At 43.6% G+C, this 144,179-nt stretch overlaps 1 protein-coding gene across 1 annotated transcript; it reads right to left on the bottom strand.

Moving 5' to 3' along the window:
• Positions 1-58,107: 58,107 nt before the first annotated feature.
• On the bottom strand, positions 58,108-141,894 carry HORMAD2 (HORMA domain containing 2). Its single transcript, XM_004615541.2, has 10 exons — positions 141,844-141,894; positions 135,203-135,344; positions 130,924-130,987; positions 129,516-129,552; positions 123,430-123,450; positions 121,340-121,366; positions 119,716-119,783; positions 118,761-118,912; positions 118,151-118,404; positions 58,108-58,215 (listed from the first exon to the last, which is right to left on the bottom strand). The coding sequence occupies exons 1-10, from the start codon at positions 141,892-141,894 to the stop codon at positions 58,108-58,110; spliced, it is 924 nt and encodes a 307-aa protein (XP_004615598.2).
• Positions 141,895-144,179: the final 2,285 nt, after the last annotated feature.

Raw genomic sequence — 144,179 nt, 5'->3', positions numbered from 1 at the left:
CTGGCCCTTCCCACTGGGAAAATGCTGTTCCCTGCAACCTCCCCTAGCTCCTTGACTGCTCCCAGTGAGCTCAGATGGCCCTTTATTTTAATTTTTTATTTTATTGTAACGACGAATCAACGTGAGATACAGTTACAGACTTACAACCTTTCATGATTGCATTTATTATCATCAAATAATGTTCGAATACCCATCCCTCCATCAGTGTCCATTCTCTGTGGCCGGAGCGATAGTACAGTGGGGTGTGTGCTTGCCTTGCACGCAGCCGACTCAGGTTCGATCCCTGGCATCCCGTATGGTCCCCTGAGCACCACCAGGAGTCATTCCTGAATGCAGAGCCAGGAGTAACCTCCAACCATCGCTGGGTGTGACCCAAAACAAGCAAAAACAAACAAACAAACAAACAAAAAAACCCAACCACTGTTCATTCTCCACCACCAATATTCCCAGTATCCCTCCCCCCACCCCGCCCCATCCTCTGTGGCAGGCATATTCCCTCTTACTCTCTCTGTCCTTTGGGGTCTATGGTTTGCAATACAGGTATCAAGCCGCCATCATGTTTGGTCCATAGTCTACTTTCAGCATGCATCTACTATCCCAAGTGATCCCTCCAACCATCATTTACTTAGTGCTCCTCTCTCCATCCCAGCGACCTTTTCCCCCAGCGCATGAGATTGGCTTCCAAGCCATGGGGCGATCCTCCTGACCCTTATTTCTATTGTCCTTAGGTGTTAGTCTTGTATTATGTTACTTTATATTCCACAGAGGAGTCAGATAGCCTTTCCTTGACGGATCCTCCCAGCGCTCACCCCCAGCTGCCTGGCAGCACTCACGCATGCCTCTGAGGTAGCCGGAGTTCTGTCTTGATTCAGTTCTCCGTGATCACCGTCTGTGCCAACCCCAAGCCCAGAGCAATCACCCGGGTTCCCTGTGGGGACCGAAAAGTGTGTTCCCGGCGAACACCGCACTTCTCTTTTCTTTGGGGATTTTGGGCCGCATCCGGGCAGTGCTCCAGGCTTACTCCTGGCTCTGAGCTCAAGGATCACTTCTGGCGGGGCTTGGGGAAGCTTATAGGGAGGGTATTGGGGATTGAACGTGGGTCACCGCGTGCAAGGCAGACTTTAACTCTGCCCCCCTAAACGCTGCAGTTTTCAAGCAGCTCCTTCCTGGGTTCACTCACAGTCCTCGGGTAGATGGGGTGTGAAGAGCGGAGCTGAGCTCTCTAGCCTGAACACCCCATAAGCGACTCTGTCTCTGAGCCTCAGTTTCTTCCTGTTTGTCTGGGGTGGGGTCCAGTCGGTGCAGTGCTCTGGGGACAGGAGTCAGACCGTCGCTCTCCTGCACGCTGAGCCTGTGCTCAGCCCGTTGAGGTCTGTCTCCAGCCCAAGCCTCAGTTTCTAAATCAGCCAGGCAGGGAAAGAATGCACAGCCAACCTCAAAGGAGGAGAAAGTTGCTTGTGCAGCGTTCCGAGGCCCGGCCTGCGACAGCGGCTGTGGGGCTGCGACCAGACCTGGGGAGTCTCTGCTTTGGCCTCCGATATCCAAACACAGCAGGGCCAGCCCGGGGGCGCGCATATCCCCAGCCTGTAACCCTTTCTGAGGGTAATGAGTTCCATAAGTTTATCTTTGCTGGGTACGGTGAATTCCTGTTTATCCAGGGACCCACAGAAATAAACAGAATACTCGGATGACTAGAATTTTCCATCTCAGCAAGTTCAAGGATAACCCAAGTCACAACTCTCTGCTGGGCCTTGCAAGACCCTGAGTTAGGGTCACCGATACCCCCCCCCCACCCCACATTGCCCTGTTCTGTTTGGTTCCATTTCACCATTTGCGTGGGTGTGGGGTGGGTGGGATTGGGGGGTCGGGCGGAGAGCAAGGTTGGAGGACTAGTTGTAAAACTACAGTTACCAGCAAGAAACGCCTCTGGGTATTCAAACTGGCCCCCGAGGACCGCTGTGACTTTGGGAGGTGACCTGGGTTCCTCTCAGGGGGAGGGGCGGGGTAACGGCGTTCTGAGAAAGCAGAATTCCAGGTTTTGTGTGGATGGGACATTGCGTGTGATTTTCCTTGAAGAAGGGGCGTCTTTTGTTAAACTAAAACAAAAGCCAAAATAAAAACACCCACGAAAATCCCAGAAACCACCGTGGTAGTTGAGATCCTCCCCGCTCTGCAAAAGCAGAAGACACGTCTGGGGCTCCTCCCTGCGGGAGCCCTGGACATGAGCCGGCTGATGGCTCTGTGGGGGCCAGACCCAGAGGCATGGCAGGCACGGCCTGAGCCCGCAGGAGCTTCCGCCATCTTCCGCCACAGTGACTGAGTCCCCCTGAATCAGAGACCTGGACTCCCAGGAACGCCCTCTGCCCTGACCATTCCCTGGTGTATCCTGAAGTGACCTCCTTCCGGCTGGAGGAGCGGGCGCAGCGCGGAGAGCAGGGCTCCGCAGAGAGTGGGCTGTGGTCACTCTCTCTATCCGGGTCATTTCCTCCTGCAGGGGCAGGTCCGGCCCACACAGCCCTTGCCATGCCGGGGGCCTTCCTGTGGAGCTGTCTGGACATGGGAGCCGGTGACGGCCCCCAGGGCTCCTGCAGGCAGCACGGCACAGACTTGGGCTGGGGGCTGGGGACGAGGCTGTCGGGAGACCAGCAGGGGCAGGTGGGTGCTTGAAATATGATGAAGCATTGTTGGGACATGAAAAGCATCAAGGCCACAAGGCAATCCCAGATGACTGGGACTCTTGTACGTCTGTCCTTGTCTAGAAGGATGGACTTTGAGGATACTTTGATTTGGTTTTGGGGGTCCACCTGATGGTGCTCGGGGGCTACTCCAAGCTCCATGTTCAGGGGTCTGTGCTAGCTCCGAGAGGTTCTAGGTAAGGTTCTAGTCCTGGACTGAGCCCAGGGCCGCCGTATGCCAAGCATGTGCTCAGTCCACTGAGATCTCTCTCTCTCTCTCTTTTTTTTTCCTTTTTGGGTCACACCCGGTGATGCACAGGGGTTACTCCTGGCTCTGCACCCAGGAATTAACTCCTACTCCTTGCGGTGCTCAGGGGACCATATGGGATGCTGGGTTCAAACTGGGTTGGCCGTGTGCAAGGCAAACACCCTAGCCGCTGTGCCATCGCTCCAGCCCCTGAGCTATCTCTTGAGCCCAAAGAATTTTAGAGGAGGGGCTGGAGCGATAGCACAGCGGGTAGGGTGTTTGCCTTGCATGCGGCTGACCTGAGTTTGATCCCTGGCACCCCATATGGTCCTCCAGGCACCGCCAGGAATAATTCCTGAGTGCAGAGCCAGGAGTAACCCCTGAGCATCGCTGGGTGTGACCCAAAAAGAAAAAAAAAAGAATTTTAGTGGATCTTTGTGTCAGGGGGTGGCAACTGGGCAAGGAGGGGGCAATAGTGCAGCCAAGCACCCTTGGCAACACCTATACTTCTTTTTTTAAACATTTTTTTTTAAAATTTGGGGCTACACCAGGCAGTGCTCAGGTGTTACTCTGGGTCTGCGTTCAGAAATTACTCTTCAGGGGGACCATATGGGGTGTCGGGGAATCAAACCCAGGTCAGTTGTGTTTGGCATGTGCAAGGCAAACGCCATGTACTGGCTTTCTGTCCCAGCCTGCAGGGACTTTTGGTGGTCACGAAGGAAAGCAAGTTGGTGTTGCCCTGAAGAGAGGCAGAGACCAGACGCTGCTGAAAACCTAAGGGGGCAGGGGAGAGCCCCCGCACGGGGCAGCTGGTGGAGGTTGAGGTTCACCTCCTTCCTTTTCTGGCCAGCTGATGAACTCAGAGGATGAATTCAGGGGATGATGTATGGTTCTGGGGATTGAACCCGAGGTCGACTGCATGCAAGGCAGGCAAGATAACTCCTATTCTGTCTCTCTGGCTCCTTACATTCCTCCTTGAACTGCTCCCAACTGCTCTGCCAGCTGATTGTCAGGGATACACTTGAATAATCCTGGTGACAGGGAGCTCACTACCCACCAGTCCCTGGGACAGGACAGTGGGTTCAAAATGTCCTTTGTTGGGCTGGAGCGATAGCACAGCAGGTAGGGCATTTGCCTTGCACATGACTGACCTGGGTTCGATTCCCAGCACCCCATATTGTCCCCCGAGCACTGCCAGGAGTAATCCTGAGTTCATGTGCAGGAGTAACCCCAGGAGCATCGCTGGGTGTGACCCAAAAGAGCAAAAAATAAAATAAAATGAAATCAAATGTCCCTTTCTGGGATGGTGGGGATATTTTTTAAAAATAATAACAATACATTAGAAATAAAATGTTCCGGTGCATGCGCTGCCCGAGCACGTCTCCTGCATCCCCCCTCTGTGGATGTCTGGTCTCGGACCGTCATGCTTGAATGCTAGGATGTGTACGGGGCTCTCTTTCCACCCTGGAGAAACCCGTGCTCTCTCTTGAGTGCATTATTCTCTTTCTCTTTCCAGTTCCTTGGAACTTTCAAATAAAGCCTGGTTTTACTTCAAAGAAAACAAACATAAAATAAACGAAAATGAAATGTTCCTTCTCATAATCAGTTGAGAACCTCTCTTAGCCCTCAAGCTTCCAGACCTTCATCTTCTTTCCAGCCCTCGGAACGATTAGAACTGATGTGATTCCTTCTCTCCCGAAAGGCCTCCAATAGTCGAGGATGTGTTTGACTCCAGGCTGAGCAGTGTCGCAGGGAGTCAGGACATGCCCCTGGAGCATGCAGGGAAGGTAGGCACTGCCTCCTGCGCCCCTGTGAGAAGCACCAAGGTCCCAAAAGCTGCTGAGAGGGGGTGGGGCCTTGCCTCACGTTCTGCACTCTCCTGACCTCAGTCGTGCCGGGCCCACGAGCCTCTGTTTTCACCTTCTGTGAGATGGGCCTACGGGCACATTCCTGGTCTTTCCTGGTGCAATGCCAGCAGGTTCAGAGGAGGTCAGAGGTGGGACGGCGCTGTGGAAAGAGGAAAGCCACACGAAAGATAATCCAAAGAACGAACATCTCTCACCTGTGACTCCCTTTCACCATCACTGACTCCCTGTGACCAGAGGCCCAGCTGCAACGAAGGCCCCATTTTAATAAGAGATTAAACTCTATTTGTTTATTTATCAATTCCCTTTCTTTCTGATGTTGCAGTATGTGTGTGTGTGTGTGTGTGTGTGTATGTGTGTGTGTGTGTGTGTGGTGGGTCACACACTTGTCATAATCACACTTGACTGTGAGGGGGCTGGGCTCTACCACAGAGCTGCATACCCAATACCCGGTGATTCCCATTTTACAGGTGAGCAAACTGAGGGGGGTTGTAGAGGCAGCCTGGGAGGCCTGGCAGGGCCCAAAGTGGAAATCAGGTTCTTGGGTTCCTGCCTGAAGTCCCTAAGTGCCGGGACCACAGTGCTGGGAGGTTGCAGGGAGGAGAAGGTGACGCCGGACACACTCGGGGTGCCACTCCTCTGCACATCCCCCTTTGCCACCGTGAAGCTGCCGGCAGTGGTCAAATTGGCCCGAACGCAACCGGTGGGCTGGCGTGTCTGGGAACCCACACTTGGGGCGCCCGTCCCTCTCGCACACCTCCCCTTCCTCACTTCCTGTTGTGGTTCGGGTTTCCTTCCTCCCTTCAAAGCTCACGGCTTCCCTCCTGCAAAAGCCACTTTCTTTTCTTTCTTGGAATCCGGAGAGACACCTGTGTTTCTGTTTCAATTTCTCTGCAGGGCCCATGTTTCCCGGGTCTGTCTGGGGGCACGTGGGGCTTGGGCAGAATGTCCTTCTGAGGGCTCTGGGGAGAGGGGCCCCGGTCTCCCTGTTTCCAGGTGCTGATCCCCGGCCCCCCTCTCTCCTGCTCCCTGCCTGCTGTCATTAGTCTGTCTCTTCATGCCAATTGGCCTTAGAGGCTTCCAGCTTCTGAGAAGAGAGGGTTTTGGGGGGGAAGGGGAGAGGTAGGGTATTTGGGTCAGCCCCTCTCATTTGGAGATGCTCAGGGGTCACTCTTAGCAGTATTAGGCAGTGCTGGGGATTGAACTGGGGTTGGCAGTGTGGAACACCTTAACCCTTATGCTCTTTCTCTGACCCCAACTTTATTGTTGGAAACTAGCAGGGCTGAGTCCTGTTTGAAAGAATTTAGGGCAGCTTGACAGATGGGAAGCTCCTTTCCATATTCCTCCACCTTAGGGGGAGCCCCTCAGAACAATCCCCGAGTGGGCCCCCTGCCCTCTCCACCTATGGTTTCTTTTTCTTTCCTGACTCTTTTTTTTTTCTTTTTGGGTCACACCCAGCGATGCACAGGGCTTACTCCTGGCTTTACACTCGGGAATTACCCCTGGTGGTGCTCAGGGGACCATATGGGATGCTGGGAATCGAACCTGCGTCGGCCGCGTGAAAGGCAAACGCCCTATCCGCTGTGCTATCACTCCAGCCCCTCCTGACTCATTTTTGAGAACTGGAGCAAAAGCACAGCGGGTAGGGCATTTGCCTGGCAGGCAGCCGACCCTGGTTTGATTCCTCCGTCCCCCTTGGAGATCCCAGCAAGCTACCGAGAGTATCCCGCCCACACAGCAGAGCCTGGCAAGCTCCCTGTGTGTGCTCCCTACTGTATGCCAAAAACAGTAACAAGTCTCACAATGGAGACTTGTGCCCACTGGTGCCCACTTGAGCAAATTGATAAACAACGGGACGACCGTGCTAGAGACAGTGCTACAGACTCATTTTTGGACTTGGTTCCCTCTTCACCTACTCCAGGAAGCCTCACGGTCACCTCTCTCTTGACCCCATCTCCCCTCAACCCAAGCCACTATTATTCTCCTTTCTTTAACTAGGAGTTCCTTATTCTGAATTTTCAGGACCTGTGGCTTCCTGTAAGAGGTGGTCTTTGGGACAAAATCTTCCGTGGAACAGTTTAAGGCTAGTCCTGTGGTCGTGGGGACTGGACTTGCCTCTCAAGGGAACAAACAGGAAGTGAACCATCCTAGGAGTAAATTCTGTTCCAATGGTCCGTTTGGATGCTGTTTGCATTTGGGTCTAGGACTGCCCAGATCTTCATTCTCCACGTCCCTGCCCACGTGGACCCATGTTTTATTTTTCTTATCTGGATGCCTAAGGGTGGAGTGGGGTGTCATGGTCCCTGTGTCCCTCTGGCTGTCTGGGCCGTCATGGTCCGCTAACAGCCTTCCAGAACACATTGTCCACTTCCACCCGCAGTGCAGGGAGGAGCTGCTTCTCCTGTTGTGGCTGTCACTTCTTGTGATCTGACTTTAGATTCGGGCCATCCTGGTGGATGCACGGGGCGGCGGGGGGTGGGGAGGGGGGCATTTCCCTCCCTCCCTACAGGAGGGGGGCGCCCCTGGGGCAGAGGCGGGTCTGGAAGCCACTTCCCTTCGTTTCTGGGCTGTCAGCCCAGCTCTTTCTCCTGTCTGAACTTCATGGCTCTGTTCAGTGCTGTAGATGACAATGAGTTGGTGGCTGAGTACTGACAGACAGCTTAGCTCGGTGGCCGGGAATGACAGGAACAGCGCTGACACGCCTCCAGCAGCCTCACGCTTTTCTGGCTGCACCAACCTGCCCAGGGAAGTGTCCAGCGGAGGGCCTGGGCTGGACTCGGGGCTGTGGGGGAGGTGCCCAGGGCCTGCAGTCCCGGAGCCCCTTGGCTCGGAGCCCTGTCCAGGCCAGCTCTCGTCTGACATGGCAGCAGCTTTCTTTCGACAGGCGTTTGGAAACTCAGCAGCAGGCGAGCTGCCTCCTGATGGTTTGAATTAGAAAGCAGCTGATGCCTTCTGGAAAACCCGGGGAAAAACATTATTGTTGGAGGCCGAGCTCCTCGTTGGCACAGCCCACTGCTCTGTCCTGGCATTCCACAGCACAAAAGCCTTCGCTGGCAAAATCCAAGGCTTCCCATCGGGGCCGCCCTGCCGCCCCTCCCGCCCTCTCCCCAGGCCTTGGCTGGGCCTGGCCCATGCAGGCTGCTGGTTGGGAGTTGGCACCGTTAGGAAGCCTCTGGCCGCCTGGGCCTGTCCAGACCGGCTGCGTGTTGGTGCTCTGAGATCTGACCCAACCTCCAGCCTGATCAGGGCCTGGTCTCTGGGGCGATGCTAGGGCCCTCTCTGCAGGCAGTGGGCAGGGCCCCTGGGGAGAGGATGGGGCCCAAAGGAAGTGGGGAACAGGCTGGCTGGACACTGAGCTCAGAAAGGAAGTCGAGGTTTCTGCTTTCTCTCTGCCAAAGAGGAAACTGAGGCACAGAGAGGTAGACCGGCTGTTTGGACTCCCGGAGTGGGAGGACTGGACCCTGACGCGTTCTGTGGCCACTTCTTGTCTTTCTTGCCCTGAGAGTGGACGTCACAGGGCTTTGCAAACCAGAAGGCTCAGTGCCCGTGTGAGGGGCTTTCAACGTCATTCTCCTCACCTCCCCATCTCTCCTCTTCTCCCTCTCCTCTCCTCTCCTTTCTTTTCCTCCTCACTCTGTGGCCGAAGTTTGTGTGTTTTTTTTTTTCTCTTTTTGGGTCGTATCCGGCGATGCACAGGGGTTACTCCTGGCTCATGCACTCAGGAATTACTCCTGGCGATGCTTTGGGGACCATATGGGATGCTGGGAATCGAATCTGGATCGGCCGTGTGCAAGGCAAATACCCTACCTGCTGTGCTACCCCTGTGGCTGTAGTTTTTTTTTTTTTGCTTTTTGGGTCACACCCAGTGATGCTCAGGGGTTACTCCTGGTTCTGCACTCAGGAATTACTCCTGGCAGTGCTTGGGGGACCATATGGGATGCCGGGGATCGAACCCGGGTCGGCCACGTGCAAGGCAAACGCCCTACCCGCTGTGCTATCGCTCCGGCCCCATGTGGCTGTAGTTTTTGATGACCACACTTGGTTGGGGTGGGCCAGAGATGGTCCCCTGGGCTGCTGGGGACCTGGCATGTGGCTTCAGGCCCACAAGACTGGTGCTGTACTGCCCGCCACGTCTCCTGCATCCCTTGAATATCACTTTTTCTGTCTTACCAGTCTTGGTGGTGCTGGGCAGATCATATGGTGTGCCAAGGATGGAGCCCAGACCATTTGCGGGTGCCTTAACCCCCGGACGGTCTTCTTGAGCCCTGTCACTTTTTATAAGGGTCTCTCCTGGTGGTGCTTGGGGGCCGGCGGTGCTGGGAGGGGTTCCCGGCGGTGTTGGGAAGGAGCTCAGGAGTTAGGCTCCCCCACCATGCGCCCCTCTGCCGCGTGTTCATATATTTCTCGCTCACGGCTGCCACACCCTCAGCCAGGCAGTGGGAAGTGGTCAGAAGCTGGAGGGGCCTCCTGCGGACTGGCCACCGAGTGTGCGGTGGCCTCTGCCTGGTCACTGACAGTTAAAGCCCCGTGACCGCACGGGGCTGTCTTATCTGCAGCCTCGAGGGCCTCAGGCCTCTATTTCCTGAAGATTGGCTGTGGCGATTGCCACGGACAGCGGCCCCCTGATAAAGCCTCATACCACGGGACCGGGCAGACCCGGTGTCCCCTGTAGCCCTTTCCTTCATGGCCCGTGTGGCCCTGGCACTTGCTGCTTCATTAGTCTGCAGAGCCTCGGACCTCACACACACAGGGCAGCAAGTGCCAGCCCCAGGCTCCGGAAGCTCTTCTCCGGCCTCACAAAGAGGCACAGCACCCCAGGGACTCAGGGCACCCAGGCCTCAGTCACTGTCCCCCCCTCCTGGCTGCTGCCCACAGGGCTCCCTCCCCGGACTCTGGGCCACCTCCACGGAGTGGCTAATGGTGTGGGCACCTCTGTTTCCTCTCTGTTGAACGAGGGCGTGTGCCTGGGGCTGCAGTGCTCGAAGGCGAGTGCGCGGGGAGCTGGTTCTGTGCTTCCCGGAGAGCTCGTGCGGCGGGGAGGGCATTTGCCTTGCATGTGGCTGACCCCAGTTTGATTCCTCACATCCCATAAGGTCCCCTGAACCCCACGCGAGTAATCCCTGAGCATGGAGTCAGGAGTAAATCCTGAAAATAACTGGTACCCTCCCAAGCCCCAAACATAAACCCCAGAAAAATCAACAAACTGACACCAAGAACATCCCCAGGTCTTGTGCCAGAGGCCAGGCGGGTGCCCGGAGACCCTTGTCTTTCTAAGCCCTACCTGTCCCGAGGGGCTGAGTCCAATCATGCCTCTCCCTGAAGCTACCCTGGACTCCCCAGGTCTCATGATCCCGGGGGCTTCCCGTTCCCAGTGCTTGGGACCAATCTCTCGGGGAAGCCAGGAAAGGCCAGGAGGACGTCTGCTCCGAGTGCCCACCCAGGGCTGGTGTAGGATTTTGTGATTTCTTCTTTTTTTTCTTTTCTTTTTTTTTTTTGCTGTTTGAATCACACCCGGCGATGCTCAGGAGTTCCTCCTGGCTCTGCACTCAGAAATCACTCCTGGCGGTGCTCAGGGAACCATATGGGATGCTGGGAATCGAACTGGGGTCGACTGCGTGCAAGGCAAATGCCTACTCCAGCCCCTGGATTTTGTCATTTCGCCCTCTCGTGCTTGTGTGTAAAAGTTGCAGGGCCTGCTGGACACAGCTGATGTTTGTCCACTCTGTAGCCTGGGCACTGGATCTCACCCCGGGTCCCTCCCCCACCCCTGCTCACTGACTGGGGAACACCAGGTCTCTGGGGAGCCCCTCACCCCCGCACCAGCCACTGCTCTGTCTGCATGGGGGACTCTGGCTCAGTGACTCTGGGTTTTGTCTGCTTTCCTTCTTCTGAGGTCTAAGCGGCTGCCAAGTGAGACTCGGGCTCCCGTGGCCTCTCTGTCACGCTCTCCCCCGGGCCCCCCAGCTACTTGGGGTCCAGTGCTGCTGCCTTGGGTCGCTGATGAGCTGCCTCCTCACCAGCCTGTGTGTTCCCGAGGAGCCATCCTGCCCCTTTCCTCCTGCCATTCCCTGGCACAGTGCCTGGCTTACGGCCGAGCAGGTGCTTGGAGAAGCCAAGTCCAGCGACCGGGAGCGAGATGATTATGGTTCTCATGATAATGACGGCGGCTACCACTTCCCACGCCCTCATCTTGAGCCTTGACCCTCGAGGCTCTTTACCTGGACCGTGTCACGTACCCAGCCTGGAGGCCAGGGTCCCGGGAGCTGCTCAGTGCATCTTAGAGAGGGATAAAGGCCACTGGGAAGGGCAGGCCTGGCCCTCAGAGTGCGTGATGGCCCCGGGGAGGCCGCTGCCCTTCAGGCCTTAGTTTTCTCTGTGAGATTGGGTCTGAGGGCTGTCTCCCGGCACCCCTTCCTTCCCTCACGCCAGTTGTATGAGGCTGTCAGGTGCACCGGGCTAAGAGCACATAGCCACACACACCCCTAAATGTAGAAAATGGAATTCTTTTTCTCTCCTTTTTTTTTTTTTTAGCGATAGCACAGTGGGTAGGGCATTTGCTTTGCATGCAGCCAACCCAGGTTGATTCCTCCGTCCCTCTCGGAGAGCCTGGCAAGCTACTGAGAGTATCCCACCCTCACGGCAAGCTACCTGTAGCGTATTCGATATGCCCAAAACAGTAACAATAGATCCCATTCCTCTGGCCCTGAAAGAGCCTCCAATCATTGGGAAAGATGAGTAAGGAGAGGCTGCTAAAATCTCAGGGCTGGGGCGAATGGAGACGTTACTGGTGGCGGCTTGAGTAAATCAATGAACAACAGGATGACAGTGATACAGTGATACACAGAGATGCTCAGGGGCTACTCCTGGGCTGTTGCTGACGTGTGTGTGTGTGGAGGGGGAGGCAGGGGGTAGTGATTCACTCCTCAGTTGGAACCATTTGTACTTGGACTGGAACCCGGCCTCCTGCACCCAGAACCTGAGCTCTGGTCCTTTGCATCATGGTCCCTGGGAACGACGACTTTGACATTCCCTTTCCCACCTGCTCTGAGGGTATCTCGCTAATCTAGGTGACCGCAGGTGCTTCGCTTCTATATGGGAGGATTCAGGTGCTGGGTTCCCCAATCCTTATGGGCCAACCAGAACCAAGCTCCCACCTGGGCCATGTCCTTGGCCTGAAAGGAGCCCCCGAGAGGCAGAGCCCCCCACCCTCCCACCTGCAACTGCTTTCATCTGTCTTCCCTCCAATGACAACATTAACCAGCTGATTTTGTTAACATTCTGCTGCCCAAGGGCCCCGTGGAGGAGAGGACTGTCCTACTTAGGCCATGTCCGAGGCCCATACTCTCTGAAGGCACCAGAGGTAGGGCTCAGAATGAATACGAGGGGGAAAAGCCAGACGCCCCTCTCAGCCCCCTGCTGCACCCCAGCTCAGCCCGCCTGTGCATGAGCCTCGGTGGCTCCAGCCTCCTGATGGGAACGTCAGGGCTGCTCCCCAGCTCGGCCGCCCCAAAGCTGGGTGACGTTGAGAAAGTTGCTTCCTGTCTGGGTCCCCCCTGTAGTCCCGAGCTCCCTCGGCGGGAGCTCCTGGTGTGGAATTTGCATGAGTGAAAGGCGACACATGAAGCATGAATGCAAGGATGATGATTGTGATTGCTGATAATGGAATGACTCAAAGGGTTTCTCCTCCCCCTGAATATCTTTGTCCTGTAATAGCTGGGACCTAGATCTTGACCACAGAGTTGGAAAGGCCTGGGAAGGGAGCCAAGGGTCGGCCGTGTGACCAGGAGGAAGTCACTCCATCTGGCCCGCTAGCTAGATGACTAAGGCCGGGAGCAAGTCTATTTCCTACTTTGCTACCTCACTGGGACTCGGGGAGGGGGGGGGATCCAGCGGAGGCAGGAACGAGGACTCTGCTCTCTGTGAAGGTTGCTTGAGCACCTACTATATTCTGAGGCTTTAGGGAGCGAGGCTGTAGGACCCTCCCAGGCCAGGAAGCCAGAGCAGAGTCTACAACAAAGCCAGAAAGTGCCCTGCCCAGGAGAGTCCTGTGTCCACACTGCAGGCCTGTCGCAGGGAGGGTTGTATCTTTCTTCCTGCCTCCTCCCGTCCCCGCCCCCATTGGATCTACATACCCCTGTAACTCTCAAAGCTTCTGAGTATTATTTATCTATGAGATGGCCTTTGAAGTGGGCCCCACATACCCCTTCCTCGTAGCATTCGGGTAAGGCTGAAATGAATCCGTGTATGTGAAAGCAGGGCACATTGCCAGGCCCAGCTAAGCTCTCTCTGGATGGTGGTCACGGTCAGTGCCTCCACCTTGGCATGACCTTAGTCCCTGACCAGGCAGCCTGTGTGTATGAATCAAATGCAGATGTGATGTGGAGCGAGACCAGCAGTACCGCTTGCCTCTGGGGCTCTTGTTCCCGTCCCTTCCTGTTCACACACATGGCCAGAGAGAAACATACAAAAGTCTGCAAGACCCCCAACTGTTAATAATGGTGGGTGGCTACATAAGACAGTCAACCAATAATCCTTTTTTTTTTAGGATTTTGGGGTCACACCCGGCCATACTCAGGGTTTACTCCTGGCTCTGAGCTCAGGGATCACTCCTGGAGCGGGGCCCTCATCTTTCTACTTTTATGTGGTGTTTGAACAATAGATTGCTTTTGATGGTCTGTGTTTCTTTTTGGTTAATGAATAAAGAAAAAAAAAAAACCCTAACATCCAATTTACCAGTTCTAACCATCTTCCAGTATCCAGTTCGGCAGTATGAAATATAAGTTCTCATTACTACGCAGCATTACCACTCTCCGTTTCTAGAAAATTCTCATTTTCCCTAACTTCCACCACTATCATGCAATGCTGGCCCGTAGGCCAGGGAGGTTTCTCAGCAGCCGAGCACCAACCCGGCATGGGTGAGGCCCTGGGTCTGATCTCTGGCATTACAAACAAGTGAAAAAATAATTAAATAAACACGCACTCTCTGTAACCAGCCCCGTCACCCCTGGCTTCTTCTCTTCTATTTCTTGTCTCTGTGACTGTCCCCTCTGAGCACTCAGGCACCTGGACTCACTGGGGACTTGTCCTTTGTGTGGGGTTCATGTCACTGAATGGTGAGTTTCAAGGTCCTTCCTATGGAGCCTGAGTTAGTATTCTTTTCTAAGATGGGAGCTGCTTCATGAGTTCATCTGATCATGTGATGATCAGATGAACTCAAGCAGATGGCATGACATGAGTTCATGTCCTATGCCTCCCGCCATTTGTCCAAAAGACATAGGGAGGCATAGGACAGCGGGTAGGCGAACTTGAACGGGTAGGGTTCAAGTGGGTTGAACACACACCTACTATGTTCAACCTGGGTTCAACCCCTGGCATCCCATATGGTCCCCGGAACACCACCAAGGAGTAGTTGTTAAGCCTAGAGCCAGGAGTAACCCCTGAGCACCACCAGGTGTGGCCCTAAAACAAAACAAAGAAACCAAAATAATAAAAAGAGAGAAGAAAGAAAGAAAAATAGGATAATCATGATTTAAAAAAAAAAACAACCCAAACTCCAAGAAGAAGGGCAGCGGGAGCCCCCGAGGTGTGGGCGGGTGGGTGAAGGCTAGGAAGGGGCCTCCCAGGACGGACTGTAGCTCTGTGAATTTTGGGGGACAGCAAGTCTGTAGGGATGAAAACACAAGGCAGGCACCCCATGACTCAACCCGGGGTCTCCTCTGTGGCCAGCCTGGGACCCCCACAGTCCCACACAGCCCTGTGGACAAGGAGGACACTCAGCCTGCTGACCCGTGGCTGTGAGTCACAGGCCCCCGCTCTCAGCCCTGGATCTTCAACCTGGGCAGAGCGGTTTGAAGTTCCTTGTCCCTCTGATACCGACCCCGCTCCCCGGCTCATCCAGTTGGCCCGGACACCAGGAGGCTCTGAACAATCCCTTCTTTCATAAGCCTCCCTGCTGACTAATGCCTCCCTCACACTGGGCCCTGCCACCCCAAAGCCAGTCCTTGCTCTAGCGCTGCCCTGCGTGGTTTGGGGGGAGCCCCGCCCCTACCCCCGATCCACTGTGATGGTGCCCTCGTGTCCTCTCCCCCATCCCGGGGCCCCACCAGCCAATCCCTCTGCACAGCCGGATCCCTTTTATCTGCTTCCCTCCCACCCACCCCCAGACTTCCCAGGCCCTCACCCCTGGTCTTGGGGTCCAGCCTGGCTCTGTTCTGCTACAAGGAAAACCTGGCCAAGGGTCTTCTCAGATACTGCAGAGCCCCGGGATTTTGCTGTCAGAGCAGCAGCGGCCACCCCCAAGCCTGGCCCTTCTCAAACCCCAAGTGATTCCTGGGGAGGTGGGGGGGAGAGGGGAGATGTTCTTTTCAGGTGCTCAGGTAGGCAGCCGTGGCCCCGAGTGGGCCTGCAGAGAAGTGTCCAGCTTCTCTCAGGCCTGTGGGCCGCTCCTCGGAGAAAGAAAGACCTGAGCTTGGGTTTCCTCTGCTCACGGGCTGGCTGCGGCCAGATGGCGAGGGAGCCTCCCCAGCCCCAATTTCCACAGCTGTCTGAGAAAAAACGCAGAAGGGGTGCGGACGAGAGCAATCACCTCTCCCTTCTCAGGGCGGTGAAGCGCCTTCCAGAGCAGCGCTTCTCAACCAGGTTCCGGCCAGGGACCCCTTCCTGCAGCACCCCCTCCCTGTTCCCAGTCCTCCCAGTTGGCCCCCTCGTAGTGTACTGTGGCCCCTTGTCTTATCCTGGGGGGTCCCTGGTTGAGAAACGCTCATCTCGAGAGACTTGACTGGTAAAGGGTGAGGGTCCCAATGAAGGGGCACAGGAATTGGGACAGGGACTTGGGAAGGATGAATTGGGGGCCCGGCCCTGTGGCATTCAGGGTGGCTCCGAGTCCCCCCAGCTGGACTCTGGCCTCCTGCTCTCGGGGTCTCTGGGAGCTGTGTGTGGTTTGGGGACGCCGCGTGGGGCCAGGCGCTGCGCCCCTGTGGGCCTTCTTGGAGCAGGTGAAGACGGCAGAAGGTCCGGAGCAGCCTTGCATCCGGCCCCAGACTGGCCGCCTTCATGTGAGGCGGGGAGGGAGGGGGACATGGCCCTCAGCAGCCTCGATGACGAATGAAGCCCAGGGCGCCAGGCAAGAATGTTGAAAGGACTCAGCGGGGTCTTGGCCAATCCGAGAGGCAGTTTGGAAAACCGGGAAAACCTCGGAGCTGGACGGAGGGACCACGGGGCGGAACTGGCCGCTGGGTGGCCGAGTGGCCGTGGCTGAGTCACAGACACTCGGGGTGACGGGGCCTTGTGGAGAAAGCGGGGAGGAGAGATGTGAGGCCTCCCCGGCCCTCTGAGCCAGTCACCTTGCAGCCCTTCGCTCTCAGATGAAAAGGGAGATGCTGAGCTGAACCAGATGTGGCGGATAAAGCCAAGATAATCAGCTGGCGGTTTTTCTCACTCGCCACCGGCCTGCGTCAGCAAGGCCTTGGGTGAATTCTGGCATTTGCTCATTTTGATAGGCAATCAGGGCGGCATTCGTGGGCCCGGCTTCCGGAAGAGGGGCTGATCCAACAGTTTTTCCCTCACCCCATCCTCCTTTCTGGATGGTGGGTGTGTGGGAGGAGGTTCTGCATCCACAGGGCTCCAGGCTGCCCCTGGCACACGGGCTCCCAAGGCTGCTGTCTTCTCGCAGAAGCCTCCCGTCACCTTCTGGAGCCCACAGGGAGTCTGAGGATGCCTCTTCCCTAAAGTGCAGTGTGTGTGTGTGCGCGCGTGTATGCGTGTGCGTGTGTGCGTGCGTGCATGTGTTTGTGTGTATGTGCATGCATGTGTTTGTGTGTATGTGTGTGCATGCGTGCGTGTGTGTGTGTGTGTGTGAGAGCGCATGCTTGTGTGTGTATGTGTGTGCGAGTGCTTGTGTGTGTGTGTTTGTGTGTGTGCACTCACATGTGAGGGCACCCCAAGGCCGGCACATGTAGGAGGGAGGGAATTCCCACTTGGCCCTGGCGTGGGAGAGAACTGTGTTCCCTGCCCCAGGGCTCGTGAGGCAGAGAGAGGTGAGAGGTGAGACCAGGCTCAGGCAAAGCGACAGGGTGAGAAGGACACAGTGGGACTCAGGGGATGGGGCAGAGACCAAAGCTGGGAAGCCGTGAGCTCTGGTGGGGGGAGGGGGAGATGGGGGCTGCAGATTGCAGCCCAGTGCAACTCTGGGGGTTGGATTTTATGCTAGGTTCCCCCACCCCAATTTTCCATCCTAGACCTCATGACTTTCCTCCATTGCCTGGATTTCATTCTGGGATCACCTACTCATGGTTGAGCATCTGAACCAGCTTTTCCATCAGTGGTGCTAAAAGTCGAGGGGACTGGAGCAAAAGTACAGCAGGGAGGGCGCTTGCCTTGCACACAGCTGACCCGGGTTCAATCCCCAGCATCCCATATGGTCCCCAGAGTACTGCCAGTAGTGATCTCTGAGTGCAAAGCCATATAGTACTCCTGAGCACTGTTGGGAATAGCATATATATAAACCATATATAACTCCTGAGCACTGTTGGGGACAGTAGCTCCCCCAAAGCAAAAATAAATAAATAAATAATAAATTTTTAAAAATAAAAATAAATAAATAAATAAGGTGGGGGTATCGAAAAACCTTTGTTTCAAAAAAATTTGTTTATAATTTTTTATTCATAGAACTTCTTTATGTACCTCTATATGTGGAGAATATTTCTTGGGTGAAAAGAGGTTCCGTGGGGCCGGAAAGACTGTACAGTGGGTAGGGTAGCACCCTTGCACGTGGCTGACTCAGTACTCCACATAGTCCCCTGAGCCCTGCCACGAGTGACCTGCTACATGATCCCAGCCCTGCCCTCAGCACTACTGGGTGTGTCACTCCCCACCCGTCCCCCCCCAACAGAAAAAAAGAGGGTAGTGAGTGATAAAAGTTAAAAAAGCCTCGGGCTTGAAGGAAAGCTTTGTGAGGTGAGGATGGTTCCCCCTAATTCACTGCTCTCTCTCAGTTCCTGGACAGAGTTCTGCCCAAAGAAGTTTCTGGAACAGTCCCTAGGGAGTTCAAGAAGGCATGTTCCAGGGCTGGAATAATAGCACAGCAGGTAGGGCGTTTGCCTTGCATGCAGCCAACCCGGGTTCGATTCCCAGCATCCCATATGGTCCCCTGAGCACCGCCAGGAGTAATTTGTGAGTTCATGAGCCAGGAATAAGCCCTGTGCATCTCCAGGTGTGACCCAAAAAGCGGAAAAAGAAAAAAGAAGGCATGTTCCAGGGCAACCCACGGGGCCCAGTTTGAGACAGCAGACGGCAAGGCTGAGACCTACTTGGACTCAAGAGAACTTGGGCGTTTTTGGCTTTGTGCTTCCTAATTGGCGGTTACTTGCCCTTTGCTGGTGCCCGGGGCACGGAGCATCCGGGCTGGAACGCGGACACGCGTGGGTGGGATGTGAAACTGTGCTGGCAGCTCCCAGAAGAGAATCGCTCTTTGTCTTCCCTGTCACATGCACCTGTCATCCCAAACCCTTGACAAACATTGTGTCATTCACCTTCTGTGAATCCCATCTGGGGGCGGGATGGGGAGGGGGCACCTCCCCACAGGAGCCCTTGGAACCCACATTCCAGACATTCCCACCTCCTGACAGCTCCTGGTACAGCCACTGTGAGCCTGGGATGTCCAGAAATTCCAGCTGACTCATCTGTGGGCGAACACGGCCAACACGGGGGTACAGCCTCTGGGGGCTGCCTCTGTCCAGATCCCAGTGTAGGGGGAAGGGGTGGCAGAGACACAAACTCAACTCAGCCCCTGTCTGCAGGAGTGGTGCTTGGGTGACATCGAGGGGCTGTCAGCGAGTGCGGACAGGCTCAGCTCGGTGCCAGGGGCCAGGTGGCCGTGAATGACAGGTGTCTGAGTTTGAGTTCTGGCTCTGCCATGAGCATCACCTGTAATGTTTTCCAGCCTCCGAGTGGGGGGGAGGGAGTGTCTTCGGTGTCCTGGCACGGTTGCTAGATGGGGGTGGCTAATGGTCCCATGGTAGGGGCCGGGGTGGGGGACAGGCAACGTGGGTAAAGTACGGAGCATTACCCTGGCACTCAGGGGTTGCTTAACCATGCACTGTGACCCGCGTTAGAATGTCATCTGTCTGCTAAGTGACGTGGGCCCCGTTGCTGGGAGGACAGGTCAGTGTGTGCCCACAGGACAAAGTGCTGCAGAACGGTCTGGGGGCCGGTGCCTGCCCTCTGCTGGGTTTCCGGGCGGAGCTGCCCTCCCTTGGCATCTGCCAGGTCACCGCCGAGTCCCTGGTGGGTGAGCAATGAGCTGTGACCAGACACAAGCACTGACCACATGGTCTACGGTCCTCGCGGCGGCGGCGGCCTCCAGCTGGCTTAGAACCAGATCCCGGCCAAATGCTTCTGCCCCTGCTCCCGCCCCCAAGTCTCGTCCGATGCCAGAGCATTTCTCAAAAGGGGAAATGCAGCCCTGCCGTCAGCACCGCCTCACCCGGCCCTGGCGTGGCCCTGCTCTCCAGCTGCCTTCCGGGATGTCTCGGAAGGGTTTTCCCCGGCTCTGTTGGTGGGGGAATGAAGTCTGGGAAGGGGGTGGCACACAGGGTGAAACGTGACCTTGGGCCTGTCACCCGCCTTCTCTGCTTTCCCTGGCTGAGGTCATCCGGGAGGCAGTTTCCGGCCCTGGGGCCCTAGGGGCTTCTGGCTTGCGCGTGGGGTGGGGGTGAAAGGGTGAACTGGGCCGATTAGCACTTGTTTTGTTTTTGATCTTTTTTTTTTTTTTCCTTTTTGCAGCGCTATCTGGGGATGGAATCCAAATCTCCTGCATGGAAGCCTGAGCCACATTGCTGATCCTGGTTGCTCTTCACGGAGAGTCCAGGGCTCTGGAGACTCCCAGCCCTGGGCTTAAGTCCCTCATTCTGGCCCTGAGTGGCCCCTGGACCCTGAGGCCAGAACAGCCCCCCCCTGCCCCCGACCCTCCTCTGAGCTGTGGTGCTGTCTGTGAAATGGGCACGTGGCTGATGCCTTCAGAGCTTAGCCTGCTGCCTGCCACTCCACTAGCAGCGTGTGTTATTTTGATCCACTCTCACCCCCGGGCCGGAAATAAGGGCTTGTTTCTTCTCACCAGAGTTGCCTGCCTGCCCGACAGTGAGAAATGGAGGCCCAGGGGCGGTTGGTGGGAAGAAAATTCCAACCGTGTTTCCATGCTTTTGCCTTCATGCCAGGTTGGTGTCAGAAGGAAGCTGTAATTTCTCAGGAAAAAAGTCCCACCGGGCCGGCCCTCCTCCTCCGGGCGGCTCCGAGTTCATGCCAAGAGATGGGCTGGCATCAAGCTCTTTTCCTCATGCCCATTAGTACAGTTCCAGAAGCTGCCCGCAGCAGCCCCGGAGCTGTGTCAGGTTCCCTGGATCACCCTTCCTGCAGCTTCTCTGTCCTGTTCCCTCCCAATTCAGCTTGCTCGATTTATTGGTCGATTGATTTATTTATGTATGTATGTATGTATGTATGTATGTATGTATGTTTTGTTTGGGGGCCACACGCAGCAATGCTCAGGGGTTACTCCTGGCTCTACACTCAGGAATTAGCCTGGGCGGCACTCAGGAGCATCCTATGGGATGCCAGGGATTAGACCGGGGTGGGTCGTGTGCTACCCGCTGTACTGTCGCTCCAGCACTGCCGCCACCACCTCAGCTTTACAGATGAAACACAAAAACAAAAAGTGAGGAAACCATTCCACCTTTGAAACCAGGCTTTTTTAAAGAAGATTCCTGGAAATGTGTTTTGTTTTGTTTTGTTTGGGGGCCACACCTGGCAGTGCGCAGGGTTTACTCCTGTGCCCAGGGATCCCTCCTGGTAGGGCTTGGAGAATCATCTGGGGTGCAGGGAACTAAACTCGGGTTGGCCGCATGCAAGGCAACCACTACCTGCTATGCTATCTCTTCAGCCCCAGAAGATCCCTGGAAATGTTTTGGCCCATCAGACCCAAAGGAAGAGCCGGGACACCCTGCTCCCCTCTAAAATGCCGCTCTTGCTAGCAACGGCTTCTACCTTCGGGACTTGCCACTTAAATTTAACGAGTCCTGTCCTGGAGGTACCAGAAGGCTCTGGGAAACGGAGTCCGAGAGTTCTGATAGCCCAGAGCGGCAAAACTGGCCAAGCGCCCTCTCTGGAAAAACCCACGAAGTACTTCACTTCTGTCATCTAGGTCTTGAACCCCACGGAGAAGGTGACATTCACTCCCTTTGCGCTGGGTGGGGTGGATGAGAAACGAAAATCTCAGAGAGGATTTGTAACTTGTACCCAAGTCACCAGTCACTAAGAGGAACATGCTGGCCCAGCTGCCAGACCCTGGCTCTGGCTGTAACGATGAACACTGGGGACAGCTTCTGTGACCTGGGTAGGCCCTGGTCTCTGGGCCTCTGGCTAGCAGCCATGCACCAATTTGGGTCCCAGGCCATGAGCCTCAAATCAAAATTTAGCGAGGAAACCTTACCTCAAGCAAAAAGTGGGGAAAGTGGAACTGCTTTCAGAGAAGTCTTTGCAAAAGAGAGACATATGCCTGAGGACCGGGGCGCGTCCCAGAGGGAGAGGGCACATGCGTGGAAGGATGTGTGTTTGTGAGGGAGGATACACATATATGTGAGGATACACATATGTGTGAGGGAGGATGTGTGGTCTGAGAAAGGGATTGTGCACACACATGTGAGAGCTGGGTGCACACACATGTGCTTGAGGATCGAGAGGGCTATTTACGTGGGGATAAAGATGTGTATGTGTGGGGATGCATGTGTGAAGAGGCACAAACAAGCAAGAAAGTGTGCGGGGGGGGGGGGGACACACTACTGATATGAGGGCGCACATGTGTGTCCCGATGTTGACGGTGGCAGGAATGTGTGTGTGAAGGAATGTGTCTGAGAATAGACATGAGGACCTGAGTCCTACACACACTTGTATGTGAGAACACACGTGTCCTGGTGTGTGAGGGACTACAGATTCACTTGTATGTGGGGGGGCTGTGAGAGGGGAAAGGTGAGTGGAGAATGGATGCAGGCTCCCGGGTGTAAGCACGTGTGAGAAGCATGAGCATTTGGAAACTGGGGCAGAGGTCAGAGCAATAGGATAGCGGGTAGGGTGCTTGCCTTGCACGTGGCCGACCTGGGTTCGATTCCCAGCAACCCGAGCCCCACCGAGTGATTTCTGAGCAGAAGCAGGAGTGAGCCCTGAGAGTGTGCGCCTTGGCCCAGCCAGACGGAGTCTTTTGTTTGCAGGGACCTCCTCGGAGTCGAGCACTAGGCGTTTCCCAGTTCTAGGAACAGATTTTTTTTTTTTTAAATAGATTTATCTTCTCACAGGATCAAAGGGCAGGATTCATACAAAAAAAGGGGGGGTGTCCTCTGCCTGGACACAGGGTCCGCTCCTCCCTGGGCACTGCTGACCTGATGGGGAAGGTTTCCCTTGGCGTGCCAACGGTGGTCCTGGCTTCCCTGGGCCCGGCCGTCCCCGAGGCCCGCGCTCCCTCTTGCTCCCGGGCTGGCCTGGCTCCCCTATCTCAGGGCAGATTAGCTTGTGGCTTTGTTTTGGCTCCCCCGGAAGGAGCCAGGAGCAGGAGTGGTCGCTGGGAGAAGAGGCCCTTCCCTCGCCCTGCGCCTGCTGGGAACGTTGGCGCTGGAGCTGCCTGCGCTGCCCTGCCTTGGCCGGGCCGAAGGGGAAGCCCCGACAGACGCGGGCTGTTGTGTCTGCTGACACTGGGGAGAGGGATTCAGTTTCCCAGCTGAGGAGGCTCCGCTGCGGGTCTGCTGTTTGTTTGTTGAGCGTCTGTTCTCTGGGTGGCTGGGTGGGGTGCGGCCCTGAGTGCTGGCCTGGGACGCTGGAAGCCTGAGCCTGAGGCTTCCACAGATAAAAGTCGGCCTCTGTGAGGGCGCCTGCTCTTCCGCCTCTGTCAGTCCTGGCGCAGCTGTTTGTGTTCCTTTTAGACCCGATTCTTTGTTTTTCTTCAGTTCACTCCATTGCGGAGCCTCCTCCCCCGCCCCACTGTTCTTCCTGGATCACTTCTCAGTGATCCCGTGCTGTGCTGTAGCAAAGCTGTGGCTCCAGGGTGACCCCGGGGTCACCTGGCCTCGTCACCTGGCCTCACCTCTCCTAGGGGGATTTCCTCTCACACCTCTGGAGCAACGTGCCCACCAGGCTACCTGGACCGGTCTGGGGCGACCTGCTGCCACCCTCCTAAGGACAAGGCCTGCGGCTCTCCTGAGCCTGTCGTTGGCTCGGCACTTGGCCCGGTGCCTGCTGGCACAGAACGGGCCCTGGGAAGGATTTGTCAGATGGGAGAAGGATGAGGTAATGAACGCTCTATGGTTGCAGGTAGACAGTCCTTGGCAGACAGCCTTAATCCAAAGATCCCTTGGGTCTTTGAGTCAAATTATACTGAGCCAAAGTTTACCTCCCTCTGAATGCTTGCCCCCCCACCCCCCACCTCGGACAGATTAGGTGTGCCATGAAAGGCCTAGAATGAAGAGAAGACAGTCATTATTCCCTCTGAGTGTGTCCCAGATCCCGATGGAGCGCAGGTTCCACGACCACTCATCATTCCAAGATTCTTCACCAGAGCTGGAGAGATAGTCCAGGGGTTAGGGCGCACGGCTTGCATGTGGCTCTTTCTGGTTTGATTTGACTTTGGGGGGTCACACCCAGCTACGCTCAGGGGTTACTCTTGGCTCTGTACTCAGGGACTACTTCTGGTGTGTTTGGGGGACCATGGGGTGCAGGAGATTAGACCCAGGTCAGCCTCATGCAAGGAAAGCGCCCTCCCCTCCTCAAGTCCCCCATTCACCGTCCCCTCTGCCCCAGGACAGCTTGAAATCTGATTCAAATTGAAGTAAAAATATAGCTGGAAACTGACCAGTGACAAGTGTACTGGGTGTTGTAGACTTGTATCTGTCTGAAAGATATGTCAGAGTGCATGTCTGTGTCTGGACAGAGGCTATTTACCATTGTAATCAATTCAGCGGAGGTCACCCTAGCTTAGGGGAGCACTAAATCACATCACTTTGTCAAGAGAGAGATCTCAGAAACACAGACGCCTCTGGGAAGAAGACAGGGGGGTTCACAGCTACACGCGTGGGCCTCCCCAGAGCACTTCCCGCCACCGGAAGCCAAACATGCCTGGTATAGATGCTGTCTCAGAGTCTCAGGAAGGAACCAAGGCTCCTGACACCTTCATTTCAAACTTTAGGTTCCTAGCACTGCAAGAATTCATGTCTAGGGTCCGGAGCGATAGTAGAGAGGGTGAAGTACTATCGCCTTGCACTAAGTACTAACTGCCTTGCACACAGCTGACCTACGTAGGTTCAATCCCCAGTATCCCATATGGTCCCCCGAGCACCGCCAGGAGTAATTCCTGAGTACAGAGGAAAGAGTAACCCTGAACATTGCTTTTGGGTGTAACCCAAAAAGAAAAAAAAATTCACGTCTATTGTTTTAAGTCACCCAACTGGGGCTCCTTTGTTTAGGTCACCCAAGGCACATGCACAGAAGATACTCCTTCCCCAAAACCCCACTTTCTTGACTTGTACACCAAATAAAAACATCGGTCTGGGGGGCTGGAGCGATAGTACAGCGGGTAGGGCGTTTGCCTTGCACCTGGCCGACCCGAGTTCAATTCCCAGTATCCCACATGGTCCCTTGAGCACCACCAGGAGTAATTCCTGAGTGCATGAGCCAGGAGTATCCCCTGTGCATTGCCAGGTGTGACCCAAAAAGAAAAAAAAATCAGCCTGGGCTGCCATGCAGTGTCGGGGTTGTGTGTTTGCACCCTTAAAAATTTAGAGAAATACAGGCCTAGACTACAGCTCAGGGCTGGATGCACCAGGCCTTAGTTGCACCCCCAGATCTATGGGCTCCCCTGAGAACTGCCAGCGTGGCTCTGGAGGCCTCCAGCGTCACTGGCCCAAGGCACACTGCACTGCTGGACTTGCTCATGCATTCAACTGTCCAGCTTGGTTGGTGGCCTATCGGCAAGTAGCTTCAGACTCACCACGAAAGGGCCCTCCCACACAGACTTTTTTTAAGGGAAAAGGAACCAGCTCACTAGCTAAAGGCTATTGGAATTCATTAAAAATATCTGGAGGGGCTGGAGTGATAGTACAGTGGGGAAGGCACTTAACCTTGCATGCTGCTGACCCAGGTTTGACCCCTGGCACTCCAGAACATTACCTGGGCACTACTTGGTGCCCAGAACACTACCAGGACTGATTTCTGAGTGCAGAGCCAGGAGTAATCCTTGAGCATCGCTCGGTGTGGCCAAAAACCGAAACCCCCTCCCCACAAAGAAAAATATTTGGGAAAGTGGGCTGCTGAAGAGAACATACAGGACAGGCGTCCACAGTCTCCTGATTACCCAGCCCACGGCCAGAGCGGCACCGAGAGCCTTAGAACACTGACAACCTCGCCTGGGATTCCGATAAAAGACAGGCACGATTTTACCCCAAACCGAAAAGACATCTGAGGGAAACAGGCGTGACTGAAAGGGAAGATTAAATTTTGCACACTTCTTTAGCTTGTACACCAAATTACGGATTCCTTGGGGTTCCAACCAAAACCCCGGAGGAGTCATTGGCTCGTCCCCCACCCGCTTCCCTTTTGTGGTGGTTGTGATTGTGGCCGCACACTCTGGGCTGCGTGTTCCCAGGAGTATCAGGCTTCGCTGTGGCGCTCACCCGGGCTCCTGCCCCTAGTCGTGAGATCTGTACGCAGAGACGCTCACTTCACTGCCGTGGGACCCAGGGTCACCTCCGGCAGTGCCACGGAGACCGTGCACCATGTAGGGGGCTGTGCTGGGGATCGAGCTCCTGGCCTTATGCCAGCAAGCGGGAGCTCTGAGCTGGCCCTGGGCCTCCTTGGTTTTTATTATTTTCGAGCCTCACAGTGCTCAGAAGTTCACCAGGTCCACACCCGGTGATTCTGGACTGGTGCTACCAGCATGAACCAAACTCAGCATGGAGTACTCTGCGTTTGCTATACCACTTGAACCAGATCCTCAGGACCCCATCATTTTAATTTAATTTAATTTCAGGCGGCACACTCAGTGATACTCAGGTATACCGCTCTCAGGAACTACTCCTGGTGGTAGTCAGGGGATCACGTGGGATTCTGAGAATGGTACCTGGGTGGGCTTGTCCCGTGCAAGGCACGACCCTACTTGCTAGACTATTGCTCTGGCCCTTCGTTTTATTTTATCATTTTGTTTTTGAACCACTGCTGGTGGTACCTAGGTGTTCTTCCTAGCTTGGTGCACAGGAGTAACTTTAAGTAGTGGCAGGGACAAGCAGGACCAGGGATCAAACCTGACCTCCCGCGTGTAGAACATGAGCTCTGGCTGTTTGAGCTACCCACCCTGGCCCTTATTATTATTGTTTCAAAATAATCAAGTCCACATTTATTTATTTTTTGTTTTTGGGTCACTCAGAGCTGTGTCCAAGGCTTATTCCTGGCTCAGGGATCACTATTGGCGGGGTTCAGGGGACTATGGGATTCGAACCTGGGGCAGCTGCATGCAAAGCAATTTTAACTTCTACAAATTTTAATTTTAACTCTTACAAATCCACATTTAATGAATTAGAGGAAAAAGGCAAAGCTAATATTGGAAAAGAGACGTGAGGTGGGATTTTAAGAGAGGGTCCTACCAAAGGTGAGTACATAGTATTACCTGAAAATATTCAAGTGTATGATACAGGTAAAACCATAAACCCACAGTTGGGGCTTCTATGTCCGCTACCATCCTTCCTCAAAAGAAGCCTAAAGGGGACTTTAAGGGGGAAAGTGGGGCCCGAGAAGACAAAATGCTGCTGTTGAGAATTTGGGGTATTTGGATGCTCACACAGATTAGGCAGCTTTGTGGACACCGCCTTTTCTCCACTGGGAGCCAGATGGTTCTCCTACGGCCCCCCTGGATATTCCTAGGAGGCTTCCTTCAGGAAAATCACTCTGTGGCGGGTCAGAGCATAAGACCAACCAATAGGCCAGAGAAAGGACAGAAGCTTGGAAGAGGGCTCTGGAGGGCAAAAGGTTGAGAAACACCAACGTGCTCGTCCAATGTACAACATGGTGTGCTGTGGTCCCTGAGGGGTCCTGGTTTATGGCCCCAGCAGCTTTCTCATTGGAAAGGCGGGCCCTGTGGCCTATTTCTGCTGTGCTATTCCTGAGGAAGCTTCCAAAGGGTGCGGCAGGAAGGGTAAGGCGCTGATACCCATCTGCCCATCACTCCTGCGTGCACCGGGACATTCTGCCACTCAAGGCAGTTCCCAGGCAGGTTTTGCAATCCCTAGAACATCGTTTTCTTAATTTAGTTGTTTGGATTTCCAAAACCAAATGAGGTCGGGGAAGCACTTTGAGTGTGCAAACTTCATGATTTTCATTGTATTAGAAGTCAGCTGAGGGCCAGAGAGATAGTACAGCAGGTAGGGCACTTACCTTGCACATGGCCGACCCAGGTTCAATCTCCAGATCCCATATGGTCCCCTGAGCACCACCATTAAAGACACCTGAGCATGGAGCCAGGAATCAGCTCTGAACACTGTTGGCTGTGGCCTCCAAACCCCAAAATCAAAGGAAGAAGACAGATGAGCATCTCTGAGGCTCTGGAACTTTCTCATAAAGATATGTGTGGCTTGCATAGGGTGGGTTGGGGAACTGGGGTACAGACTCACCAAAGAAGGGTCCAGTCAGGTGGTTCTAGTGCCACTGGTGCTGGGGTGTTTCTCCCTCATTCCATAAGAATGATCAGATTTGGGCTGGAACGATAGCACAGCGGGTAGGGCGTTTGCCTTGCACGAGGCCGACCTGGGTTCAATTCCCAGCATCCCATATGGTCCCCTGAGCATGGCCAGGGTAATTCCTGAGTGCAGAGCCAGGAGTAACCCTTGTGCATCGCCAGGTGTGACCCAAAAAGCTAAAAAAAAAAAAAATGAATGATCAGATTCCTTTCGAGTCTTTTTTTTTTATTATTATTTTTTAATTTTTTTTAGAGTCACACCGGGCGATGCTCAGGGGTTACTCCTGGCTTTGCACTCAGGAATTACTCCTGGCGGTGCTCAGGGGAGCATATGGGATGCTGGGAATTGAATCCAGGTCGGCCTCATGCAAGGCAAACGCCCTACCCGCTGTGCTGTCACTCTAGCCCCACCTTTTCAGTCTTATCCTTTCTCTAGCATGTGAAAAAAATAACTTGGGATAGCTGACTGTACGTAGGCATTTGGGAACTATCCCCCATTCCCCCCACCTCGCCCCCAGGTCCAAGGTGCTGAAATGTGGGGGGAGCGGAAGGCAGCATTAGGACCAGGGAGAGTGAAGAAGTGCTGATGCCCACATGAGGCGGGGGGCACTGTGCAAGGAGCTGGAGAGTGTGGTTGGTCTTTCGAGCCTTAGGAGACTGGTCTCGGCCAGCAGGTGGGGTGTCACACTCAGTGCACGTTATAACGACCTGCGGAGCTGTCAGAACACCTGTGCTCAGATCCCCGACAGAGCGAGTCGGGTTCACCTGGGCCTCCTCGACTCTCGCGCCTTTGGGTCCGTGGCTGAAGCTGAGGCGCGTGGGAGGGAGCTCCCACCAGGAGCGAGGCTGCTGCTGAGCAGGTGAATGCACACCTATATTCCCACGAATGTGCACACACAGCCGGCGAGATAGCCCAGAGGTCAGGGGCACCTGCTCTTCCTGCTCTGGGACATGTGTTTGAGCACTGACATTGTGTGACTCCCAGAGGACCCCTGCGTGCTGCGCTGGAACCCCCTGAGAGCTACCTTTTGTGGACCTACAGGCCTCTGAGAACTGCCAGGGTGGTCCTGGTGGTCCTTAGTACCCTAGGATCTGAGCAAATCACATCCTTGGGCCCTCGAATTGAATTGCCTAGCACAGTTGACTGATAAAGCCAAGTCGGGGCCCAGGCTCCCCAGAGCACTGCTTGAGAGGTACCCTCCTCCTCCTAACCAACAAACAGACAAACAATTCACTGTGCCGCCTCCCTCCCCCTCCATCTTTGGTCACTACAATTTTGTTTTGTTTTGGGCTCACACTGGCTATGTTCGTTCAGGGCTTCCTCCTGGCTCTGCACACAGGGATCACTCCTGGCGAGGCTCAGGGGACTTTATGAGGTGCCGAGGATCAAACCTGGGTCTGGCCCCTGCCCCCACCCCACCAATGGGCAATATTAAAAAAATTAGTTGGTATGTTTGAGAGTCACTGTGATCCTTGGGACAACTTGACAATGAAACTGTATGTAAGAGACGTGAGCAAAATCCAACCTCAGACTCCTCTCCAGGGCTATGCCCGGAGCTTGGCTTTTTCCTTTTGCTTTTTAATCTGTAATCGAATTCTTTCCAGATGCTCCAGAGGAAAAAAAAAACTGGTTCTGGAGATACAGAAGCAAACAAACCAGGGTGGGCTCATCTGTGGATCATCCTTACTACCCTCATCTGCTTTCCTCTGCCCAAAAACAATTCTCTCTGGATTCCCTTTCTTTCTCTGAGGGTCTCTTTCAGACAGTTACGTGTATGTGTGTATGTGTGTGTGTGTGTGTGTGTGTGTGTGTGTGTGTGTTGCATCACGAAAAGTCACTTATGCCTTTCAAAAAAAGTTTATCTCTCCTAAGTTGTGGAATGGGAGTTGGCAAAGCTTTTTCTGGAAGTTTCTATTCTTCTTGAGAATTGGTTCCAAGGGAGGGTTGTTTTGTTTTTATAGACACACCAGGAAGTGCTTACGGCTTCCTTCTGGTCTCACTCCTGGTGGTGCTTGGGAGAACGAGTGGGAGTTGCCTGCATGCAAGGCAGGTGGCAGGTGGCTTTCTCTGTATTATTTCTCCAGGCCCTGTGTTTCTGATTTGTTGTTGTTGTTTTTGTTTTTGGTTCACACCTGGCTGTGCCCAGGGCTTACTCCTTGCTCTGCCCTCCGGGATCACTCCTGGTGGGCTCAAGGGACTATATGGGGTTTGAAAACCCCTGGGGACTGAACCTGGGCCTGCTGCAGTGTGCAAGGCAAACACCCTGCCCACCATACTATCACTCCAGTCTCATGATTTTTTCTTATCTGTTTTTGTTTTGATTTTGTGACAGCACCTGACAAGACTCAGGGCTTACGCCTGACTCTATACTCAGGAATTATTCCTATCAGTGCTCGGGGGACCATATGTGGTGGGGACCAAACCTGCATCTCCTTCCTTAAAGGCAAACGCTCTACCTGCTGTATGTGCTCTGATCCTGATTCTGAATTTGGATTTTAGCACCTTGGTCTGATGTTCTTGGGCACCATATGACATATTTATTCAATGTCCCCGGCCTGACCCCTAAACATCAGAGGGTTTGGAGATGGGTGGTTTTGCTGCAGGCAGGAATTTAGGGGGACTTTGGTAATGTGTACTTTAAATCAGCCCAAAGGCATGAAGACTTTTAACAAGAAAGACCCACCTCAGGAGCCTGAAAAACCACTGAGATGCAGAATTCCAGGCCAGGTGCATGAGGTCTCTTGAGAGGAGAGGAGGCTGGACCCCAGGAGAGGAGGCCCCAACACTGGAACAAGGCCATGCAAAGAATATCAAAAGAAGACCATCAACTGCTCTCCCCTTGGCAACTACCCTAGCAATGGACTGGGACAAGCCACTTGGGAAAACTGTACATGAGTTAACTTTGCAGAGGGAAAGTGGCCTTGCCTGTTTGGACCGTCTGCTTGAGATGAGTGCTTTCTTACTTTAGGGCTCATTTCCTCATTCTGAGCACATCTCTATTTGTGGGGGCAGGGGTGGGTGGGATGTCAGACCAGGCAGTGTTCAGGGCTTGCTCCTGCTGTGCCGTCAAGGATCACTCCTACCCTCTGTACTATCGCTCTGCCCCCTTGAGCCCACATCTCTAGCTCTCTCCGTCCCTCCCTTTACTTCCCAAATACTTTTCACTACTTGTCTCCTGCTGAAGTTCTTTTCTATGCAGGAAGGTAACGTAACTGACCTGGAAAGCTTGGATAATATATATATATATATATATATATATATATATATATAGCTTCTGTAAATAAAAAACCTTTATTTTAAAAATTATTTTTTATTTCTTTTTCTTGGTGGGGGGAGGGTGACACTTGGCGATGCACAGGGGTTACTCCTGGCTCTGCACTCAGGAATTACTCCTGGTGGTGCTCAGGGGACCATATGGGATGCTGGGAATTGAACCCGGGTCGGCCGTGTGCAAGGCTTATGCCCTATCCACTGTGCTATTGCTCCAGCCCCTAAAATTATTTTTAATATGTATTTTACTTTACTTAAACACCCTGGTTTACAAAGTTGTTCATAATACTGCACAATTAACACAGAGTAGGAATGAGGGTAAAAGATCCAATACGATTCCAAGGTTTGAGGAGTTGGGTGACTCTAAATTTCTTCTTTTCTTTTTTATTTTATATTGAATCACCATGAGAAACAACTACAAACTTTCATGATTGTGTTTCAGTCATACAATGGTCGAGCACTCATCCCTCCAACCAGTGCACATTTTCTACCATCAATGTTCCCAGTATCCCTCCCACCACCCTCTCCCCATCCCACCCCCTGCCTCTGTGACAGGTACATTCCTTCTTACTCTCTCTCTACCTTTGGGCATTATGACTTGCAATACAGACACTAAGAGGCCATCATGTTTGGTCCTTAGCCTACTTTCTGCATGCAGCTCCCATCCCGAGCGATCCTCCCAACCATCAATGACTTAGTGGTCCCTTCTCCATCTCAACTGTCTTTTCCCCCAGCACATGAGGCTGGCTTCCATGGAGCAGAGCTTGGATAAGATTTAGGACTGATTTTTCTTTTCTGCAAAGAGCAGTTCCTTGCTCCAGCCTGGGTTTCTGGCTTCCCGAGAGACCGAGAGGTGGGGACTGTTTCCCACGGTGGGCAGAACAAGTGGACACCAGTTGTGGTTTGATGACCTCCTCGGGGGTCCTGGCAAGACCCACGGTCTGTACTGAGCAGGGGCTCGGCGCAGATCTCATCACTCCTAGATACCCAGGCACTTCTCTGTGTGGCTGAGGTGGGTAGAGAGGCAAGCAGTAGATTTCTTTCCAGAAGTTACCGCTTCTCCCCTCCCCACTTCACATAAGCCACCTGGGGACCCCTACTTTCCTGGGTCCCTTACTTTCCTATTCCACCCACCTGCAAATTTCCTTTGTGTATCTAAGATAGGAACGGGGGGTGGGTGAGATCAAAAATGGAAGAAACTGGAAAGAGAAAAGCCAACTCTTTGTAGAAGACCCACCGCTTGACCCTTCGCTCATCTCCTAGTGTCACCTCCATGGGAGAATCAGTGTGAGATGTGGGTGCCAAGAACACTCTGAGTCTTCTGAAGAAACTGGACAGCAGTGGCAGGTCCCAGCATTTAACTAGAAATGATGAGGCCGGACTCTGAAAAACCTCCCAGGAGGGAAAGAAAGGAAAAGAAAGAAAGAAGGAAGAAAGAAGGAAAGGAAGAAGGAAAGAAGGAAGGGAAGAAAGTAAAAAAGAAGAAGGAAAGAAGAACGAAAGAAAGAAAGAAAGAAAGAAAGAAAGAAAGAAAGAAAGAAGGGAAGGAAGGAAGGAAGGAAGAAAGAAAGAAAGAAAGAAAGAAAGAAAGAAAGAAAGAAAGAAAGAAAGAAAGAAAGGAAGGAAGGAAGGAAGGAAGGAAGGAAGGAGAGAAAGAAAGAAAGAAAGAAAGAAAGAAAGAAGGAAGGAGAGAAAGAAAGGAAGGAAGAAAGAAAGAAAGAAAGGAAGGAAGGAGAGAAAGAAAGAAAGGAAGGAAGAAAGAAAGGAAGGAAGGAGAGAAAGAAAGGAGAAAGGAAGAAAGAAGAAAGAGAATGCAAGAAAGAAAGAAGGAAGGAAGGAAAGAAAGAAAGAATGAAAAAGGAAAGAAGAAAGAAAGAGAGAGTAAACTTCCTGTCCTATTAAACAATGAGGCATTGAAACTCTGCCTGGAGTAAAAGTCCCCTGATGCAATGAGAGGGTGAGCAATTTCATGTCAGCCTGTTGTTATGGGATTTATACATGTCCTGGCTAGGGCTTGGGGTGAAAATTGGAGCCAAAAACAATAGCCTGAAACCCCACATGCACAAGAATCCTCATTCCAGTGGAGCTTCCTTCACAGAGAGCTCAGCAGACTTTGCACAAACAGAGTGACTTCAAAGGTAGGGTTGCATCACTGACCCCCCCTCGGCCCCCCACTTCCCTTTAGCCCAGGCCTAGCCCTTCTGCCTCTTGGTTTACTTTCTGAGGTTCTCACACACATCGCAAAGCAATTATCTGGGTGCTCAGGCCAACAGGAAAGGCACTGTAACTCAGGACTTCCTTGGTCAGGCGCTGACGAGGGCCATGGCACTGGGGACACGGGAAGCGAACCCAGCACCCCAGGGCCTCAGCCACCCCACTTCCCCCTCCCCCGCCCCCCAGGCTTCAGGATGAATTCCCCTGGGGGAGGAGGATGCTAGCGTGATGGAGGATCGGGGAATTTTCTTACATCACTTGACGTGCTTGCTTTTCCTTCCCCTGAATCCTGAGTCATGACGGAGGAGGCCCTATGGCCTTGGGTCCTGGCCTGCAACTAGAGGTTCTAGATTTGGAAATCTGACTCCATCGCCGGCTGACTCCCGGCCAGTTCATCAGAGGAAACGAGTTTGATTTTAGTTGTCCCTCTTGCCGCTGAGGTGCCTCCTTCTGAGGGGATTACGTGAGGAGAGCGACTGGTGGTGGCTTAGTAAGTTGATGCCGCGCTAGTGAACAATATTTGACATTCAGCGAGTTTACAAAAAGGGCAGTCTCTCTGTTTGTTTAAAGCAAGATTAAGTGAAAGGAAAAGTTTTTCTTTCCCATCCCAAGACAAAATGGGAAACATATGTTTTCCCTTTTGACTTGTAGTACAAGGCTCAAACAATTCTCCCCACCCCCCTCAGCTATGAGTTTTCAACGATTGTAGAACGTTTCCTCTTAGGTGGCCAAAGCCAATAGAAGCCTTGCGATTTCCAGACAGTGGAGCTAATGTTGATGGCCCAGTTGATTCCAGATAATTGTGGGAGGCCCCAGTGGTGGGTGGGGTTGGGAGTGGGGGGTGAGGGGTGGGCCGTCTACTGTAGAATAGATGGGTTGGTCACCTTTAGAATAAGGCATCCTGGCAACAGTGAGGTCTTTGCCCTGTGACTGCACTTGGCCTCAGTTTCCTCATCTGCAAAATGAAGTGGGTTGAATTGGAAAGGTCTCCATTCATTTCTCACTCTAGAAAGACTTGGCTTTTGGAATGGAAGGAAGGCATTGTTAGTTGAGGGTTCCCTTCCCAGGGATTTGGGGGCATGGAGGATACGTCAGCCAGAGAGTCTGCTCTGCCTCTGACTCACTGTGACCCTGAAAACTCACTGGTCCCCCTTTGTGAGGCTTTCTTCTTATCTTTTGCCCCTGACGTGGCAGTAGTTCAGATATGTGACAAGCCTGGGTGAGACTGGGGTGTAAGGTACTTGGAGATCTTTGTTTTAAAGAACCAGTCATCTTGAAAGATAAGTTGAGGGTTTTTTTTTAATGCTTTGTTAGTCTAAAGCTATTTTTGGGCTATTTCAAGAATAAAATAACTAAAACATAGATTCTATTCTTGTTTGTTTGTTTGTTTGTTTGTTTTTGGGTAACACCCAGAGATGCTCAGGGCTTATTCTTGGCTTGGCTCTGCTCTCAGGAATTATTCCTAGTGGGGCTTGGGTGAACCATATGTGATTCTAGAGATTGAATTCGGACTGGCCACATGCAAAGCAAGTGCTCTATCTGCTCTACTATTGCTCCAGTACCCCAAAATGAAGATTATTTATTCTTGGTTTTCCCTAAATTGCTGCTTGCTTATGGATGGAAGCACAAAATGCCTCTTATGGGCTTTAAAATCAGGATTTCTCCCCATTGTTGGCCAAAACAATGTTCTTTGTTTGTATCACCTTGCTATTCTGCTGAGAAACTTTTAAGATTCTTCTTGCCCTTCAGAAGAACTCAATCCTAAGTGACATTCAATTCCCATGGTGGCCTGGTTTCAATCTGTGTTATTCGTCACCTCTACGGAAAATGCTAGAATTTTCTAGACTCTCCACAGTGATGTAAGAATTCTCCTGGAAGTATCTTCTCCCAAATCTCTTCTTGGATGTAATTCTGATACTCAGAGCTATCCAGCATCTTTTCAATCATCCCTAGTCATTAGAAACTTCTCCCCTATATTGAATCAAAATCAGTGTCTATAAATCCCAGCTATTGGTGGGATTATTCCAGAGAGGCGTCACCTCTGTTTAGCCTCATTCCTCTTTCTCAATGTTTGAAGACAACCATCACACCGACCTCTGAGAAATCTCTTTTTCCAGACTAAACAACCATCGTCTCTTTAACCGATTTTCATTGGCTTGGTTTTTTGATTCCTAAATGTTGTCGTTGTTACCTTTTCCTGGACAATGTTTCTTTTTTTAAAAAAATGAGTAAATGCATGTTCTAAATGTGAACGACTTGGTGGAGCCAATATTTCCTTGGTAGCTGTAATAGGTTAGGCAGGAGATGCAACAACAAATCAGTGGCTTCAAAAATATAGACTGTTGGACCTGAGAGGTAGTATCGAGGGTAGCTCTCTTGCCTTGCACGCAGCCAACCCTGGCTCAATCCCCAGTACCACATATGGCCCAGAGCCCCATCAGACCTGATCCCTGAGTGCAGAGCCAGGAGTAAGCCCTGAGCACTGCTGGTGTGACTCCCCGTATCCCCTCCCCTTCAATACAGATTGTTGAGCCAGAGACAGTACAGAAGGTAAGGTGAAGCCTTTCATGTGTCCAAGCTGGCTTGATCTCCAATTCAGAGGGTCCCCTGAGTATGACCAGGAGGTCGCTCTTGAGCACTAAGCCAGAAATAGCCCCTGAGCACTGCAGGGTGTGGCCCACCACACTCTCCATAAAGAAACATTGGGGATGTTTTCTTTAAGTCTCTCAGATAACTGTCAGAAGTGAGTGATCCACGTTAAGAGTGGCCCGACTCCTTGCAGTGATTCCTGCATCCGGCCCCTTCCACCTGAGGTCTTCTCTTGCATGGGATATCACCTTCCAAGTTGAGGTGCTTCCTGGTCTGGGATGCAGTCACTAGGAAAAGAAGGGTGCTTGAGGAAGGGGTGTACCCACTTCTTTTTTATATTTTTAATTTTTAAAAAAAATTATTTTCATAAAGTTGTTCACATTGATTACATTCAGTATTTCAATACCAATCCCACCACCATTATACTTTCCCACCACCATTATTTCAAGTTTTCCCACCGTTGCTAAACCCTCCTGCCACAGGCAGATGCTAGATAATTTATTTTCTACTGCTGATTATGAAGATCATGATTATGAGTATGAAGAGAGGCGGCGGCCCCGCGCCCGGAATTCTAAAATTGTAAATGACTGGTGTTCCCACTTCTTAAGCACCCAGATCCCAACACAGACCACTTAATGAAAACACAGCTCCACTTTGTATCCATATTTCGCCCCATCTAGAATGTTCTGCTTCCTCATATTCTTTCTCTTTCACAGGGCCTCAGCTGGAAAGCGGCTTCTTAAATGAGACCGGCCCAGGTCACCCTGGGGAAAGTATACATCTCATCATTCTTTCGATGTTCATTTGTGTCCCTTCAAACCTAAGTCACAAATGTTAGTGATTTGTGGGTGTTTGATGTTTTGTTTGGCAAACTATAGCCTCCAGGCTGTGTGCAATGTCTTGTTTCCCAATGTGCTCGCTAACTAGGTCCCCTGTCTGACACAGATTGGGGGCGCAATATAAAATGGGCTTATTGAATGAAAGATTATAAAGGTACTTTGTAGGTACCTAACGCAGACTTTTCCCAAACCCATCTCACTGAGAGGTCAGATTTGAAAGGCTAAGAGCCATAGGACTTTTCATGTCCACTCTTATTGAGATTTCTCCACATGCTTCTTGAAAAGTTGGTTGGGGGGTGGGAGTTGAGCCACACCTGACTGTGCTTAGGGCTTACTCTTAGCTCTGCTCAGGGGTCATTCCAGAGGGTGTCTGGGGGACCATAGGAAGTACTGGGGACAGAACCTGGGTCAGAGGGTGGATCGCTCCTGAACACTGGCAGAGAAGCAGTCCTGGAGCACAGCGGTCTGTTCAAACCCTTCCTCCCCGCCCAAAATGAACTTCTGGGGGCAGGAAACTAGTACAGCAGGTAACGAGCTTGCCATGAGCCCCCTGGCCCAGGTTCTTTATCCACTCATCTGTTGTTGGATAATTGAGTTATTTTACATCCTGGCTATTGTCCTAAGTACAGGTATCACATATCTTTCAAATTAAAGGAGTTTTTATATCTTTTGTTTGTGGGGTAGACGTCAAGAAGTGGAATCACTGGGTCTCTATTTTTTTGCTTTTTTAAAAAATAAATCTCCATTATCATTCCAGAGCAGTCAAACCAGGCAACATATTTTCCTACCAACAGTGGATAAAAGGTCCTTTATAAAAAAATACATCCCCACCAACACTGGTTGTTTCCAGTCTTAAGAGATCTTTTATGATATACCGATGTGCTGACGTTTCCCTTCCAGTTTCACATTATCTGTAACAGAAGCATCCTATGTGCTTCCTAATGCCATTGTCAACAATCGATGAATTTTGGAAAAAGAAATGGGTGAAACAAGTGGGAGCCATGATATTGCATGTAGGGCACTTGTTCTGCATGAGCCCAACCCAGGTTCAATCTCTGGCATCCCATATGGTCCTCCAAGCATTACAAAGGGTAGTTCCTGAGTGCAGAGCCAGGAATAATCCCTGAGCATTGCTGGGAGCATTGATCCCCCCAAAAAGCCCCCTCGTCCCCCCAAAATGGGTGAAACAGAGTCCCTAGATGTGACCAGAATCTCTTTTCACTCATTTACCACCTGTTCTCTTTGGGGATGAATATTTGTTCACATAAAGCATGATGTTCCCAGGAATCTCACTGAACCTCGCTGTGCGGGATGTCCTGCTGAAGAGAGATGCAGAGTAGAACTCAGGGCTTTCCTCCTGCTCTGTTCAGTTCAGTTCTATCCTATTCTATGCACAGGACCGACAGCCTTGTGACTGGCAGTCAATCACAAGAATTTTCCTTGACCGACGACCTCTAGACAAGAAGCCTTATAAAAATTAGGAAATTGCTTGTCCTCAATGAATCCATGTTGACCCCTAATGCTCATTGTTCTTTCATTTAGATTTCTCAAGCGTTTCTGGATTCAGTCTGTCTCCTATCTGGAAGACTTGATACAGTGACCTATTTCCCGTTCCCAAATGGTCCTCCACCCTCACACCTCTGATCGCTTGCTCCTCTCTTTCTGGTAAGAAATGCTCTTCCTGCCCCAAAGAGTATCCAAACCCTGATTACTCCCTTTAAGACCTAAGTTCAAAGTCTTCTTCAGATGAAGTTGTTCCCATCATTCCAGGCCTTTCTTTGTTTTTGTTTTGGGGAGCATACCTGGCAAGTGCTCAGGGCTCACTTCTGGTTTTGTGCTCAAGGATCACTCCTAGCTGGGCTTGGGAATCAAAGGGGTGCCAGGACCTGAATCTGGGTTGGCTGCATGCAAGGCAAATGCCCTACCCACTGTACTTTTGCTACAGAACCATTCCAGGCCTTTCTATGTGAAAGGATTTATGTCAAGTCCTCTCCCTTCTCAGTACTTGTCACTGCTACCTGGAACAGACTTTCTGGGTGATATAGGCCTTGTTCTCCTGTGCCTTGAACAGAATATTTTCCTGATAAGGTGTGTAGATTAAACTGATCTCTGAAAGTCATCAGCCTACACCCAAGGCATTTCATTAAAACCCCAGCCTAGAGCCAGAGAGATAATACAGGGGTTAAGGCAATGCCTTGCATGCAGTAGACCCAGATCATTCCCCAGTACCACATATGTTCCCTTGAGCACTGCCAGGAGTGACCTCTGAGCACAGAGCCAGAAGTGGTCCCACAGCACTGCCAGGTGCGGCCTCAAAACCCCCCCAAATAAAATAAAATAAAACAAAACCCCAGCCAAAGCTGTATTGAGGGCCAGAGGATGTGGTAGTCCTCTGTGTTTGGAATTTGAAACAAATTTTATTTTGTTAAAAAGAAAGTTGATGATGTATTCTAAACTCCCAAGGAAAATGTGCAGTTAGAGTCCTTGGACTTTTTTGTTTTTTTCTTCTGTGTGTGTGTGTGTGTGTGTGTGTGTGTGTGTGTGTGTGTCACACTAAGGGGACCATTTGACATAAGTTTCTGGGAAATCAAAATGGGCAGTTACAGATGATCAAATGACATTTACAACATTCTGAGTGTTTGGGCAGCAAAGGAGGCACATCAAAACTTAAGAGTTACAAGCAAAATATTTTTGAAAGTGCTTATTCACCATTCAGAAGCACATTTTAATTGGCAAAAGCTTTCAAATAGGGCTTCTCTCTCTATCTTTGCAGGCTCAAAACTGTACTGGAAGCAGTGATTGCATTGTGTTGCCTCAGCCCGTTCTTGTCTTCCTGAGAAAGGCAAGAAGACCCAAGGTGGGAGAGTGACAGATCTTAAGAAAAAGAAAGGAAAGGAGAAGACCAGAGGACGCCAGGGGTCCGGAGCAAGAGTGCAGTGGGGAGGGCGCCAGATCCCCAACGCCCCATCGAGACATCTCTCAAGCCTACTGGAGTGAGCCCTGAGCTCAGGCCAGGAGCCCTGAGCACTGCTGGGTGTGGCCCCCCCAAACAAAACAAAATGAAAACAAAGAGGACTCTCCAGCAGATGTTTGAGCAGGCTGTCCCAAGAAAAGGGGTGCAGCTCTGCCAAATGTGTTGTGTGGGTTGTCTTTTTATGGGATGGGTGGGGGTGGGCCCAAGTCATATCCAGTGCTTTTCTCCTGGCTTTGTGCTCAGGGATCACTCCTGGCAGTGCTCAGAGGACCATATGCAGTGCTGGGGATTCAATCAGGGGCAGCCGTGTGTAAGCCAAGCTACTTAACCCCTCTACTATCTCTCCAGCCCCATTCCATGGGGTTTTTGTTCGGACCATTTTTCTTGGTGTCTAATTTGGGCTATTGCCATCATTTCCCCTCTGCCATCTTGCTCTTGCTTCCTGGGATGGAAAAGTTCTGGTGTCTGGTTGTCTCATCTCCTAAGAATGAAATAGCCAGCGGCAAGCAACACACCCTGCCCCACAGAAGCGTATTAGGATCCTGGTTTTTGGCATTTGGGGGCTTGAGATCTCAAGTTTGGTTCTGGTCAGTTTCCCTGTCTAGGTTAGCATTCCTGGGGTGCCTGGGTATGGGGGGACCCTCTATGACCTCTCTGATTGCATAAACCTCCCCCCCCCCAGCGCATGCCTGCCTAACTCCCTAGTCTAACTATGAGATTTCACTGTTTTATACATTTGGAAGATTTCACTGTTTTATACATGTTATGAAAACAGAGTCTACCTGCATTTAACTCCCCCCCCCCCCCTCAAGTTGCAGTGGTATCTGGCAGACGCTGACGCCACAGTATACTGTATTTGAGAGGAAAAAGTTAGTTCTCTTAGATCATTGAGTCCAATTCCTCCCACCTGCAATTGAAAACCTTGTGTCCTGCGGAGGAGGGGAATAGAAAGGAGCCGATTCTCCCACTCTCGGATTACTCAGGGTCCTTCCCCGGGGATTCACCAGAGGCACCCCCCCCGCCCCCCCACTCCGTCTCTCGTCAGCCTCCTGGGGCGTGTCACCACTTTCTTTGCTCCCTTTCTATCAAACTGCTGATGACTCTCACGATAAAAACATCTCATTATAAAAACCCTTTTGGTGGCTGGCGTTCTGAGCTTCAATAAATCCTGGCTTAGTATGGAAACCGCACAGGCACTGACTCTCCACATTTCCCAACGAGCTGTCTGGAATTGGCTACTTCTTTATGAGTAATTTCCCCAAGCGTGTGGAAAATTGCCCAAGAACTTCAGACCCCCAGATCAGCTTTGCCGAGCAAGGAAAGAAGTCACAATGTCAGTCTCACGAGTGAGCGCTAACCTTTCCCATGTTTATTTCTTTTTCTAGATTTCCTCATTCACTTTTCTTGCTCATTAGCGATGCATGCACTCTTTTGACGAAGGAGGCAATTTGGGTTTCCTGCTGTGACTACGACTTCCAACCTGGGACTTCTGAGATCTCTTTCTTAAAAGTTTGCTCTTAGAACGTTGCTTTTTTTTTTTTTCTAAGTTCTCCATGATAGGACACGCAATGATTTGGAGGAAGTCTTTTCCACTTCCGCCTCTCCGTGCTCAATTATCTTCAAATCATCCATCTCTATTTCTAGGAACTTGCAAGGCTACAGTTGTTCTTGTAAAAAGGTCACATTAAAGTCTCCAACCTTAATGCTTTCTCTGGCTCTCACTTCACAGGGACTCTGGGCCATTTTCACTCCTCCCAGTTTCTCTCCAGCCTGTTTTTCCTTCCCTCCTGCTCGGTCTCTCCTTGGGAGCGTGCCTCTGTGTTGAGGTTGAGGACAAGATTCAACATGGGCTTCAGGATGAGGTTGCCTCTAAGTAGGTGCTAGGCTAGGGTGTGACTAGGGGGGCTCAGAATTTTACTGCAACCTTGAAAGATGACTGTGAGAATCACTGGGGTGGGCCCTTGGGGCACTGAAGGCATACATGGGTGAACTGTACTCCCTATACCTGTCATTGCCTATTAAATTTCAAATATCTCCTGCCTCCACTAGGACCAGTGGCTATGAATAATAGGTAATTTAAAGGGGGGAAAAATGGGCCAGTAGCAAGGGGGGGCTAGGGGTGGTGGTGGGGGGCTAGGGCTGTGGGAGGGCTAGGAGTGTGGGGGTGGAGCTATACTGTGATTCTTGGTGGTGAAATATGTGCACTGGTGAAGGGATGGGTGTTCGAGCATTGTATAACTGAGACTTTAACCTGAAAACTGTAACTTTCCACATGGTGACTCAATAAAAAAATTTAAAAAAAAAAGACCAATAAAAAAATGGGCCAGTAGGTATAGAAGTTAAGGCACCTATCCTGGTTTGAATTCACATAGAATCCCTTGAGCACCACTGGGCAGTCACTCCTAACTCCAGAATAGCTCCTGAGTCCCTCTGGGTATGGCCTTAACCCTCCCCTCTGATTTTTTTTTTCTTAACTGAAAAATAAAGGGGTAAGGGGAGAATTTCAAGGCTTAAGTTAGTGTGTTCTGGTTTCAAAATACAGGTCAAGTTTGAATGAGCAATTGAGATACACCCGCTTTTCTGGTAGCACAACTCAGGTTAGGATGGTGGACCAGAAGGCTGAAAGAGCTGAATTGCACCGAGAGTACTTAATATGGAAATTTTCATGCATATGAAAATAATTCCCAGAGCTGGGCCGATGGCAAGGTTGTCCCTTGATCCTGTTACTCACTTCCTCACCTGCAAGTGGGTGAAGAGGCTGAAGGAGACAGAGGATGGAGGCGGCTCTTGTTTCTGACTCTTCACTGACTCCTACTCAGATGGGCTCTGTCTCTGCCCTTCCCTCTGGATTATTGCTTTCTATTTCTGCCCATTTCACTGGAGCTCAACATTCCATTAACAGGAGGGGTAAAAGAGAAACAGTCTTTTAAAGCCAAATGTCCTTATGCTCCCAGGAGGTTTTGCATTGAGATCAGCACATATCTGAGCTGCTGATGTGTCTGACTGTTGACAGATGGCATGTGACTTGGTCAAAAGCTCTCACCAGCCATAGCAATGTGCTCTGCTCTCTTGGCTTCTGAGACTGCTTTTTATGGTCTTGGTATATAAGGACAATTTATATAGTTTACCAAGCAAAGGGTGCTTTGAACTTATTATTGTTGAGGTGGGGGGGACTAGGGTAGGTTTGGGGCCACACTCAGTGGTGCTCAGGGGTTATTCCTGGTTCTGTGCTTAGAAGTGGCCCCTGGAAATGCTTGGGGGACCTTATGTGATGTTGGGGGTTTGAACCGGAGTCAGCTGCATACAACACAAGGGCCGTTCCCCACCTTTTTCGTCCTATCTTTTTGGCCTCTCTTATTAATATTATTACTACATGTATCAAAGAAAGAGAAAGCAGGCATGTCAGGAGATGCATGGAGGTCACTGAGCTCTGGAAAAGACTTCAGGCTTCCTGTTTGACTAACCTACATTTTTCCTTTGCACTAAGACACCCCAGCACTACCCCTTAGAAAGCTGTAAGCTGTGAAATGGTCATGATACTAAATGCATTGAAGGGAACATCTTTCTAGACTACTACACTTTTTTTTCAGGTCACTTAAAAGAAGTCATGCTGAGTCCATTTTCAGAAAGGCTCTTTGAGCTTGAGGAAATAAGACATTTACTATATTAGCTTTCCCCCCACCCCCAATTTTAAGTGCTTCCAAACTTGGCTGGGCCATTATTTACAAAACAGAAAAAAACTGTTTGAATGTTTGATCAAAGTAATATATTTCTATGAGGGAATGTCCACAAGGTACAGTTAATAACAACAACAGAGACAGAGAGAGGAGACAGAGAGGCGGGGGAGGGGATGGGTGAAGAGAGAGACAGAGGCAGAGAGAGAGAGAGACAGAGATATCCCTCCAAATTGCCAGCTTTTCCCAGCATAATAGGCCCGAGCGCTGAACTGTAAGGTCCATAAAGCCAGGTCTAGTATTGCCAGGAATGGCCCCTGAGCTTCCAAGTACTACTCTGGAGTCCTCTGCAAAAAGCTGAATGCTTTTTACACACACACACACACACACACACACACACACACACACACACACTATGCTAAAATGGGTTGGTATACTTAGATTGTCATAATTTTTTTCTTTATGCTTTACTTATTTCTCCAAGCAGCCTATCATAATCATGTATTGTACATAGGGTAGAGCTTACTACTTAAAAAAAAAAACAACCCCAAACCCAAACCCAACCACTTTGGAGTCAGACTGCCCAGTCCTACCGCTTCCCATGAATATTATAAGCAAATTTCTTAATTTCTGTTTTTATTGTGTGTGGGGGAAGAGGGCACCCTGAATGGTGCTCAGGGCTTACTCCTGGCTCTGTACTCAAGGGTCACTTCTCAGGGGACCATATAGGATGCCGGGAATTGAATGTGAGTCAGCCACGTGCAAGGCAAATGCCCTAGCCCCGGTGCTATCGCTTTGGCCTCACAAATCCTTCAGTTTCTCTAGGCCTCATTTTTCTCATCAACCTCTTCAGATTATGAGAATTAGAATTAAGATGAAGAGATTTCCTGACACGTTGTAAGTACTATCCAAGTGTTTGTTAAATGAAGGGGGATGAAAGTCCTCCCCAGCCCCTCCGCTCTTCCCTTTCTTGTGAACCTTGCTTGTGGTGCTTACTGGAGAAGGCACAGTTGGAAGGCAGTGACTTTAAATTCAGTCAAATCCTGGTCTATTTCCTCTGGAATAACCGTATTTCTCTGTCATTCGTGTTTTATGATCCAGGTTACCGAAGAGAAGATGCACACGTCCCTCTGCCTATGTTTATCTTCAATAACGTAGTTACGGCGGAGACCCAAAGGGTACAGGGACTAAGGCATTTCTCTTGCCAGTGGCTGTGGTGGCCCCAACCTTGGTTCAAATTCCTAGCACCAGAGATCTCTGAGAACCCCAAGGGTCACTCCTGAGCACAAAGTCAGGAGTAGCCCTTGAGCGCTGCCGGGTGTGGCTCTCCAAAACAAAACAAAGCAAAAACAAAACAACCAAAACAATCTAGTTAGGGTTGACACATGATGTTGGAGGAATTGTAAAGACATTAAAGTTATTTGTTAGGTCTCGACAAAGAGCAGGGGTTTCCCAAGAGTATTCTGTGACCCCCCTCATTTGGTCAAAGCTGGATTACAGCAAGCCTATTTCTCTCCTAAACCACAAATTATACTATCACAATTTGATTTGTGACGTTCATAGGCTGAAAGGATCCTTGACCTTTGGTAAATTATGCCCCCTTGCCCAGAGACTGAAGTGCCCTGGATAAACGATAAACCTGCACCCATTGATACGTGCTTTGCTTCCTCACGTAGGCCTGGGCGGAGCCAGGGAAACAAGAACCGGCTTTGTGGTACGGTCAAATAATTGTGAAATTTTTAATGACTGACTGGAGAGGATAAAGGATATAAAGACCAGGCAGAATGAGTTTAGAAGGATCTTTGCCCAACATGACGAGAGGATCCGCAGGGCCTGGAGTGATAGCTCAGTGGTAAGGGGCCTGCACGCTGCCACCCTGGGTTCAATTTCTGGCACCACATAGAACCTCTTGAGCACCACCAGCAGTGACCCCTGAGTGTAGAACCAGGAATAAACCCTAAGCACCGCCAGCTGTGAACCCGTCCCCTCAAAAAAAAAAAATAAAACATTAAAACAGAGAGTATCCACCCAAAAGCAAATACCTAAACATATATTTTGTGTTGTTTTACAGATAAAAGAACAATCTGATCTTGTTTTAAATTCTATTATAGAATAAGTGTCCATGAACTGACAAAATTAAAAAATAATAATAAGGAGGGAAAAAAACACACAAAGCAGGAGGTTGGGAAAGTTGGAGCCACCTGTCCAGAAAAAGAAGGATAAGATGGCACTGAAAATCAGATAAAATCACACTGATGCTATTTCCTTTTAGCCAAGGAAAAAATATTGTAGAAAAAGGGAACTCCAAGTCTTTTGTATACCCATCTGTCTGTACAAAGTGAATTATTCATGATTAAATGTGAATAATAAACCTATGCAAATATTTGTTGTATTCTCAATTTTGAGGAGGTTGGGGCGAGAGAACAGCAGGAAATGAAATCATTCAAAATGATTGAGTTTACTATCTTCTTTAGAAATGAGAGAAATTAAATTTAAATTGTTATTTCATTATTCCGCCCTTAAAAAAAAACTGATTTTGCTCTGTCCTTTGAAAATGGCAATATAAAAGTTTTTCTCTTAGTATCATGACCTTTAAATAATTTCCTTAAAAACTAATTGTGAAAGTTAAATTTTTTTTCCCTGACTATAGAGGGTTAAAAAGCTTACAGCAGAACTTCTATAATGGGAAACTTCAACTGACAAGTTTCCAAGTACCCCACTGCTTACTGTAAATTCTTACCTATCAACTTCAGCTAGAGTCTTTGATAAAAGGAATAATCCTGACACCTGGCAATTTTAAGCTTTTTTTTTTTTTTTGCTTTTTGGGTCACACCTGGTGATGCACAGGGGTTACTCCTGACTCTGCACTCAGGAATTACCCCTGGCAGTGCTCAGGGGACCATATGGGATGCTGGGAATCGAACCCGGGTCGGCCTCGTGCAAGGCAAACGCCCTCCCCGCTGCGCTATCACTCCAGCCCCAATTTTAAGCTATTTATCTATTGAGTTTATGGAACTGGTTAAACAGTTCCCATCCAAATGGTTAGTTTTTTTTATTTAAAAACATAAATAATTTAATTAAAGAACCATGATTTGCAAAGTCATTGATAGTTGAGTTTTAGACATATAACATTTCAACACCAAACCCACAGCCAGTGTCAATTTCTGCCATTATTATTATTATTATTTTTTGCTTTTTGGGTCATACCCGGCGATGCACAGGGGTTACTCCTGGCTCTGCACTCAGGAATTACTACTGGCAGTGCTCAGGGGACCCTATGGGATGCTGGGATTCGAACCTGGGTCAGCCCGCGTGCAAGGCAAACGCCCTACCCACTGTGCTATCACTCCAGACCCAATTTCTGCCATTATTGCTTCATCCCTCCACCCTCCTGCCAGCCACCTTGACAGTCACATTGCAAACAAATTGTTAGATTTTCGGGTGGAATTTTGATTTATTAGCCTATCCAAGAAACACTTAAAATAACAGGCAATAATAAGACAGCGAAAGATGTTTTTATCACCTTACAACCTCTATAACTTCCTAAAGTCACTTTACATAGTGGATCATCAGCCCTAATCTCTTGGTTTTGTTTGTTGGGTCTCACTGGTCTTTGCTCAGAGTTTACTCCTGGCTCTGCTGGCAGGGATCACTCCTGGCAGAGTTTGGGGGACCAACCTAGGTCTGGAATTGAACCCCGATCCACCACGTGCCAGACAAGGACCCTATCTGTTGGACCATCTTTCCAGCCCTCAATCCAAATCTTTTAAGGGAGTCTGCTGCATGTAAATCACTGATTTATACACGCAGCAGTTGTAAATGTGTTTAATTAATAAAACAAAGGCAATCCTGTCCTCAAGGGGGAGTTTATGCTAACTGAAGTCCACCTTGAAGTAATCACAGTCCTTTCAGATGAATCTGACTTGCTCACCAATATCTGGAGAACTGATGTTATTTTCCTTAGATTCTGAGGGTCAGGCTCTTTTTTAGACCACTAAAAAAGATACAGGGTTACCTGGTACAGGGCTACACTACCTTCACCTACACTGGAATCTCTCCATCCCTCTCCCTCTCATCAGGTACCAGAGCTGGGAGGGATTTCAAGACATCACTTAAAAATTTCGTGATTTTAAAAAGAGTTCACCGCCTGAGGCTTCTACTTTGGTTGTTGAAAATCCTTTGTGGGTCACCATCTTCACTTCTGCTTTTTATCAGACAGAGAAAGGAGATAACTGACTTGTCAAAAAAGAATGGGAGAGGGGCTGGAGTGATAGCACAGCGGGTAGGGCATTTGCCTTGCACGCGGCCGACCCAGGTTCAAATCCCAGCATCCCATATGGTCCCCTGAGCACTGCCAGGAGTAATTCCTGAGTGCAGAGCCAGGAGTAACCCCTGTGCATCGTTGGGTGTGACCCAAAAAGCAAAAAAAAAAAAAAGAATGGGAGAACCAAGATTAAGATCACAATCCAGATTTGACAAATGCGTAATAAATTATCACACGCTATGCTATTTATCTGATGTTGACTAATAATAACTTTCTAATTAAGAAAAGAAAACCCATAAACACATTAGGGGCTGGGAGATAATTCAGGTGGCAAAGAATACATGCCTAGCATGTACTAGACCTGCCTTTGAGCCTGGTACCACAAGACTCCATGAGCATCACCCCATGTAACCTCGGAGCCCAAGTACTGAACCATCATTCCGATGATGGCACTGGGTGGACTCCCCGTAGGAAGTGGCCCCAAGTCTCCAGCATTGCTTGGGTACCCTCTCCTCCCAGTATTTTAAAACACATTAAAGTTGTTTGGCAATATCAATAAATGAAATTTAGGTCTCTATAAGAGGTGGTAATAAAAATAAATTTGAAATGTTTGGGAACCTGTGCTCTATAGTGACTAAAACTCTGCCAGTGAGTGGAAATTGTTGTGTTTTATTTATTTTATTTATTTTGCTTTTTGGGTCACACCCGGTGATGCACAGGGGTTACTCCTGGCTCTGCACTCAGGAATCACTCCTGGCGGTGCTTGGGGACCATATGGGATGCTGGGAATCGAACCCGGGTTGGCTGCATGCAAGGCAAATGCCCTACCCACTGTGCTATCGCTCGAGCCCCCAAAATTAGTTTCATTAGTAAACATTTCTACTCTTGTTTCCTGAGGGGTTGCTTTTATGTTCAGAAACTTGCTTTGACTTTATAGAAACGTGTCTCCATTCTGATTTAGTTCAGTGGTTTCTTTCTCATGCTATTAGAGCTGGGGAGCCATTTCACGATGCTGGGAAGTTTCTGAACCTGCAGTGTAATTAATTCCTTTAATATGCTCCTCTTTAGGGAAGGCCCATTAGTAGCTATCACTGTGAATTAACATCTTAATCCAGGAGAAAAGCTCTTTGGAGGCAACAGTGAGAGAGGTAAATCTTTGTTGAGAGATGTGACCGGAGTGCTTAACCACGCTCCTTGTGGTTTCAGAATGACCTGAGGCCCAGAGATAGTTAGAGATAGCTGTTCTCAGTAATGCCCTGACCACACCAGTTCTCTAACATAAAGAAATAGCCTGAAATGTTATAATTTCTCAGAAGAAAGCAGTGTGGCTGCTGTGGACACTTGGCTCTCAGACTAACATCCATGAAGAGATAATAGTAATCATTGAAAACAGACTTGAAGGCTGCCACACAAATCTATTTTTTTGTTTTGGTTTGTTTTATTTTTGGGCCACACCCGGCGATGCTCAGGGGTTACTCCTGGCTCTGCACGCAGAAATCACTCCTGGTGATGCTCAGGGGACCATACGGGATGCCTGGGATCCAATCTGGGTCAGCTGTGTGCAAGGCAAGCACCCTTCTTGCTGTACTATTGCTCCGGCCTCACACAAATCTATTCTATACTATCTTATTTTCTCCCTTGATTTTGTTGAATACTAATTAAGTCTTTTTGTTGAGGTTTTGGCTAATTTCTCGATCATTTTAAATTTCAAGCTAAACACATTTTAATATTATTCTTATGCCAGTGGGGAGGTGTTTAGTCTTTGGAAATAGTTTGCATTGGCTTTAGGATTCTGACTCTGTGGGGGCTGGAGCGATAGTACGGCGTGTAGGGCATTTGCCTTGCACGTGTCCGACTCGGGTTCGATTCTCAGCATTCCATAGGGTCCCCTGAGGACCACCAGGAGCATTCCCTGAGTGCAAAGCCAGGAGTAACCCCTGTGCATCGCCGGGTGTGACCCAAAGAGCCAAAAAAAAAAAAAAATAGAATTCTGACTGCTATTTACTCGGGCAAGTGATGAAACATTTTTTTGTATCTTATCAACTGACTGAGATAACAATAATACTTGCTTCTCCTGGAGTGAAGATGATCACATGCAGGTACTTAATAGATGCCTGGTCCCAAGTAAGGCCCACGTCAGCACCGTGTCCGTGATACTGTCATGGCTCTGTTGAGTGGCTCTCTCACCGTGTCAGTTTGGCCAGAAACACAGAAGTGAAAAACTACGAAGTAGAGTGGACTAAGGGAAGAGAACTAATAAATAATAAATAATAAAGAGACACAAGGGAATTTCAGGGGGTGAGAGAAGTGCTCTATCTCGTATTTGCGGTAGTCACCAGTATTAAGTCACTCTGTTTCTGATTACTTAATATACCAATATGCTCACACTAATCTAGGCCCTAATCACTTCACACCTACTTTGATGACCATAAAAAGTCTTCAGTTATATCAGTGGTGTGAGCGAAGGGTACAGCCATATATCCGAAACATAGATTCCATAGAACTGAAAACATGAGATCTCAGTGGCAACCACTGAAAATTTGCAATGTGTCTGTCAAAGTGATAGGCAGGGGTGGAGCGGGGGTGGGGATGGGGAGGGAATCTGGGAACACTGATGGAGGAAGGCCGATACTGGTGACAGGATTGGTTTTGAATTACTGTATGCCTAAAATCAGTAACTTTGTAAGTCATGGCTCTTTAATGAAAAAAAAGAAGAGTTTTGTGGTTGACTCTTCTGTCTTTGGGTTCATTCTTCTCTATTCTTCCTTGTTGTGCCCGTGTTCACCTTTTCTTCTAGGACCACTACTAAAAACATTCCTAGGGCTGGGAGATGGTACAGGAGGGGTTTAGACACTTGCCTTGCCGGTGGCCGACCCCAGTGTCATCTCTGGCACTACATGGTGTCTTGGGTACTCCCAGGAATGATCGCTGAGCATGGAGCTAGCAATAACCCCAGATGTGCCTCCTCCAAAAAACCCCCCTATTTCCCCTGCCTTCCCCCCAATCCAAACCCTCCTAGGACAGTGTATGTTGCCCTTTGTAAAAGAAGAATGTGCGTATGAGAGTATGTTTGTGGATAGATGCTTAAAATAGCTCTGCAAGATATATGAGAAAGTGGTTATGTTAGTTATCCAAGGGGAAGGGAACAGGGTAGCTGGGGACAGGGTGGGAGGGATGTTTTTCCACTATATAGCCTTTTGTTCCTTTTGAATTTTTAAATCATGTGAATGTATTACCTAATCAAAAATAAATAAATAAAATACAGGAAATAATAAGAGACCTGCCAAGTTCATCTATTCATTCAACAAATATTTACTGGGCATCTACCACTTGCCAGGCATATAAGCAGGGTGAAGGTGTCCACAGGCATGATTGTGTTTCAACAGGATCCTTCCTAAACTGTGCGTCAGAGGCCGGGTCTGCTTGTTTAGCTTTAAAGCTTGCTTATAGGAAAAAGAAAATTCATTACAGTGGTCATAGGTGGGTCATAGTGGTCATCAGTTAGGAAAAAAACATAAGATTCAGGTTAATCACGCTATAAAGAACCTCCTTCCACGGAATGAAAAGACATAAGAAGCTGTAGGAGTGTGGCAAGGGTATCAGGGACTGCCTCATAACTAAGAAGTATTATTGGGCGTGAGCTTTCCATGTGCCAGGCGTTCTTCTAAACAAGCTACCAACATTAGCTCATTTAATTCTCACAATAACTCCATGAAGATGATATTGTCATTGCCCCATTTTAGAGATGAGGAACTGAGGTACAAAGAACAAAAAACTTGCTTAGTCACACAGTAAGTAGGAAGACCAGGGTTTCAATCATGTAATGCTTAACTTTAGAACCTTCAGGATTTTTTTTTCTTTTTAATTTTGGGGGCACACCTGGTAAAGCTCTAGGGCCACTCCTGGTGGTGCTGGGGGGAAAACCTGGGCCCCCTGGGTGCAAAGCATGTGCTCTAGTCCTTTGAGTCATCATCCTGGCCTCCGGTATCCTCAGTTTTAACTTTATTGCCTTTTGGAAAAAGGATTTGCAAAATAATCCCTTGCTCCAAAATACCTTCGTTGAAATTTTACCATTAGTAAAAATTTCATAGGATTTTAAAGCTGAAAGAGACCTTAGTATTCATGTGATTCAATTCTTACTCAAAAGAACAACTATCTAGATAACTCAGCTAAGAGAATTCATTATAGTTCTAATTGCTAACAAAAACATTAAAATGTTGTCCGCCTTCCAAGGGACATGCACTTTGCTAGAACGTGGTAGAAAAATGCTTCAGTATGCTGGCCCAAGTCTGCCTCCTTATAACTTTCCTCCTGGTAAGTGTTCTGTCTTTTGGAACAATACAAATTGTGTCTGTGGTTCTATTTGTTTTCTGTTTTTTGGAAGGCCAACCCCTGCGGTGTTTGGAGGATACCCCCGGCTCTGTGCTTGGGGCATACATTCCTGGCTCCAACTGGGTTCTCTGCAGTGCTGAGGAGGGAACCTCAGCCTCCTGAATGCAAAGCATGCACTGAGTCCCTTGAGCTCGCCCTCCAGGCCCCCATATATATCTGGAGCCATAGAGTTCTATCTTTCATCTTCCCAGATTATTCAACCTGTTTTCATACTTTCAGACTTTCTTCTTCCAAATTATTCAGTCTGTGCTCATATCACATTCCCGAGGTGAGATTCATGTTTCAGATGAACAAGGTTCATTGAAATAAATAAACATATATATAAATAAAACCAGTACACTTAATCTCAATCCTAAACTTCCTCCAAATACAAAAAATTATTTTCACTAAAAATTTGGCAAGTCCTTTCTTTTTTTCCCTTGACTTTTGGGGTCACATCCAGTGATGCTCAGGGGTTACTCCTGGCTCTGCAATCAGGAGTTACTCCTGGCAGTGCACAGGTGGACTGTGTGGGATGCCAGGACCTAACACGCCCTATCCACTATGCTATCACTCTGCCCCTTGGCAAGCCTTTTCAAAACAGCACTTTCTATTTAATTATTTGGGAAACTCCTAACAATAAATAGTATAGAAAATTGAAAAAAAAAAGCTTTCTGTTTTAAAATGCAAATGTGGGAGGCCAACCCATTAAACAATCAGATACTTCCATCCAACTGTCCTGAGGGAAAAGGAATTTTGGTTTAAGGCTAGAAGGGTGGGGATTGAGAATAGAGGTGATTGAGAGCGTGGTTGAAATGCTAGTTCAGGCTTGGAGAGGGTGTTGATGCAGGCTCTCTGGGTAGGTGAAAGTAGCACAAGAATCCTAAACTCTTAAGGAAGAGGCCAAGATGTACATGGCTCAGTGGTCAAGTATGAAACCTGGGTTGGATCCCAAGCACAATGAAAACAAAACAACAATGAATGAAAGAAAGGAAGGAAGGAAGGAAGAAAGAAAGAAAGAAAGAAAGAAAGAAAGAAAGAAAGAAAGAAAAAAGAAAGAAAGAAGAAAAGAAAAGAAAGAAAGAAAGAAAGAAAGAAAGAAAGAAAGAGAGAGAGAGAGAAAGGGAGAAAGAAAAGCCTTCCTTAAGGAAGTTAAAAATAGGAAAGAGAACATACCATGAATAAAAAAAAATAATAATAATTGGCACTTTGGTGGTAGATGTGATGGGATAGCATAGTTTCCCTAAAATAGATATTCATATTCTTGTAAACCAACATTACCTCCATAGAAAATAAATTTAAAATGTGAATAGAAAGCATTTCATGAAAAACATAAAAGTTTAAAAAATTACAGTGATGGGCTGGTAAGACAGTAGAGTGGGTAAGTTGCTTGCCTTGCACATAGCTGATCCTGTTTGCATCCTAAACACCACATGTGGTCCCCTGAGTACCCCCAGGAGTGATTCCCTGAACACAGAGCTGGGAGTAGGCCCTGAGCATAGCCAGATGTGGCCCAGCTCTCCCCGCACAAACAAAATAGTAATAATGATGACTATCTATAATGACTATCTATTAATGATGACTATCAATTGAGCACTGATTCTGTGCTGGCTGATTCTGTGCTGGCTCCAGTGGCTTGTGTAATCTGCACAACAGTGCTTCTGGTATCTACCATTAGTATCCACATGTTATAGAATGAGTTAATTGAGGGCTGGAGAGGTGAACTTACTTGCCAAGAGAATGCAATCAGGTTTTTAAATCCATCAGACAAGCATATTTAACTACCTTGCTAAAGGAAGATGGAAGGCTGGAGAGGTCATTCAATGGGCTGGAGCTCATACTATACATGCAAGAGGTTGTAATACATACATGGTCCCATTCCTGAGCACTGCTGGGAATGACCCTCAAGCCCCAAGCTGAGAGAGTAGCCTTTGAGCACTGCTGGGTGTGGTCCTATCTATTATTATTGTTATTATTATTATTAGTTTTTGAGGGGGATAATACCGGGCAGTGCTCAGGATTTACTCGTGCTCAGGGATCACACCTGGGGGAGTTAAGGGGACTTTATGTGGAGCCAGGTATGAAGCAGCGTTGGCCCAGTACAAGATAAACACCTTATTCACTGTACTATCTCTCCAACTCCCATCCTTGAGTTAATTTTTAATTTTTTGGCTATTGGGCCACACTTGGTGATGCTTAGGGGTTACTCTTGGCTCTGTTCTCAGGAATTGCTTCTAAGTGGTTTTTAGGGGACCATATGTGATGCTGGGGACTGAAAGCAGGTCGGCCACATGCAAGGCAAACGCCCAATCCATTGTACTATTTCTCCAGAATCCTGATTTAATTTTTTTAAGGGAAGATGAAAAATTAACTTGGTCTGCCTAACCTAGAGTCTGTTCTCCAGTCTTCAGGAATTCCTGTAATACCCAAATGATGTCTCCAGAGTCCACTTTCAGACCATATTGCTGGCCAAGGTCCACCAGGCTGTCTCAGATGTTTCCGGCTCTCTTGATCAGCCTGCCTTTCCACTCCTGCCAAGGGTAGACCCTGGTATTGCTGAACTTCATGCCCAGTTAAGACCAGACTAAAATGTTTCATGAGATCCTCCCCAACTCCCCAAGCGTTCCCCATTGTATCTGCAACTTCCAGTCAATCAGCTGGAAGCATTTTAGCTGCTGCCCCATCACAGTCAGCCAGCAGCACTTATGAGCGCACTACCTCTCCTATGAATCAGTCCTAACAATTTTGTCACCCCCATGATAAAGTCCTATTTGCAAAAATGAAGAGTACCCAATGGGAGTTGATATGAACAGATGAGCACCTCAAGTCTCTCCATTTCTGGATAAAAATCTTAGCTTTGCCATTGTGTAACCAAAGAGTTAATTAATGCCACACGCTGTCCTCATCATTGACAAAAACTGGGAATTGAGGAGCAAGTTCAGCCAGTGTCTCATTACCCAAGTCACACAATCACACTTTTTATTTGCTTTATAAAGTATATGTCAGTAGTTTTGAAAGAATCTATGTTTGAAATAAACAAAGGCTTTTCCTCAGTTGTATGGAAGCTAGAATCATAGAGTGTGGAAGTACTTGCCTTCTCTTGAATGATTATTATTGATTATTGATTAATACTGAAAATGAATTTTACTATGAATTTATGAAAATCACTGAAGATCCAATACTATTTGGTTTAAAACAATAAATCAACAAGATTTTGTTTGCTTTGGTTTTGCATCACACCTGGTGGTGCTCAGGACTTACTTTTGGCTTGGTGCTCAGGAATCACTTCTGGTGTGTTTGGGGGACCATATGAGTGCCACGGGTGATTCTATGCAAGGCAACATCTTATCCCTGTACTATCTCTCTAGCCTATAAATTAACAATTTTAAAGACACTAAAGAATGACTTTACTGGCTTGTGATATTTTAAAAGCATATATATGGCTTTGAACTTGTGTAAGCGAAACTTTGACACTGATGAACATTTCCAGCCTCTTCTTGGCAAAGATGAGCTGGAGAATGAAAGAACCCAGACACCAGATGGACCTGTGAGAGGGGAAATGAAGTTGTGGTTTTGGTGCCTGGCTTCAAAGGCTGGCGGCGATCATGAGCCTAAACCATCTCTTTCCAGCTAGACCAACTTTCTGTAAAGACAGAAAAAAAACCCCAAACTGCAAAGTCAAATTTCCCCTGCATAACTTTTATTTTAACAATGTCCCAGTTTCCAAGCTATCTTCATCTGATCTTTGTCAATGCAACAGTCAGGGTAAGGGAATGACAAGTGTAATAGAGCTCAAACACTCCAGGTTGGGATATAAGACTTATTCTTTTCAGTGAGTTTCCAGCTCCTTGAGGAACTTGTGTTTGCTCCTCTCACCACAATTAAGAACAGAAATTAATAGACAAAAGTGTTTTTTTTGGGGGGGTTGCTTTTTGTTTTGGGGCCACATCTGGCAGTGCTCAGGACTTGCCCCTGGATCTGCGCTCAGGGATCTCTCCTGAAGGGGCTCAGGGATGCCAGGGATCAAAACCATGTTGGCCACAGGCAAGGCAAGTGCCTTACCCACTGTACTATTGTTTGGGTCCCACAGTAAATTTTTTGTCCTCTTAGTAAATCATTCAGTAAACTGAACTGAATATCCTCCAATCTTGATAGCTAGTTACACATATAAATTTCACTGTGTAAAATCAGCCAGTTCACATTTTCATGGTTCTCAGATCCTCTTGATAACATAGTTTTCCCTATGTGCCCAGCCAAGGGAGTAAGCCCAGCAACTTTTCTCCGCTGACTCACACACACACTGCCTCAGACAAACTTGTTCCACCTATTGGCATAGAGGAGCATGAACAGAGACAATCAAATCATGATAGAAATTTTCTAGGCAGATCCAGGTTCTAGATTTTGACCCAAAGCCTCTGTCAATCTTCAGTTAAGTCTAGGAAAATTGTAAATAAAGGCTGAGAGTTAAATTTCTTTTTTAAGCAAAAGTGTTCTTTCAGAAATCCAGACTGAATACTTATTCCTTACAACTAATTTATTTTGAGAGTCAAAGATTCCTGGTGTTTGTAAAGTTCCTTTGTGTTTAAGCTCTTGTAGTGGAGTAGGTAAGCTCATCACCTCACAAGAAAGCGCAGTCCAAAACTTTGACACCCTGTGGAGTTAAAATGTTTCTCTTTATTCTGAGCCAAATTGACCTCCAATAGCTTTCACCAACTTGGTTTTAGATCTGCCCTGTGGAGAGACGCAAAATAGACCTAATCCCTCTACTAGACAGTTAAATTCTTTATGTGATTCTCTTAAAAGAAATTGTGGTGACTCAGGCTACGATTTATCAGGGATATAATAAACCCAATACCTTTCCCTTGCTTTGCCTTTTAGTGACAGAGTAAGCTTTTGTGAGTATACTTAATATGCTGGGAGAAGGAGAAAATATTCTTTCCTGGCAGCCCTGGTGTTACCTTAATTAAGGACCCAGTTTGTAGTAGTAGCCTTTAGGTAGTCAGAAATGGATTAGTCTGGCAGAGGGCAGTGCAGGGCAGACTTCCTTGGGCTTTCCTCTGTTATACACCGCTTTGGCCAGCTAAAGTGCACATCGCACATCTCCCTGCAGGGATCCTGAGACCAAAGTTCTTGGATCCTTATTTTGATGGAGGGAGGGATACATACTTGTCAGAGCTTTGGGAAACATATGGCCAGGACTGAACCTGGGCCACATGCAAGGCAAGTACTATATGCAAAGCAGGTACTTCAACCCTTTGTGCTACCTCCCTGGCCCAAGATCTGAACTCTTAATCTTTTCAGTGCATTAGGAGTCAGTGGTTTTCCAAAGAACTCCATTCCCTGAGATTGAGTTAATAGAAATGAGGTAGACCCAATGATCTGTCATTTAACAGGCTCTTACTAAATGTTCTTACTAAACTTGGAGAAACACTAATTTGCTAGAAAAGAGATAAGTGGGAAAAAACCATAAACTTGCATTTTGGTTTTATTTAGCCAGAAAAAAAAAACATAGACACAATTATTCAGTATATTGGTCCTCTACCTTTAAATTACTACTTCACATGTGATAGAAATAATAAAAGTAACACTTTAAGGCACGTATTATTCATTTGATATTAATCATGAAGTCTATTGGAATTCTTTGAGAATACAATGAGGAAACTAGTAGCACCATCTGAAGATTATAAATTGATAAACTCAAGTGCTTGCTGAGAGTGTGTAACATAGACTTTGAAGGAACAAGTAGGCAGGTTGTTATACTATGGCCAATGCACCTATCTCGGATTGGCCAACAAAATGTGGTCGAGACCCAGATCTGAGGAACTTTACAGGGAGAAAACATTACAGGCCCAATGCTTAGCTGAAGAGCCTTGTGATTAAACTTAACACAAAAATCACACTTAAATAAGTACCACCACATATATCAAATGTAATTTGGTGGGAATTTTAACAAAGCTATAAAGGGATTTCAGCAAACAGTTTCCAACAAATTAAAACATTTCACAATAGTTTACTTATATTTAAAAATATCCTAAAAACTAACTTCCTTTGAGAACAGCTTAATTTTTTTCTCAAATTAGTTCCGATGCCATACATATATGTATGTGTATATATGTACATATATATAGTATCATTTCTAATATCCCAAAGCAGTCCTGGTGATCTTGTTCCTCTGCAGCTAGGTGAGCCATGCTTATCTAGTAGTAACTCAGCACTTTGTAAATTGAGTAAAAAAAAAAAAAACGTAGGCAACATTTTTCGTAAAAGATTTTGGTGGCAGGAACTTATTTTCCTCCTTAAATACCTCATGCATGCTCGTTGTAGAACAAAAGTCATTTTAGAACAAACGTAGTAAAGACATCTAACTTTCATTTTCTGTCAGGAATGAAGAGTTTCACTGGTTCACTGACCTTCCTCCTCTTCTTCCGGGAGTTTGCAGAAATTTGCTGACTGTATGCAAAATTCCTTTTCTGAATCTATGAGAATCATCAGAGAAAGGCACAATTCAGCAGATTGTAGTGTCTGCACAAGACATACACAAGACAGGTAGAGCAAGCATTACCCCCTCTAGCTGTGTAACGGATCCAAACCTGCTCTCCTGTGGGCTGATTTGGCCCTGCACAGAGGCCTACTGCCAGTATCAGAGTCTGGCATTCCAAGTTTCACGAGCTCAGGTCCCTGGAGGCAGCCAGTTTCAGGGACAGTTTCTTGGCTGTCTAGTAAATTTAACATATCCAACTCTTGAGGAAGAGTTGTCAAGGTGTGGCCCCCAACAGTGAGCAGTTAAGGGTCAAGAGAGGTCTAGGTACTGATTGCTTTAGAGACAAATAAACTTTCTTTTTCTTTTTTTTTTTTTTTGCTTTTTATGTCATACCCTGCCATGCTCAGGGGTTATTTTTGGCTCTTCACTCAGGAATTACTCCTGGCGGTGCTTGAGGGACATATGGGATGCCGGGGACTGAACTCAGGTCTACCGCATGCAAGGCAGATGCCCTCCCTGCTGTACTATTGTCCCAGCCCTGGCAAGTAATTTTTTATTCTTTGTTTTTGCAATGTCGGGGATCAAACCCAGGGCCTCACACATTAAATGTCACCTTTGAGTGACATTCCTAGCCTAGAGGTAAATAAAATTTAAGTCTCAATTTCAGTTAGCAGACACATACACATGTCCTTTTTCCCCGCCTACGAGTTCAAGAAGATATGAAAAGTTTATGCTTTTGATTAAAGGGAAGTTGACTAGTGAATAACTAGAGAGATATAGTTTGTTTTTGGGTTAGGCTTTCCTAAAGATATTAGAAAAAATGAAAATAAAGATTTATTTTCTATTAGCTAAGTGAGCAATTAGATGTATTAGAATCTGTCAGGTAATTCTTAATAACTCAGATTCCAAGAAACACATGACAGTTTGGTTTTTCTAGTTTACTAATGGGAGAGAGGGCTTTTCCATCTTCTTTGGTAACAAAACAGAATTAAGCACACACACACACACACACACACACACACACATACAGATATAAGGGTTGTAGAGATTGCAGACCAAACTCATACTTTGCATGCAACATGCAGGAGACCTGGGTTCAATTTTTAGCATCACACCTTCTCCTTAGCACTGCCAGAAATAATCTCTGAGCACTGATCCAGGAGTAGTCCCTGAGCATTGCTGAGTGTAGTCTCATACCAAAACCAGATAAATACATATGTGTGTATCTCTCTCTTCCCCCCACTGTCTCACCCCCCCTTTTTTTTTTGTTGCTGCTGTTGTTGTTTCTTGTGGTGCCAGGGTTTGAACTCAGGGTCTGACACATGTGAAGTAGGCAGTCTACCACTTAGCCATATATCCAATCCTGAGACATATTTTGGGGGGTGAGGTGGGGGTTGGGCAATATCTGGATGTGCTCAGGGCTTATTTCTGATTCTGCACTCAGGGATTACTCCTGAAGAGGCTCAGGGAACCATATGCTAGGCTCAAATCCTAGCATATTTGCTAGGGATCAAATCCAGGTCAGCCACATGCAAGGTAAACACTGCGTCCATTGTATTATCTCTCTGACCCCAAGATACATATTTTTAAGCAGAACTTGTCAGACTAATTAGTAGAGATTGCAACATTACCCTTTTCCTTCTTTTGTAATAGATGTAGGATTTTTTAGAACCATGATTAATAATTATTACTCAAATAATGTAAAAATGTAAAGCATTTCAGTATCATTCAGAACCAAAGACTAGGTCTATATATATATATATAGCTATAATTAGTGGTTAAATAATTTAATCATTAATTCTATAAATATTAGAGATCAGTTGAATTTATGATCTCAGAAACCACAAATTTGGTTGGGGAGATAACTCAAAGAGGTAGAACGCACATTTTTGTATGTGGGAGCCCTAGGTTTGATCCTCAGCCCCAGATCCAACCCTACATGCTTCATTCTCTTGCCAAGAAATCACAAATTTCCTTTGTCTTAAACTCAGTCCTTAAACTACATAAACCAACAAAATTCTTAGAAAATAAATAGACCAAGGAGACTGGGGATAGATTAGAAGTAATATAAGGACATCTTTTGAATGTCCTTAAAAAAAGATTTTGAAGATCTTTTTTCATTGTTTTGTTTTGGGGCCATACATAGCCATGCTCAGGGCTTACTCCTGGCTCTGTGCTCAGGAATCACTTCTGGTGGGGGCTTGGGAGACCATGTGAGGTGTTGGGACAGAACTTAGATCGGCCACGTGCAAGGCAAAAACCCTACCTGTAGTACTATCTCCCTGGCCTGTGGTAGAAGGTTCTGAGCTCTTTGGTCATGGTAAGAAGTGGGAACTGCACATCAAGGCCATAAGTGTTAAAACTATTAAAAACATGTTTCCTTAACTACGGCAATGATAATTAAAAAATAAGAAAACATAGCATCTCATCAAAGAACTGATCTGCAACAAATACATATATAAAGACTTACAATGGTGGTCCAAAAGAAAGGACATGACAACATAAAAATGCAAAGCACAAAAAAAACCACTTGACACCTCTGCCGTCCCCTCACACCAGCACCTCATGCATGCAACATAAAGACTATATCTCTATGCTACATTCCTGGCCTGCAAAAACAAACAAACTTCGTTGTCTTGGAGATATATTTGTTACAGTGTGACTGTAAGAAAAGGTAGGCAGAAAATTCAGATTGTCTAGAAATGTTGTTTGGGCATGCTTTCCATTCAAAGGAAATTACTCTCACTTCTATCAATTACGTGCTGGTTAAATAGCTTTGTTTTAGTGTTTTAGTTTTTATTCCTCTCTTTTCTCAAGCAAATCAGTTAAAAATTTTTTTTAACAAATTGCAGACGGTAATTATATTGCAATGAGTTAATCAAAACGGCTTTCAGAATGTATACAATTTCAAGATATTCAATGACATCTGGGAACTATAAATGAGTTACAGAATAACTAGTGTGCTCAAATACAAGTATATGACCAGTCAGAAGACACCTTTCAACATAAAATAATAATCTATATGAATTATGTAAATAATAAATTTATCGATACTAAGGAACATTTGAGAAATGTTTATGAGATATATTCCAACTGACTTAGTTTGCACACTTGATGCCAAAACTTAGTCAAACAAAGACTCAGATCAAGCAAGCTAGATAATTATGTGGACAATTATATGGATTATCTAAGCAACATGAAGTAATTTCTAGTGCATCTCATAACAAATTTTAAATAGATAGCTTTTATCATAATCATTATTATTATTGACTTTGGGGCCACACCTGGCAATGCTTTGGGCTTATTCCTGGCACTATACTCAGGGATCATCGTGGCAGAGGTTGGGGACCAAATGTGGTGCCTGGGATTAAACCTGCAAGGCAAGTGCCCTACCCTTTATACTATCATTCTGACACCTAAACAGGGTTAGGTAATAATAATAATTAGGATAAGAATAAGAGATAACTATTATATGTTTGCCCATAAAGTCACAAGAGTACAGTATATACCTATATGTAGGTATATACCTATATCTTAAATTTTAAAAACTTAAAATCTTAAAAACTATACTTTCTGCTGTGTACCTTCCTGCTTTTCCTTCTTTTGAGATTGGTAACATAATTTCCATTTGAGACATCAAAGGGAACATTTGGCTTTAAATACAGATAGGCTGACCAATTAATTAACTTGGGGGCAGCATATGAACCACACTGCAGAGTTCCCTTCCCTAAATAAGTTAATTTAGTGTTTATTCCTTTATTTGTAACTGAAAAAAAGTTGGTTATTTGAATGTTCTTCTAGAATTCTATATTTTTTGTTTTTTTGGGGGACCATATCCTGCAATGCAAAGGGATTACTTCTGGCTCTGTGCTCAGGGATCACTCCTGGTGGAGCTCGGGATCATATGATGTGAGTTCAAAGTGTGGGTATGAGGGGCTGGAGCGATAGCACAGCGGGTAGAGCATTTGCCTTGCATGCAGCCAACCCGGGTTCGATTCCCAGCATCCCATATGGTCCCCTGAGCACCGCCAGGAGTAATTCCTGAGTGCAGAGCCAGGAGTAACCCCTGAGCATCGCCAGGTGTGACCCAACAAGCAAAAAACAAACAAACAAAAAACCTAAAAAAAAACAAAGTGTGGGTGCGCAACACATGCATTCAAGAACCGCCTCCCCAAACTTCCCTAGCAGAGGAAAAAAGAGACGGGGACCAAGAGTGATGGTCAATGGGGATATGGTATGGCCAACAGGTCAACTTGTACCTGCGGAGTGAGTGAATCAGCAGTCTGATGGTGCCTTCAGGCTCCCTGATACCCCAAAATTGCCGCTATGCCTTTGGTTGGACCCCAACAAGTTGGGACCAAGTTTACCAAGAAATTAAACAGCCAAAAGTTAGGTATGTGGGAGCCATGCCCACAAAGCACCTCTGGCTCAGCTATACGAGCTCATTTATTGGCCTTCCTTCAGAGATCCATAGATAAATCTTGAAAGACATCAAAAGCCACAGTTAATCTTGGACCTGCACATGGCTGAACAGACTGGGCTAAATCAGAGGGGGGCAAGTTGGCCTGATGGCCTGCCCATGCTAAGTCCCCAGAAGCCACTTGCTTCCACAATCCAAAATCGCTGCCTTACCCCCAGCCTGACTCCACCATCTCAGGACGGACCTCACCAAGATATCTGCTGAAAATTCAGGTATGTGGGCTTTGTGACTGAAATCTCCAGGATTTCTCAGAGTTGGGGTGGGCTACCCCCCCACTTCCCAATACACAGTGAAAGCACTGGCAATCACCCCCACGAACCAACTCCAGCACCACCCTGTAAGCTCTACTACCAGCCTGGCTTCAGAGGCCCCTAAATAAATCTCAAAAGAGATCAAGAGCTGCAGTTAAGCTCGGACTTGTGCATAGCTGAACAGACTGGGGTAAACTGGAGGGGGGAAGGTTGGCCTGTGCCTGCCCAAGCAGAGCCCCCGGCAGCCACTTGTTCCCACAAACCAAAATCGCCGCCATACACCCAGCTTGATTCCACCGTCTCAGGATGGACCTCACCAAGATATAATCTGCTGAAAATTTTGTAATGAGATACAGCAGCAAGTACCAGAAGACACCACTGCACCTGAGATCTCTCTGGGCCCCATACTGAGCCAATTTCACCAGGGCACTCCAGTTGGAGCAGGTATAGTCTCCCCGCCTACTCCAGATGAAATCCCGGTGACCAAGAGCTTCCACAAGCAAGGCCCAGGTATGTGGGTTCCGGACTAAATATCCATGCCGCATGGTGGCAGAGAACCTGCGTTGGCCCTCCCCGAGTCCTTGCCCAATCAGCAGACTGGTTGTCTTGCCCACAATTTGGTGGTGCCATCTTAGTGCACCAACAGCCCTGGCCCAGAGACTCCCAATTGAATCCCAAAATGGATTAGTGCCATACAGAGATGTCTCCAGAACCCAACCATTTACAATCTAGAAATTCACATTTATAATCGAGGCTGCTTGAGCTCTCATCAAATTCAAAATGAGCAATGGGAAATAAATTATCTAGCGTCTGCCTCTGAGAGGTAGGCTTGAATGGTAGTGGGAAAATTCGAGCAAAACATAATGCCCAAAATTAGAGAGAAAGAGAGTATTGGGGAAATTGTCTGCTATAGAGGAAGGGTGAGGACTGGGATGTGTGTGTGTGGGATACTGGGGACATTGGTGGTGGAAAATGTGCACTGGTGGAGGGATGGGTGTTTCATCATTATATGGCTGAATCTCAAACATGAAAGCTTTGTAACTCTATCTCACGGTGGTACAATAAAAAAATTAATGTGGAGTTCATTCATCTCCATTCATCTTAGCGCTGAATGGAGATGAATAGAAACGTTAGTGGTGCCTGCTCAAGTACATGGATGAACAACGGGATGACAGTGATACAGTGATACAGTGGAGTTCATGCCCAATTCAATCAGCTTAATCAATGGCTGAACAAATAGCAGTACTCCTACATACTCCTACATTATATATATATATATATACATATATATATATATACACATATACATATATATCACTGTCATCCCGTTGTTCGTCGATTTACTAGAGCAGGCACCAGTAACGTCTCTATTACACTCAGCCCTGAGATTTTACAAGCCTCTTCTTACTCGTCTTTTCCAACAATTGGAGGCTCTTTCAGAGTCAGGGGAATAAGACCTATTGTTACTGTTTTTGGCATATCGAATACACCACGGGTAGCTTGCCAGGCTCTGCCATGTGGGTATATTCTCAGTAGCTTGCCGGGATCTCCAAGAGGTATGTATATATCTGTTACTGTGTTTGGGATATGAATACATCACGAGAAGCTTGCCAGGCTCTCCCAAATGGGCAATAGACTCTTGGTAGCTTGTCAGGTTCTCCAAGAGGGAGAACTAGGCTATTAGATGTCACATGGCCGCAAGTGCTTCCTGGAGCTTGATTTTATAGTCTCTGGATGTTGGCCATCGATGGGATTACATGGGACTGGGGGCAGTCTCTGGGTGTGACTGCCTAGCTACTGGAAAATGGGGGATCTGGTTGGAAGAGGCCCAGTCCAATCCGAACAGCCTTGGAGATCTCGGCCCCAGGTCCCGCATACCTGGGTTCCTCTGTTGGCTCCCCCATGCAAGAGGCTCATCTGAATGTTTGGAGAGTGGTCCTGAGCATGGTTGTGGCTGGGTTCTGGAGGTCCTCAACTGTCGAGGCTTTGCTGGGGGGTGGGGAGGGAAACGCAACCCGTCCCCTCTGAAGGGCCCCGGTGGAGACAGCCAGGCGCGGGGGCAAGAGACTCTGTTGCTCTCTTCTGGGAGCTTGGTTTTATAGTCTCTGGATGTTGGCCATTGATTGGATTACACGACTCATGGTCAAAACGGCCCATTTAATGCAGAGCTGTTAGTATACTTTTAGAACATCTGAGAGGGGTCAAGGTATAGGACTGCATGTAGGTGTGACTGATCATTTACAGAGGTAAAGTGTTTCGGTGGAGGCAATTCTTTTGGGGAATTAACTCAAGGAGATACTCTGTATCCCAGGGACATATGTATTGCTTTTCTCCTTCTTTCCCTTTAGTTAGTTAATATTAATATTAATTAACTAATATTAAACAATTAAGTTTACTTTTTATTAATACTTGCAGTTGTTTAGATAAACACAGTAAGAGATATAGATTCCAAAACTTATTTCTCTGGGCTCTGAGGACAAGCAAGGCTTTTACTGTAAATCCCGGACTGTCCTCAGGCTGGTCTAGCTCTTCATTCCACATTGGGGGCCTGTCTCTTAAGTCATAATGGCTTGCTCAAGACTGTGCTTTTATGCTTTCTAGACTGTCCCATTTCAATGCTGGAGTAGCTTTGCCACTTGCCCTGGGTACATCCCAGTTCCATGGTGGGAACTCCCTTTGTCGGGTGTTGAGAACTGTTACAACTGAAGCTTGAGTCAAGTAACTACGATGCATGCCCAGGAATATATTTCAGTAAATCAACTCCCAAATATTAGGAGCATAGCATTAACGGACTTTCTATATTTAAGCAAAGAACACTGCTCCATAGTAAAATATGCAAAGTTATAGGGGACATAGAAAAGCAAGTAATTCACTACAAATACAAAGCCCAGAGTTACCAGAAAGTTTGACTTACAAGTAACCAAGACTAACTTGGGAAATTGTGACAATAAGAGACAACATACAAAGGAAAGGTTAAAGATAAATTCAGGGGATTAGGGGTCCTTGTAAGAGCACTGTAAGCTTCTCTAGTGAGGGGGAGGAAAAGGGGAAATTCACTGATGAAGCCTAAAACATTTAGGGTTAATATCCAACAAGTAAATGGAGTATACGGATTGAACCTGGGTGAGCAGCATGTGAGGCAAGTGCCTTGCCTACCGTACTCTATCTGTTCAGAGTTCTACCTTTAATCTTATTTCCACTTTATTCTCCATACTCACTTCTAGGAATCAATTACCATTTTGAAGCAAAATTCCCATTTTGTATATACCTAGCCTACATCTTCTTTTCTTCAGATCGACATATAGAATCAACTGCTTATTAATAATCTCCACATGGATATTCCAAAAGAAAATTCAAGTACAATGTGTCCAAATTGGAATTGATGAATTGTACCTTTAAACCTGCTCAAGTTTTTGTTCTTATCATATGTGATTCTGCTCCCTCAAGATTTCAAAGTTCAAAAAAACTGGGAGCCACCCATATCTACTCCATTATTCTCTTGTTAACATTTTATATTATGCAACTAATTCCTATAGCTCCTACTTCCCCTCCTTTTTTTGGTGGTGGTGGTGAGAATCATACCCTATGGTGTTGAGGGATTACTCTTGTTGAGGGATTACTCTTGGTTCTGTGCTCAGAGATCACTCCTGATGGGTTCAAGAGACCCTATAGGCTGTCAAGGATTGAATCCACATTGGTTGTGTGCAAGACAAGTGCCCTACCTAACTGTACTATCACTCCGGATGCTTTTAATATAATTTCAAGTAATTGAAACATGCCTGCCTTGGTTACATCTGTACTGCAACGTTTCACAAACGGCGGACCCATAAAAGAGGATCAATAAAGCCTTTCTGATGAATGAACTTCCAAAGAACCACCATCCCTATAGAGTAGAAATACATTGGATGCAGAGTGATAGATCACATTATTTTAACAGTTAGTGATGATTTGGGTGCTAGTGGAGATGGAGAAAAGTCAATGCTGAGGAAATGTTTAGAAGATAGAGTCAACAGGACACTAATTTGAGAAAATAGTAAAGAAGAAATAAATGGGCCAAAGAGAGCTTCCAGTCTCCTAACTTAGTGAAAGGATGTTCTATTGTCTATGGTAGAAAAAAAAAGGGAAATTAAAACCTGATGAGTTTGGCTCACACACAAAAATTCAAGTGGATTTACTGAATAACTGTCTATGGAAGCTAAAACTTAGTCTGGACCAAAGACATAAATTTGACAGTTCTCGATATCTGGAAGCTAATTAACACCACGGATGGAATGAGTTTACTTATTGAAGAATCAGAATTTGAGAAAGCAAAGGAACCAGAACACAGATTAAAGAATCCAACATTTTAAGAATAGGTACTTGAGATAAAAGAGACTAATTGAGTTTTTATGCCAAGAAAGCTGAGAAGGAGAATTGTAAGAGAGATTAGAGAAAATAAAAGGGGCCTGAGAGAGTACAGCAGAGAGAGTGCTTGCCCTGCATGCAGCTGATCTGGGTTTGCTCTCTGGATCCCTATATGGTCTCTTCAGCCTGCCAGGTTCTCTGAGCCAGGAGTAAGAAGTCCCGAGCACTGCTTGGTATGGACCAAATATGCTCCCCACCCCACAAAAAAAATGAACAATGGATATAGTTGATAGTGTCAAGCATTACTGAGTGATAAAAGAAGATGAGAACTAAAATATGTCAATTGGAGGTGGGGGGAGCACACGCACGTGGGCGAGACTTCTGTGTTCAGTTCCTTGTCACTTCCTGGGCATTTGAGCTCTGCCTGAACCTAAGATTTCCTGGGCATCTATCTGAGCCCTGCCTGCATTCTACCCCTGTCTGGCCCCTAGGGGCCTGTTTGTACTGGGTACCGTGTCTGGGCATGCCACCCTACCTGATCCTGGAGGTCCGGGAAGAGAGGAGAGAGTCCAGAGTGTATTTGGGGGGCTGAGGGGGGGAAGAGGGAGAGAGAAAGTGAGAGAGAAGAGCTGAGCGGGGGAACTGGAAACAATGGTGGTGGGAAATGTACACTGGTGAAGGGATGGGTGTTGGAACATTATATATCTGAAACACAATCATGAACAACCTTGTAATTGTATGTCATTGTGATTCAATAAAATTTTGTTTAATGTCAACTGGGTTTAGCCATATGGAGGTTATTTGGGTACACTGGCTTTGTGGGGGTTGGACGTCAACCTTAAAGTTAGCTCAATTGTGTATTAAAAAGTAAAAGACAGCAGAGATGCCTCCAGATGCTACACCAAGCTGATCCCCTTTCCTGGAACAACTCAAAAGGAGGCGGGTGAGCACAGCACCAGCCCTGAGAGCCCCAACAGCTGAAAACCTCCAGAACCCAATTGCTGCCATGCTCATGGCCAGTCTCCCCAGGCTCGGGATGAGCCTCATCCATGAGAATGAATCTGCTGAAAAACTCAGGTATGTGGCTTTTGGGACTGAAATCTCCAGGCTCTCACTGAGTTGGGAATGGGTGACCTCCTTCTATTTCCCTGTCTTCTGGGGAGCCTAGTGGCCACACCCACAAACTACCACCAAATGCCATATAAGCTCATTAATGGTCATGATCCAGAGACTCATGAATAAATCTTGGAAAAGAGCCACAACCTGCACAGACGCCTCTGGACCCCAAAGTCATTTCCAGTTGTATCACCCTATTTAAAATTTTAGGAGGCCTGCAGTGGCTTCTACTCCACTGATGTACCAAGAGCAGCACATCACATTTGGTGGGGTGTAAGGTAGAAGGTAACTGACTAATAAATAAATAAATATTAGTGCATGTGCGCACACACACACACAAAGTAAAAGACATTGAGGCAGCAAGTTCATAGCACTGTGCTCCCGTGACTCATTGATTTGCTCGAGCGGGCACCAGTAACGTCTCCATTGTTAGACTTGTTGTTACTGTTTTTGGCATATTGAATATGCCACAGGGAGCTTGCCAGGTTCTGCTGTGCAGGCGGGATACTCTTGGTAGCTTGCCTGACTCTCTGAGAGGGATGGAATCGAACCCAGGTCGGCTGCGTGCAAGGCAAACGCCCTACCTGCTGTGCTATCACTCCAGCCCTAAAAAGTTTTCTAAAAGTACATAAAAAGTGCATAAAAGTACATAAAATTTCTAAAAGTACATAAAAGTTTTCTAAAAGTCAAAAGGGAATGAACAACTCAGTCTGGAAATTTAGAAAGAGGGACAGGGAGCTAAGTCTTGAACAATAAGTAGGAGTTTATTAGACTGAAGATGATGATGGGGGATGGAGAGATTATTCTAGGCATAAGGTTCAGCATGCTTAAAGACAGTGAATAATGAAATGATATGGCATGAGTATGGATAGTGAGAAATATCACTTTAATGGATTGGCTCTTAGTGATAGCTGCTCTGTGTTTGACACTCCCATTAAGATGCAAGTTTCTCTGGAATTACTTGTTACTAAATATTATGTTAGTATAAAGTAACTTATTAATTGTTCTTTACAAACACAACCTCCTGAAATCTGAATCTTGTAGACTTTGAAAATAAAATAAGAGGGTTTTTTTTTTGTATGTTTGTTTATGTTCGGTGCTACACAATGGTAATCAAAACTTACTCTTGGCTCTGTGTTCAGGATACTACATGCGAGCATTTTTCCTGCTGGTCCCCCCAGAATAGTTTTGATATAGAAAAGAATAGCTCATGGTACAATACATACAAATTGCATTGGGAGGTAGATCAGTGTAAGAACTAAGAGGCAGCCCAGACAATGAGAAAATGACCCTGTGGATGGGTATTATATGTGATTGAAGTGAGGGTTGAGTGAGTTTTACTCACTTTAAAATGCTTTGTCGGGTTAGGTCTGGCAAAATGTTTCTCTTTAGGAAATTATTCCTTCTCAGCATAGGTTTATTATCAAGGCTTAAATATTAAAAATTCTATAGATTTAAAAGTTCCCAAATCAAAACATTTCATGGTTTAAAGAGGATCTGGGTTTCTCTAAATAAGCTATAGTAATGATGTTAATTTTTATTTTTCTTCCTTAAAACTTATCTTTTCTGAACAATAAAAGGTAGATGAATAGCAGTTATAAAATAAATAAAGTCTATTAACATAAATGTAGCTCATGTTAGCATTGTGATGAATCATTTGTTGAAAGAGAACACTTGCCTCCAACCCCAGGGGAGTTGAAAGCTCTCAGATGTTGGGAAGTGTTTTATGTTTTACTGGAATTTATGAACTATTTGCCCGTTCAATTTCTTGGTTTTCTGTAACTTATGACTAAGTTTCTACCTAAAGTGAATGATACCTTTCCTGTGGAGGGTGTTGGACTGATTCAGGCGGGTGGAAGTGGTAGCCTCAGGTGCAAATTGGGGATACTTCTGTTTTCCCCCTTAAAGTAGGTAGATTTACTGGGGGTACTGAGTATTTTTTCCCTGAATAGAGGGTGATAGTCCAAATGATTTGAGAACTTCTGTCATAACTTTCTCTCTTTAGGAAGTAAATATGTAGTCTTAAGTCAAACAGATATTTCCATTTATCTCCAAAAGTTTGATGAATTTTATCTTCCTCCATATTTTCAAAGCCATTGTCTGACTTTTAAAGTTATATAATTTATTACACAAGCATTTTCAAACACTTCTATGCCAGACATTGTGCTGAACATAATGATATAAAGCTGATCAGACATGTTCCATGTCTTCAAAGAGGGATTGGTAGGGAGAGACAAAGAGATTATAGATGAAATGAGAGATTCATATGTATGGTATAGCAGGGGTTCCAAAGAGATCTTATCACCTTTTTCTGTGGAGGGCTGGCAAGGCTTCAGTGGGATCTGAAGCTTGAACTAAGTTATGCTAACTGAATAGACATTCAGCAGGCAAATGGCATTAGGGACTGTGATTGCAGAGAGAATGAACAGTCTAGACATAATGAGCACCAGTATAGGAATATAAAGCAGAATGCCTCTAGGGATCTGGAGATAGTTCATGGGACTAACAGAAAAGGCATGGGCCAGTGGGCTATGTCTGAAATTTGGATTTTGCTAAATAATGAAATACCACTAAAGAGCAAATTTGTTTTAAGAGCAGGTTGTAAGAACTTATTTGTCTTAAAAAAATTCCTTTAGCAGAATTGTGAAGGATGAACTGGAGAGGAAAGATTCAGAAGCAAAGAGGTGGTAGGAGCAATAGTACAGTGAGTAGAAAATTTGCCCTGCAAGCAGTGAATACTGGTTTGATCCCCAGGAACCCACATGGATCTCCCAGGAGTGATTCCTGAGCCTAGAACTAGAGCTAGAGCTAGGAGTAAGCCCTAAGAACAGCTGAGTGTGCACCCCTCACCAAAGAACAAAAACAAAATAAAAAAAAAACCCTGGATCTGAGCAATAATAACAAGAGCAGTAAAGGGGTTAGAAGAGAGGACTAACGGGGCTAAGCATTGAAGACAGTGAAGAAATGCCTGAATCCTAAACCTAGTGTAACCTGGTCATTAATTAGAAATGGCACAAGGATTAGCAAAGGAAAGAAAGAGGTAAAATATTATAAGGGAACTACCCATTTCTGTTAATACCATTAATCAAGATGGGAATATTGATGAGAGGTGGATGGTTGGAATATTTTGGGGAAGATGGATGGGGAAATAATTGACTCTGTTTTCAAGATTCTTAATTGGAGGTAAGATATACTAGTGAAGATGTCCACCAGGCATAGATTATAGGACATGGGAGTTCAGGATTTAAGAAATTGCATCAAGAGCACATAATGAAAGAATTATTAACTTTGGACAAAAATATATTATTACTTATATCTAGAAGGAAGGAGGAAAAACTGATATGGAGAAAGATACATCTTTATATATGTAGACAGGAAGCTTAATGATTCGGACTTGGTGGCCTTAATTATTTCTATGAAGTAGAGTCTAGGCCATCTGTTTAGAAAGAGAATTGGTCTCGACTGGCACTTAAAGCACTTGCTTATCAGATCCAGAGTGATAGTATAGTGGGTAGACCATTTGCCTTGCATGTGGCCCACCCAGATTCAATCTCCAGCATCCCATATGAGCATCACCAGGAGTAATTCTTCAGTGCAAAGCCAAAAGCAACCCCTGAGCATTGCAGGGTGTGGTCCAAAAACATAGCACAAAAACAAACAACCCTCTCCTCACAAACCCCCACTTGCTTGTCAAAGTACAAAGCAGCATTTAGACAATGAGGAAGTGCCAATAATATATTGGGTTGGGGTAGGGCCTCCTCAGTGGTGCTTAGAAACCCAGGGACTTCTCCCTGGGATACCTAATCCGTGGTGCAGGCCTGACTGTTTGGTGCTTGGACCCAGATTCAAACTCAGGGCTCCAGGCATTTCACTTTGTTAAACTATCTCCCCAGTCTCCTAATAATGGAATTTTTATATTTTTTTCTTTTCTGTGCTAGGAATCAACTCCAGGACCTCACACACATGAAAGGCAGTTGCTCTACTATTAAGTCACACCCCTGACCCCCAATAATAGACTTTTAAAACTAATATTAACCATTGCTTACAATTCAAGTAGTTTTTTTTTTTTTTTTTGCTACATCCAGCAGTTCCCAGGCTCTATGCTCAGGAATCACTCCTGGCAGTGCTTGGGGGGACCACCAGGGACGCAGGGAATCTAACCTGGGTTAGTTATATGCAAGGCAAGCACCCTGCCCACTGTACTATTGTTCTGAATCAAGGATCCAAATAGTTTTAAGACATATCACTTTCAAATTAAAATACTTAAATTTAACATATTAAACATTTAAAAAATAAGCTTCTTGGGTGGGTATGTTTGGGACCAAACTCACCGTCTCACACATGCAAGGCAAGTAATCTACCACTGAGTTACATCCCTAGCCCTTCTATAAACACTTAATATTTACAACAAATGACATACTGTGCTAAGAACTTTACAAATGTTATCTCACTTATTCCTTGCATAATTGTGTTAGGCAGGAAACGGATGTTTATTCCTCTTTTACAGATTCCTCTTTTACAAACCTTGAGAAGAGAAATGACATGTCCAATTATCACATTTAGTAAATGGTAATCTTGAACCCAGGTATCCTCATTTAGAATTGGCATTCCTTATGATTTGCTCTGTCAACCCAAAGGTAGAAAATTGTGGGAGCCCATGAAAATTATAAAAGATTGAAGACTTCTTGATTGGGGTTGGTCTTTTTGTAGCCAAAAGGGTCATTGATACCAAATGCATTCTTTTTCCTTTGTAACCAATTTTTTTTCGTGACTTTTGAGTTTCTGTTGATCACTTCTCAGTCATCGGAGGTGGAAACATAGTCACCTTAGGATTCCTCTCTCATCTCCTTGTGCCTACACAGAGTTCTTGTAATGAGTAAATGGAATTGCACAGATAGAGCACTTATTACATCTCACATGTGCAAGTCATTCAGTGACTGATGGCAGTTATTACACCTCCTGCCACAGGCCTCTGCTTCTCCAGCCATATGGATCCTTATGATGAGCCAAAAAATAGATCCTCCAAAGATGCCCATGTCTTTAACCTGGTGGAACCTATAAATATTATCATGTATGATTAAATAAATAAATGGAGGTCTTTTGCAGAGGAGATGAGATTATCCTGCAGGTGCTCTTACATGTAATTTCATGCATTTTTAAAAGTGGAAGTTGGAAATCTGAAGAGAGACAGAGTCAATGACACCAACAAGGCAAAGAATGGAGTAATATGACAACCAGCCAAGAAATGCCAGTAGGCACCAGATGGAGGAAAAGGCAAAGAACAAATCTCTTCTAGAACCACCAGAGGGACTATGACTCTGTCTTAACCTTGATTTCAGTTCAATTTCCCTGATTTCAGATGTCTGGACTCTGGTGAGAATAAATTTATGCTGTTTTGAGTTACCAACTTTTTGGCAATTTGTTATAGAAGATCTTAGAAACTAATATAATTATATTCCCCTAATATATTTCATTCTTTCCCCTCTGCTCTATTTCTTCCACATTTCAGAAAACATCAATCTTTAATTACTCTCTTAAAATTTGCCCAATTCTGTCAAAGGATATTTTCTTTCTTTTTATCTTTGGAGATAGCTAGCCTGGCAAGCTACTGAGAGTATCCCGCCCGCATGGCAGAGCCTGGCAAGCTACCCATAGCATATTCAAAAATAGTAACAACAGGGGCTGGAGCAATAGCACAGAGGGTAGGGCGTTTGCCTTGCGCGCGGCAGACCCGGGGTTAGATTCCCAGCATCCCATATGGTCCCCTGAGCACTGCCAGGGGTAATTCCTGAGTGCAGAGCCAGGAGTAACCCCTGTGCATGCCGGGTGTGATCCAAAAAAAAAAAAAGCAAAAAAAATAGTAACAACAATAGGGGCTGGAGAAATAGCACAGCCAGTAGGGTGTTTGCCAAAAACAGTAACAAGAAGTCTCACAATGGAGACGTTACTGGTGCCCGATTGAGCAAATCGATGAACAACAGGAAAACAGTGTGACAGTTCTACAGTGCTTATTTTCAAAATCTTTTTTTTTTTTTTGCTTTTTGGGTCACACCCAGCAATGCACAGGGGTTACTCCTGGCTTTTCACTCAGGAATTACTCCTGGCGGTGCTTGGGGGACCATATGGGATGCCAGGGATCGAACCCAGGTTGGCCGCGTGCAAGGCAAACGCCCTACCGGCTGTGCTATAGCTCCGGCCCCTTTCAAAATCATTTTTTAATAGTATTTTAGCCACAGACCTTTCCTGTTCCATTAATCTTTCTTTCTTTAGTGAATTCTCACAGCACATTCTTATAGTTGTGATTATGAATGTGGTGATAACAGGAATACAAAAACTAGAAGCAATTTTTCCTCAAAATGCAGATTTACTCATAAAACTCAGTGTATCCAAACTTAATTTAACAATTCAATTATATCTCAATAAAAAGCACAATAATATATCTGTTTGAATTCAAATTTACTCTAATAATCATCTAGAAGATATATTAAAACTATTTAAAATACAGAAAAATATAAAAATGAAGAAAAAAATAATTGGCTTTCAAATGACTAACCAAAGAATGTAGTTAGAGAAATTTAAATGTGGTAGTTGTAATAAGTGGTTCTGTGAGATAGAATAGCAAGTCTAAAAATAAATCTATGTATGTAGCCATGGGAATGGTTTATCACAAAAATGGCATTCAAATTAGCAAGCCAAGGACAGACTATTCAGGTGGTACCAATACAAAGAGGAAATATTTCCATAACCAGAAAAACAGGAACTAACTTAAGGAGCCATTTATAAAGAACAAAACTACAAATTCCCTTTTCCTCCACTTTCCTGGGTTTACAACCAGGTATGCTCAGGACTTACTCTTTGGGGCTTCAGGGATCCAAAGCAAGTGTGCTAACCCACTGTTATCCCTCTGGCCCCAAACTACAAACTTAGAAGAAAATACAGAAAAAAAATTCTTAGAACTGTAGCACTGGGGAAACCATAAGGAAGATATAAAACAAACCATGGAAAAATATCCCATACTTTTAATCACTATATCACTGTCATGCCATTGATCAACAATTTGCTTGAGTGGGCCCAATAATGTCTCCATTCGTCCTAGCCCTGAGATTTTAGCAGCCTCTCTTTACTCATCCTTCCCAACGGCTTCTAATAGGAAGACTTAATATTGGAAAGATGTCAATTCTCCTCAATATTATGTAGAGATTCAATATAACCCCTGTCAAAACCCCAACAACATTTTTGCAGACAAAAATATTTATTATAAAATTTATACGGAATCTCAAGGGACCCCAAAATGCCAAAGCAATCTTGAAAGACAAGAACAAAAGTTGGAGACATTTATAGCTAACTTTTAAAAAACTCACTACAAGACTACAATAATCAAATTGTGGAGCCATGCTCACCTCCCATAGCCACCACCATGTCAACTTACCCACCTGTCCTCCACTTCAGATTCATGAACTAAATCTCTGAGGAGATGCAAGCCAAGCAGTTGAAATTCATGGACACATCGGTCCCCCTGGCTGAAAACTCTGGGATGCCCTTGATGGGGGCAGACGAGTCCCTACCCTGCTGAAACTCCGGCAGTGACACCCACACCCCACTGCTGCAGCCACACTAATGGCCTAGGGCATAACTCCGAGGCTACATTCACTAAGAGTCTCTGCAGATTCATCCCAGTTTTACAGATCCTGAAGTTTCTGATCCATGTGGCTACAACACCTCCAAATTCCACAGTACTGAAATTCCTGTAGGAGCAGACCCAATTAGACGAGGAAATAACATAGATGCCAACTAAACTCAAAAACCAAAAACAATAACACAGAAGGCTCAACTAGTGACATATGGCTTAGTAAATCCTCAGACTTAATAACCCTATGGTGAGATAGAACAACTTTTGCAAATTTTCTTACGCTGAAGTATTTTTGATAATTTCTTTAGTCATTTGGTCATAACAAGCAATATAAAACAAATTATTGTGTGTCTGCTAAGGGGAGTGGTTGGGAAGTGGTTGGGAAAATGGGGACAAAGGTAGAAGGAAGGTCACTCAGGTGGTGGAATTGGTGTTGGAGCATCAAAAGCCCATAACAATTGTATTCTGAAAAACTTTGTAAACCATGGTGTTAAAATTAAGTTTTTTTAAAAAAGTGGTATTGGCCTAGAGACAGACATTCAGACCAAGGGAACAGAGAGCCTATTTCACTTATGTGGTCAAATGATTTTCAGTAAGAAAGCTAAGAGCATTCAATGAATAAAGTACAATTTTTTTCACCAAACAGTGCTGGGAAAAGTACTTTGGGCAGTGTATCTGTTTGTGTGTGTGTGTGTAAATATAGTTAAAAGTATATCCTTATCAGTAGTTTTAAAATTATCTATCAGAATTTACTCATATATAATTTATATACTTGAAGTGATTTTTATTTTATTTTATATTTAAGTTTTAGGCCACAGTGGGTGGTGGTGCTCAGGGCTTACTTCTGAAATTACTCCTCGTGGTGCTCAGGAGATCAAATGGGGCACTGGGGATTGAACCTGGATCAGTCACATGGAATATAAGCACCCTACCCACTGTACTTATCTCCAGCCCTTGGAGGCGATTTTTAAAATATAAAATACAATGCATGTCTTTTCAGGGCTGGAGGATAGTACAAGAATTAAAGTGCTTTGCTTGCCTTGCATACAGTGACACCAGTTAGATTCCCAGCTCCGCTTACAGTCCCCTGAATACAGAACTGTGGCAAGCCCTGAGCACCATCAGGTATGGTAAAAGTAAAAGTATTTTTTTATTACTTGATATGATTAAAATTAGCATGTTTATTATTTCATCTCCTTGTTTTCCTTTATTTCAGTGTGATGAAAGCTTTATTATGAAATTTTTAATTTGCACACTGATAAGGTACACAAAACATTTTAAAAAATCTTAAGAAATAAAATTTCAAAATAAATAAAAGTTCTCAAAAGTTTATTTAATTCTTTTTGGAAAATGATAAAATATTTCATGATATTACTTTATATTTTTCAGTGGAAAAATATTATTTTTCTATTTTCAAAAACTTAACTATGAATTCTGTGGCATCTAAAGACAGACATAATAACTCACTCAAACCCTCATTTTAAGTAATTATAAAAATGAAACAATTGTTTCTTTATTTGTGACATGTAGGAAGAAACCTACAGGAAATGATATGATGATTCTATTAGATTACTAAACTTGACATAGGTTTGCTGATTCTTCAAAAAAAAATTAAAAAGATCAATAGATAATACAGAATTGGAAACGTAATACTTATTATGTAGGCCATTTGAATCTGAGTCTCTATGAAGTGCTTTAGCAGATGTTGAAAGGAGTATATTACAGAAATAACTGAAGACATAAATTCCCAAAATACGCAGAAAAATAGTCCTTTCTGGTATGAAGAATTTCTTCCTTTTCTTTTTTTTGGCCACACCCAGTGGTAATCTGGAGTTATTCCTGATTCTGCACTTAGGAATTACTCCTTGAAATACTCAGGGGTCCATATGGGATGCCAGGGATAGAACCTGGGTCAGCTGCATGTGGGGCAAGCACCCTAACCACTATACTATCTCTCTGGCCCCTGGCATGAAGATTTTCTGAGATGAAAGATCTTCATTGATGTGATATCCAAAATTCAAGTCATAATTGCCAACTCTCACTGACAGGAAGGAGATGGAAAAGGAGAATGACTACGCTTAGAAACTTAGACATTCTCTTATTATTCTATACAAGGTGGAGGCTGAATGGAAAAGATTTACTAAGCAGTCTGATTTCATTCACTTCAGACAGGAAAGAAAAGAAATGAAAAGGAAAGGAAACCCTTAAAGAGAAGTAATTGGGTATTTAAAGTGAGGTTAAATTTTATATGAATGGGGGACTGAAGCAATAGTAAAGCAGGTAGGGCTCTTGCCTTGCCTTGCAACAGAGTTCGATCCCCGGCATCCCATATAGTCTCCTGAGCACTGCTAAGAGTAATTCCTGAGTGAAGACCAGGAGTAACCCCTAAGCATCACAGAGTAGGTGACCCTACCCTCTGCCTCCATTTTTTCATTTGAAGGGTAAACATCTAAACTAAATGTTTATATTTTCCAGAGGAATATTTTTAGTTTCTACCACAATCACTGTCATTCCATTGCTCATCAATTTGTTCAAGTGGACACCAGTAACGTCTCTCATTGAGAGACTTATTGTTACTGTTTTCGGCATTTCCAATATGCATGGGTAGCTTGCCAGGCTCTGCCGTGTGGGCTCAATACTCTCGGTAGCTTGCCAGGCTCCCCGAGAGGGGTGGAGGAATCAAACATGGGTCTGCCACATGAAAGGCGAATGCCCAACCACTGTGCTATTGCTTCTACCACAACAGGAAATAATCATACTCTATATCTGGTGTTTTATTTTAAATACACTTACTCCATTACTTTAACAATTCTCTATGCTATCAGTTTAATTTGCCTGCTTTTATTTTTTCAGTCTATTTCAAGAGCTAATACAATCACATAGCATGAACTAAAAAGGCAAAATGAGCCCAGATGTGACCCCGAGCAGCCACATGCAAACAAATGGCTCCTCCGTTCCTGAATGCCCATGATCCTGGAGGCCAACTAACTACTTTCAGCACCCATCGGATTCTTGCAGAAATGCCTCTAGACTGTGAACTAAGCTACGGACCCAGGCCACCCTGGGAGAGGAAAGGTTTTTCTCTCTCGACCTTTCTTTTCCCTGGTGGCATGGCGAACGCCATCTTATAAGGTCCACTAAACAGAGGTACGAGCTTGCAATGATGCGACTTCTGGCAGACATTTCTCTGGACTTAATTACTAAAATACCAGAAATCCAAAACCATGCGGCTGCTGTTGAGGCTGTGCGACCTCATATGCCTTCCATTCTCAGCAATGGAAAACAAATTATCAAATGATGTCTTTTTGGCAGGTCTAATTGTTGGGGGAAATTTTCAAATAATAATAGTGAGTTTTCTGTTGTAATATTGAAAGAAATCAAAGTAAAGAGAAAGTAAATTGAAATTTATCAGCTACACAGGCGGGGGTAGGGTGGGGAGTGGGGGTGGGATGTATTCTGTGATTCTTGGTTGTGGAACATGTGCACTGGTGAAGGGATGAGTGTTTGATCATTGTATGACTGAGACTTAAGCCTGAAAGCTTTGTAACTTTTCACACGGTGATTCAATAAAAAATAAAAATAATTTTAAAAAAAGTCAAAATGAAGGTCTACAGTGACACCTTTCCTGCTATCCAACTATGTAGCCATCTATACTCTCCCACAGAAGGCAAACACTGCTAGCAGTTTCTTGTACATCCTTCTGAAGGATTGTTTGTGGTTTTTTTTTTCATTTTGAAGTTAGCTACACTGTAAAAAACTTAAACTGCTATAAAGTCTATAATATCTTTTTTGTTGTTTTTTTTGTTTTGTTTTTTGCTTTTTGGGTCACACCCGGCGATGCACAGGGGTTACTCCTGGCTTTACACTCAGGAATTACTCCCGGTGGTGCTCAGGGGACCATATGGGATGCTGGGAATCGAACCCGGGTCGGCTGCATGCAAGGCAAACGCCCTACCCGCTGTACTATTGCTCCAGCCCCTTGTTGTTGTTTTTGGATTGGACCCAGCCATGCTCAGGAATTACTCCTGGCTCTGCACTCAGGAATTACTCCTGGTGTTGCTGGTCGAGGGGAGGAATGTGGATGGGGGGACCATATGGGATGCTGGATACTGAATCTGGGTGGTCACATGTAAGACAAGCATCCTACCCACTTGTACTATTGCTCTGACCCCACAATACCTTTTATTTAAAATTATTTTACTAAATCTGGATTAGGCTTTATCATAGTATGAGGTGGACTGGAGCAATAGCACAGCGTATGCGTCTGCCTTGCATGCAGCCGACCCAGGTTCGATTCCTCCATCCCTCTTGGAGAGCTCGACAAGCTACTGAGAGTATCCCACCCACACAGCAGAGCCTGGCAAGCTCCCTGTGGCGTATTCAATATGCCAAAAACAGTAACAAGAAGTCTAACAATGGAGACGTTATTGGTGCCTGCTCAAACAAATCGATGAACAACGGGACTGACAGTGCTACAGTGATAGTATGAGGAAGTGCTGGGTTGTGTGTGAGCTGGTTGTGAGAAAGGCCTATCTATAGGACCAAGCTAGTTCTCATGTTATATAGTGTGGGCTTTCTTCTCACTGCCTTCAGTTTTCTTCCCCATATAAAGAACACACACACACACACACACACACACACACATATAAATGCTGACTAAAGTAAATGAGAGAAAACAGAGTTAAGGGCAAAAGATGAGGATAAAAAAATATTTAAGATGCCATGCTTAATGCTATGGTAGTTAGGGGAGCACTAGAGAGGCAAGAATGGAAAGGAGAGTAGTGAGGAACACAGTTGTACAAATAATAAATTCTAACCAACATTTAACACAAGTAAGATGAAATAAAAACTAAATAAAACTCTAAGCAATATGCTGTAGAGATGTAGAGGAAGAAGTAGAATGGGGGTGGGGGGAAGCAATTAATAAATTAGTCCAGGGCTGGTTGAGCACGTCAGACAAGCTTATCAAATGCACACAATCTCCCTGACTCATGAAAACCTAAAGCTGGGGAAATGCCAGATCAGTGTGCTGAGGTGAGGTCAATATAGCTGGGGAAATATTTTGGAACTATTATGAGAGAAAAACTTAAAACTTTTGCACACACACAAAAACATAAACGATAATAACAAAAGTTCTACTGAATCTCAAACTGGTCTTTAGCTGTAAATCAGAAAAAGCTTGAGCATTTTCAGAAGCTTGAGTGGCTAGCTAAAATCAGGGCTGCCGCTTGTTGCCCACCTCCAGGGCGATCCCTGTAATTGTGCTATGCACCATCAACACAACCAGGCAGGTGCATCCTGCTACGGCAAAATCTAAGTACCATTTTCTAACTTTTCCCATAACTAAATTTTTACTTGGCATACAAGAGTATCCTTTTGGCTAATATTTCCTATGACAAAACCCAAACATTTAGAATGTTATGAATATATTTTTTTCTTAAAAACCCCAGGTTGTTGGTATAAACTTCAGTGTAGCTATGATACAGAATATAGCTAGAATATGTACCTCAAGTATGATATACTGTATACATTTTCCAGCCTATAAAATATTTCCATGATGGGTCAGGAATGCTTCATTTCAAATTAAGCAAGAGTTATTTAGATATGTTAGAGCATTTCTACATTAGACTAAAGCAGGGTGGAAGAGTGTCAGTGCTGCAGGCAATTGACACACATTTGCTCTGAGGTTTTATTTATTTATTCATATTAACGTTTTGGTTGGGGAGGAGTTGGATCACACTGTTGTGGTGGGGGCTGTGAGGAGGTGCTCCAGGGCTATTATTCCCAGTTCTGTGCACATAGGTTCTGTGCTCAGGAGTGACTCCTGGCAGTGCTCAGGGGACTATATGCAGTGCTGGGGATTAAATCCTTATGTGCAAAGCTAGTGCTTGCTTATCTCCTGTTGCTATCTCTTCAGCCTCTATTATTTATATCTATTATTTTTGTGTGGCAATGCTCAGGGCTTACTCCTGGCTCTGCAATCAGGGACCACTCCTGGTGATGCTTGGGAACTATATGTAATGCCGGGGACCTAACTGGGTTGGCCATGTGCAAAGCAAATGCCTTACCCTTGTACTATGGCTCCAGGTCCTATATTAGTCATTGTTTTTTTCTTGTCATACTCTAAGAGAATGCTTCCATATATAGTAGATCAAATTAACAGATTTACATGGAATATTCATAAGATTAAAATAAGACTGTGTTTGAAAATATTTGGTACAACATTTGGTACGCATGACTACACAATGTAAATTACTTTTATCTAGTTGAACATTTAACTTGTTTAGCTGAACACGTTGTTTCTATAAATGAAATGTATCCTAACTGATGTGCAGATTTATGAAAATCTAATTTAGGATTGGATCAACAATAGAGAGTAGAATAATTGTCTTGCATGTGACCGACCCTGTTAGGTTAGGCTGACCCAAGTTCAATTTCTTTCACCACATATGTTTCCCCAAGTCCTTCAGGACTGGCCTCTGAGCACAGAGCCAGAAATAACTCCTGGGCACAGTCAGAAGTGGCCCCAAAATCTAAGCAAAAACAAAAACACCTTAATTTATCACAGGTATAAGAAGTATCAGGGATCTAGGAGCAGGAGGTGAAACTACATATTCAGTAGCGGGTTTTCCTTCAAATTCAGCTACAAACTTTTAGTGTTCCTGTAATAGAGAAAGATAAATGAAGTACTTAACTTAAAGTGAAGGTAAAAAGTAGATTAGAAGTTAGAGACACTGAATATTGAAATGAATACAAACTCTCAAATCCCACCCAAGAAGAAATGAATATGCTAAAATTAATTTTTATCATGGTATAGTGCACTAGCTGAGACTCAAGGGAGTAGGGTTTCATCACTAACTTGCAAGTTTCCATCACAGCAAAAAAATAGGAGGGGAATAATATTTGCCACGGACCAAACAGCAATGCTTTGAGGATTAATGACATAATGTCTGTAGAGAGGTTGGAGCTCCTAGGAAAAAAGACACTACATAAATATGAAGTAGTATTAATATTTAGGCTTAGTCCACAATGTGAGACCTGCTTTCTTTGGCTCATGAGGTCACCAGCAGTTTTGTAAAATGTGCTCAGACACCCACAGAGGAGCCTTGTTAGCTTTCTCGTGAGTGGACTGTGAAGCTAAGACGCACCTGGTCAGAGCTATCCTGGAAGCCATGTTTATTTCTCAAGTTCCATGAGAGGCTATAAGTGACGAGTGCTTAGCTCCCTAAAGGAATGAGAAATGGCCAAGAAAATACTTCAACAGCATTTAGGGCTTCCCAGGAATGCAGTGGGAGTTTGGGAATGTTTTGGCTTAGAATTAAACAAAAGTCCAGTCATATCAGGCCTTGATTTAGAAGAAATGTTAACTTTGCCTTTCTCAGACAAAGAAAATTTTGGAATACGAATAGGAATGAAAAAGCTACTTCTTGGAAAGGTTAGCTATATAATAAATTTGGAGGCAAATATGGGTACCTTTTGTCGTAGGATAGTTATATTCTCCAGAAGTTGCAATTTCTTTAATAACAATATCTGGATTCTACCACATCTGTGCATCATCTTTGTGGAGCAGTTATTAAAGGTAATCTTCCTCCAAACCCAATGGGTCCCAGCATCCTCTACACCCAACCTGTGCCATATTAAGGGCCTAGACCACAGCTTTTTCCTGATGTTCTGCTTGCTGCTGCACCATCCCAGAAGAGACTGAGAACAATCCCCAGCTTAATTTGTCAGAATCTTTCCGGGGGGCGGTGAATAACTACAAAGACTCAGCCCCCAGCACAGCAAGAACACTAGAAAACCAATGGGGAAAACACACAGAAGCCCACACCAATAAGTAAAGACAATTATCATTAAAGACATGAATAACATCAGAAAACCATCAGATAGTGTTTTTAGTGACACTGTGATGAGAATGTTCATTGAGTTTAAAGAAATGATAGCACAGGTAGTCAGCAAAGCGCAGGAAAGTATGAGAATTGAAATGAAAAAAACTATTATAGTTATAAATTATAGAAGTGAGGAACATGGTAGGTAATATTTAAAAAGTCAATAGAGGGGCTGGAGCGATAGTATAGCGGGTAGGGTGTGTGCCTTGCACGCGGCCAACCTGGGTTTGATTCCCAGCATCCCATATGGTCCCCCGAGCACCACCGGGAGTAATTCCTGAGTGCAGAACCAGGAGTAACCCCTGAGCATTGCCGGGTGTGATCCAAAAATAAATAAATAAATAAATAAATAAATAAATAAATAAATAAATAAAAAGTCAACAGAAACTCTGAACAGCAGAATAACAGAAGTTGAGCAAAAGATCGAGGAGCTCCAAGATGAGAAGGAGAAAACTAAACTGTTAGGAAACAGCAAAAGGTGGAAGGTAGCCTGAAAAGAAATGAACAGCATACCAGAGAACTATGGGGTGAGTTTAAGAGGAACAATAAGAATCAGAAGAGTTACTGAAGAGCAGAAAGGCAAATGTGATGAAGAAACTACAGTTAAATCATAGATAAAAACTCCCTAGAGTTGAGGATTATAGGCACTGAGATCCAAGAGACCCAAAGGGTCCCAGTGAAAATAGACCCAATTAGGTAAAGTCCAAGACACATTATACTCAAAATGTCAAAATCCAAAGATAGAGACAGAATATCAAATTCAGTAAAACATGGAATTTATTTATTAAGTAAAGTCCATAAGACATATAACAGATATATCAATGAAATTCCATGAAACAGAAGATGATGGGAGCCTATAGTACAGAAACTCAATGAAATGAACAACTCACCAAGAATATATATCCAGTTAGATATTCAGTTAGATTATCATTCAGATTTTAAGAAACTATACAGAGCTTCATGGACAGGAAACAGCCTAGGGAATTCACAGCCTTGGAACCGGTTTCACAAGAAGTTTTAAAAGAGCTCCTTCAAAGGATAGGAGAAACTTCCCATCATGTACCATTGAGTAGGCACTCACTAATGGTGCATAGGGTTGTCCTCGACTTGTTTAAGAAAGGTTTGAAAAATATAGAAATTCATCACACATTATTGATTCACTTGCTGATCATTCTATTTTCTACTCCTTTAAGTTTTATTGGACCAAGTAATATGAAATGAATTTGTTATAGGCCTGCCAAGGTGGCATGCTGAGGGTTGGGATTGATGTTGAAAAATTGTATGCCTGAAACAACTCTGTATGAACAGCTTTGTAAATCATGGTGTCTCAATGAATACTTCTGGGGAAAAAAGTTTAAAAAATAAATACATAAAATAAAAAACAAAAAAAGTTCTAAGGGGCTGGAGTGATAGCACATAGGGTAGAGCGTGTGCCTTGCATGCAGCCGACCAGGGTTCGATTCCCAGCATCCCATATGGTCCCCTGAGCACCACTGGGGGTGATTCCTGAGTGCAAAGCCAGGAGTAACCCCTGTGCATCGCCAGATGTGACCAGAAAAGCAAAAAAAAAAGTTCTAAGATTTCAAAAGATAATCAATTCAGTGCAGATATTGCTGTATAAAGCCTTGTGGTATAGCCAAATGATAGTAATGTTATTGTGATTTTAAAAAATATGCATTTCTTAGGGCTGGAGTGATAGCACAGCGGGAAGGGTATTTGCCTTGCATGTGGCCAACCCGGGTTCGATCCCCAGCATCCCATATCATCCCCCGAGCACTGCCAGGAGTAATTTCTGAGTGCATAATCCAGGAGTAACCCCTGTGCATCGCTGGGTGTGACCCCTCCAATAAATCTGCATTTCTTAATTTTAAGTGTCAAGGGAAAAAGAATAATTATAAAATAGAAAAGATTGGCATTAACCATCTTAATCAAAATTAAACATCATTAGGGGCTGGAGCAATAGCACAGCGGATAGGGCGTTTGCCTTGCATGCGGCCAACCCGGGTTTGATTCCCAGCATCCCATATGGTCCCCTGAGCACCGCCAGGGGTAATTCCTGAATGCAGAGCTAGGAATAATCCCTGTGCATCGCAGGGTGTGACCCAAAAAGCAAAAAAAAAAAAAATTTAAACATCATTAGTGATTAATTAGAATAATGTGCCCTTTCTGTGGTGTCTTCCAATCCCTTCCATTTTCCATCCCCTCCTCTTTCTACTTTCCCCTCTCCTTCCCTCCCCTCTTCGATTCTACTTTCCCCTTTCTTCCCCTTCCCTTCTTTTTCCTTCTCTCCCCTTCCCTTTGTAATAACTGGGCAGCACAGTCATGCTAGACTGTGGTATTTGCATGTTAGATTGCAGTGCTCTTGCACTTGACCACAGTACTCACTGAATGGCAAATTCTGTACAACCTTCTGATTGCAGTGTCTGCAGGAAATTGCTCTGATGCTCACACATATGCTTGTCAATGGTCACACTCGTGGTTATAGTGTTCATACTTTTCAGTTCAGGGGACTGAATCCAGGGCCTCTCACATTCAAGGTAAGTGCTATACCACTAAGCACTGTCCTTGGGACTAATCATAATCTCCATTCATATTATTCACACACATGGCTGTAGTATAGCCAGAAATTGCTTGCAGTGCTGGGGGTTACAAGCAGTAGAACTGTCAGGCACAGACAGCAGAGTTACCAGAGTTTTGCTCAGCACTAGAAATCAAACTCTAGACCTTTCACTAACAAGTCAGGCACTTTAGCCACTGAGCTATTTCTTAGTCCCTACTTATATCTTTATCTTTACAAATCATGGAATCAACTATAGGGCCTCACACATGCAAGGCACACATTCTATCACTGAGTCACTTGCCCTTCTGTGTTATTCTTGAAAACGATGCATATACTGAGGAAACATCAAACTCAAATTAAAAGACACTGAAAAATAATAGGCACAGTTCATAAAATCATTTCAAGGTTATGAAAATCAAAGAAAAATTTTGAAACTGTTGTAAACCAAGGAAAGCTAAAGAAATTTACAACTAAATACTATACATGGTCTAAACTGCAATCATACGAGATAATGGGCATTATTGGGGTAATTGTTCAAAGTTAAATGGAACCTGAAGGCTAGATAATATTAACGTGTCAAAGTTAATTTAATAGTTTTTATGATGATCTTTTATTATGTTGAAGAATAGTTATGTTTCTAATATTTACACTTAGTATTTGGGAGTGAAAAACAATTGGTTCAGAAAAAGTTTTTGAGTTGTATTTGCAACATTTCTATAAGTTAGGGTAGAGCTTATTTAAAAATAAAAACAAATTTATACAAAAATATTTTTGAAGTTTCTGTACTTATTTTTCCTATTATTACAATTCCTTTTTGCTGATAACATTGTAGAAAATGAGGATTTTTTTCTGTCCAAACCTATCTGATATTATTTTATTTATTTTGGTTTTCTGGGTCCTACTTGGAGATGCTCAGGGGTTGGTCCTGGCTCTGCACTCAGGACTTACTCCAGGCAGTGCTCGGGGGACCATACGGGAGGCCGGGGATCAAATCCAGTGCAAGGCAAATGCCTCAGCTGCTGTACTATCGCTCTGGCCCCTATCTAGCTATTATTTTGAAAGCTATTCATATGTAAGTGAGATGTTAGTAAGTTTGTCTTGTTTTAGAAACAGAAAGAAGAACATAGAAGGTGGAGATGGAGTGAAGGAAACTGGCAAGAGTTAAGGTAAAAGCCTTGGGCTTTTATTATCAGATCAAATATGACCTTGAAGACCATGGAAAACAAAGTGATATGAATAGACCCATATCTTTAAAAGATAATTCTGAATACTTGTGTCAAACTGCAAAGGACAAAAATGAAAGTAGGGAGAACATTGTAGATGTGTTATTTATTTGGGCTAGAGTATGAGATAATACACACTTAAATTTGCATTTTATATTTAGAAAGGAAAACTCGATGTTCTTGCTAATGGACTGAATATGAATTTTAAGGGAAAACTAAAAATGGTTCCTAGAATTTAAGTCATAACAACTGGGTTGGGAAAGAGTAAGGAAGTAACTAATGATAGGAAAATAATAAGAATTTGGTATTGAGTCATGGAGTAGGAAGGTTGGGAGTGTTTCGAAGGACTAATTAAAATGAGCTAAAGGGGGTTGGAGCGATAGTACAATGGGTAGGGCATTTGCTTTGCATGTGTCCAACACAAGTTCAATCCATGGCATCCCATATGGTACCCTGAGCACTGCCAGGAGTAGTTCCTGAGTGCAGAACCGGGATTAACCCTGAGCATTTCTGGGTGTGACCCAAAAAGTCAATAAATAAATAAATACATAAATAAATAAATAAAATTTAAAAAAATAAGATGAGCTAGAGAACAGAAAGCAAGGAAATAGATATAGCAAGCACAGAAAATTTTCTTGTAAAATGGATATATTTTAAGTTAATGGGAAAAAATACATTCCAGGTAAAAGAAAGTATATTTGTTAAGATATGGAGGCAGAAATGAACATGACTTATTTTCCTAACAGTGAGAAAGAAAACTAACCTAACTCAAAGAAGGGGAACATGTTGGGTAATAGTGGGAAATAAGATAGGTACTATGGAGCCAGATCATGAGCAGCCTGAAAGCCAGGTAGAGGTGTTTAGACTTGATGGAGTAGGAAATAGGAGTCATGAGATAATTTGATTAAGGAAGTGATATGATGAAAGTTATATTTAAAGAAGATTAGACTGGCAGTGGTATGCGGGATAGAGAGGAGACTGTGGGAGAGCCTGGAGGCTGTGGCAGCAATTCAAATTCACAAGGCTGAAGGCCTGGACTTGGGTTTTGGCAGTAAGAGCAGATTGTAAAGGGAAGGGTTGTGGAAATTCTGATACTTGACTAAATAAGGAGAATTATTTCAAGATTCTAAGCTTAAGACATTGAGAGGATAAAGGTGATGCGAGAGACAGAGAATCTGGTTCAGAAAATTTGCTCTGGGTGTGAAAGAGGAATAGCAGTGGTGAATACTAAGGTGAATATACTAGATTTGAGTTGATAGTGGGACATCAAATTGAAAATAGGCAGTTGAAGTTTAAAGATACAGAACTGGAACACTGCAGCATGGTCAAGTCTCTAAGACATTAGGGGTGGCTGGCAGTGGCTACATGCAAGATGCTTGCAGGTAGCCAACTCGGGTTCAATCTTTAGCATCACATTGATCCCTGAGCCCCTCCCAAGCATCACTCCTGAGCATAGAGCCAGGAATAGCCTCTGAAAACCACTAGCTGTGCCCCCCCCTCCAAAAAAGTACAAACAAGGGGGCCGGAGCGATAGCACAGCGGGTAGGGCGTTTGCCTTGCACTCGGCCGACCTGGGTTCAATCCCCGGCATCCCATATGGTCCCCCAAGCACTGCCAGGAGCAATTCCTGAGTGCAGAGCCAGGAGTAACCCCTGAGCATCGCTGGGTGTGACCCAAAAAGCAAAAAAAAAAAAAAAATCAAAAAAGTACAAACAAAAAGCCAACTGAAACATTTGGGAACCACAGCATACTTGTACTACTTGAAGGCCTGAGAATGGATGCATTCTCCAAAGAAAGTTTATGGAACATATGATCAAAGAGACCTTAGAATTGTTGGGGTTTGTCAGCAATTTGAACAGAGAGGAAGAATAAAAGTGACAGGAAGAAGCAAATGGCAGATGAGATAGAGGGAAGGCAAAGGAGAACAGAATAATACATGAACATGAATGAACATTTAAGAAAATATAGTAAATATAAATAATTGATTAAGAATAAAAAAGGAGCAAAAGCTAAGATTGTGAATTAGAATTCTTATTATTTATTTATTTATTTATTTTTTCTTTTTAGGTCACACCCAGCAATGCACAGGGGTTACTCCTGGCTCTGCACTCAGGAATTACCCCTGGCGCTGCTCAGGGGACCATATGGGATGCTGGGAATCGAACCTGGGTCGGCCGTGTGCAAGGCAAACGCCCTACCCTCTGTGCTATCGCTTCAGCCCCATAGAATTCTTATTCTTATTCCTATTATTTTTAACAAGGACAAGAGTCAAGGAGATAGTACAGAGAATAGGGTGCTTGCCCTGCATGCTGCTGACCCGTATTTGATCACTGGCACCGTATATGGTCCCCTGAGTCTGCCAAGAGTAATCCCTGAGGACAGAGCCAGGAGTAATCCCTGAGCGCAGTGTGGCCCAGAAACAAAAACAAAATATTTTTTCACTCCCCCTACTTCCCTTAACAGTCTTTGTTGTTGTGATGACTGGGGGTTGCACATGAAGTTGCAGTGCTCACACACTGACTGCCGTGCTCAACAAGATTTGCATCCTGATGAGCGCTTAATTGAGGCACACAAATTATGATTGTGGTGCTCACTCTGGAGAGAGGATCACATACTCACCAGACATTGCACTTCCTGACTGTGGTGTTAGCACATCTTTTAGCTTGAGTACCTCCACCCCCCCACCCCAACACACACACACACACACACACACACACACACACACACACTCCTTCAGATTCCTACAAATAACTTCCTGTCTGTTTCTAGTATCAGGGTAATGCTGGCTCATAGAAACTAATGAGGAAAATTCCTATTTCTTTAACTTTCTAGTAGAACTTGAAACAATAAGTAATACATTCTCATTAGATTACTTGGGAAAATTTACTAGTGAATGCATCTGATCCTAGATTTTCGCTTTGGGGGAGACTTTAGATTACTGTTTTAATTTTCTTTTTCTTTTTATTCTTTTTTTTTTTTTTTTTGCTTTTTGGATCACACCTGGTGATGCTCAGGGGTTACTTCTGCACTTAGGAATTACTCCTGGTGGTGCTTGGGGGACCATATAGGATGCCGGGGAATCAAACCCAGATTGACCACGTGCAAGGCAAATACCCTACCCGCTGTACTATCACTTTGGCCCCCTAGAATGCTTTTTAATTTTCATACTAATAATTGGTTGTTCAGAGTTTCTTTCTTTCTTTCCTTCTTCCTTCCTTCCTTCCTTCCTTCCTTCCTTCCTTCCTTCCTTCCTTCCTTCCTTCCTTCCTTCCTTCCTTCCTTCCTTCCTTCCTTTCTTTCTTTCTTTCTTTTCTTTCTTTCTGTTTCTTTCTCTCTTTCTCTTTCCTCCTTTCTCTCTTTCTCTCTTTCCTCCTTTCTTCCTTCCTTCCTTCCTTCCTTTCTTTCTTTCTTTCTTTCTTTCTTTCTTTCTTTCTTTCTTTCTTTCTTTCTTTCTTTCTTTCTTTCTTTCTTTCTTTCTTTCTTTCTTTCTTTCTTTCTTTCTTTCCTCTTTCTCTCTTTCCTCCTTTCTCTCTCTCTCTTTCTTTCTTTCTTTCTCTTTCCTCCTTTCTCTCTTTCTTTCTTTCTTTCTTTCTTTCTTTCTTTCTTTCTTTCTTTCTTTCTTTCTTTCTTTCTTTCTTTTCTTTCCTTCTTTCTTTCTATAGAAGTACTGTTATTTATTCAACCGTTAATAAAGCTGATTGAATTGGGCATGAACTCCACATTACTTTTTTTTTCTTTTATTGAATCACTGTGAAATACAGTTACAAAGCTTTCATGTTCGAGATTCAGCCATATAATGATGGAACACCCATCCCTCCACCAGTGCACACTTTCCACCTCTCCCCCACCATCCCAGTCCTCACTCTGCCTCCATGGCAGGCAATTTCCCCAATACTCACTCTACTTTTGGGCATTATGTTTTGCTCAAATTTTCCCACCACTATCCAAGTCTGCCTGCCAGTGGCAGATGCTAGTTCATTTATTGTCCATTGTTCATTTTGAATACCATGGGTGCTGTAGCTGCACACTTCTGGAATCCTAGATTGTAAATGGTTGGGTTCCAGAGACATTTCTGCAGGGCACTAATCCATTTTGAAATTCATTTAGGCATCTCTTGGCCAGGGCTGTTGGTGCGCTAAGATGGCACCCAGAGGCACTTTGTGGGTGTGACAGCCAGGGCGATGGGGAGGGAGCTGAGGAGAAACAGCCTGGTGCCTCTGCTGCCATGCGGCATGGAGATTTAGTCCTGGAACTCGAATACCTGGGCCTTGCTTGTGGAAGCTCTTGGTCACTGGGTTTCCATCTGAAGTAAGCAGGGGGAGTGCACTTGCTACATCTGGGGTACCCTGGTGAAATTGGCTGAGTATAGGGCCTGGAGAGAGCTCCAGCTCTGCAGTGTCTTCTGGGACTCCCTGCTGTGTCTCTGGCTTTTCATTTCTTCCAAGATTTATTATGGGTCTCTGAAGCAAGGCCAGTAATAGATTTTACAGGGTGGCACTGGAGTTGGTTTGTGGGGGTGACTGCCAGTGCTTCCATGTGGAAGTTGGGGGAGGTAGCCCACCCCAAATCCGTGAAAACCTATAATTTTCAGCAGATTATATCTTGGTGGGGCCCGTTATGAGGTGGTGGAGTCAGGCTGGGGGTATGGCAGCGATTTTGGATTGTGGAAGCAAGTGGCTGCTGGGGGCTCTGCCTTGGCAGGCATAGGCCAACCTGCCCCCCTCCAATTTACCCCAGTCTGTTCAGCCATGCACAGGTCCAAGATTAACTGTGGCTTTTGATGTCTTTCAAGATTTATCTATGGGTCTCTGATATAAGGCCAATAAATTAGCTTGTATAGTTGAGCTGGAGATGGTTTGTTGGGCATGGCTCCCACATAACTAATTTCTGGCCATCTAATTTTGTGGTAAACTTGGTCCCAAGTTGTTTGGCTCCGGCCAAAGGCACAGCGGCAATTCTGTGGTATCAGGAAGCCTGAAGGCACAATCAGGCTGCTGATGCACTCACCCCACAGGTACAGGTTGACCTATTGGTGGTACCATACCCCACGATGTTCAGAATTTCTACTTCTTCCTGATTCTCTTGGGAAGTTATATAATTCTAAAAGTTTATTCATTTCTTTTAGGTCCAATTTAATGATATATAGTTATTCATAGCAATCTCATGATCTTTTGTACTTACATGGTATATGCTTTAACTTTCTGCAACACTTATCAGAAGATTAATCTGAACATCATGTCATCTATTTTAACCAATGCATGGTTAAAACTGGAGTGCACTGCCCAGTATACTTAAAAATCACCAATAAAAGAAGTTCTACAGTCTTCACAAAACCTGAAATTTCCATAGAATGTCTGATATTTATAATCCAACCAGCCAGTATTGAAGATAAGTTTTCAGGAGGCAGTTTGGTTCTTTTAATCTAGGTTGAGTTAAAACCCAAGCTTGACTCTCCTATTCTTAGGTGAAAAGAGAAACTAGAAAACGATTGAGCTGGTTTGTGACAGAATTGGTGCACATGAGGCTGAGTGTGGTCCCTGGTCCAGGAAGCTGGTTATGCATCAGAATCAAATAAGATCCATGCCCCTAAAGTAGGAAGTTGAATTGCATCTTCTTTTTTTTGAATTGCATATTCTTGACTTTAACGGGAAGCATAAGTATAGGTCAGTGAGATCTGACCTCCACATGAAGGAAGAGAAGGTGGGCAAGAGATCTGAGACTGGGGAGATGGAAGCTGGGATCCAGATAGGTGGTTGGGATTGAGGTACTAAAGTAAGAAGTAAACTGAACAGAATCTACTCTCTAAACTCACTTCCTAAAATGGGGTGATATTTTTGACAAATTTTTTTTTAACCTTCATTCTGTTGTTCATGATACTGTTGGTGACACTTAACTTTTAATTCTTAAACCATATCTGTATGTTGGACTCAGGCAAGTTGATGTTTTTTCTTGATAAACTAATGAGATAGTCCAAGGAGGATACATCCTTTAATTACAGACTACTATGAACTCTGCTTCCAGGGTGACTTATACTCTGCATGAGGGAAAGGCAATAGAACTATTTGGATTGGCAATGGACCTGCAGTGGGTAAGGCTGGTTTCACTGATCTTGTTTATTTAAAAATAAATTTTGGTATCATTTGCCTCTGCTCTAGCTTTTATTATTTCCTTCCTTCTACTTACTTTGTGTTTCGTTTGTTATTTTTCTAGTTTCCTAAGATGTTAGCTGAAGTGATTTGAGCCTTTCTTTCTCCTGATGTAAGCCCTATATATTAACTTCACTGTTCATGCATCTTTTTCTGTATGCCATATTTCTGATAGCTCATATCTTTCCTTTCATGTGTTTCCAGAAATCTTTTCATTTTTTCTTTGAATTTTCTCTTTGACTCAGTGGTTGTACAATAGCATGTTATTTAGTTTCCAAATGTTGGCATTTTCTCCAGCTTCTTTTTATAGGTTTATTTCTACATTCATAGCATTGTGGTCTGAAAAGATACTTAAATATTTTTTCAGTCTTCATAATTTTATGGATACTTGTTTTGTACCTCAGCATGTTGTATATCCTGAAGAATATCCCAAGCATTGGAGAAGAATGTGTACTTTTAAAAAAAAATTTATTAGTGAATCACCATGAGATACAGTTACAAACTTATGAACTTTCATGTTTGCAATTTGTTTACATCCCTCCACCAGTGCCCATTCTCCTCCACCAATATTCCCAGTATCCCTCCCATCACCCCCACCCCAACACCCAACACCCCACCCTTCCTCTGCGGCAGGGCATTCCCTTTTGTTCTCTCTCCTGTTGGATGTTGTAGTTTGCAGATGTATTGAGTGGCCATCATGTTCGGTCTATCGTCTACTTTCGACACGCAGCTTTCAACCCAAGTGGATCCTCCCAACATTCTCTACTAGGTGTTCCCTTCTCCATCTCAGCTGCCTTTTCCCCCAGCACTGGCCCCTGAGGCCAGTTTCCAAGCTGTGGGGCAGACCTCCTGGTTCTTATCTCTACTACTCTTGGGTGTTAGTCTCCCATTCTGCTGCTTTATATTCCAGATGAGTGAGATCTTTCTATGTCTGTGTTTTTCTTTCTGACTCATTTCACTCAACATGATACTTTCCATGTTGATCCACTTATATGCAAATTTCATGACTTCATCTTTTCTAACAGCTGCATAGTATTCATTATTGTGTAGATGTACCAAAGTTTCTTTAACCATTCATCTGTTTTTGGGCACTCTGGTTTTTTTCCAGATTTTGGCTATTGAAAACAGTGCTGCAATGAACATATAAGTGCAGATGTAATTTCTACTATACCTTTTTGCCTCTCCGAGATATATTCCCAGGAGTGGTATTGCTGGGTCAAATGGGAGCTCAATTTCTAATTTTTTGAGAATCATCCATATTGTTTTCCAAATGGGCTGAACCAGTCGGCATTCCCACCAGCAGTGAAAGAGGGTCCTTTTCTTCCCACATCCGTGCCAACACTGGTTGCTTTTGTTTTTTGGATGTGGGGCCAGTCTCTGTGGTGTGAGATGATATCTCATTGTTGTTTTGATCTTCATCTCCCTGATGATTAGTGATGTACAGCATTTTCTCATGTGCCTCTGAGCCATTCGGATTTCTTCTTTGAGAAAGTTTCTGTTCATTTCATCACCCCATTTTTTTTTTATCGGGTTGGCAGTTTCCTTCTTGTGGAGTTCACCAGTGTCTTGTATATCCTTGATATCAACCCCTTATCAGATGGGTATTGGGTAAATATCCTTTCCCATTCTGTAGACTGTCTTTGTACTTTGGTCACTGTTTCTTTTTAGGTGCAGAAACTTCTGAGTTTAAGATAGTCACATTTATTTATCTCTGTTTTCACTTGCTTGGCCAGTGGCGTGTCATCTTTGAAGATACCATTGGCTTCAATGCCATGGAGGGTTTTGCCGACCTTGTCTTCAATGTACCTTATGGATTCTGGTCTGATGTTGAGGTCTTTAATCCATTTTGATCTGACTTTTGTACATGGTGATAGGTGGAGATCTAAGCCATTTTTTTTTTTGCATGTAGCTGTCCAGTTTTGCCAGCACAATTTGTTAAAAATGCTTTCCTTGCTCCATTTCACATTTCTTGCTCCCGTATCAAAGATTAGGTGATCATATATTTGGGGTGGTGTGTCAGAATATTCAACCCTGTTCCATTGGTCTGCGGTTCTGCCTTTGTTCCAGTACCATGCTGTTTTAATTATTACCGCTTTGTAGTAGAGTTTGAAGTTGGGGAGGTTGATTCCTCCCATTTTCTTTTCCCCAAGAATTGCTTTAGCTATTCGTGGGGGCTTGTTTTTCCATATGAATTTCAGGAGTGTTTGCTCCATTTCTTTGAAGAATGTCATGGGTATCCTTATAGGGATAGCATTGAATTTGTACAATGCTTTGGGGAGTATTGCCATTTGGACAATATTAATTCTTCCAATCCATGAACAGGGGATATCTTTCCATTTCCTCATGTCCTCTTTTATTTCCTGAAGTAGTGTTTTGTAGTTTTCTTTATACAAGTCATTTACCTCCTTAGTTAAGCTAATTCCGAGGTACTTGATATTTTGAGGTACAATTGTGAATGGGATTGCTTTTATCATGTCGCTTTCTTCTCTCTCATTATTTCATATAGGAAAGCCACGGACTTTTGGGTATTGATTTTATAGCCTGCAACTTTGCTATACAAGTCTATTATTTCTAGAAGTTTCTTGGTAGAGGCCTTAGGGTTCTCTAAGTATAGTATCATATCATCTGCAAATAGTGAGAGCTTGATTTCTTCCTTTCCTATCTGAATACCCTTAATATCTTTTTCTTGCCTAATCGCTATTGCAAGTACTTACAATACTATATTGAACAGAAGTGGAGAGAGTGGGCATCCTTGTCTTGTCCCTGATCTTAGAGGGAAGGTTCTTAGTTTTTCCCCATTGAGGACAATGCTTGCCGTAGGCTTGTGATAAATGGCTTTGACTATATTGAGAAAAGTCCCTTCTATACCTATTTTGGTGAGAGTTTTCATCATAAACGGGCGCTGGATCTTATCAAATGCTTTCTCTGCATCTATTGATATGATTATGATTTTTATTTTTTCTTTTGTTGATATGATGTTGATTGATTTCCAGATGTTAAACCATCCTTGCATCCCTAATGAATCCCACTTGGTCGTGGTGTATAATCTTTTTGATGAGTTGTTGAATTCTATTTGCTAATATTTTGTTGAGAAATCTTCGCATCTGTGTTCATCAAGGATATTTGCCTGTAGTTTTCTTTTTTTGTGGTGTCATTGTTTGCTTTTGGTATTAGGGAGATATGAGCCTCATAGGAACTGTTTGTGAAGGTTTCTGTTTCTTCAATTTCCTGGAAAAGCTTGAGAAGAACTGGCAATAGGTCCTCTTTGAATGTTTGTAAGAATTTGCTAGTGAATCCATCTGGACCCGGGCTTTTGTTTTTGGGAAGTCTTTTGATTACCGTTTCAATTTCCTTGATATTAATAGGACTATTCAGGTATTCCAGGTCTTCTTGATTCAGCCTTAGGAGATTATAGGAATCCAGGAATTTAACCATTTCTTCTAGGTTCTCTTTTTTCGTGGCATACAGATTTTCAAAGTAGTCTCTGATGATCTTTTGAATTTCTTTGGTTTCTGTTGTGATATCCCCCTTTTCATTTCTGATTCGGTTTATTAGGGTTCTCTCTCTTTCTTTGTGAGTCTTGCTAGTGGTTCATCAATCTTGTTTATTTTCTCAAAGAACCACCTCTTGGTTTCATTGATCTTTCAGATTGTCTTTTGGGTTTCCATATCGTTGATTTCTGCTCTAAGTTTTATTATCTCTTTCCTTCTGCCTGGTTTGGGCTCCTTTTGTTGGTCCTTTTCTAAAATCTTGAGCTGTGAAGTCAATTTATTTATGTGGACCCTTTCTTCCTTCCTGAGAAATGCCTAAAAGCTATATTTTTCCCCCTTAACGGCTTTAGCTGCGTCCCACAAATTCTGGTAGCTCGTGCCCTCATTCTCATTTGTATCTTTTGATTTCTTCCTTTATTTCCTTTCTGACCCACTTATTGTTCAACATTGAGTTGTTTAATTTCCAGTGTTTGATTTGGTTTTCTGCACATGATTAACTTCTATCTTCAGTGCATCATAAAAAGATAGCTGGTACAATATCTATCTTCCTGATTCTGTTGAGGTGTGTTGTGTGGCCCAGCACATGGTCTATTCTGGAAAATGTCCTATGTGCACTGGAGAAGAATGTATATTCTTTATTTTGGGGATATAAAGTCCTGTATAGACCTATTAGTCCTCTCTCCTCTATTTCTTCATTCAAAGACAATATTTCCTTGCTGAGTTTTAAACTTCTTGATCTATACAGAGGCGATAGGGCGGTGTTGAAGTCTCCAACTACTATTATGTTGCTCGAAATGTCCTTCTTAACAATGTCTGTTAGCAGTTGTTGTAGGTATTTAGCTGGTCTCTCATTGGGTGCATACACGTTTAGGAGTGTGATTTCTTCCTGCTGTACATATCCCGATTAATAAAAAATGGCCTTCACTGTCCTTTCTAATCTTTTTCAACCTGAAATCTATGTTGTCCGATACTAGTAAAGCCACACCAGCTTTTTTGAGGGAGTTGTTTGCTTGCAGGATTGTTTTCCATCCTTTGACTATGAGTTTGTGTTTGTTCTGGCTGTTCAGATGTGTTTCCTGTAGGCAGCAGAATGTTGGTTTCAGTCTCTAAATCCATTTTACCACTCTGTGTCTCTTAATCGGTGAATTTAGACCATTGACATTGAGAGAGATTATTGTTATGGAGTTTTGTGCCATCTTTCTGTAAAAATGTGTACTTCTTAAGCTAGAGAGCTCAAAGAAGAGTCCTATTAAATCCTATTTTCAGAGATCTTCAAATTTCTCCTTTAGGCCATAGTGTTTATTTATTTATTTATTTATTTATTTATTTATTTATTTATTTATGTATGTCTAGTTGATATCTCCAGTGGTGAGGAGATAATATTAAAATTTCCTGCTACTATTGTGTTGCTACTGATATCTTTCTTTTTTTTAGACCACACCTGGCTATGCTCAGGGTTTACTCGTTGCAATGTTTGGAAGAACTGATATCTTTCTTCAGGTCTGTTATTAATTTCTTTATATGTTTTGATGGTCCTTCATTTTGTACATATACATTAATGAAGGCTAAGTCTTCTTGATCCCTTAATTATTATGTAATGTCTATTTCATCTCATTACCTTTTTTAAAATTTAGTTTGAAGACTATTTTGTCTGATTTAAGTATGGCTATCCCTATTATTTTATTTATTTATTTTTTTTGCTTTTTGGGTCACACCCGGCAATGCACAGGGGTTACTCCTGGCTCGTGCATTCAGGAATTACTCCTGGCAGTGCTTGGGGGATCATATGGGATGCTGGGACCAAACCCGGGTTGGCTGAGTGCAATAGGGATAGGGGCTGTGCTATCACTCCAGCCCCTATCCCTATTTTTTTTTTAGATACCATGTGTCTGCGTTGTTTTCCAATCTTTTACTTTGAGGCTGTATTTATCAGGAGAGTGTGTGTCTCCTGTAAGTAGAAGATTGGGTTTCATTTTCTGATACTTCCAACTACTTTGAGCCTTTATTTAGGTTTGGAGCCACACCCAACTGTGCTCAGGGCTCAGGGCTTACTTCTGGCTCTGCACTCAGGGATCACTCCTGGAGGGGCTCTAACGGCCAGATGTGGTATCAGGGATGTGATCCAACCCAGGCCCGATGCATGCAAGGCAAGTACCCTATCCACTGTACTATCTCTCTGGCCCTCACTCTGTGCCTTTTGATTGGTGAATTCAGGTCACTGATATTTAAGAAAATTATTAAAGTAAAGTAATATATTACCATTATTCTGCATGAATTCTGGGTGTTTGTGAAGTTTGTTTCTTTGGCCTTCTTCTACTTTTTTACCCTGTATTTTGATATTAAGTTCTATTTGTCAGGTTTTGGGGCCGGAGCGATAGCACAGCGGGTAGGGCGTTTGCCTTGCACGCGGCCGACCCGGGTTCGATCCCCGGCATCCCATATGGTCCCCCAAGCACCGCCAGGAGTAATTCCTGAGTGCAAAGCCAGGAGTAACCCCTGAGCAGCGCTGGGTGTGACCCAAAAAGCAAAAAAAAAAAAAAAAAAAAAGTTCTATTTGTCAGGTTCTTTTGTCTTCTCTTGTTTGTATCTTTGAAGCATATTTGTCCCTTGAGGTTCATAAAGTTCATCTCTGCAGTTCTAAGATCTGTCTCCTATTAAGTTTAAAGCAAGTAAGCTTGAGTTTAATACAAAAGGCCCATTATTACTCTCTTTCTTGCCGATGTTTTATGTTTTTCTTTTTGTTTATTTGGTTTTTATTATCGTACTTCTTTCCAAGCAGTGTTTCTTTGACTTTTCTAGGAGACCATTTAGTACTGCTTTCATAGTTGGTTGAATAGTCAAGAACTTTTTTTTCTCTCATTTCTCTCTTTTTTTTTTCTCTTTTTGGGTCACACCTGGAGATGCACAGGGGTCACTCCTGGCTCTGCACTCAGGAATTACCCCTGGAAGTGCTCAGGAGACCATATGGAATGCTGGCAACTGAACCCGGGTTGGCTGCGTGCAAGGCAAACGCCCTACTTGCTGTGTTATCACTCCAGCCCCTTCTCTCATTTCTAAGTGGTGCTGGGGACTCAAATCCTGGACTTCCCACATGCAATGCAAGTGTTCTACCACTGAGTACATCCCTGGCCTGTAAATTTCTTTAACTATTGTTTGTCTGAAAATTTTTGCATTATTACTTCAAATTGGAATGATAACCTAATTGGGTAGAATATTGTTATTTGGATGTCCATTTAATTTAGCATACCTTTGTTCCTGTTGAATTATGTTGACTATATCATACCATCATCTTCTAGCAAGTAGGATGTCATTGGACAGATCTGATGTAAGTCTTTTGGGGGGTTATCTTATATGTGAGTCTTTGCTTTGCTCTTGCCATTTTCAGGATTTTACCTTTATCTTTGGTTCAATCTCTGGCACCCCAATTGGTCTCCTGAGCCCCATCAGTAGTGATCCCTGGTGGAAGCAGCGCAAACTGTGACCCTCCTTTTAAAAAATGAAGAAATAAAGAAAAGGGGCAGAATTGGGGTACTAGAGTCAATGGGAGTTTTGCTGCATGCTTTTCCCAGTGTCTCTGAAACCCCTTTCATAGGCTTTCATTTAGCAGCCTCTATCAGCCAGATGTGAATTGGGAGGAGCTGGCTTTGTTTAGCCTGGGATGAAGGAATGTCACTCAGCACCCTGCTCCACCCCAACTGCTCAGCCCTCTGCTTGGAATGGTGGAATTTGACTCCAGCTGTTTCTTGTTTTGAAAGTATTCAGGGATGGTGGCTCACTGCCCCATTGCAAGAGGCCTCCTGAGGTACAGCCTGCTGAAAGTTCTAACCTTGAATATCATATCTAATGTAATTATTGCCTCCTGATGAGGTTTTGTAAAAGTAGAGTGCTGAGGTTGGGTGCTACTTTTCAGCTTGTTTTCCTAGGGCAAGATATCAAGTAATAATATCTGATCCGCTCCACCACCTCGGGTAGCAGTGTCACAGTTTTTGTTTCGAGGCCACATCTAGTGCTGCTCAGGAGACACCGATTCGGTGCTTAGTCCCCCAAACCTTCCCTAGTGCTTGGGGAGGGGGAGGAGGCATATACTGTGCAACGATTTGAACCAGTGTTGGGGCCATAGCTGCATGCTAGGCAAGCACCTTTACATTTGTACTATTTATCAGGCCACAGGGTCACACTCTTTAGCTTTTAAGTCCCAACTACTGTTCCATGTTCCACAGCAGGAGATACCATAGAGATGATAGCTAGATTGTTTTTGTTTTTTAGGTCGCAACCAGCAGTGTTCAGGATTTACTCTTGGCTCTCTGCTTCGGGATCAATCCTCGTGGGGCTCAGGGGACTGTATAGGGAGGCAGGGATCAAACCCAGGTCAGCTGCACGCAAGACAAGTACTTACTGCTGTACTATCTCTTCAGCCTCAATGACTAGATTCTTAAGTGAAGTTTTTTGGTGGGGTTCCACACAGCAATCTGTATTTAATTGTTTTTGATGCAGGTTTTGGTGTGGTATGGTAGACTGCTTTAAGTTCCCTGCCTATTTATTTTGTCAGTAGTACCTGTGGGATTTGTAGCAATATCCAATCCCTCTTGCCTGATATTAATAATCATCAAAAAGGGGGAGAAGGGAATAGAGTTATATAGGAATAATGCTACTATATCTTCTAGGAATTAAATTAGCATACAATTTTTTCTTTTTTTTTTTCTTTTTGGGTCACACCCGGTGATGCACAGGGGAATTAGCCTTGGCGGTGCTCAGGGGACCATATGGGATGCTGGGATTCTAACCCGGGTTGGCGGTGTGCAAGGCAAACATCCTACCCGCTGTGCTATCGCTCCAGCCCACTAGGTGATCAGAATTATATTAAGATGTATGCTAATTTAATGTCAGTAACAACAATAGGCCTCATTTGCCTGACACCAAAAGAGCCCCCAATGTAATTCTGATATACATGATAATTTAAAATATGTATATTATAATTTTAAAAGTACCTGGAGAAAAACCATTAAGGGAATTGAAGTGCTTCATTGGAAGACTATTAGATTAAAGCAAAGAAAGCAGTGAAAGAAATAGAACAACAAATATATGAAAACAGGAAGTAAAAGGAAAAACAGGAGTCATAAACCCAACTATGTCAATAATAGCATTAAGGTAACAGATCAAATAATCCAATTAATAGATTGCTTAGTTCCGTGTCACCTTTGAAGATACCTTTATCTTCAATATCGTGGAGGGTTTCACCGACCTTGTCTTCAATGTACCTTATGGTTTGTGGTCTAATGTTGAGGTCTTTAATCCATTTTGATCTGACTTTTGTGCATGGTGTCAGGTCAAGGTCTAAACCCATTTTTTTGCATGTGGTTGTCCAGTTGTGCCAGCACCATTTGTTAAAGAGGCTTTCCTTGCTCCACTTCACATCTCTTGCTCCCTTATCAAAGATTAGATGGTCATACATTTGGGGTTGTGTGTAGGGATATTCTACCCTGTTCCATTGGTCTACGGTTCTGCCTTTGTTCCAGTACCATGCTGTTTTAATTGTTACTGCTTTGTAGTAAAGTTTGAGGTTGGGGATGGTGATGCCTCCCATCATCTTTTTCCCAAGAATTGTTTTAGCTATCCTTGGACGTTTGTTATTCCATGTGAATTTTAGGATTGCTTGATCCATTTCTTTGAAGAATGTCATGGGTATACTTATAGGGATCGCATTGAATCTGTATAATGCTTTAGGGAGTATTGCCATTTTGACAACATTGATTCTCCCTATCCACGAGCAGGGTATATGTTTCCATTTCCTCATGTCCTCTTTGATTTCATGGAGTAGCGTTATGTAGTTTTCTTTGTAAAGGTCTTTTACTTCCTTGGTTAAGCTGATTCCGAGGTACCTGATTTTCTGGGGCACGATTGTGAATGGGATTGCTTTTTTCATGTCCCTTTCCTCTGCCTCATTGTTTGCATATATGAAGGCCATGGTTTTTGGGTATTGATTTTGTAGCCTGCAACTTTACTGTATAAGTCTATTGTTTCTAAGAGTTTCTTAGTAGAGGTTTTAGGCTTCTCTAGATATAGTATCATGTCGTCTGCAAATAGTGAGAGTTTGATTTCTTCCTTTCCTATCTGGATGCCCTTAATCTCTTTTTCTTGTCTAATAGCTATCGCAAGTACTTCCAGTACTATATTGAAGAGGAGTGGTGAGAGTGGGCATCCTTGTCTTGTGCCTGATCTCAGAGGAAAGGCCCTTAGTTTTTCCCCGTTGAGGACCATATTGAAGACAAGGTCGGCAAAACCCTCCACGATATTGAAGATAAAGGTATCTTCAAACGTGACACGGAACTAAGCAATCTAGTAAAAACAGAGATCAACAAATGGGACTACATTAAACTAAAAAGCTTCTGCACCGCAAGAGATACAGTGACCAGAATACAAAGACTATCCACAGAATGGGAAAGGATATTTACACAATACCCATCAGATAAGGGGTTGATATCAATGGTATATAAAGCACTGGTTGAACTCTACAAGAAGAAAACATCCAACCCCATCAAAAAATGGGGCGAAGAAATGAACAGAAACTTTACCAAGGAAGAAATACGAATGGCCAAAAGGCACATGAAAAAGTGCTCTGCATCACTAATCATCAGAGAGATGCAGATCAAAACAACCATGAGATACCACCTCACACCACAGAGACTGGCACACATCCAAAAGAACAAAAGCAACCGCTGTTGGAGAGGATGTGGGGAGAAAGGGACCCTTCTACACTGCTGGTGGGAATGCCGGCTAGTTCAGCCCTTTTGGAAAACAGTATGGACGATTCTCAGAAAACTAGAGGTTGAGCTCCCATTTGACCCAGCAATACCACTGCTGGGAATATATCCCAGAGAGGCAAAAAAGTACAATCGAAACAACATCTGCACATGTATGTTCATCGCAGCACTGTTTACAATAGCCAGAATCTGGAAAAAACCCGAATGCCCCAGAACGGATGACTGGTTGAGGAAACTTTGGTACATCTATACAATGGAATACTATGCAGCTGTTAGAAAAAAGGAGGTCAAGAATTTTGTAGTCAAGTGGATGGGCATGAAAAGTTTCATGCTGAGTGAAATGAGTCAGAAAGAGAGAGACAGACATAGAAAGATTGCACTCATCTATGGTATATAGAATAACAGAGTGGGAGACTAACACCCAAGAACTGTAGAAATAAGTACCAGGAGGTTGACTCCATGGCTTCGAGGCTGGCCTCACGTTCCGGGGAAAGGTCAACTCAGAGAAGCGATCACCAACTACATTGTAGTCGAAGGCCATGTGGGGGAAGGGAGTTGCGGGCTGAATGAGGGCTAGAGACTGAGCACAGCGGCCACTCAACACCTTTATTGCAAACCACAACAGCTAATTAGAGAGAGAAAACAGAAGGGAATGCCTTGCCACAGTGGCAGGGTGGGGTGGGGGGGAGATGGGATTGGGGAGGGTGGGAGGGACACTGGGTTTACGGGTGGTGGAGAATGGGCACTGGTGAAGGGATGGGTTCCCAAACTTTGTATGAGGGAAGTATAAGCACAAAAGTGTATAAATCTGTAACTGTACCCTCAAAAAAAAAAAAAGCTAAGTTTAAACAAATAAAAATATTTAATAGTTGATTATATAAAAAAAATCCAATTAAGAGGCAAAGATACTATCAGAAATTTAAAAAAAGATATTTTATGAAGCTAAAAAAGCCAAATCATCAAGATTTTCTGCATATATACACATGTACTTTTTTTTTTAATGTAGGAGTACTGCTATTTATTCAGCCATTGATTAAACTGATTGAACTGGGCATGAACTCCACTATGTGTACTTAACAATACAAAAATACATATAGTCCCCTGAGCACCGCCAAGGGTAATTCTTGAGTGCAGAGCCAGGAGTAAGCCCTGTGCATCGCCAGGTGTGACACAAAAAGCAAAAAAAAAAAAAAAAAGAAAGAAACTATACCGGTAATACATAAGGAATTGTTATACCTCAACAACAAAATGACAACCTAATTTTAAAGGGGGCAGAAGATTTTAATAAACATTTCTCCAAGAAATATATTCGGACAACAAGTACATCACTAAGTAAAATATGAAAAATTTCTTGGAATTACTAATCAGTAAAGAAATGCAGCAGAACCATAGGCAGCCCTCACCAATATCAATGAAGAGGGTTAGAATCTCTAAACGTGAGATGGTTAAGTGTTAGTGAGGATGTGGAGGAAGTCTCACACACTGCTCGTGGGAATGTAAAATAGTAAAGTCACTTTAGACAAAATTTTTGGAGGCTATCAAATAATCAACCATTGAATTACCATATGCCAGCAATGCCACCTCTAAGTAGCTAGCCAAGAAAAGCAAAAATAGGAAATCAGAAAGAACTTTATGTGAATTACTCATGATAGTCAAAAGGTAGAAATAACCCAAATGTCCATTACTGATGAATGGATAAACAAAGCACGGAATATCTAAATTATGGGACATTATATAGCAATGAAAAGGAATTAAAATAGATTTATGTTCCAACATGAGTGAAACTTGAAAATATATAACCATCATGTCATCTCCCTAGCACTGAATTGCACTGTAAACAGGAAAATTGTATGGTATATATATATTGTATCTCAATAAAGCCAATAAAAAACATTGTAAAATTAGAATTATACATTGTGGTAGACTTTTGCCTCTTCATTTAACATAATATATCTGCAATTGATTTAATGTTATGTCATTATTTCTTTTATTCATTTTTAAATGTTCATGGAAATGCTCAGGGGTTACTCCTGGCTCCGCACTCAGGAATTATTCCTGGCTGTGCTTGGAGGAGCACATAGGGTGCCAGGGATTCAGCTGGAGCTGAGTGCAAGATAAGCACCTTATCCATTGTACTACCTCTCAGGCCCCTCTTTTTATTTTTTTATTGTATAGCACAGCAGGTTAGGGCATTTGCCTTGCACGCGGCCGACCCTTGTTTGATTCCTCCGCCCCTCTCAGAGAACCAGCAAGCTACTGAGAGTATCTCACCCGCACAGCAGAGCCTGGCAGGCTACCCATGGTGTATTCAATATGCCAAAAATAGTAACAAGTCTCACAATGGAGACGTTACTGGTGCCCACTCGAGCAAATCGATGAGCAATGGAATAACAGTGGTACAGTGATGCTTTTTTTTTTTTTGCTTTTTGGGTCACACCCGGCGATGCACAGGGGTCACTCCTGGCTCATGCACTCAGGAATTACTCCCGCCAGTGCTCGGGGGACCATATGGGATGCTGGATTCGAACCCAGGTTGGCCGTGTGCAAGGCAAACGCCCTACCCGCTGTGCTATCACTCCAGCCCCACAGTGATACTTTTATTACTATTATTATTATTATTTTGATTTTGAGCCATACCCAGATATGCTTAGGGGGCCTTCCTGCCTTCCTGTCTCCCTGCCAACCTCCCTCCCTTCCAAGTTTTTCGAGGTGCTCAGAGCTTACTCCTGGGGAAGCTAGGTGGACCATAGATCGTGCAGGCATTCATCAAACCCATGTTGGCCACATGCAAGGAGAGAACCTGCCCTATCCACTGTATTATTGCCCTGGACCTTAGTTTCTTTTTGTTTTAAGTCTATGCATTTCCCTAACAATTTAGATGTATGTTTCTAGTTTGGGGAGATTATGAATAAAGCTACTATAAATATTTGTATACATGTTTTTGTGAAAACAGAGGTTATCACTGCACTGTAATTTCTATTTTAAAGTCCTTATCAGGTAGTTTTTATCTTTGTTGACAATTCTGAGCTTGCTTCTACTGGCTGATTTTCCTTGGCTATGGGTTATTTTTTCTTGCTGCTTTATGTCAGTAAAATTTTACTGGATAAGAATTTTACGTAGTTGAGTATTTGAACTTGCTGGTCTTTTTATAATTTTTTTTTTCTTTTTTGGGTCACATCCAGCAATGCTCAGGGTCTACTCCTGTCTCTGCACTCAGGAATCACTCCTGGCAGTGCTTGGGGGACCATATGGAATGCTGGGAATCGAACCCGGGTTGGCCGCATGCAAGGCAAATGCCCTACCTGCTATGCTATCACTCCAGCCCCAGGCTTGTGCGATAGCACAGCGGGTAGAGGTAGGGCATTTGCCTTGCACGCGGCTGACCCGGGTTCGATTCCTCCGCCCCTCTCGGAGAGCCCAGCAAGCTACTGAGAGTATCTCTCACCCGCACGGCAGAGCCTGGCAAGCTACCCATGTGTATTCGATATGCCAGAAACAATAACAAGTCTCACAATGGAGACATTACTGGTGCCACTCGAGCAAATCGATGAGCAATGGGATGACAGTGATATAGTGATACAGGTCTTTTTCTAAAAAGTGTTGTTGGCAGGCAGATAAGCTTGATCTTTTTGAGGCTTTTTTCTAAGCTGTTAAATAAAGTTTAGAGGTTTTCATTAAAGAGTTTTAATTCTCAGCTGGAGTTCTCTACTGAAAGATAATGTCCAACAAGTTCTCTCTAATTAACTGTTCATAATGTGAATTTCCTGATCTGTGAGAGCTCTAGGAATATTTTAGCTTACATTTTCCCCAACAGTTTTCTTTGTCCAGTCTTGTAGGAAATCCAACCCATACTGAGAAGCTGAAAATTCAATTCTGTACTTTTTTCCCCCGAGTTCAGAGATCACTCCTGACAGTTCCAGGGACCATGTGGGGCACTGAGAATTAAGCGTGGGCAGGCTGCTTGCAAGGCAGCCCACTGTACACTGTCTTTCTCTCTCTCTCTCTCTCTATATATATATGTATATATGTATATATATATATATATATATATCTTTCTGGCCTCAATCAAATATATTAGAGGAGGCTCCTTTGCTGATTTCTGGATCTCTTTTTCACTTTGTCTCTTTTGATCTTTTGACACTCTGTACTCAACTGCCTCTGCTTCCTCAAATTCCAAATTCCGTTCCTCAAACTTGTAAAACTCATGTACTGCTTGAACTCTTACCACCACCTCACCTTATCTCACCCCAAACACTGGTGGTTCAGAAAATGACTTGTTACAGAAACTAAGGGTAATTTTAAGGTCCATCTAGTTTCCCCTCTATCTGGGATCATAGTTCTGCAATTCCTGTTGTCTAAGAGCTGAAAACATGGTTCTTGTATTTTGTTTATTTTTTTCTTTTTTGTTTTTGTTTTGTTCTGTTGGCCCACATCTTGTGATACTCAGGGTTACTCCAGGCTCTGTACTATTGCCCTGGGCCTTTTTCTTTTTGTTTTAAATTTATCATTTCCCACCCCTACCCCCAAATTTGAATGTTTCCAATTTGGGGAAATTATAAATAAAGCTACTATAAACATTTGTATACATGTTTTTGTGAAAATAGAAGCTATCACTACACTGCAATTGCTATTTTAAAGTCCCTATCAGAAGATTTTATCTTTGGTGACATTTCTGAGCCCAGAATTACTAAAAAATTACTCCTGGCAGTGCACAGGGGACCATATGGATGTCAGAGATCAAACCAGTGTCGCCTGTGTGCAAGGCAAGTTCCCTACCTGCTATACTCTCTCCAATCCCATATTTTGTCTATTTTCATAATTGTTTATAGCTAGAGAACAAGTCTATTAGATTATTCCTTCATGACTGGAACTATAATTTGATCATTCTATAGTATTTTTCATATTTTGTGGAATTTTTGTTTGCTTGTCTTTCTTTTTGGGCCACATTTGGAGATGCTCAAGGATTACTCCTGGCTCTGCATTCAAAAATTACTTCTGGGCCGGAGCGATAGCACAGCGGGTAGGGCGTTTGCCTTGCACGCAGCTGACCCAGGTTCGATCCCCGGCATCCCATATGGTCCCCCAAGCACCGCCAGGAGTAATTCCTGAGTGCAAGGCCAGGAGTAACCCCTGAGCATCGCTGGGTGTGACCCAAAAAGCAAAAAAAAAAATTAATTCTGGCAGTGCTCAGGAGACCATATAGGATGCCAGGGATTGAACCCAGGTTGCCCATGTGCCAAGTCAAACATCCTATGCTCCATCCTATCTCTCTGGTCCCTCTTTTGTGGGATTTTTATATTCTCCCCTACATGAAAGAATATATGACTTCACAGATTGTTTATGAGCTTTGGAATCAGAGATATGTAAGATTCAAATATTTATTCTAATTCTTTTAGCTGGAAAACCTTAGACATGTTACCTAATGTCTAGAACTTCTGTTTCTTCTGTTATAACATGTTATGCAAAGTTGATGGAATTAATCAAAACTATGATTCTCTATAGCCTTTTGTAGTACTTAATGTTGGTTTTTACCATTTACACAACAGCTATTTGTTAATATTTCATTTCTCCTAAGCAATTTTGAATCAGGGATTTGACCTATTTATCTGTGAATGATATCTTTATAGATGACTCAAGCATGGATTTAAATTTATTGACTAGATGCTGATAAAATATAGACGTAATATTATAGACTACTACATTCTCATCACTATGAACTTCATGTAGGCTTGCTAAATATTAAAATAGGGTCATTAATTATAATGTTCCTATTTGTTCTGAATTTGGTTATCAAAGCAGGACTCTCCATGATGCAGGAAGAAATTTGAGGTGGTGTTTCCATTAAGTATATACTTCTGTTTCTATCTATTTTCTTTTGGTTTTGGAGTACTCAGGGACTATTCCTAGTACAGGGTTTAGGGCCTCTCCCTAACCCTATAATGCTTAGGGGACTAAGCAGAACTGGGGGTTGAGCCCAGGCTTCTAGCATGTAAAGCATCGGCAGTGATCCTTTGACTTTATCCCTGGCCCTGTCTAGCTGGCTCTTTGCAACTGTCCAAAGAGCTGATCTTCTGAATTTTGGGGCTGGAGCAATAGCATAGAGGTAGGTCGTTTGCCTTGCATGCGGCCGACCCGGGTTCAATTCCTCCACCCCTCTCAGAGAGCCCGGCAAGTTACCGAGAGTATCTCGCCTGCACGGCAGAGCCTGGCAAGCTACCCGTGGCGTATTCAACATGCCAGAAATAGTAACAAACAAGCCTCACAATGGAGACATTACTGGTGCCTGCTCGAGCAAATCAATGAGCAATGGGATGACAATGACAGTGACAGTGAATAAAAGCTAAATTAATTATTCTTGTTATTAATTGCTAATGTCTGTATTTGGTAAGCTCATTTGCTTATCAATAGATAATTTAGCTTGAAATGGAAAGTTAGAGGCAAATATAACTATTAGAAAAAGTATGATTATCATTGATTATCATTCTAGATAATTAGCATTATCATTACTTTCCCCCCCCCAATGTACAGCTAACTCTCAAAAAAGTTCATTTTGAGGAATTCTACCTTAGGTCAGAGGTATAGTACAGGACAGAGATACAGTATAGTACAGGTACTTGCTCTGCATACGGTGACCCTGGTTCAAATCTCCAGAACTTCATATGGACCCCTGAGCACAGTGAGGAGAAAGCCTTGAGCTGCACTGAGTGGGACCCAAAAACAAATGAATAAAGAGAGTGACCCAAAACCAAATGAACAAAGAGAGAGAGAGAGAGAGCAGAGAGAGAGAGAGAGAGAGAGAGAGAGAGAGAGAGAGAGAGAGAGAGAGAGAGAGAGAAGGGAAGTCGGGGGGAAGGAGGAAGGAAGGAAGGAAGGAAGGAAGGAAGGAAGGAAGGAAGGAAGGAAGGAAGGAAGGAAGGAAGGAAGGAAGGAAGGAAGGGAGGGAGGGAGGGAGAAAAATCTTAGTTTAAATAGAACCTAACATTATACTGGTTTTAGCATAATGACAACATTGTATTATTACAGACTATTACAGACTTCTTTTTTGATTAACCAAACAGGGCAGTCTCAGATTTACTCCTTTTTTCTTTTCCTTTGGTTTTTGGCAGTATTGAGGGGATCAGAGGCTACTTCCAGCTCAGTGACCAGCGTATAGGTGCTATTCCTGGCTCAGCGTTCAGAGGTTGCTTTCAGCAGTGCTCAGGGACTATGGTATCAAAACTGGACCCCTTACATGCAAAGCACATACTCCAGCCTGTTGAGTCATCTCCCAGTCTAGTCTTACTCTTTCATTAAAAAACAAAACATTTTTTTTATTGCTAAGATCTAGTAATAGTGGTATCTAAAGTGTTCCTACTTAAGATTACTCACTCTGTTATTTCTGCTATATGTATAAATACACTCTTTTATCATGTAAATGACACATACAAAGATCATCACTGTGGCTCTTATCAGTCACAATAGGAAGAAAATAATTTCTGATATTTTATATGATTCATATTAAAAACAAATGACATATAAGATTTATGGGAAAGTCTACCAACTTTCATTTCTTTCTGTATTGTTAACAGAGGATAACAATTGTATTCTGTAATACAAAATGGAGAAAATAATTGAGTGCTCTATTCTATTTAATAAAAAGAACCTCTATAAAAAGAACTTTAAGCCTATGATGAAGAGAGGAGAAGTGTAGTTTTTAAGGCTGAATTTTTCTGTAAATAATGTGCCTCCACAAATGTTTTCAATGATCAGCCCCGCTTCTAAGAACCTAAGATATTCTTTCCAATACTACATTTTATCAACCAAGGCATATAAGTTTCATGAGATGTGATGCTAGAAAATCATCAGATCATACTCCAAAAATGCAAAGCTTCAGTCAGTGGGACAATACAGATTATTTTTCAATTAGTGGAACAAAACAGCTTCTAAATGAAAAGTCTCTTGGATTCTTCTGGGGACACACCTAAAGTGCTCAGGGCTTATATCTGGTAGGCTCAGGGACAATGGGATCCTGGAGATCTAACCTGGGTCCGCTGCATTCAAGATAAGCACCTTACCCACTGTATTATCTCTACTCCTCAAGTATGTTGTTTTAATTCTCTGGATGGAATAAAACAAAAGTAATTATAAGTAATTCCTAAAATACCTCTCTAGTGCACACCTACATGAACCCAGTTACTTAGACACCAGTATAACTTTCATTCTAATTTCTCAAAAACAAAGTCAAATCATTTTCACCTAAATTAAATGTGCCTGTACTAAAGTGTGAGAAATGAACCTCATACAGTGAAAAAAAGTATAACCGTGTCAGCTACATGTTATAACATATGCATTCTTTTGTGGAATTTATCAGAAGAAAAAAATCTCAAAATATTATTTTAACTTTAAATGAGACACACATCTGTGAAGGATACAAGCCAATTTGAGGGAATATGGGCCTCTGAAGAGGGGGAGCCCAGGGGCCCATTCCACTGATTCTCAATCAACAGGGCTAGGGGCAGAGTGATAGCACCTGAGGAAATGGTGCTGCTCAGGCATTGTAGTACTAAAGAGTACCTGGGCCACCCCAACAGTGCTCAGGGGCCTCCAGGGCTACATCTGACACTGCTTGAGGTCTCAAAGGATTGCACTTGGGAATGCTCAGGGAAAATCAATCCAGGTGGTGCCAGGATTCAAACTGGGATCAGTCTCATGCATGTAAGACATGTGCCTTAGTTCCATACTATGTCACTGCCTCCAAACTCTTTTTGTTTGTTTTGGGGCCACATCTGTTGGTGTTGAGGGCTACTCTGAGCTCAGGAACCATATGCAGTGCTAGGAATTCAATTAGGGTCAACTGTATGCAGGCAAGAAGCTTGACCCCATACCATCTCTCTGGCAACAATGAATTTAATTCCACTTGGAAAATAGTGGACATACACTTAGAAAGCAAATAGTTCATTATAGCTCGGTCAAGTGATAAACTATTGATTTGGTTCTTCAACAAAAGTTGTGGCAAACAGAGAGATAGTATAGTGGGTAAGGTGCTTGTCTTGCATGCATCAACTTGGATTCCATCCCTGGAATTGCATGTCTTCCAAGCCCCACCAGAAATAATCTCTAGCACAGAATAAGGAATAAACTCTGGACACAGCAAGGCATGGTAAAAAATTTTTTTAAAAGAAAGAAAACAATAGGCGCATATGCTGCCTGAGCCCATGTGCTGCTTGTGCCCACGTGGCTGAGCACATGTGTCCCCCGAATCTCCCCCCTTGAGATGTGTACTTTCATGCTTTCATACTTTTATGTCTAAAGCTCAGTTATGTGTAGGGGCTTCCTCCACCCTTGGAGAAGCCTGCATTCTCTCTTGAGCGCGTTATTCTTACTATTCTCTCTCCCACTTATCCCTTGCTCCTTCCCTCAGAAACCTCCAAATAAAATCTATTTACTTCAAAAAAAAAAAAAGAAATAAAACAATAGTTGTTAACACTTGGCTGTGGATGCAACTCAGAGGCAGAATGCTTGCCTGCTTGAATGAGGCCCTGGCACACCCACTGGGTTCCTGGCAGCACAAATATAAGGGGGGAGTGTGGCTATGACAGAGCACATGTCTAACATGTCTGAGGCCCTGTGTTCAATCTTCTGGACTGAGAATTGGAGGCATATTTGGAGTCAGGCACACCTGGCAGTGCTCAGAGCTTTCTTCTGGTTCTGCACCACCTACAGAGAAAATTATTGGAGAGCTAATACAGGGGTTAAGGTATTTGCTTCGCTAACAGTTAATCCTGATTCATACCAGCACCATGTATGGTCCCCTGAACATAACCAGGAGTAAGAAAGCCAGGAGGAAGCCCTGAGCACTGCTGAAGGTGACCCCAAAACCAAAAGAAAAAAGAAAAGAACAGAAAGTAGGATGGGAGGGAGGGAGGGAGAAAAGGAGAAAGGAAAGAAGGAAGGAAGAAAGCAAAGAAGCAAGGAAGCAAGAAAGGAGATTAAAAAAGGAAGGCCTGAAGGAAGAGAAAGATGGAGGGAAAGCAGAAGAAAAACTCGTGACTCTTAGTACAATACAAAATTCTCTTGCCCTTAGTGTATCCTCAAAAAATGTATCTGTATGAAATTATTTATGCTATTGTTAATATGTTACAGTTAAAACATACCATTCTCCATCAAGAGTTCTAGGTAAAAATAACAGAAAAAAATCCTGTAAAGTATCTAACAACAATTTCTAAAATAAAGGTACAAAGACTCATAAGGTTTTCAGAAAACTATAAAATTATAACATATGAACCGCTATCTAAATTTTCTATTAAAGTGAGTTTTGTTGAAATATTGTATGCAATCAAAGTGAAAGTAAAGTGAAATTTATTAGTTACACAGGCTGGCGGGGGCTAAGGGCGGGGGGGGGGGCCAGGGGCGTGGGGGGGTTAGGGGTGTGGGGGTGCGGGGTGGAGCTATACTGGGATTCTTGGTGGTGGAATATGTGCACTGGTGAAGGGATGGGTATTCGAGCATTGTATAACTGAGATTTAAACCTGAAAACTTTGTAACTTTCCACATGGTGACTCAATAAAAAATTAAAAATAAATAAATAAATAAATAAAACACAACATGGATACTTCCCCATAAGGAAGATATATCTACCATTTGAACATTAAAGAAAAACTAGGAGATGGACTGATGTTGACCTACTAAATCTGTCACTTTTTTTTAATAAACATGAGTGGGAAAAAAACTTCTGAAACAACATTTTCTCCCTCCCTCCCTCCCTCCCTCCCTCCCTCCTTCCCTCCCTCCCTCCCTCCCCCCTCCCTCCCTCTCTCCCCCCCTCTGTCTCTCTTTCTCTCTCTCTCTTTCTCTCTCTCTATCATGTATATAACCCAAAGGACACTGAATAAATAGGCACTGGATTTCTAAATAAATAAATAAATAAATTTTCTATTAAAATATTCCCCCAATAAACATTAATTCCCAAAGACCTAAATGGTGTATTAAACTAGGACAATTATTCTCTAAAATCTAGCTTGTTTGTTTTGGGGCCATACCCAACAGCACTCAGGACTTACTCCTGGCTCTATGCTCAGGGATCACTCCTGGTGGGCTCAGAAAACCGTATGGGGTGTCAGGGATTGAACCTGGGTTTGCTGTGTACAAGGCAAATGCCGTACCCACTGTGCTATCTCTCTGGCACTCTAAAATCAGTTTCTTGAACTACAGGTTGTGACCCACATAGCTTTTTAACATTTCCTTTAAAATATTTTTGTTTATGATTTATTATTAGTAAATGTTCTTATTTGTTTTATCTCTGGCCTGGTATATCTATTTTATATATTTATATAAATATCTGGGGTTATGTAAAAATTTCTTAGACCAAGGTGGACCACAAGTAAAGAGAGTTTAAGAAACATTGCTCTAAATTATATTTTTGCAACATAAATCCTTCATCTTTTTATAGTATGTGTCAGTAATAAAAATTCTTTTAATTAGTCTAGGTAAAACTAATTCTACAAGAAACAAGTACATTCCCATAAACATTTAGATTTAGCATAAGAGTTAAATAAGATTTTACAGGACTTTACAGGACTAATTCCAAAATTGTTACCATGTAAAACAATGTGTTGATTACTACCATAGAGGTGAGTTCTTTAAGAAAAGCCTACCTTGGGGCTGGAGCAATAGTACAATGGGTAAGCATTTTGCCTTGCATGTAAGCAACCAAGTTCGATCTCCAGCACTCCATATGAACCCACAAGCCTTGTGAAGAATGATCCCTGAGTGCAAAGCCAGGAGTAAGCCCTGAGCACTATCAGATGTGGCACAAAATTAATAAAAAGAAAAAGCCTACCCAGGGACTAAGGATGTGACCCAATAGATGTATGAGATCCTGGGTTAATCCCCTGCACTATAATGATGATGATGGTGATGATGATAATAATAAAGAAGCCCATACAGGAGTTTTGCTCTAGAATATATGTCTACAGCTAACTGATCAGTTGTCTACAGCAGAGAAAACAGGCCCTACTTCTCAGAGTACTGAGATAGGCTCAGTGTGTTTTTATAGTCTTATTAGCAAGATCTTAAGCCAAAATCTTCTCTGTTAGAAAGAAAGGCTATTCTTGAGGCTTTGCAGAGGTAAAGAACATGACAAGGACTACATATGTTCCCCCTGAGCACTACCAGGAGTGATCCCTAGCCAGAAGTAAACCCTTAGCCCACTGGGGCCCAAACACCACCCCCTCAAAAATAGAAAAGAAGAATATAAAAAGCTAACACATTTCACAAAAAGAAGACCTTGAATTTTGCTGATGAACATACAAAAAGATGCTCTCTTCATTACTCATTAGGGAAATGAAAATTAAAACCACAAAGCCATATCGCATTGTACACCCACCATCACAGCTAAAATCAAAAAGGTGGAAAATGCCAAGGGTTGGTGAGGATGTGGAGTAACCACAACTGTCAGACATTGCTGATGAGTATACAATTTGACACAACCATTTTGGAATATGGTTTGCAGTATTAAAACTAGATATGCAAACATCCTTTCACCCACTTCTAGTCCTAGCAACACTAGTTCCTACCAGAAATTTGTACATATTTTAGAATAGTATATTGAAAGTAGTTAAATATAAGAAAGTCAATAAGTACGTCCATGAAAAATGCTCTGCATCACTTATTATCAGGGAAATGCAAATCAGGACAACCATGAGATATCACCTCACATTAGTGAGACTGGCACATGTCACAAAGAACAAAAACAACCAGTGTTTGCAGGATGTGAAGGAAAATGGAACTCTCATCCACTCAAAACTAATATTGTAAATTCTTCATTATTATCATCACCACCCTCATCCATTCAAAACTAAAAATTAAGCTTCCGTATAACCCAGAAATTCCACTTCTGGGAATCTACACCAAGGACCTAAAAATTTTATTTAGAAAACATATTTGTGCTCCTATGTTCATTGCAGTACTACTGATAGCCAAAATCTGAACAAGTCAAGCATCCAAGAACAGATGACTGTTAAAGAAAACTTGGTATACAGTGGAATACTTCTCAGCTATAAGAAAAGATTAAATTGTGCATTTTTTCACTGCGTGAGTGGAGCTGGAGGTTATCAGTGCTGAGCAAAGTTAGCCAGAAGGAGGAGAGAAACAGAATGACTACTCTCATATGTGGCATACACAGAAGCATAGTAAGGGAGCAACAAATGGCCAAAGGCAACAGAACCTGAAAACTGGTCTATAGAACTGGGTTTACTATAGCAAGGAACATGGAGGTTCGGGGGGCAGGGGGGTGGGGTAGTGTGGAGAGAAGCTGTCAGTCTGGTGGGGGGTATGGGGTTGGAACATTTCATGCATGAAATCCTATTATTATCACTATTGTAAATTATGGTGACTAAAATAATTTGTAAATAGTAAACTTCTCAAATGCCCATCAACAGTAGAATGTATTAACTGTGAGAATGGTTTATAACAATCTAACAAAAATATATATACAGACATATATATTTAAAGTTGAGCAAAAAATGTGCACATTCTATGATTTCACACCTAGAATTTTTTTTGTTTTTGTTTTGGTGTCACATCCAGCAGTGCTCAGGGTTACCCCGGCTCTGAATTCAGGGATCACTGCTGGTGAGTACAGGGGATCATATGGGGTGCTGGAGATCGAACCCAGGTTGATTCTGTGCAAGGCAAACACATTATCTGCTATACTGTTCCTATGGTCACTGGAATATTTTTTTAATCCTTAAAATGTTACTACACTTGAAAGAAAGAAAATTCAAAGATTTCTAAATTCATAGGTAACTTGTATGAAGAAGTATATCGGAAAGTCTTGACTTTTTTTTTTACGTATGTACCATTTCCTCTAACAAAGTAAATTTTCTTCTTAAAATCAGTACTTTTTAAAAATAAATACTGCTTAAGGTAGGAGCTAGTTTTGTTTCATTCTTTATACCTGGTATATTCCACAGAACTCTGTTACTATGACATGATTAGCAGAGAAACTAAATGTCAGCTGTGCTTAGTTGAAGCTATGGAGGGTTAATAAAGCTTTTCCTTACGTGATTGTTACATTCCTCTTCTTCCTCATCATAGTCTAAACCCTGGTGGGCAATCTTTGTAGTGCTTCTCTCCTGAAAGAGTTGGCTGCCAAAATCATATACTCTGGTGGCCTCAGTTGTAACTTTCACTTTCATGCTATGAAAGCCAGTGGAAACCAGTCCTACTTGCAGATTTAAGGGCTGTCCCTCAAATAGCAGAAAGTGTGAGTTAGGGTCTTCTTTAAAACCAGGGGGTTGATAATCACGTGGGGTCACTGCAAAACGAAAAGGAAAGAAAAATGTGAGTTTTTAGAGCCAGTCAAATAATATTTCTTTTTTTTCTTTTCTTTTTTTCTTTTTGGGTCACACCTGGCAATGCACAGGGGTCACTCCTGGCTCTGCACTTAGGAATTACCCCTGGCGGTGCTCAGGGGACCATATGGGATGCTGGGAATTGAACCCAGGTCAGCCGCGTGCAAGGCAAATGCCCTACCCGCTGTGCTATTGTTCCAGCCCCTCAAATAATATTTCATGGGTAGCAAGGGATCTCTTTCAGGTGCTTCTAAAATGCTTCTATTTGCATATAATATTTAACACTTAAAAAAGTAATTAAACTAGAGGTCTCTACTACCTGCATTATAGTAGCGGAGTTTCATGGTAAGTATGACATCATTAGGAAGGGGTCCAAGATTCTGCATCAGCATATACAATTTACGGATCAGAAGAATACTGGCTTTCTTAATATTTTCATTGTGTGTCCCACTTGCAAAGTTTATATCACTACTGCAATCACATAGAAAAACAGTTTATTTTCCAATTGTATGTAATGTTGAGAAACTATTCTGAAAGAACAAAACTTAAAGAAAAATTTACTATTATTGGGATTAGAGCATAGTACAGCAGGTCAGGTGTTTGTCTTGCACATGGCTGCCTTGGGTTCAATCCCCAGGACCCCTGTGGTTTCCCGATCCTGCTAGAATTAATCCCTGAGCACAGAGTCAGGATTAAGCTCTGAGCACTGCTGGGTGGAGCCAAAAAATTTAGTGTAGCACTGTAGCACTGCTGTCCCGTCGTTCATCGATTTGCTCGAGTGGGCACCAGTAACATCTCCATTGTGAGACTTGTTGTTACTGTTTTTGGCATATCGAATATGCCACAGGGAGCTTGCCAGGTTCTGCCATTCGGGAGGGATACTCTCGGTAGCTTGCCGGGCTCTCCAAGGGAGACTGAGGAATCAAACCCAGGTCAGTGTATGCAAGGCAAATAGCCCTACCCGCTGTGCTACAGCTCCAATATAAATGTTTTGTATTTGCACTGCTGCTACACCATGAAGAACAAAACACAGGTGTGGCCTCCAAACACACCCCAAACAAAGAAAAAACAAAACAAAAAACACAACCCAACTACAAAACAAAACAAAACAAAAACAACCAAAAATTATCTTATTTTGGTTAGATTTTCTTTTCCTTGAGGGAGTAGGATTGGTAGGGAAGTTAGTTACAAAGGCAAGACATATCTATAGCCCCCAAAAGCTTTTCAACACAGTCCCACACATTTTTCACATTCATTAAACAATTAGGTACTACCTGTCAAAATCCATAGTGGCTCCTCCTTCTGCATATCTGAATTTGAACTGGTATACCTCAGTCACTTTCTAGAAGCATCAAAAGAAACAGAGAAAGTAATTGCTTTAAAAAAAAATAAAAAGCCAGAAGGCTGGAAGCTCAAAGGGCTGAGAGCACATGCTTTTTTTTTTTTTTTTTTTTTTTGGCTTTTTGGGTCATACCTGGAGATGCTCAGGGGTCACTCCTGGCTCTATACTGAGGAATTACTCCTGGTGTTGCTTGGAGGACCATATGGGATGCCAGGGATCAAACCCAGATCAGCTGCATGCAAGGCAAACACCCTATCTGCTGTACTGTCACTCCAGCCCCAAGCACATGCTTTGTATGCAGGAGCCTGAGGTTTTATTCTCATCTATACATAGTCCCACAAACACCACCTTATCAAATTAATAATTGAATAACATTTTATTCTTTATTTAACCATTGGTTTACAGTACTATACAATATTTAAGAGCATAGTTTAACGGATGTTGAACATATGTACTATAACATATCCACTACAAAAGTTCCAATACTGTTCACTCACCACTATTGAATTGTGCTACCCTTGTTTCCATATTCCCTCCCCTTCTATTACAAAAAACAAAACAAAAAACACAACCCATTCTTTTCAGAGTCTGAGTTATTTGGGAGGTATTTCATTAGTTCATTTGTTTTATTTATTTCACATATGAGTGAAACTGCCCAGTTTATTAGTCTTTCTAAATTATTTCATTTAGGAACATTTTCATTGCATACTTGTTATACTTCCTACATAACTGTTTGTTTCACAGTATTATAATATTCAGGAAAATATTATAGCATTCAACATGCTTTGGTTTTGTTTTCAGATTTTGGGCCACACCTGGTGGTGCTCAGGAGGTACTCCCAGCTCACTGCTCAGGGATCACTCTTGGCCATGCTCAGAGAACTAAGTGGTGCCAGAAGCATATCCAGGCCTGTCATATACAAAACACATATTCTAGCCCTTTGCACATTCTTCAGCCCCTACAACATAGTAAATATCTAACTTGTGCCAGATACTAGAGTCATAGTGGTGACCATGAAAGAAAAGATCACTGTTTTTCTAAAATATACAAGCCAGTAGGAAAGACAATGGATAAGCGTACAAATAATAAGAGAATTTAAAGTAGGAGGAAGGTATTGTAAACAATATGAAGCAGATGCTGTGATACAGTATAGAATGGAATAGTGCAGTTAGTTTATTAAAAAATATATATATGCACATCCAGAGAGATAATATATGGGTTAAGTATTTTGCCTTGTGTGCAGCTGACCCCAGTTCTATTCTTGAAATCACATATAGTATCTTGTGGCATAAACACTGAGCACAAAGCCAGGAGTAAACCCTGAGAACTGTCAGTTGTAGCCTCAAATCCAAAATAAATAAACAAAACTTGACTGCTCAATTAAAAATTAAGAATGGGTGAATTTTATAATAAAACACATTGAAAAACTTCATTATAAGTTTCTCTATTTTAACATGGTATTAACATATTAATATAATCAATAACCTCTACTCATATATATAATATATATAGTTAAACATAATATGTATATGTTGTCTATACCTCTGTTATCTTACCTCTGGTTCCTTGGGATTTGTGTAAAGCTGTTTAAAAAAAATAGCATTTAGTTTTGAAACTTACATATTATTCCTCACAGAATACATTTTCTATGTGAATAAGCAGTTTGAATTGTGTTAAGTAGTATAAATGTTAGTATTAACATGTTTATATTTCAATATAACAATCACTGTATCATTATCAGCCTGTTGTTCATCGATTTGCTTGAGTGGGCACCAGTAATGTCTTCATTCGTCCTAGCCCTGAGATTTTAGCAGCCTCTCTTTACTCGTCCTTCCCAAAGGTGCCACATTGGAGGCTCTTTCAGGGTCAGGGGGATGAGACCCATCATTGTTACTATTTTTGGCATATCAAATACACCATGGTGAGCTTGCCAGGCTCTGCCGTGCAGACAGGATACTTTTGGTAGCTTGCCGAGTTCTCCAAGAGGGAGAACTAGACAATAAGAGATTGTGCGGCCGCGAATGCTTACGGGAGCTTTGTCTTATAGTCAGAATTGAATTGAATAGAACAGAATTAAATTAAAAGAAATATGTTTTATGAAGAGACAAAATTCTCAACATATGCTTATGGCTGTGGTCTTAGAGTTCTATGATCTATTATTAAGATTTTATTGTAATTAGAAAATATATATGAAGAATTTTCTACCTTCTAAAGAGCTAACATCACTTAGGGCCAGGGATCCTGTGCAGAAGGGAAAACACTTGACTTGGAAGATGATGGCCCCAGTCTGGTCCCAACACTGCATATGGTCCCCTAAGCACCCCTGGGGGGGTACTGCTGAGACAATAAATAATATTATATATCAATGTATCTAAAAGCCAATGGCATCCTCTCACTTTATTTCTATCTTTAACTACATATACTAAAAGAATTCAAGACTCCATCGGGACCAGAGAGATAGTACAGTGGGCAAGGAGCTTGCCTTGCACAGGGTCAACCTGGGTTCTGTCCTTGGCATCCCACATGGTCCCCTGAACATCACCAAGAGTGATTCCTGAATGCAGAGCCAGGAGTAACCTCTGAACATTGTCACTTGTGGTTCAAAAACAAAAACAAAAGAATGAAACAAAACACAAAAAAAGTCTACATTACTTTAGAAACAAAAATTTGAATCTGTAAAGTAACTCAAGAAATGACAGTTTGGGGATGGAAAGATAGCTCAATGGACTAGAGTACATGCTTTGCATGAAGAAGACCTAGTTTGGTTCCTGGCAAACAAAATGTGGTTTCCCAAGCACTTCCAGGAGTGGCAGTGAAATAGGAGAAAGAAGGAAAGAAAGAATGGAAAGAAGGGAGAAAAGGAAGGAAGGAAGGAAGGAAGGAAGGAAGGAAGGAAGGAAGGAAGGAAGGAAGGAAGGAAGGAAGGAAGGAAGGAAGGAAGGAAGAAAAAGGAAGAAAGAGAAAAGAAGGAAGAAAGAGAAAGAAATGAAAAAAAGAGAGAAAAAGAAAGAAAGAAAGAAAGAAAGAAAGAAAGAAAGAAAGAAAGAAAGAAAGAAAGAAAGAAAGAAAGAAAGAAAGAAAGAAAGGGAAAGAAAGAAAAGTTAAAATATTAATTTATTAATTCTTGGGCTGGGGAGAAAACTCAGTGATTAGGGGTGCATGCCTCACATGAACAGGGAACTGAGTTCAGTCCCCACAATGGATGGGCCCACAATACTGCCAGGTTGCAGCTCTTGAGGCCTCAGAACAACAAAAGGTCTGCCCTGGTGCACCCCAATATTCCAGGCTGAGCAGTATCTCATCACCAGGTCTCAGCACTGAACTTTCAGGCCCTATTGGCCAATATGACCACGTGGTGTCCAGGGCCCTGAGAACTACTTAGGAGACCGCTCCCCAAAATGAAGTTCTGATAGCTAATTGATGAAATAGATAGACCATTCTATATATTTGTCTTTGTATTGTAGTATATCAATGACATATATAGTTTCTGATCTTTTATTAAAGCCCTGGATAGATTTTATTACTTTAATCCCAAAAATTCAAGGAACAAATAAATTCAGGGAAGAGACGGGAAAGTACTGTTTTAATATTTGCTTGTCTACAGATAAGAAATGTAGGGCAGAAATGGTATCAACTGTTTACTTACTGTAAGTACTGCCATGTGTAGCTTCAAGAGAAAGGAAAAACTATTGTTATTATATACTCATAGCAATATAATTATTTTCACTGTAGTCTAATTAAAATGATTATAGAGTTTCCAAAGATTTAGGCAGGAAAATATTATATACAGATGGTCAGAAAAAGAAATACAAGTTCTTAATTCACTGTGTCAGTAAGGTAACTCAAAGGGTTAGACTACATGCTTTTGCAGGATGCCCAGGTTCAATCCCTAGCATTACGCATTGCTCCAAACACTGCCAAGAGTGATCCCTGAGCAGTAAGCTAAATGTTAGCCCCTGAGTTACTGGGAATAGCCCAAATAACAAGCAAATAAAAAAACAAAACAAAATTTTCATTCATTTAAGTGCCTATTACATACCCAGGGTTTTTCTAGGGAGACACAGGATGTATAAAAAGAAGATAATTGGCCTTACCCTTTAAGTCATATTCTCATTTAGAAGACAAAAGATACTCAAAATAATTCATTATTGTTAATAAAAATTGAATGTGCTACATATTCTTTAAAAATTGCCTTTTAAAACTAATCTACTAAAATTTAAAAATTAGGTCTGAGAGAAATCATTAAACCCTCCCTTATATATATTTATTTCTATAAGAACATTTTTTATTGAGAGTAATGATATATTTAATCTTTTTTTTTTTTTTTTTTTTTGCTTTTTGTGTCACACCCGGCGATGCACAGGGGTTACTCCTGGCTCTGCACTCAGGAGTCACCCCTGGTGGTGCTCAGGGGACCATATGGGATGCTGGGAATCGAACCCGGGTCGGCCACGTGCAAGGCAAATGCCCTACCCGATGTGCTATTGCTCCAGCCCCTAAGCATTTTTTATGATAGATTTTTAGAAAGATATACAAATAAGAAATTTCCAAAACCATAGTTTCACATCCATTTAGTCACCTTTTTCAATTGAAGGACTAAATCTGTAGTGACACTGTGTGGTTATTTTTGTTACTGCACATAGTTATTTTAACTGCACAATGAAACTCGAATTTATATTGTTAGCACAATCATCACTTCATTCAGCATTCAAAATTTTTGACTCCTTGATCTCAGGAAACATAAAGAATACCAGGGGAGAAAGCACTAAATTAAAGAAAAAAACACATTGGTAATTGCTATGAATATATAACACAGAATCCATGAGATCATTCATCAGAGGAATAATCTAGGTTGAGGGAGAGAACATGTCAGTTCTGAGGAAGTAATAATTTTTAGTTTTGCTTTTTGGGTCCCACCCGGCGATGCACAGGGGTTATTCCTGGGTTTGCACTCAGGAATCACTCCTGGCGGTGCTCAGGGGACCATATGGGATGCTGGGAATCGAACCTGGGTCGGCCGCGTGCAAGGCAAACGCCCTACCCACTGTGCTATCACTCCAGCCCCAATAATTTGAGCTTAGTTCTGAAACTGGAGTTAGACAGGTAAAGGGGCTAAGTCATGATAAAGAATTTTCCAGGCAAACAGAATAATATATACAAAGATAAAAGACACTTGGACTATCCTGAATCTTTATGTTTCTTGGCATAGTGAGAGTGATCTCTTATGAATACATCTGGGAACTAGATAAAATCATATAGAACTTTCACATGAAGAACTTTAAACTTTTGGGGGAGGGGGGTCACACCTGGAGATGCACAGGGGTTACTCCTGGCTCTGCACTCAGGAATTACTCCCAGTGGTGCTCAGGGGATCTTATGAGATGCTGGGAATCAAACCCGGGTTGGCTGCGTTCAAGGCAAACGTCCTACCCGCATGCTGCTACTCCAGCCCCTAAACTTTATTTTTTAAATACAGAAAAGATATTTAAGCAAAATAATGACAAAATAAGGCATAGGTCTCTGAAAGAATACAATGTGGACAATGGGTTGGAATTGTGGGAGACTGGGAATGGGAATAAAGAGACAAGTTAGGAGGTTATTTACAATATGTTTTTGCACAATGACTATCAAAAGTATATATTAATGCTTAAAGAGTTCAAGCATACTAAAAATGCAGTGTAAAAAAACACTCAAATTTCACAATTAGAAATAGAACCATGATCTTCAGTAGAAGTCATTATTAAAGATCTCTAGATATTCAAAGGACTTTCCTCAATTTTAAAAACATTGACTATTCCCTACTAGTAATGAGAACACCATAAAAGAAAAGTTATATTAACAACTAAAAAATATAAATATTATTTAGATTCTAAGTCATTTAAGATTGTCTTTCAATCTTCCAAAACAGTAAACTGATTCAGCCACATATGTAGTCATTTAAGTAGCATAAGTTCATGAAACTTGGTAAATAACCCTTTTTACATTACACTGTTATTTTAGTATGTAATTTATTTAAGAAGTGACTTTATTAGACTGTAATCTTCTTGAGGGACCTTTATATCTTTAGCTTATTTTTGTCTCATTGAGTACCTCAGCATAATTTCTTTTTTTTTTTTACATTTTAGAAATATTTTTTTAATTTTTTTTTATTAGTTTATTTTTAATTAGAGAGTCATCGTGAGGGTACAGTTACAGATCCATACATCTTTGTGCTCATGCTTCCCCCATACAAAGTTCGATAACCCATCCCTTCACCAGTGCCCATTCTCCACCACCCGTAAACCCAACATCCCTCCCCGCCTCCCAGTCCCGTCTCCCCCCACCCCACCCTGCCACTATGGCAGGGAATTCCCTTTTGTTCTCTCTCTCTGATTAGGTGTTGTGGTTTGCAATAAAGGTGTTGAGTGGCCATTGTGTTCAGTCTCTAGTCTGTATTCTGCCCGCCTCACCCTTCCCCCACATGACCTCCAACCACATTTTACTTGGTGGTCCCTTCCCTGAGTTACCCAGAATGAGAGACCAGCCTCCAAGCCATGGAAACAATCTCCTGGTACTTATTTCTACTATTCTTGGGCATTAGTCTTATAGTCTATTATTCTATATTCCACAGATGAGTGCAATCTTTCTATGTCTGTCTCTCTCTTTCTGACTCATTTCACTTAGCATGATACTTTCCATGTTGATCCACTTATATGCAAACGTCATGACCTCACTTTTTCTAACAGCTGCATAGTATTCCATTGTATAGATGTACCAGAGTTTATTCAACCAGTCATCTGTTCTAGGGCACTCGGGTTTTTTCCAGATTCTGGCTATTGTAAACAGTCCTCAGCATAATTTCTGTTACAGATTAAATATGAAAGAAAGAAAGCAGGAAGAGGGAGAGCAAAAGAAGGGAGGACATGGGGCTAGAGCAATAGCACAGCGGGTAGGGCGTTTGCTTTGCACTCGGTCGACCCAGGTTCGATTCCCAGCACACCATATGGTCCCCTGAGCGCTGCCAGGGGTGATTCCTGAGTGCAGAGCCAGGAGTAACCTCTGTGCATCGCCAGGTGTGACCCAAAAAGCAAAAAAAAAAAAAGGGAGGACATAAGAAAAGAAAGACCAAAACATTAATACTTCCATATTGCTTATTATGTGCCAGCAATAGTTATAAACATTTCAGATAAACAATTCTCAAAATTTGGTCCTTTAGCGTCAGTCTTTTACCTGGAATTTGTCCAAAATGCAAATTCTCACTGAAGAAATTTTGGGATGAAGCCTGTCAATGTGTGTTTTAACAAGAATCTAATTCTTGTATTAGAAATAGTTGATTCTAATACAAGCTAATGTTAAAAATCTCTGTATTACATGCCTTAGTTCATTTAACTCTCAAACAAAAAAGGAAACATTATTATTACTGTTATTGTTTCTATTTTACATGTAAAAAATATCTAAGATGTAAATTGTTTTTTCCAAAGGTCATATAGGTTTAAAAGGGCAGAAGTTGGATTTATTTTAGTTTGATACCAGAAGTTTATTCTTCAGTATATTACAGTGTCCCTTAAAGATAGTTTATTAAAAAATGTTGCTAAACAAATGAATGAGGGCAGAAACATACTTTGCAAGCCAGAGGCCTGAATTCAATCCTAAGCACCACTTGGTGAGTCTAGGAACCACCTTCAAGAAGTAGGCCGAGCATAGATGGTTGTGGTTCCTAAATAAAAGCACCCCAAACAACAACAACAAAAACAACAACATGGATTAAGGAGAATGAGTGAAAACTAGTGTATGTTCAGTTTAGAACACTTTTCCCCGTTTAACCAATCTTAAATGTTAAGGGTCTTCGAAGCTCAAAAAGTCACTTTCTCTCAAACACTTCTCTGCTACTCCTCACTGTATATAAACTCTCCTTTTCCACATTTATCACTGAACCAGTATTTGACATACAACACTTTCTAATGGATATTTACTTATACTTAGGATGAAAGTGATAGTCAAAATATCTGTTTTATATACACCTAACAAAACTGATACAGTACAGATACTAAGTGAAATTATGCTAAGCTAGTTCTAAAGCTATGTTCATGGAAGCTCCCTTGGACCATGTGTTAACTCTTTTTATTATTATTATTATTATTATTTGCTTTTCAGGTCATACCCAGCGATGCACAGTGGTTACTCCTGGCTCTACACTCAGGAATTACTCCTTGCAGTGCTGGGGGACCATATGGGTTGGCCACGTGCAAGGCAGACGCCCTACCCACTGTGCTATCACTCCAGCCCCAATGTGTTAACTCTTTAGTTGCTAGATTATAGAGAGATGTTAGGAGATCATAATAGACATACTGGTGGCATTAGATGGAAGTCTGGGGCTCACTGGGAGTCTCACAGAAGTGGTGTCACAGTGCTCAGTGCTGCTAAGTGCTTATCCTGGCTCTGCACTCAGGGATCATTCCTGGTGAGGCTCAGGGGACCATATGTAGTGCCATATCAAAACTGGATTGGCTCTGTGCAAAGCAAATATCCTACCTGCTATATTTTTGCTCTGCCCCCTTAAATTTTTGACAACAGGCAAAGCTGGACCAGTGGGTAACTGCTCTTAAACTCTCCAAATAATTATCATTAATCCTCTTCTATGACCTATAAACTCTTTGTGTGTACCATCCCATTTCTGTTTTGGTTTTATATCCCTCAGTTTCCCAGATCAGTGTTGAATAAGTCATAAGGGAAAACATTCTTAATGAGAAAAGTAATGTATGAATATACCAAATAATCCAGTGTAAGGATTACATGCCTCAAGAGTCATAAAGGAATAGAAAATTGGGAAGGAGTAAAAAGGCTAAGACAAGAAAAGTGGGGGGAGCAGTAATAGAAATTTCATGATATACATCTGTTTTTTCAATTAGAACTAGAGAAAAATTTTCATGCCCTTCATAGCTGTCTTGAATAGCAAGAAATATCAGATTAAGTTAAAACCCAAGTTGTCTTTTTAAAAAATTCAAACTACAAAAAAAAAATTCAAACCACAACACAAGCTGTATTGAAGAAACAAATTGTATACTAAAGATAATTTTAAAATCAGATAAATAAAAGCTGATTACTCAAGTCCATTTTTCCCTTTCGTAACTACAACTGAATTGTCACTATTTTGAACATGTTGAAAATGATAAGTTCTAGATTATTGTCTCCCCATCCCACATCCTGTGGATCTCTTCCAGAAATTTCAGAGGAAATACTGTGGTCAGAAAGATATGAGTATGAAAAAGAAAAATGAGGGCTTCATTTATAATTGATGTAAGTAAGACATCAATAGGACAACATATAAAATAAAAGAAAGTTCATGGACACAAATGTAGGCACTAGTATACTGTTAAAATATAGCAACAGATGGGTGTTTGAGCATTGTATAACTGAGACTTAAACCTGAAAGCTTTGTAACTTTCCACATGGTGAATCAATAAAAGAATTAAAAAGGGGCTGGAGCGATAGCACAGCGGGTAGGGCGTTTGCCTTGCACGAGGCCGACCCAGGTTCGATTCCCAGCATCCCATATGGTCCCCTGAGCACCGCCAGGAGTAATTCCTGAGTGCAGAGCCAGGAGTAACCCCTGTGCATCGCCGGGTGTGACCCAAAAGGCAAAAAAAAAAAAAAAAAAAAAGAATTAAAAAATATATATAGCAACAAAGAAAAAGTCAAAACTTTTTTATAAAGGGATAGAAGATACTAGTGTAAACTTTATAATATTCTTACATAATTCTTCTCCAAAGCATCAAAACAACCTTTAATCCTGTAAAGAAATAAACAGTAATGTCAACCTTGAGTCAAACATAGCCAAACAATTTGAAATACAAATCTGATTTATTTTTTTTAATTTGAAAATTGATATTTTACTTTTCCCATTTAATTTTCTTTTAAACTCCCAACATTCTCTTAATAAAACTTTTAAAGTAATACAATAGCAATTTTTGTTTTCTTTTTGGGTCACACCCAGCAATGCTCAGAGTTTGCTCCTGGCTCTGCACTCAGGAACTACCCCTGGTGGTGCTCGGGGGACCATATGGGATGCTGGGAATTGAACCTGGGACTGCCACTTGCAAGGCAAATGCCCTACCCGCTGTGCTATTGCTCCAGCATACAATACCAATTTGAGATAGGGAAGCATCTCTTAGTTTTACTTCTGGTTTCTCTGATACATAGAAGATTATCATGTCTGTGAAAAATAACCAAACTTTCAAAATGGCTTACATGTTTCTTTATACAAGTCTATTTTCCTTAATAAAAACAAAACAAAACACTAAGGCCCACAGAGATAGCTTAATTGACTCAGACCCAAGCTCAATTCTGGGCACTGTATGGTACCCAAGAATCATCGAGAGTGACCTTGGGCACAGAGCTGGAAGTAACTTCTGAGAATTTCACAGTATGCCCCAAACAAATTAGTACATAAAACTTAATGATATCTTAAAATAGGATAGTTATTGGCTCTCTCCACCCTTGGAGAAGCCCGTGTTCTCTCTTGGGCATGTTACTCTGTCTCTCTTACTCTCCACTGTCTCACTTTTCTCTTCCTCCTTCCCTTCAAAAATCCTCCAAATAAAATCTGTTTTACTTAAAAAAAAATAGGATAGTTATTGTAATTTTCTAGGGAACTGCAATTTATTTTTTTTTTTTTTTTTTTTCTTTTTGGGTCACACCTGGCGATGCACAGGGGTTACTCCTGGCTTTGCACTCAGGAATTACCCCTGGCCGTGCTCAGGGGACCATATGGGATGCTGGGATTTGAACCCGGGTCGGCCGCGTGCAAGGCAAATGCCCTACCCGCTGTGCTATCTCTCCAGCCCCATTTATTTTATTTTTTTAAGATGAAAGAAGAAGGGGGAAATGTCTTTAAGGAAATAATCTTGTCGAAGTGTGAGGGTTAATTTCAGCCATGTAAAATAACATTATATGCCTTATTTTGGTCTGCTTTTTAAGCCACACCTGGCTGTGCTCAGGAGTTACTCCTGGCTTTGTGCTCAGGAATCACTCCTGGTGGTGCTCAGGGTATGGTGCTCAGGGTATACAGGACCAGATTGGCGACATATTGTAAACACCTTACCAACTGTATTATCTCTCCAGCCCAATCTTGTAAAACTTGTGTGAAGTTTCATTTACTTACCATTTGATAATATGCAGTGAGCCAGGGCATTTTTTATCATCTTGGAGGATTTTTATTTTGAGGCCTACAAAACAGAAAGACAGTCTATTTTCATTTACTAAATGACTACTATACAAAAATTGCTCATGCTAATTAAGAATATCTCTTTAGCTCTTTTATATATATAACTTAACTTAGTTTTATAATATAAAAATTTACAATATCTAAGTATCTTCTTAAATCACAGGTTGATTCAATCTGATTTTGATTAAAGTATATAGTCTCTTCCTTTATAGCACAAAACTGAGTTTGCTGAGTTGCTGCAAAATCAATTTGTGTCATTTATTTGCTTCTACTGAATTCTCTGTAATCATAAGATTACTAAGCTCATCTCTCTCAATTTAAAACAGACACCTCTTTTTCTGTTATTTTTCCCTCTCAATGAAAAAAGATAGGAAAATTTTTTTTAAAAATTATAGAAAATATTATGGGCTGGAACCCATAGCACAGTGGTTGGGCCTTTCACGCGGCTGACCCATGTTTGATTCCTCCTCCCCTCTCAGAGAGCCTGGCAAGCTACCGAGAGTATCGCGCCCGCACGGCAGAGCCTGGCAAGCTACCTGTGGTGTATTGGATATGCCAAAAACAGTAACAAGTAAGTCTCACAATGAGAGACGTTACTGGTGCCTGCTCAGACAAATTGATGAGCAACGGGATGACAGATAGAAAATATTAATTTTCATCTGGAATTTTAGTGCTCTAGCATACTAAGAGTCTTATGAGTTTTTCATATAAATTTAAAAGTAATCACTGATACATATATGACTTTGCCTAAGTCACATCATTTTTCCAACATTGCTTTCCTATCCTAAAATCAACTTTACCTCTCCTTTACAGAAGGATAGAAATTATTTTCTATGTTGTTATTACATTCAAATACTATCAAAAAGGGTGTTAAGTGGGGCTAGAGCAATAGTATATCGGGTGGGGTGTTTGCCTTGCACGAAGCCGACCTGGGTTTGATTCCCAGAGTCCCATATGGTCTTCTGACCACTGCCAGGGGTGATTCCTGAGTGCAGAGCCAGGAGTAATCCCTGTGCATTGCCAGGTGTGACGCCCCCCCCCCAAAAAAAAAAACAAGGAAAAAAAAAAGGATGTTAAGCAAATGAGTTTTGAGTGTTTTTGAGCAAGTAAGAATAGTAAACACATAATACAGTTATGTGAACATTTTATGTACAAATGAAACCAAATATAAAGGAGTTGAGTCACCTGGCCCCAGGACAGAGCCTGGAGGAACCCAGGAAACTCCAAGTACTGCTTCATGTGGTCCTAATAGCCCTCAAGTACCACAGAGGTGGCCTTTGTGACCCCTAGCACTTCTGAGCCCAAGCAGCATTGCACTGCATTAAGCCAGTCCTCTTGTTTCTAGATTGACTGACCCTGGGGAGTAGCACTGGAACTTAGCCTTTGCAGTTATATAAACATTGAGAGGAAGAGGCCAGAGAGATAGTACAGTGGATAGGGTGCTTGTCCTGCACGTGCAGACCTGGGTTCAGTCCTTGCTTCCCATATGGTCCCCTGAGCACCACCAGGAATGGTCCCTGAGTGAGAGTCAGGAGTTACCACCGAGAATTTCTGGGTGTGGCCCAAACACCAAATTTTTAAAAAATCATTAATTTTAAAAAACATTCAGAGGGAGACAAAAACTTCCATTAAAACTGTCTCCAAAAGAGTATCATGCTAAGTGAAATGAGTCAGAAAGAGAGGGACAGACATAGAGGGACTGCACTCATTTGTGGAGTATAAAATAACATCACATGAGGCTGACACCCACGGACAGAAGATACAAGGGCCAGGGGGATTGCCCCTTAGCTGGAAGCCTGCTTCATGAGCGGAGGGGAGAAGACAGATGGAATAGAGAAGGGATCACTAAGAAAATGATGGCTTGAGGAACCAGTTGGGATGGGAGATGCGTGCCGAAAGTAGATAATGGACCAAACATGACGACCTCTCAGTGTCTGTGTTGCAAGCTATAATACACAAAAGTAGAGAGAGAGTATGGGGAATATTGTCTGCCATAGAGGCAGGGGGAGGGTGGAAAAGTGGGGGGTATACCCGGGATATTGGTGGTGGGGAATGTGCACTGGTGGAGGGATGGCTTTTTGATCATTGTGAGATTGTAACCCAAACATGAAAGCTTGTAACTATCTCATGGTGATTCAATAAAATTTAAAAATAAATAAATAAAAATAAAATTGACCCCAGAGCAAAAAAAAAAAGAGAGAATACTACAAAACTTGACATGAAATAAAAGTAGAACCTACTGCCTAGGGGAATCTGTCACTTATTCTTTCTATGGTTTATTTTATTCACTAAAAATAAATGTATTTCCTTGAGGTGAAAAAAAAAAAACTGTCTCCAAAAACGAAGCTAGAAAGAATCTCTCTCCTGAGTCTAAGGTAAAAAATGGCATACAATGAATGCTTAATTGCCTCAAACATGTTTTTGTTTTTTGTGAGGAGGTCACACCTGGGTCTGAGTTACTCCTGACTCTGTGTCCAGGAGTCACTCCAGTGGTGCTTGAAGGGATTATGTGGTACTGGGGATTGAACCCAGACTTCACATATCCAAGGCAAGTGCTCTAACACTGAGTTATATCTCTAGTCTACTAATGCCTCTTTTTCTTTTTTTCTTTTTATTCTTTCTTTTTGTGTGTGTGTGTGGAGGTGGGGGCGGGGTGTCAGGGGGCTGAGGAGGTGATGCAGCATACCTGGCTATGCTCAGGGCTTATTTCTGACTCTATGCTCAGGGAACTATATGTGGTGCCAGGGATCGAATCAGGGTTGGCCACATGCAAAGCAAGTGACTTAACTTTCTGGGCCAAGCATGTCTTTTTTTTTTTAATTCTATGTTCCTTCCAAACAAGAGGAGAAACAGAATTTATATGCTACAAATAAACATATTTAGCACTACAGGTTTATATACTATAAATTTAAAAAAGGATATAATACAAAAGATGTTGTCAAGATTGTAAATAACATGCATTATAAATTTACTGTTGCTTAAGAAAATAAAATCAGAAGTCAGAAAGACAGTATAGTGGGTAGGGTGCCTGCACTGTACAACATGGTAAAGTTCAATCCCTGGCATCCCATATGGTCCCCTGAGCACCAACAGGATTAATTCCTGAGGGCAGAGTCAGGAGTAATCACTGAGCACCACCAGGTGTAGCCCAAAAACAAAAAAGAAAAGAAAAGAAAAGAATTAGACCAAAACTAAGGTGAGTCATTAAATACAGATATGAGAATTTATAGCACTGTACTGTAGCACTGTCTTCCCACTGTTCATCATTTTGCTCAAGCGGGCACCAGTAACGCCTCTATTGTGAGATTTGTTGTTATTGTTTTTGGCATATCGAATAGCCACGGGTAGCTTGCCAGGCTCTGCCGTATGGGCAGGATACTCTTAGTAGCTTGCCAGGCTCTCCAAGAGGGACAGAGGAATCGAACCCGGATTGGCCTCATACAAGGCAAATGCCCTACCCGCTGTGCTATTGCTCCAGTCCGAGAAATTATAATGAGGTTCAATTTCGAAAAACAACATTTTTCAAGGAAGCTTGTAGCTTTTTATATTTATTTTCCAAGTGCTGCCTCCTACTTTATGCACAAATCAACAAAATTTTCAAAAAACTGTTAAGTCCTAATATAAAAGGAGGAAAGGAACCAGAAAGGCATAAGGCAATGAGATCATAAGTTTAAGGACACAGAAATAAAAGAAAGGAAAGAAGACTAGGACCTGAAAAAAGAACTAAGCTGATAAGAAGAATAATTGCTTGATATCCCGGCTAATCAACAAATGGGTTTGGCACATTTTTTCCAGTACTTTTCATAGAATATTTATATGTGTTAACAGAAAGAGTTGATGTTTTTTTCTAGTCTGACTCCATAGAACTTACTCAATGTTAAATTATACCTCAAGAAAGCCAAAATCCAATTGGATACAGAATCTACATCCAGGTATATTTTGACCTGGCTGCTTCTTTTATAGATATAGCTTAGAATTATTGAGCTTGTTCACATACATTTTTTTCCCTTAGTTTGTCATTCGGTATCTATTCAGGTTCCCATAGGCAAAACCACCTATGTATAATAGTGAAATTAAAATGAGAAAGGAATTAACAAATTGACCTAGATGAGCAAGTTTCATAACTTAATTATCACATTTTATGAAATATAAAAGGTTTATTTCTACCAAATATAGAAAAGTACTACAATAGTTAAAGCATTCAGTTGAGTTTTACCATCCAAACGGCGTTCTCCATAAGAGCTCTCTGGAAACAAGCCTCTTAGATATGTTATACATGAGATAGAAGTGGCAAAAAGTTTCTTCACCATAATCAATGATTCATGCTCATTACTGACTTGAGATGGAAAAACTGTGTCCTAGGGAGGTAAATGAATAAAATTAGAATTCCTTAGCATATTCAGTCCTTGATACATTCAGCCCTCATTCCACAGACATAATGGAAATACTTTCTTTAAGATCTAAAATCGAAAACCTTCACAGGTAGCTAAAAGGGTCGGACAAATGAACCAATATCTATTCTGATCATCCAGTCTAGAGTTGAACCATCTTTGACTTCTCTTCCTCATTAATAGCCCATATCCAATCATTAAATCCTACTAATCCTAAAAGAATTCTTATATATGTTTTCTCATTTCCCTTCTGAGTTGGACAGACTTAAGGAAAACTCATTTCTCCCTATAGTCCCTGACTTCATTACCGAAAGTTCCTCTGATTCAATCTATTCTTTATAGTCATAATTCACCTTAAAGAATATAAATTTTATCAAAAGATTCCTAGTGTTCATACAGAATAGAGTTAAAGTAGTTTTTTTTGTTTGTTTTTCGGGTCACACCCGGCGATGCTCAGGGGTTTCTCCTGGCTCTGCACTAAGGAATCACTCCTGGCGGTACTCAGGAGACCATGTGGGATTCTGGGAATCGAACCCGGGTCGGCTGCGTGCAAGGTAAACACCCTACCCGCTGTGCTATCACTCCAGCCCCTAGAGTTAAAGCAATTTTGTGTAAAATTTGAGAACTGTCTTTGCTTTACTCACCCTTTCCTCTCTATCACAAGTTCCAAACCCTCTTATGCATCCTGTTCTCCACCCACGTGAAACCACTGTTCATCTGTTTTTTCATTACCATGCATTTCCACACCTCTGTACTTTACTTAAGCTAGAACTTTGGGGGCCAAAGAGGTAGTACAGCAGTTAAGGCACTTACATGTCATGTAGCTGACCTCATCAATGCACTTGTTCTTATGAGCACTGCCAGGTGTGATCCCTGAGCACAGAACAAGGAATAAGTCCTGAGCATACTGAATTGGCCCCACACTGCACCTTCTCTCAATAATTAAGCTAAAAATTTGCCAAATAGTAAGGTTTTATCACTTGTATCACTTTTCATCTCATTGATCTTCGATTTGCTCGAGCGGGCGCCAGTAACATCTCCATTTGTCCCTGTCACACACTAGTGTAGCCCAATGATATCTGCTCACTCCAGGAACAGGAAGAGCCTCAAACTGTTCATTCAGGGTTTTGACAAAGAAGTCTGACCATCTCGTTGGTGGGTGGCCACGCAGTCTTTTGATATCCCGTGGAATCCAGTCAGTAACAACTCTAGTCCAGCGGTTGTCTCTGAATCGCCTTATATGTCTGGCCCATCTGATTTTTGATGTCTTGGCAAATGAGATAGCATCCCTGATTCTTGATCGTCGACAGAGGTCGGAACTCCGGATTCTTTCTCTCACTTGAGTGAGACGTAATATTCCTAGCATAGCTCTTTCGATTCCTCTTTGGGATATCCAAATAGCATTCTCATCCTATTTGCGTAGGGCCCAGGTTTCTGAGGCATATGTTAGTGCAGGAAGAATGGTGGAATCGAAAAGATGTGCCTGGAGTCAGAGGTTCTTCATCCTCTTAACCACTTCTTCGATGCTCTTGAAGGCGTTCCACGCTGCTCTCTTCCTCCTGCACAGTTCTGGTGCCAAGTCGTTCCTCATGTTGAGTTCTCGACCCAGGTACACATAGCTGCTGCATTCGGAGATGTTCATTCCATTGAGAGCAAATGGAGCATCAGGGACTAGTTTGTTTTTCATGAGCATCGTCTTGTTGAGTTTCAACTGCAGTCTGACCTTTCCACACTTGAGGTCGAAGTCAGTCAGCATTTGTGCTGCTTGGCTGTTTGGCCATATGAGAATGATATCATCAGCAAAATAGAGGTGGTGTAGTTGCTGACCCTCTATCTTCACTCCCATTCCTTCCCATTCCACTGGTCACATGATGTTCTCGAGGGTGGCACTGAAGAGTTTTGGTGAAATGGTATCACCCTGCCAAACCCCTCTCTTTATGTCAATGATCACATCCTTGTAGAATGGTGAGATCCTGGTGGTGAATCCGTAATACAGCTCGCGGAGGATACTGATGTACTGAGTTTGAATGCCCTGTTTGGCTAGGGCTTCGATGACTCCTTCAGTCTCAACAGAATCGAAGGCCGGCAGTTTCTATCTTTGTTGTCTACACACCAACATCCAACTACAATGAAGAAGAAATTGAGACGTTCTACATGGAACTGGAGAGGTTCTATAAAGAAGACCACACCTTCTACAAGACCATTGTTGTTGATTTCAATGCCAAGATAGGACCGAGAAGGCCGCCCAAAGAACTCCACATTGGAACCTATAGCCTAGAATGGAATGATCAGGGTGAGAGACTGTCTGAATTCATTATGTCAACCAATACCACTCATGGTAACTCACAGTTCCAAAAGGCCGAATCTAAACACTGGACATGGGAGTCTCCCAGTGGACAGTTCCACAATAAAATTGACCACATCATATTCAATCGAAGGTTTTGCCTGACCGATGTCGCTGTTGTCCCAAAATTCCAAACGGGATCGGACCACCATCTCCTTCGTGCAAAATTCTACTTCACAGAGCAGGGAGAAAGGTCTGCAAAGTTTAAGTTTAAGAAGGGAACTCTCAGAATGACCACCAACTGGGAGCTCTTTGGCACTATTGCAACAACATGGGAAGATGCTGTCCTTGACAATATCAACAAGGAATATGATCGACTGGTTCAGCACCTTTATGACTGTTCGAAGAATGCCGAGAGTGAGAAAGCCACAAAGAGATGCCTGTCTTTGGAAACTCTCAGCTCATTCATCAGTGTGGTTTGGCGAGAGCCTCAGGCAATAAGAGGCTAAGTTTGAGCTCGCAAAGATGTGCAGAGAAGCGATAAAGGAAGACCTCAAAGAGAGAAGAGCAGCAGTGTTGGCCGATGCGGCAGAAGCTGGGAAAAGTATTAGCAACACTCGCTTGTCCTTCGCCAACTACAAGACCAAGATGACTGCCCTCCAACATCCTGATGGATCTATCACATCTTCCAGAAAGGCAATGGAGAGGATTATTCAAGACTTCTACTGGGATCTCTTTGACAGCCATGTCTACCTGCCCACATATCAAATTCCACAGGATGGATATGTCATTCCCAATGTCCTCTCTTCCGAAATCCGACATGCCATTTTGACATGCCATGCGTAAAGACGCGTACAGCACCCAGTCTGGACAAGGTCAGACCCGAACACCTGAAGAATCTGCCGCCAGTACTCATCAATACACTGGCTTGGCTCTACACACGCTACCTGTCTGAATGCAAGGTTCCTTCCCAGTGGAAAACCATCAGGACCGTTCTGTTGTACAAGAAAGGAGACATCCACGACATCGGCAATTATCCCCCAATCTGCCTGCTGTCTGATATCTACAAGTTGTTCACTCGTGTCATCCTGAATAGAACAGGCAGAACACTAGATGAAGGACAACCAGACGAGCGAGCCGGCTTCTGAAAAGGATTCAGCACGATCAATCATATCCACACAGTGACCAAACTCACTGAAGTTTCACGAGAGTTCAAGATGCCACTCTGTCTAATGTTCATCAATTTAAAGAAGGCCTTACAAGTTTTATAAGATTATTTTATCAATACTAATCAATATTTTTATCAATATGAGCAGTGATTTCCATCTGAAGCTCACATGTGTGTACATGTATGTATATTCTTAAATTATTACATAATCTGCCTTGAGTCATGTGCCATATTAGAATGACAGATGCATTAATTTTAATTCATTACATAAGAAGTGTCTAGTGGGGCCTGAGAGATAGTACAGCAGGTAGGGTTCTTCTTGCCTTGCCCATGGCTGACCTGGCTCCAATCCCTGGCACCCCATATGGTCCCCTGAGTCCACCAGAAGTGATCCCTGATCACAAAGCCAGGAGTAAAACCTGCACATTTTGGGGTGTGGCCCCCAAACAAAAACAAAACACACAGTCAGCATTCCCACCAGCAGTGAAGGAGAGTCCCTTTCTCCCCACATCCGCGCCAACACCAGTTGCTTTTGATCTTTTGGATGTGGGCCAGTCTCTGTGGTGTGAAAGGATATCTCATTGTTGTTTTGGTCTGCATCTCCCTGATGATTAGTGACGTAGAGCATTTTCTCATGTGCCTCTGAGCCATTCGGATTTCTTCTTTGAGAAAATTTCTGTTCATTTCCATCCGCCATTTTTTGATGGGGTTGGAAGTTACCCTTTTTTTAAATAAATGTTCAATTCATGAAAATACCATGATGTGTTAATAGAAATACCATTGTAAATTATTTTAATAAGACAGGGTGCTAATGACAAAAGATATTTGACAGCTTAGCTGTCAAGTCACATGATCATAGGCAAATTACTTTTGTGCTTCAACTTATTCCCTATTGCAAAATAAAATTGAGATCATAACATAAAGCCCTTGGTATAGTGCCAAAGACATAGTAAGTTTGCTTATTCAGCTTTTACTGTTATTAATATTGTATTTTAAAGTATTAAATAGAAAAAATCATATGGTCACTTAAAATTTGTTGGGAGAAATAACTCAGGTAGTTTGCCTACAAAGATTTGTTGATATTGGATGAAAGGTCAGTTTGTTAAATTATAGTGAGAAAAAGAACCACCAAGTTGGTGGCAGTTCATATACCAGCTCAGCATTTCCTCCGCCCTATTCCTATCCCAGAAAGCAAGCACTTAAGAACCAAATAAGATCAGGAATCTCCTTGGTAAGTATATTTGATTCAAGCCAGAAAGATAACTGCTTTCTCCCTGCCCTAATAGTTCTCCTTCAATTTTAATATTTCCTGTTCCAGCTACAGCTTAATATTCCTGAAACAATTATCTTACCTACTCTCCTGATCAAATCCACTTTCTATTGATTGCAGAATAAAGCATAAATTCCTTAGCCTGGCTTTTAAGATTCATATAAATTTGCTTCTAAAGTTCCTGTTTAATTTCATTTCCTGTACTGTGCAACTCTCCAATAAAAATAGGTTCTTCATTATTCCCTGGAACATGTCATCATGTTCATTTCTTATTCCATGTCATGGCATATGCTAGATTTTTCTCACTGAATTCTCTCTCCTCTAATCAAGTCCTTTTCATTGGTAATTTTTCACATTGAATCTCATCTCCTTCACAAGGAATAAACAAACTACTCTGTTCTACAAAATGTCTAAATTCTTATCATTTGCATCATCTAACTTTTTGTCACATGTATGCAATGTAAATACTGTTTTGTATATGACTTAACTATCATAAATCTTATTTACCAAACTAACTTATTTGTCTAACTTATTTACCTTACTAACTTCTTCTGAAAGATGAATATCCCTTTAAATATATATTATATATAATTACATATTATACAACTATGAATTATATACAATTAGGCTTAATGAATAAACCAGTAGCACTGTAGCACTGTCATCCCGTTGTTCATCAATTTGCTCGAGCAGGCACCAGTAACATCTCCACTGTGAGACTTGTTATTACTGTTTATGGCATATCGAATAACCACAGGTAGCTTTCCAGGCTATGCCGTGCAGGCAGGATACTCTCAGTAGCTTGCCAGGCTCTCCGAGAGGGACAGATGAATTGAACTTGGGTTGGCTGCGTGCAAGGCAAACGCCCTGTCTGCTATGCATAAACCAGTACTTTATTTAAAAACATCATGGACTAAGATAAATTTGTTCAGGTGAATCCAAACAACAACTGAATCCAAACAACAACTGAACAACAAATAAATTTGTTCAGGTGAATCCAAACTGCTTTGTGTTCCTGTAGTGAGCAGACGCCATTGGGCTACACTAGAATGCAACAGGGATGAATGAAGACGTTATTGGTGCCTGCTTGAACAATCGATGAACAACGGGATGACAGTGACAGTGACAGTGAATCCAAAAAGGTTCTGTGGCCCCAGTAAGTCCCCCCAGGATTCCAGCATCCATTTTTCTCTCAGAGCTTTCTCCTTTAGTTCTGATAATTACATTATGGTATGCATCAGAAGTTATCAAATTGCTTATGGAAGTCAATTTCTTTCTTATTTTTTTTTTTTGTTTTTTGGTTTGGGGTCATGCCTAACAATGCTCAAGGGTTACTCCTTTCAGGAATTACTCCTGGCGGTGCTCAGGGGACCATATGGGATGCCAAGGATCAAACAGGGTCAACTGCATGCAAGACAAGTGCCCTACCTGGCCCAGGAAGTGGATTTCTAACATTCACTTTAAACACCTTTTCCTCTTTTTTTCCTTCCGATTTCTTTTATTCCAGAAAGTACAAATATAAAAGCATAAAATAAACATGTCTCAAAGTAAATTTCCTTGTAGGAATCTGCCTTTAATTTCCTTTACATTCTCAGTCCAGTAGGTGGTAAAAATGTTGACATACTCTGCCAGACTATTATGTGCCAATTAACTGATAAAATGTTTTTTTCTTAAAGAAAGATTAAAGTCATCTGAATTAACTCACTAAATAGTAATTGATTTTCTTTTAACACTTGGTAAATACCTTAGCTGCTTTGTGAATTTGGATGGAGTGAGAGAGCTGAACAGTGGCCATTATAGGACTATGTCAGGATTCTTCTAATAAGTTTAACCTGCAAAAAGAAATAAATTGGAAATATGCTTATCTTTAACACTTAAAATTTTCCTTTCTTATTATGTCAAATATTACACTACAAAATTATAAAAACAAATAAAAAATTAAAATTTAGGACAGAAAGAGCATAAGAAGTAAGAAACTTGTCTTGCAAGCAGCTGACTCTGGTACCACATAAGGTCCCCAAGCACTGCCAGTGGTCACTCCTGAGCATTTCAGGAGTGCTTCAACTACTGCCAGGTATGTTTCAGCCAACACCACCCACTCCCCCATCCCAAACCCCTGCCAAAAAAATCCCACTAAAATTCTAAACTAAAATTAACTCAGTTAAATATAGGCTGTTTTCCAGATCGTTCAGTTTTGAGAGAATTAACCAAGTTCAATTTTAAATAAGCAAAAAAAAAAAAAAAAAGAACATGAAAATACGTTTACTATCCCTATCTAAACTATAAAATTAACTTGATTGGAAAAATCCTTACCGGGAAATTTTCAAAGAACTATATAATAAGTTATTTGCATTCTTTGGAAACTTCATCCAATAAACAACTTTATCCCCCCTACCGATTTTACCAATCTGTAAATTTGATTTAGGGTCTTTGGATTGATTTTTCTAACAACCCAGTGAAAAATTAAGTGAAGGATCACAGATCTGGCTCAGTGTCAAAGTGAGTTTGTGAATTCAACTCCTCTTGTCCCCTGTCCCCTGCTCCACACTCAGGAAGATTACAGCAGTACTGGTGCTTGAAACAAAGTATGTAACCTCTTTGCATATGTGAAGCTCTTGGTTCAAACCATGGTACTATGAAAGAAAAACAAAAGTAACTGTAGTCACAGATGCACAGAAATCAAGCGTTTATGCAAGCAACACAACTAAAATGTGCCACCCTAGAGCTGTAATAAAAATGTGTGAGTACACTGTTTACAATAGCCAGAATCTGGAAAAAAACCCAAGTGCCTGAGAACAGATGACTGGTTAAAGAAACTTTGGTACATCTACATAATGGAATACTATGCAGCTGTTAGAAAAGATGAAGTAATGAAATCTGCATATAAGTGGATCAACATGGAGAGTATCATGTTAAGTGAAGTGAGTTAGAAAGAGAGGGACAGACATAGAAGGACTGCACTCATTTCTGGAATATAATATAACAGAATGGGAGACTAATGCCCAAGGATAGTAGATATAAGGACTGGAAGGATTGCTCCATGGCTTGGAAGCCAGTCTCACATGCTGGAGGAAAAGGCAGCTCAGATAGAGAATGGACCACCAAGTAAAGGATGCTTGGAGGGCCCACTTGAGATGAGAGATGTGTGCTGAAGGTAGACTATAGACCAAACATGATGGCCACTTAATGTCTGTATTGAAAACCACAACACCCAAAGGGAGAGAGTAAAAGGGAATGAGCCTGCCACAGAGGTGGGGGAGGGTGAGTAGGGGGTGGTGGGAGGGATACTGGGAACATTGGTGGTGGAGAATGGGCACTGGTGGAGGGATGGGTACTTGGTCATTGTATGACTGAAAAGTCAGCACGAAAGTTTGTAAGTCTGTAACTGTACCTCACGGTGATTCATTAAAAAAATAAAAATGTGTGAGTACCATAAACAAGTATTTACCTTCAGAGAGCATTATGACCAAGTGTGTGATCCCTGACTATCACAACAAACAACGATGACAGGAAGGGGGGAGACAAATAAGAAAATTTGAGTTACTTGTTCCCAAATACATTTAGACATAAAATATAAATTTAAGTACCTAAAGACTCAACAATGTGTTTTACTCATCTTTGGTATTTCTTCCAACTGTTAATATTGCTCTGGATATAGTAGAGATTCAGAAACATTTATTTTTCTTTTTGGGGAGATTACATCCAGCAGTGAACAGGGTTTACTCCTGGCTCTGTGCTCAGAGATCACTCCTGGCAGAACTCAGGGGACAATATATGGTGTCAGGGATTGAACCTGGGTTGGCTGCATGCAAGGCAAGTGCCTTACCTACCGTACTATCTCTCCAGACTCTAAAAAACATTTTAAAAATTATTTCATGTGCAACTTATTCTCAAATTCAGCTCAAAATTTAATGTATACACTTCACACCCACTAGGATGACAAGTAAAAAAATAGGGAAAAAATGGGACTAGGTATATAGCATGGTCCTAGAACATGTACCTTGTACGTATGAGGCACAGGCATAACCACAAGCACCCAAAACAAAAAACAAAAGCTCATGAAGATGTGGAAAAAGTGGA

Source organism: Sorex araneus, chromosome 9 (genome assembly GCF_027595985.1).
Source record: "Sorex araneus isolate mSorAra2 chromosome 9, mSorAra2.pri, whole genome shotgun sequence".
NCBI classification, from domain to species: Eukaryota; Metazoa; Chordata; class Mammalia; order Eulipotyphla; family Soricidae; genus Sorex; species Sorex araneus.
The sequence above is the reverse complement of the archived record's forward strand: the minus strand, read 5'-3'. Positions and strand labels throughout refer to the sequence as shown.

What these genes read in the sequence shown, in the direction of transcription:
- HORMAD2 (XM_004615541.2), bottom strand. Translation starts at nt 141,894, where the DNA reads ATGGCCACTGTTCAGCTCTCTCACTCCATCCAAATTCACAAAGCAGCT. An exon ending in AAATTCACAAAGCAGCTAAG is followed by an intron (nt 135,345 to 141,843) that starts GTATTTACCAAG and finishes TTACCTCCCTAG; the next exon opens with GACACAGTTTTTCCATCTCA. An exon ending in TACACATGGCAGTACTTACA is followed by an intron (nt 121,367 to 123,429) that starts GTAAGTAAACAG and finishes TTTTTTAAACAG; the next exon opens with CTTTACACAAATCCCAAGGA.